The 112,853-nt window shown below is 39.2% G+C and overlaps 2 long non-coding RNA genes across 4 annotated transcripts; one reads left to right on the plus strand and one right to left on the minus strand.

Annotated features, from left to right (window-relative positions):
• Window positions 1-23,313: 23,313 nt before the first annotated feature.
• LOC116665258 lies at window positions 23,314-65,454 on the minus strand. Of its 3 annotated transcripts, XR_004321779.1 has the most exons (5): window positions 65,389-65,444; window positions 61,263-61,429; window positions 30,508-30,659; window positions 29,833-29,872; window positions 23,314-23,481 (listed from the first exon to the last, which is right to left on the minus strand). It is a non-coding gene; the product is annotated as an uncharacterized LOC116665258 (long non-coding RNA). The 3 variants fall into 3 exon arrangements; XR_004321780.1 differs by lacking the exon at window positions 61,263-61,429 and having other exon boundaries at window positions 65,389-65,454; XR_004321781.1 differs by lacking the exons at window positions 61,263-61,429; window positions 65,389-65,444 and adding an exon at window positions 41,120-41,249.
• A 361-nt stretch (window positions 65,455-65,815) lies between these two features.
• On the plus strand, window positions 65,816-85,337 carry LOC116665516. The gene is made up of 4 exons (XR_004322188.1): window positions 65,816-65,956; window positions 84,101-84,163; window positions 84,306-84,941; window positions 85,223-85,337. It is a non-coding gene; the product is annotated as an uncharacterized LOC116665516 (long non-coding RNA).
• The last annotated feature ends 27,516 nt before the right edge of the window (window positions 85,338-112,853 follow it).

Raw genomic sequence — 112,853 nt, forward strand, 5'->3', positions numbered from 1 at the left:
AACTGCTATAGAGGAGAACATGTAACTTTAAGAGTGAGACCCAGCTGCTGCCAAGTGGAAGTTTATCTCTTTTATCTTAACCTTAGCCACAGGTAAAGACTGAGCTTTGCTCCTCAAAAGTGTGGTATACATTTCTGATTCCATATAATCAGGAAGTGGCAGGGGACAGTGTGTCTCTAAGGTGCCACTTGGAGCTCAAGCAGCCTGCTGTGAAATCCCAGAAAGCTCGAGAGAAACTTCCAGAAAGGCCCTTGGGTACCAGTCTTCCACTTGGCTCATCTGATTGGTTTTGCCATGCCTACTTTCCTACTGGAAATCCAGCCCTACTAGGTCCTCTGTGCCCACAGGGCTACAAAATTTGCACAACGAACACTGAGAAGTGAAGGGAATGGTGCATGTGATGGCTATTAAGGGGGATGACCTGGTCTGTGCTGTGCATCTCTGCATCTCTGGACTCCAGTCCCCACCCTTCCTCACAACAGACACTCTGTCAATACTGGTGAGGAAATGGATGAATATTGACTGCTGACAACTTGAAAGAGTCCATCTTCCCAAGGGGCTTGTGTGATTTTACAAAGGTGGGAGCTTCAAGCTGAAATGATAAAGACTGCAAAGGTGGATTTCAAAGAACAGTCAGTCTGGTGGGAGGAGTCTCAGGAGACCCAGGAGTCCAAGATCTCTCCCTGAACTTACATGTGGTGGGGGGTGCTTCTGCCCCTCCATGGAGGATGTCCTCTGTATGTCTTCCATCCTCAATTAAGGGACAGAAAAATCACTGGTCCTCACTCTGTTTAATGTCTCCCTCCAGGCACAGAATTAGTACAGTGCTGTAGACTGAATGTCTATTTCCCTCCAAGTTCTTACGCTGATGCCTACCCCTTATGTGAGGATATGAGGAGGTGGGGCCTTGGGGGAGGAGGTTAGGTCATGAGGGTGGGGCCTTCATGAACAGGATTAGTGTCCTTATAAAAGAGGCCCCACAGAGCTCCCTTATCCACTCCTGCATGTGAGCTTATGACAGAGATGGCTATCTAATGAACTAGGAACCTGATTGTGCTGGTACCTTGATCTTCCCATCCTCTAGAACTGTGAGAAATAACATGTTGTTGTTTAAGCCACTCAATCCATGGTATTTTTGTTATAGCAGCAGGAACAGACTAAGACATATGGCCAAGCCTGGAAGGTGGGCTGGGAGCTGATCGTGGACACTGGTGGGCAGCGAGCACCTGGAGAACTGGGATGAGTCTGTGTTCCCCTTCCTGCACCGCTGGACACTGAGGGAGCCCTTGGCTCTATCTTCCTCCTGCTTCACCCATTAGCCCAGGGTCTGGATCTAAACATCTCTGAATGCAATAAAATAAGCTAACATTTTTGAGCATTTACTATGAGCCAAGTTCTAAGTGCTTTTCATTCTTCATCTTCACAGCAATTCTCAAAGTGGGTATGATTATTATCTCCCTCACTCCCTGAATGAACTCTGCCCAAAGTAGCACACCTTATAAGAGGCAGAGAAATTAAAATAACAGTTAGAGGTAGCCCATTCTGTGTCAGGGCTTTCTATGCAATATTTCCTTTACTTCTCACCGCAATCCTATAACATAGATACTATGATTATTGTTATTTTACAAGTGTAGGAAATAGTCTTGAAAGGCTTTTGTAACTCACCTGAACCTACACAGCTAGTAAGTAAGTGACAGGGCCAGAACTGGGACTGAGGGATGTGAATTCTAAGTCCCATCCACTTACTCCCTCCTCTCTAGTCCTCCTCACACACAAGTGCCAGGATCATAATAAGGCTCCCGTTTATGGGGTCCCTACTGGGTGTCAGGTGTGCTTTGAAGTACTTTCCATATGCTGCTTCATTTGCTCCACTCTAAGTTGGTTATCGTTATTCTTATTATTACTATTACTACTATAATTTTGCATTTGAGGAAACTGAAGCAAAAAAAGGCTGAACAGTTTTCTCAAAGACACACAATTAAAAAACTGGCTGCACTCAGGCTTGGACCCAACAGCCCAGCTCCAAACTCCGTGCCCTTAACTATCACTTCATCATGCTGCTTCTCAATGTGCCTATATTTAACCTGAATAGCATTTACCTTGACATCACATGTGTATGAAACCGGTTAATATTCACAGCAATCTGAGAGTTAAGAAGAATAAGATAACATCAGCCTCATTTTAAATAAAGAACCCTGAGGTGTATAGGGTAAAGTCACTGGCTGCATGTCTACAAACTCCAAGCTGGGGAAGTTCCCACTATGAGTTGCCTCCAAGCACTTTATCAGATCCCAGGCAAATTTTTAAAATTCTTTTATTGAAGTATATTCAGTTTAAATGTGTTAATTTCTAGTGTACAGTGTAGTGATTCATTTATGCATATATATTCCTTTTCATATTCACTTTCATTATAGGCTATTACAAAGTATTGAATATAGTTCTCTGTGCTCTACAGTAGGTCCATGTTGTTTATCTATTTTATATATACTAGTTAGTATCTGCAAATCTTGAACTCCCAATTTATCCCTTCTCTTTCCCCACTGATAACCATGTTTGTTTTCTATGTCTGTGAGTCTGTTTCTGTTTTGTAAATAAGTTTATTTGTGCCTTTCTTTTTTTTAGATTCCACATATGTGTGATATCATATGGTATTTTTCTTTCTCTTTCTGGCTTACCTCACTTAGAATGACAATTTCCAGGTTTATCCATGTTGCTGCAAATGGCATTAGTTTATTCTTTTTATGGCTGAGTAGTATTTATTCCATTGTATAAATATACCACATATTCTTCTTTTTTTTTTTGTTTTTAATTTACCACATATTCTTTATCCAGTAATCTGTTGATGGACATTTAGGTTGTTTCCATATCTTGGCTGTTGTAAATAGTGCTGGAGAAGGTCTGTTTTTAAGGCATGGAATCAATTCATAAGTCACAAATAAGAGAAGTTTGAGGTAGATAATAAGGAAAATATACTTACATCTTATCCATTCAACAAGTTTTATTAAGTGTCCCCTCACCTGGCCAGGTACATGGGACACACAGTATAACAGAGCAGGATCCTATGGGGCCTTCCCAGGACAAAAATTCCTTCATGTCCTCCCACTATGTCATGTGTATAGAAAAACTATAGTCAAAGAATAAAATTTATCAGATAAATGAGAAAACACAGAAGCAAAGAAAAACAATCAAACAAGACAAAATAATAATAGTTTAGCCATTAAACAAAGTCAAGGACCTTTAGTTCCTCTTCAAGAGCTATAGATAGTATTCTGAGTCACATCGTTTGGACAGTTTTGCAGATACTGAAACCCCCACCAGATGGAAGAATTTAACTCTGTGCTGCCCACAAGCATGTAGACCACAGACCGGTTTGAATCAGAAGGTTTATGATATCAACTCCTGATTACCTCACCACCAACCAATCAGAAGAATGTCCATAAGCTGAACATGCACCCTGCAACCCTCTCCTCAGCACATAGCCCCTTCTTCTTGTCCTTATATTATCTCAAAGCAAAACCTGGGGAGTTGTGGAGTTGGTTCTTTGGGACATGAGTCAACCTTCTCCCTGGGATTGCCAGTTTCTTCAGGAAAGCTATCTTTCCTTTTATCCTACACCTGTCTCTCACTACTGGAATATTGGGAAACAAGCAGTTGAACTTGAGTTCAGTGACAACAGTGGGATAAAAGCAGACAAATTCCCTGTTCTCACCTTTCTGACTCTGTAATGGGGTTACAGACAAGCAGATGTGAATAAGATTCAACAATGTGCAAGAAACGTGATATTGTGAGGTGGAAAATTTGTAGGTGGTGTTTATGGTTCTGTGATTCACTCCGTTTTCTAACTTTTCTACAATGAACATGGATTTCTTTTGTAAAGAAAAAAATGTATTTTTAAAGCTATATCATAAAATCATAAAATATCAGATTTTTTGTATATCAGGGTGGTTTTACATGATTACCTTATGTAAGAGCTGCCTGCTCCACAGGTGAGCAATGTGAGGCTCAGGTTAAATGGCTTATGGAGATCACAGAACGTAGTGAAAAAACTAGGAGAAACACACAGTGTCGTGCACATAACTACATCTTACCAAAGCTTATGAGGTTTTTTTGTGGGTCTTTTTTTTAAACAGAGGAGCTAGGCTTAAAGCCTAAGTTCTTTAAATCTCCAAATCCTAGGCCCTTTCCACCAGTAGACAGTGATGACTAACAACTACAATATGCAGTCTTGAGGATCAGGGTAAGAACTGCAATATATTCAGTCATAAAAAATGAAATGAAAGAAACCTACATAAGAAAAACATCTTCAAAAATTTGAATCTTTCTTTCTTGCTTTCACTCTCTTATATCACTCTTCCTTTTAATTTTTTAATTTCTTCCTTTCTTTTTTTTTTCTATTTCTATAAAATACATATCCTTAAATATCCTTTAATAAATTGGGAGGAAATAAAGGGAAAATTTTCATATTTGTACTGTACTAAAAGTCTACTGCTGATAATGTGGAATAATTCTTTTTACTTTTTTCCCTGGAGTTAGGCTTTTAAAAAATTATTGTAATTATACTTAATACTTGATGATAAGTTTTTGGTTGCTTTCTGCTCTTATTTTATGTATTATATAAATATTATATATTATTTATAAAAATATATTATATATGCTATATATAAATGTTTTAAATATTATATACAATTATATATTATATATATAATATAATATTATAGTAACATATAATATATGTATAATTATAGTAACATATAACCCAGTTATTATTTTTATATATTTTATACATAAATATTATCTATAGTATATAACTTAGTTATTATGAAAAATTGAGTTAACAGTAGGAGTTGTTGCCTCAAACTAAAATGTTGATAAACATATCATATAAGCAAACTTAGATCAACATTTCTTTAAGTGCATGCCATAAAACACTAGACCTAGGAAGTGTTCATTGAAAGAAAAAATTTTAGTGGCCAAAATAAGTGTAGGCAACATTTCATATTCTCATCCCACTTTGGAGATTCATGATGCATTTTACAAAAATCTGAGAGAGGCAGCACTTAAGAAAAGGAAAAACTTGTTTAACTTTTGTTCAGCTTTTCTCCTTAATTTACTCGTACATAAATACTTTTCAAAATATTTCATACTTGTTAATGTCCTCTGGAATAGAAATAAACTCTGGGATTAGCTTCTTTTCCAGAGCTATTTCCAGTGCTGGATGTTTACAGAAGATGTTATTAGACTGGGGCTACCCTTGCTGTGCAGTGGTCAATAGGGAAAATTACAGGAGACAGGAAGAGAAGGAGCTTCCAGACCAGCTGGGCTGGAGTGGCGGGGGGAGGTGGGACACCAGGAACCTGGCGTGCTTGGACATCGCATCCCAGGATACAGCATTCAGTGCCCAGGTCGCCCCGTGTGCTTAAAGTCTTTGTTCAACATAACATTTCAAGATTCTAAAATTTCCCTGTCAAAGATGTCAGCCCATGGAAGAAGTCTGCAGAAATCTCTAGTGGAAGCTGAACCACTGGCATTATTTGGTGATTCTTCCTTTCTACTTGTCTGTTTCCTTCTTTTCTTGAAGCCTCAGAAGTACTCTTGTTTGGTTTCACCCTGCCCTTATCTCCACATTCAGGTCCCAACGTCTGTTGATCCTGCAGCTGGAATAGCTCTCATGTCCTTTCTTCTCCTCTCTGCTCCCAGGTTCTTTCTCATTCACTTCATAACTCTTTTGGGGGGGGCACCTACTCTGTTTTCAGTAGACATTTACTGGAACCATGGTACCTGTCCTGGAAAAGTCCACCCCTAGTGAGGGAGAATCACCTACTTGAGGGTCATCTTTTCTCCCCAAGATCACTAAATTATGTCTTCCTTTCCTCCTGGACTCTATACCCCAGTGCATCTTCTAAACTCCCCATCCTAACCCATTCAAGCACATCCGATCAAAAGTCAAGGAATGGCAGCCCGATGTACACAGTCATGCAGAATAATCTGAAACTGTCACTATTCCTACGAAGTTGACAATTTCATGTAGTTCAACATAATAAGATGAAGTCTTCACTTTTTAAATTTGTTGGTTACTGTATTATGTAAGAACCCTGAGAAGGGCTTTTTCCAGATCTAAAAAGACAGGTTAGGTATGGTCAGACTTAACTAGATAAACTATGATATAGGCATAAAGTTCACTTTATGAGCCCAAATCAAAAACCATAGGGCACACTCTCAAACTACTGGTAGTGATGAAAAACTCAGATTTTTCTCACACAGCTAACTCTATGCAGTTTGCTCCAGAGTGACTAGCAGTGTCAACTCCTGCTCCATGTACCTCCAACCCAATAAATGTCCTGCATGATCCACCTTTTGGTTCATATTCTACTTTCTTATCAGAATAAATATTGTGAGAATTAAAAGACGTGGAACAAATAATCTATGTAAAGCAGGTGAAAATTACATTTGCTGTTAGCAATAGGCCAGACAGATTCTTGCTTTTTCTAAGAAACATTCATTTCCAGCCCTGTGGGAAGGAATCCCTCCCTCCCCAGTGATCTCGTAGCCTTTCCTTTGTACCTCAAATAAATCACATACCAGGGCCTGTCTTGAGCTAGAATTATTTATGCGTGTGTCTATTTTCTACCCTGGATTATGGACCCCTTCTGAGCAGGGGTCATAATTTATTCATGTGTCTCACCCACAGTGGGCTGGGGGGGGGGCCTTACGCTGTGAAAGCAGAAAGCACCATCCACGTGATGATGATCTGCATCAAGCGTATTCCAAATCGTACTGCATTCCTGGCTAGCGAAGTCGGTACCACGCCTCTCCTGGAGCAAGGCTCGTGAAGTTAGAAGGCAGACAATCCTTCCTTCAGTGGGAAGGCTTGCCTGGTGGCAGAGACGTGGAGCCCAGATGTACCTTCTTACTGTTCTCCCTGGAACAATTCCACTTTCCTACAGATGAAATTGTCTTTTGGCCTTGGCCATGAGATAAACAATTACAAGTCACCTTTCCTAATGAGACACTTCCTCTTTTGTGGTCTCTTAGACAAAGACATGAATGCATAAAACTTCCAATTACCTAAGTAACTGGGGCAGTGAAGAGTGAAGGAAACAGTCAAGGAAATGCATGGTCTATGATTTATTTTTAAGTGTTTTGGGAACTTGGAGCTATCAAGGACGGTAAACTGTGGAAGGCTATGCCTGGTGAATGACTTCCACACTCAGTCCAAGGTTTTCATTCACATTTGAGGAAAATAAAGTCCAGAGAAGGGACGAAACGTACTCAAAACTCATGTGGTAAGAGGAGATATTTCTGAGGGAGAGTGGAGCTCAGTGGTAGAGTGCATGTTTAACATGCATGAGGTCCTGGGTTCAATCCCCAGTACCTTCATTAAAATAAATAAATAAATCTACCCCCCCCAAAAAGGGGGAAAAAAGGAAAAATAAAGAGGAATATTTCTTTTTTGAGATGGATTTAGGCCAACCTATATGGAAAGTGAGGGATCAACCTGAGATGCTTTCAGAATCTTCTAATTTTAGGCATCATACTTTACTTATTCCAAGAGTTGTCTTGCCTTTGCTGCCAAAAAGCTGATAGAAGGAATAGGCAGGACAAGCAGGAGAGGAAAATGCTGCTCTAGGAAATGTTGCTCCTGGTGGTGTCCAGGAAGCCAGGAAGACATTAACATTGAAGAGACTGCTGTGGAGAGCATCACATGGACTCTCAAATTTTGAGAGCATCATATTCTTTCTTAGGTCTTAGAGAATATCATCTTTATTGACCTATGGAACCTGGAGCTCATAGGACCAACTGCAAGATGCCAGGCAACCTCGACTCACCTGACATGGAGCCAGAGGAGCCGCAGGTAATAAAACATTCATGTTACCACCACCTTCTGTATCACAGGTATTTACTCACCGTGTCAGCTGTGCAGGAGTCAAACCTCTTTAATCATGATTCTTTCCCTGTTTCATTACTCCCCCATCCCAACCTTTTGCCCACCATCCCTTGTGCCTCACTTCCCCTGGTTTCCATGATCAGCCTTACTCTCCCCACCTCCAGACTGATTTCAGCCCTACCCTTACCTGTTCCAAAATGCAAAAGAACAAAGAGAAACTCCTTGGCCTCCATTCCTAAATCATGAATGGTAGAAAGTCACAGGTGTTAAAGTCAAGCACAAATACACATGACGCTTTATCTGAGGCAGTAAGGTGCTGTGGTTAAGAGGGAAGATGCTGGAGCCAGACCGTGGCTCCAATCCCAGCCCTATCACCTAACCTAACCTCTGTGTGCCTCTGCTTATCCAACTGTAAAGTGAGGCACCAACTACATTAGTTAGGAAATGGGTTTGGCTGAATAAGGAAGAGCAAAAAGGACAGCCACTTAAATGAAACAGATGTTTGCCTCTCTCTGGTGGAGGGGCAGGGTTGATAAGATGGCTCTGTGACCTGTGGGATTAGGCAACTCTGTTTTGTCCTTCAGCTCTTCTCAAACCATGGCTTCCATCCATGGACCATGATGGATACTCCAGCTCCCACCATGATGACCAGCTCAAGCCAACAGGGGAGAAGTAAAAGAAAGAGAAATATGTCCTAATTTCCCTTAAAAGTGTGATCCAGAAATTTCCCCCACTTACCCTCATATCCTATTGACCAAAATCTAGCAAATGGTTACATCAAGTTTCAAAGAATGCCATGTGCTTTGTGCAAACTTCTCTTGCTATGTCAAAACGGGAGGACAAGAATTAAAGGGAAACCCAGTAAACTCCTACACCAATGCCCCAGTGCTGTAGGGGTCTGAAGATTCAATGAATTACACATATACAGCACTTAAAACAGTGCCCAGAACATAGTAAATTCTTGATGATCGTTAGCTATGAACACAGTTACGAATATTAATAATTAATTATTATGGCTGTTTCTTCTCCATGTTTTTGTTCTATATGTTCATAGACAGTGAGAATTGTCTGAAGTATTTAGACTCATTAATTTAAAAAACTAGTGATTTATTAATATGAAATGCATATTAATTTTTTAAAACTAAAATAAGTGCAAGGAAAAAGGAATTTCACCTTTAAAAGACCTTTCACCTATAAAAAGTTGCATAATTATAATAGGAACAGTTTTGAGCAGTAGAATTTTTCAGTTATTTTCAGAAAATCTATATGTACACATCAAAGTATTAACTAGGAAAATAAGAAAATTGTGCAATTCAGAAAAATCAAAGTTTGCTTTGCCATGTGTTTGAAAGGAAGTGAATTTCTTAACAAAAGTCTTGACGCTTATAGAGCTATTTTCTTTACAAAAGATCAAAAGATTTAATTTAATAGGAATATAGCCAGCAGTTTACTAGCATCTCTGGGTACTTCTCAGAGAATAAAGAGGTCCTTTCCACCCTCGTCAAAATGTAGACATAGAAGAAACATAAACAAAAGCAAACTTTTTTTTTAACATTTTTATTGATTTATAATCATTTTACAATGTTGTATCAAATTCCAGTGTAGAGCACAATTTTTCAGTTATACATGAACATATATATACTCATTGTCACATTTTTTTCTCCATGAGCTACCATCAGATCTTGTATATATTTTCCTGTGCTATACAGTAACAAAGGCAAACTTTTAATGCAGAAAGTGGCAAAACTTTGGTCAGACCTGGTTTGCATAAAGTAGATCTTTTCTCGTGCGCCAGTTCCTAGGTTATTAAGGTCATCACAGCTCCTTGAGACAGTGCAGAAAGCTGGCTTTTCTACCCAGTGGATGAATGTACACTTTTTGTATTATTTATTACCCTAGAGCTTTATTGGAGTCTTGGAGGCTTAGGTAGAACAGGGTCCTGGTTTTAGAGCTAGATATCTGGATTTAAATCCTAAATTTACTTACAAGCTGTACAACCTTGAACAAGTTACTCAACCTCTGAATGCATTAGATTTGTCATCTGAAAATTGGAAAAATAATAGTACATAGCCCATGGAGTGATTATGATGATTAATTAAAGTAATATGCATAAAGTTTTTTAGAGCAGAAGCATTCAGGTAGTGTTAGCTATTTAATAATTAATATTATCCAAGTTTTACAAACGTCAACCTCTTAGGTTTACAGGGCTCTACCCTTCACAAAACTCTTTTTTATCTACTTTCTAATTTGGGTGTCACTAGAGTTCTCAGTTAAGGTCAATATCCCCCTTTTTTCTTCCAGTTTTATTGAGGTATAATTGACACACAGCACTGTGTAGGTTTAAGGTGTACAGCATAATGATTTGACTTATACACAGTCATGAAGTGATTATCACAATAAGTTTAGTGAACATCTATCATCTCCTAAAAATACTAAAAACACCTCTTTTTCCTTGTGATGAGACCTTTTAGGATATTCTCTCGTAACAACTTTCACGTATAACATACAGCAGTGTTACATACTTATCATGTTGCACTTTTTGCATCCCTAGTACTCATTCATCTTATAACTGGCAGTTTGTACCCGTTGACTGCCTTCATCCAATTCCCCCTCCCCCACCCCCTGCCTGCCTTTGGTAACCGCAAATCTGATCTCCTTCTCTGTGAGTTTTTGTTTGTTTGTTTGTTTGATTTTGAGGCATACCTGACCTACAACACTTTGTTAGTTCCTGTTACACAATATATTGTATAAGCATTTCTGTACATTTCAAAGTAATCACCAAGATAAGACTAGTTACAACTGTCACCACACAAAGATGTTATATACTCATTTAATATACTCCCCACACTGTACATAGATTTAATATGTACGATTACTGTAAGTTGCTGATCTCTTAAGTTCAAACGTATTTTAACAACCTTGCATTTTTACTACACCACCCCCAGGCTTACTGCTTTTGACATCGTATTTTACATCTTTTTTCTGTATGTCCCCCAATTACTTGCTGTGGATATAAACAGTTTTTGTCTTTTAACCTTACTGCTAGCTTTATACGTGGCTGATTTATTAACTTTACTGTATAGTTGCCTTTACCAATGAGTTTTCCTTTCGTAATTTTCAAGTTTCTAGTTGTGACTTTTTCTTTTTCACTTACAGAAATCTTTTAATTTTTTCTCTTCATTACAGTGATTTCCATTCTTCCGTATCATCTAATCTGCTCTTGGTTCCTTCTGGTGTATTTTTCACTTCAGCTGTTGTATTCTTCAGCCTGTTTGGCTCTTCTTTATATTTTCTAACTCTTTGGTAAAGAATTATAACTTCTCACTCTGTTCATGCATTCTTCTCCCAAGTTCTTTGAACAGCTTCAGGATCATTACCTTGAACTCTTTATTGGGTAATTTTTTTTTCTCTGCTTCACTTTGTTCTTCTGGAGTTTTCTCTGTTCTTTATTTGGAAGGTATTCCTCTGTTGCCTCATTTTGCCTAATTTGCTGTTTATATTTCTGCGTATCTGGTAAGGTGGTTGTATTTCCCAACCTTGGAGAAGTGGCCTTTTACAGTAGACATTCTAAGCATCCCAGCAGTGCGCTCCCCTCTGGTCACCGGAGCTAAAAGCTCCGAGGATGCCCCCCCCCCCGCCCCAATGTGGGCTGCATGGGTCCTTCAGTTGTGACAGACTGACTACAGTGGCTGGTCTAGTAGATATAGTTGGCCCCTGGTTGGCTTCCAGGCCTTGTTGGTGGGACCAGGCAACTGGTTAGTGGGGCCAGGTCACAGGCTGCTGTTGCAGGGCCCCAGGGGACCCTGGGACTAGTGCTGACCCACTAGTGGGTGAAGCAGGGTTCTGGAGTGGGTGGATGTGGGGCTGGGGGATCCCAGATATAGCCAGCCTGCTAGTGATCAAAGCCAGTGCCTTACAAGGCTGACCGTGCGGTCCAAGGTCTCTGGGAGCTAGCATTGACCTCCTGGTAGGTGGGGCTGGAGCACAAAAGGATCCCAGGGCTAGTGCAAGCTCACTGGTGGGCAGAGCCTGGTTCTTGGATCTCTAGTTACAAGCCTCTGGAGGTCCCAGGGCTGGTGTGTCAACGAGTTGGTGGGTGGCCTGGGTGCTATTTGGGAAATTACATGGCTATGGTGGTCCTGGGGCAGGTGTCCACCCACTTGTGGGTGGGGCCAGGGCCCAGGAGATCCTGGAATTAGTGCCCACTACTGCTGGGTGGGGCCAGGTCCTGGGGCTGGTGCCAGCCTACCGGTGGGCAGAGCCAGGACCTGGGGTCTCTGGCTGCAGGGCCCAGGGGTCTGGGGGCTGATGTTGTCCAGCTGGTGAGCGAGGCCAAAGCCCAGCAGGTGCTGGGGCTGGTTCTTACCCATGGGTCCCATGGAGCAAGTTTCTGAATATTCCATGAATATCGTAATGTTTCTGAGCAAAGGGCTCTGGCATCGGGATAAAGGATGTCTGAAGGGTAACTAGAGTCAGAGCCCCAGAGTGCTGCAGGGGTGTGTCTCCCTAGGGCCCTTGGTTTACATGCTGGGTGGTGGAGGGAGTGAGTCCAGCAGATCCTCCTCAGGGACGGTTTGTTTACCGTCCAAAGAGAGGCATGTCCCCTCCCTTCCTCCAGTCCCCTCCCTTCCTCCAGTCCCCCTCGTCTCGCACCCTATCTCCCCAGATTGGAGGCAGGGAGGACGTGCTACCTGCCTTACACCCCATGTAAGCTGTGAGCTGCACAGTATGGTGCCCCCCTCATGCCACCTGGGCAGGTACATCTGGATCTCAGGGGGCTGCTAGGAGGGAACCTGGGATGTGGGGACGCAAGAAGCTCTGTGAGGAAATAAGAGGTCTTTTTCCTGATCTGGCCAGAGGTATCAGTCATGTTTCTGTGTGTGTGTGTGTGTGTGTGTAGATATATGTGTGTACACACACACACACACACATACATAACTGCAGCAGGCTAACTGGTGAGCTTGCAGATATAGTAACAGCTTGCGCTCTGCCTAGTTTCAGACTTAACACTATTTCCCAGATTGCCCAAGATGGTCCTAGGTTACACCTGTTATGCAGAATGCCTGTTAATATACTTCATTTCACTCTCAAAATGTCCCAGGTTGGGAGGTAAATTATAGGATACATGTTCTCAAGGGATATCGGCAAGAAACTGCAATATTTTCTGATTTGGACTGTTTTTGATATGTGGTGACTCACTCCTCCAATTTGCCAACGCCAGTTCCTCTAGTTGTGTGGCCCCTGAAATAGTAGCATTTTCCCTTGAGGCTTCTCTCCTCGATTCCCCTAGAGCTGCGCACCCACGCTGGAGCACATGCCAACGTCCACTTTGGTACAGGGTATAATTATGTCCCCCTTGTGTCTCCTGCACTTTCCCACGATATTCCTCCTCATATATGTTAGTGTCCATTGATGTTCCTGGTCTGGAAATAAACCAACAAGTGAAGGAGCTCTTTGTCATTGGGTAAAGCCAACGATTATCCCCAAATTTAGCTGCTCAAAGGCCCAGATTGTTTCCAGGTTTACTAAGAATGTGGTTGACCTAGGCCCATGTTGTACAAGCATCAATGCTCATGATGCAATGTCCACAGGGTTGGTATGGTCTTCCTTGGCCAGTGGAAGATTGAGGCATGGCATTAAATCATTTATCCCAGGTTAATGGTAAAGGAACAACAAAACCACAAAATATAGCTACTTACTGGTACTCCTGTTGGGCATTCTGCCCTCAGTAGGACTGTGTTTCTATTTTGTGTGTTTGCTTTGGGGACATTTCTGTGTGCCTGTATTTCATTCACTATAAGTCATGTTTCTGAAATATTGCCTTGCCTCCAGTTGAATAACAACATTAATAATAATTCATTCTTAAGGACCATGTTTTATACACAAAATATAGAAGAAATAAAGCTGAAAGAAAGCTAAAAAAAATAAGGAGATATAAGAGCTGGAGACTTTGGTAAAATTCAATCACAAGCTGAAAAATAAAAGAGGAGTAAATATATCACTATTGATACATATTATAGGTCCGAGAAATAGTCAGACCCAGCATTAGACATTTTCATTCAACCCTAGGATGGGAATGTATTTAATTATATTACAAAATTTTCTATCACTGGAAGAGAGAGTACTCCAGCTTCAAGTTACCAAACTAATATATATTAAAGTAAATTTAATTTAATTTAAATTAAATTACAAATTTCTACAACTAGAACAGTCTGGGTTAGCCCCCTTAAATTATGAAAATAATGTTTTCACTTTGCCATTCATTACTGAACAAAGTAATTTAAGCTCATCTCAGACAACCATATAGAGCCTAGTTCTCTTGTATTTATGGAAGAAGCTACCAACTGGTAATGACTTATCTATCTTCTTTCACTCTAACCCCTACTTTTTTATTGAAGTATAGTGGATTTACAATGTTGTGTTAATTTCTTGTGTACAGCATAGTGATTTCCAGCAATCCCACTTCTGGACGTATATCCAGAGGAAATTTTAATTTAAAAAGATGCATACACCTCAATGTTCATAGTAGCACTATATACAATAGCCAAGACATGGAAACAACCTAAGTGTCCATCAACAGGTAACCCCTACTTTTAATTCAGTTCTTAAACACTACCACCTCCTACCCACTATGTCCTCTGTATCCATCTTGATCCCTTGACATCTGCTTTTCTTGCAATGACGATCTTTCCTTGTCTTTTATTGGTCTTTAATTCTGTAGGCTCTTGCTTGCTGCCATCTACTGGACCCTCTGTCTCCTCCAAAGATCTTTCCCTCAACTCTTCATGTTCTAGTCGAAGCCTCCAACCAGCCATATGGACCTCATCAGAAAACTCAGCATCCTATTGCGTTTTTCTCCAGAGTAATTTCATCTCTCCCTCTGTCTCAACTTCTCCCACTGAAATCAGCCACAGGGTCTTATATATTATCATTTTTCATATTAAAAGAAAATGTAGCTGTCTTCCCAAACAAGAAAGGTAATTATGTTCAGGGATAATAATCCAACTTTTCAGCAGAAAAAAATTGACAATTGTACCAAGCTACCAGTACTGACTCAGTGAGGCTGCAACCCTGCATGACAACCCTGACCTCTTAAAGCAGTGATTCGCAAACCTGCTGCATATTAGAATCACCTGGGGAGCTTTCCCAGCCCATCAGTGACTAGCCCCAGGCCCAGCCCAATTCACTAGAATCTGCAGACAAGGTAACTGCCTCTGGGTTGGATGAATGAGATGTGTAGCCATAGCTGTCACTGCTCACATTATAGCCAGTTTTGGGAATGTTTTTTTCTTCTGTGCTTCTGGGGCCCAGTGGGGTGATGTGAATTGACTGAGTTCATTGCAAGAATCAGTGGCTGATTAGAAACTCTGTCCTGATCCCTTGTCTCCCAGAGCAGTGTTTTCTCACTGCACCAGACTCCTACAGGACAAACTTAGAATCCTTGTATATTATAACCACATGACTAATATGTTTGATCAGAGAAGCCATTCATGATTGTTGTCACATGATCCTGTGTTGATATTGGCCCAATTTCTTGCAAGTTCATCAAAGGCAGTCACCAAGGATGAGCAGGCTATTGTCCTAAGATCCACCAGGCAATGTTTTCAATATGCAGGTAGTTGTGTTATTGCCATAATCATTACCAGCTGACAAAACTGAGGAACAATGCAGAGGGGAAACACCCTGTAGTTTGAGCTCAGTGCAAGATTCAAATGGCATCTTGTACCAAGAGGATTCTGTGGGGATGCAGGTGAGCAGTATCTTCAGCATCCATGTAAGAGGGTAGCTGAACTGGGAACACAGGTTCAGAGTAGAGAAAAGCTTTGTACAATTTTGTTCCCTTTTTTTTGGTCTTCTTTTGTGGTTTTTAAAAATATTTTTTTGAAGTGTAGTTGATTTACAACATTAGTTTAAAGTGTACAGCAAAGTGATTCAGTTATATGTATACATGCATATACATTTTTTCCTTTCATATTCTTTTCCATTATACATTATTGCAAGAAATTGAATACGGTTCCCTGTGCTATACAGTAGGTCCTTGTTTACCTATTTTACATATAGTAACATGTGACTGTTAATCCCCAGATTAACCCCTTATTTATCCTTCCCCACCCTTTCCCCTTTGGTAACCATAGTTTGTTTTCTATGTCTGTGAGTCTGTTTTTGGTTTGTAAATAGAATTTGTATCTTTTTTTAAGATTCCACATATAATTTACATTGTATGATATTTGTCTTTCTCTGACTTCACTCAGTATGACAATCTCTAGGTCCATCCATTTTGCTACAAATGGCATTATTTCATTCTTTTTATGGCTAAGTAGTATTTCATTGTATATATATACAGACCACATCTTCTTTATCCATTCAGCTGTTGATGGACACTTAGGTTGCTTCCATGTTTTGGCTATTGTAAATAGTGCTGCTGTGAATATCAGGGTGCATGTATCTTTCTGAATTAGAGTTTTCTCTGGATATATGCCCAGGAGTGGGATCGCTGGATCATATGGCAAGTCTATTTTTAGTTTTTTAAGGAATCTCCATACTCTCCTCCACAGAAGTTGCACCAATTTACATTCCCACCAATTTATTGCCTTATTTTATGGATGAAGCCAAACTCATGCAGGAGGTTGGGATGCAGAGCTAGAATTACAAATCAGGTGGACTGGTCATCATGGGATTGCTACACCACCTCCACTGGAATGCATGGGACAGTGTCTTTTATAGGATTCCTTACAAAGGAAGGGAGGAAGGAGACAAGAGGGGAGAAAGAGACCAAGAGAGACAGGGACATCATCTACCCTCACTGTAATTAACCCAGCGAGGTTGTGTGGCCCTGATATCTGAATTCAAACTCAAGCAGTCTGAAAAAAGGAACTCAGACTTTTTAACTCTTAGGCTAAACTACCTCCCCCAAAACATTTAATAATAGTAACAAAAAATCTATATATTATTTTCCAATCTGACGATTTAATGTAATTGTATAATAGTATTAATTTGGTACACTGTATCACCACTGTCCTAGCAGGGTTGGAAATGTAACCCTCCCATGGTATTATTCAGATCATAGAGACTGTGAGAAAGGATCGGGGTGAGAGGGGTCCTGGTACGTTTTCTCCCCTTTCCCCAGAGGCATGGGGAGAATTATTTGGAGACCTTCCATAACAGTAATAAATGTCTAACTCTTTTGGACATGAACAGGAACAGGAATTCTAGGAGCACTAAGAACTAAAACGATTCTGAATTTTGAGGGCAAACACCTGCCCTCGAATTCCTCCCGATCAGTGTTCGGATGTTAAAAGGTACAACCCAATTATAAAACATTTCATTATAGCAATCTAGCAATCTCGTCTGCCTGTACCCAGTGGCATGCAGAGCTTTCCTCCGGCTGTAAAACAGAGACCCCGTAACCGATAAGCAGGAATGTTAACAGCCCTTGCTGTGATATTTAATTTATAGGGGATAAAAAAGAAAGAAAGCAAATCCAAACCACAGCCTTAGGCTGGCAGTCTGTGGCTCGGCCACGCTGCATTTTAGCCAGCCTGAAATATGAAATATTTAGGCTCAGGGTATCTGTGATCGTTTAGACCCAGCCATAATATCGGTTTAACAATCAGAAAAAAATAACTTTCCACCCCAGAAGCAAAATTGAACTAACAATCATTAAACAATGTAATTGACTTGAGTGTGATAACTTTGAGCTACGGCTCAAACAGAGGTGTGTATTTTCCCGTGGTCTCAAATGGTCAATAATTAAAGTCACCATTTAATGTAATTTACCTAGCAAACATTAAATAACCCAAGAATGGGAAAGCCTCATAAACTGTATAATTGTATTTTATCGATGCACAGTGTTTTACATAACTGTGTGTACATATAAACATGCCCCCATTAATCCAGACACCACTCATTTACAGAGTAATTTTGAAACTGTTCAGACATAAGATCTCTGCTAGAACTAATGATGCAGCATTTAAGAGATCTGAGTGCTAAAAGAGGAAAAACAGGAAGCTCAATGTCTTAGAGATCCTTTTAGGTTAGATTTTTATAACTGGATTCCTATTTTGAAATTAAACTGTAAATTGTAGGGTGTGTTGAAATTCATGGAATGAGGAGACATTTGGGAAGCAAAACAGCATGGGTGTTAAACTGAACCTAATAATGGTTTGCAGCCTAGTTCTGCCACTTACCCAGCTGGGTAGGTTTTATTTAACGAAATGCTGCCTTAAATGAACTTACTCAGATTCTGACTCGAGGGGACACTGATTCATTCAATAGCAGAACCAAAAGTATTCTGATACTCAAGCATTGAGTCTACAAGCAAGCCCATCACTGGTCCCAAACTGGCCTAAAACCAGGCTGCCTGTGGGGTAGAAAGGCAAGATTTGGGGTCCATGAAAGGCTGGGAGAACTGTGCAGTTTTGACAGGTTAGTGAACATCTCTGAGCTTCATTGTCCTTCATTAGTAAATGGAGATAATACCAACTCCTAGGACTGTTGGAAGTGTAAAAGGGAAGAGCAAACCTGACTCCATAGTACTTCTGTTTCTTTGTCTCTAACCCTGTGCACTGTTGCCTCCGTTAGTCCTGCTGGTTCTGCACCTTTTGTAAAAGAATGTGGCCTAGAATCTGAAATAGACAGAATAGCCCATTCTCAAGGCTCTGACCTTTGAGGTATAACACTTTTCCATTCATATAGAGATAAAAATTTGCAGAACAGAGAATAACATGTGTCTTGTTTGAGGTTTACAGAAACATCATGACCTGACCTACGTGGACAGCTGCAAGAACAAAGGATTCCAACACCAAGAAGTTTGCAACAACCAAGTAGACTCCCTCCTCTTTTTAGTAAAAAAGGAGCCTCAAATCTGACTTGGGGAAGATGGTTCTCTAGGACTTTAGTCCCCCATCTTCTCCATCTGCTGGCTTTCAAAATAAAGTCTTTATTCCCTGCCCCAACACCTCATCTCTGGATTTACTGGTCTATCGTGCAGTGAACAGAATGAGTTTGGACTTGGTAACAGAAGGGTTCAGTGAAATAAAATAATACTTTAATAAATGATATCTTTTATTGATAGGCAAAATAATGAAATGAGCATAACTTTTAAAACATTTTGTCTAACAAAGAGAAAATGTTTTAATAGAAATCATTGAACATAACCAGGGTATTGAAATTCAGATGATCGACTTTTTTAAGCTGAAAGCAGCATCACCTCTCTGCCTATTCTAGGGCCATTTAGAAGTTGCTGGATAAGCTACATTACTCTTATTTAATCTTTGCAGTTCCAAATTCAAAAAATGAATAACTCGCTCATACCACATAGCCAGATCACATCGCAAGTGTACTAGTCAGGGTTCTCTAGAGAAACAGAACCCATTGGAAATGTATAGATATGTAAATATATATGGGTGCAAAGAGATTTATTAATATAAGGTGTTGGTTCGAGTGATTTTGGAGGCTGAGAAGTCCCAGGATCTGCTCTCTGCAAGCTGGAGACCCAGGGAAGCTGGTGGAGTATTTTGAAGGTCTGAAAGCCCAAGAGTCAATGGTATAGAATCCAGCCCAAGTCTGAAGCCTGAGAAACAAGACCTCCAAGGATCCAGAAGACTGATGTCCCAGCTCAAGCAGTCAGGTGGAGGGGAATTCAACCTTCCTCTGCCTTTTTGCTCTTCTCAGGTCCTCAGCAGGTTGGAGGATGTCCACCCACATCGGAGAGGGCCACCTGCTTTACTCAGTCTGCTGATCAAATGCTAATCTCTTCCAGAAACACCTTCACACAAATGCACCCAGCAATCAGGTTTGGCCAGGGAACTGGTCACCCCTTAACCCAGTCAGGTTGACACACAAAGCTAACCGTCACATCAGGTGTCTTGATCCCTAGTCAGTGATCCTTCTGTTATAAAGGTAGCTTTCACTCCTCCTCTTTTTTATTCTCTTTATTTTTCTCAACAGCAGAACAATTTTTTTTTTCAAATGAATACTTACGTGGAATCAGAAAAAGTGGGACTGTATCTTTAGCCCTCCACCAACCCTCCCAGACCCCACACCATTTAGACACCTTTTTGAGGGATCCTGAGGCTTTCTGGAATCCAGATTGAAAACCATTCTGTTCCACTAGTAATGCACTGTTTCGACAGCCTATCTGGGAAGGGGAATTAAAGAATTTAAATATTCTTATGCACGTTTGAAAGTAATAAATCTATTTGGACATTATACTAAATTTAGCAAGGCTTCTTCTATTATGAATGATTAAAGGAGTGTCAGATTCATGTATCAAACTTACTAAAAGGCTTTTTCTTCATGGAGCTTACATGATAAAATATGATAAAATGTGACAAAAATCTAATTTAGAAATGAGTACACTTTTTTGTGTGTGGCTTTCTAGCACCTATATCTTTTATGCCATATTTTATTCCTGAAAAATGCCAATTAGAACATAGCAATATGAGAATACGTGTATATATGTGTGTAAAAATCTTGCTCTTATGCATATATAAAAGCAGCAAGCAAGAAAGAAAAATGGGTGCCCAGGGCAGTTAGGCTAGTACTGAGCATTTTACATTTATTTTGTCACTTATAACTTAAATATACCTGGACCTCAAATGCCCACGGCTAAGAATGAGGCCACATTCATGTTAATATTGAATCTTGTTTACTGTTTCTTGCTTGCTCAGCACAGATGTCCCAGTCTCTTGAAAGCCTACACTCATGTATTGCTGGATGTACAGTAGGTACCATGTGTTCATGAACCCACCTGAGTGATCGCCTACTCGTCACTGGCTTCTGCCCCAGACCCTCACCGGCATTGCCTCACCTCTGCACTCCCCTCAACAGCCTCTGCTGCCAATTCACCTTTTGGTGAAAAGAATCCTTCTCAACTGAATTGCCTTTGAACATTTGTCAACCATGTGTGGTCCATAAATGTGTGGATCTGTTTCTAGATTCTCCGTTTCATTCCGTTGTTCCACTTGCCAAACTTTGTGCCAATACTGCAGTGTCTTGAGGACTGAAGCTCTATAAGCCAACTTAAAATCAGGTAATTTCAGTCCTCCAAATTTGTTCCTCTTTTTTGAAAGTCGTTTGGTCCTTTCTCGACCCTTCACATTTCCATATAAACTTTAGAGCCAGTTTTTCAATTTCTACAAAAATGACAACAGCTACAACAAAACACCCTTCTGGCATTTTGATGGGGATTGAATTGAATCTATTAACTGATTTTAGATACTTACCACCTTGACTACACTAAGTCTTTGGACCCATGATACATTACATTTCTTTCTTTATTCAGCTCTTGAATTTCTTCAGTTACGATTTGCCATCTTTAATGTATAAGTCTTGGGCATCTTTTATCAAATGTATCCCCAGGTATTAAGTATTTTTGATGCTATTATAAGTGGTTTTTTTTTTTATTTCAATTTGAGATTGTACATTGCTAGTATGTAAAAGTAAAATTGATTTCTTACAAAAATTGATCTTGTATCCTGTGACCTTGCGGAAAGCAGTTATTTGTCCTATTAATGTTTTTGTAGATTCCATCTGTCAGTTTTTGCTTCATGTATTTTAAAGCTCTGTTATTAAATGCAGAAACATCATTATTTCCTCCTGATCAACTGACTGTTTATCATTATGAAGTGATCATCATTATCATGGTAATATCTGTTGCTCTGAAGCCTAGCTTTTATCGTACTAATATACCCAATCCAGCTCTCTTTTTGATTAGTGTTTGTATGACATATGTTTTCCATACTTTTATTTTTAACCTATTTATGTCTTCATTTTTAAAGCATTTTTTGTAGGCAGCATTGGCTGAGTTTTTGTTTGTAATCCAATCTGACAGTCTCTGATTTAACTGAAGTATTGAAATAATCTCCATCAAATATAATTACTAATATGGTTAGAGTTAAATCTATCTTACCATTTGTTTTATATTTGTTCTGTCTGTTCCTTGTTCTAGTTTTCTCTTTTTCTGTCTCTTTTAAAATTAATTGGATATTGGGGGGAGGGTATAGCTTAATTGGTAGAGCGCATGCTTAGCATGCATGAGGTCCTGGGTTCAATGCCCAGTACCTCCTCTAAGAATAAAACCTAATTACCTGACCCCAACCAAAAAAATAATAAATAAATAAAATAAAATAAAATAAAATAAAATAAATTGGATACTTAAGATGATTCATTGCCTCTTCTTTGTTGTCTTTCGAGTTCTCTCTGGCTATGTGAGTGGTGGTTAAAGGGTTTACAGGACACATCTGTAATGTATTGTAGTATCCTCTCAAGTTATATTATACCACTTACTACAGTGTGATGTATACTATACTTACAACAGTATATTGCCATTTCCCCCATTCCTGCTTTTGTGTTATCATTGTGATCATTTTACATTTGAATATGCTATAAATTCCATACTACATTGCTATCATTTTTGTTTAAATAGTCAATCAGTATTTAGAGAGTTTTTTTTTAAATAAGGAAAAAGTTATCATATCCTTACCTATGTTGTTACCAGTATTCCTGTTTCTTTGTGTGAATTCATTGTCCCATCTGGTAGCCGCCTTCTTCTGCCTGAAGGATTTTCTTTATTATTTCCTGTAGTCTTGACAGATCTGTTGGTGATGAATTCTTTTCACATGTTTTATATCTTCAAAAGTTTCTGTTTCACTTTTGTTTTGAAAGATACTTTCACTAATTACAGAATTTTGGGTTAATGGGTATTTTTTCCTTTAATATTTGAAATTGTTGTTCCACTGTTGTTCTCACTTGCATGGATTACAAAAAGAAATCTACTATTATCTTTAGCTTTATTCCCTCATGTTATGTGTCTCTTCTCTGATTGATTTAGTATTTTCTTTTAGCACTAGTTTTGGCAATTTGATGATGATATCTGCCTTCATATAATTGTCTTTTTTTTTTTTTTTTTTTTTTTGGTGCTTGGGTCTTATTGAATTTCTTGAATATGTGGATTTATGGTTTTCACCAAATTTGGAAAACTTGGGCCATTATTTCTTCAATTATTTTTTTCACTTCTCCTCCCTGAAAGAACTCCTTGCATACCTACTAAGTCACTTAATATTTCCCTCCAAGTCATCAATACTCTGTTTTCCTTTGATTCTCTTTTCTTTGTGTGTTTCTCCTTGGATAATTTCTATTGCTTTGACTTCAAGTTTACTAAACTCTCTTTCTGCAATGTGTAACTTATCATTATTTCCATCCAGTGTACTTTTCACCTCATACTTTCATTTTCATCTCTAGAAATTCAGTTTGGACCATTTTTATATTTTCCATGTGTTCATTTAGGTTTTTGAACATATGAAAAACAACCATAATAATTGTTTAATATCCTCCTCTGTCAATTCTATTATCCATGTCAGTTTTTGATCAGTTTCAATTAACTATTCACCTTATTATAAATGATAATTTCCACCTCTTTGCACACATTGTAAATTTTTTTATTGGATGCTCAACATTGTGGGTTTTACCTTTTTGAGTAGTGAATAGTTTTGTATTACTACAGATATTCTTGGCTTTTGTTCCAGGATGCAGTAAAGTTACTTGCAAGCAATTTGACCAATTCAAGTTTTACTTTCAAGATTCCTTTAGGTTATCTAAATTGGAAGAAAAAGTAAAATTGTCACAATTTGCAGATGACATGATATTAAATACAGAAAACCTTAAAGACTTCATTAAAAAACTGTTAGAACTAATAAACGAATTCAATAAAGTTGCAAGATACAAAGTAAATACACAAAAATCCGTTGTATTTTTATACATTAGTAACAATCAGAAAGAGAAATTAAGAAAACAATTCCATTTACAATTTTATCAAAAACAATAAAGTATTGTGTAATACACTTAACCAAGGAGGTGAAAGGCCCATACACTAAAAGCTGTAAGACACTGATGAAGCAAACTGAAGAAGACTCAAACAAATGGAAAGGTATTTCACACTCAAGGATTGGAAGAATTAATACTGTTAAAATTTTCATGCCACCCAAAGTGGTATGCAGATTCAATGAAGTCTTTATCAAGAGTCCAATGGCATTTTTCACAGAAATAGAACAAACCTAAAATTTGCATGGAACCACAAAAGATGCTGAACTGTCAAAGGAATCTTAAGAAAGAAGAACTCAGTGGAAGTCATCACATTCCCTGATTTCTATCTGTATTACAAGGCTAGACTAATTAAAGCAGTATGATGATGTTGGCATAAAAACAGACACATGGATCAATGGATCAAAGAGAGATGAGAAATAAACCCATGTACACATGGTCAATTAATTTACAGCAAAAGAGCCAAGAATACACAATGGAGAAAGGACAGTCTTTTCAATAAATGGTGTTGGAAAAATTGGACAGCTGCATGCAAAAGAATGAAATTGGACCACTATCTTACATGATACACAAAAATTAACTCAAAATGGAATAAGACTTGAATGTAAGACCTGAAACAATGAAACATTGAGAAGAAGACATAGTTGGTAAGCTCCTTGACATAGGTCTTGGTGATGATTTTTTTTTAATCTGATACCAAAAACAAAAGCAAGAAAAGCAAAAATAAACAACTGGGACTACATCAAACTAAAAGATTCTGCACCACAAAGGGAACCATCAACAAAATGAAAAGGCAACCTACTGAAAGGGAGAAAATATTTGTAAATTATGTATGTGATAAGCAGCTAATATCCAAAATATATAAAGAACTCATACAACTCAATAGCAATAATAATAAAAATAATAATCACAAAAGGGTAGAAGACCTGAGTAGATTTTTTTTCCAAAGAAGACATAGAGATGGCCAAAGATAAATGAAAAGACGCTCAGCATCATTAATCATCAGGGAAATGCAAGTCAAAACTGCAGTGAGGCAGGACCTCACACCAATTACAACGGCTGCTATCAAAAAGAAGAAAAATAGTAAGTGTTACCTGAAAGCCTTTCAGGAAGTTCCCTTCTGGGCCCGAAGTAGTTTGATCCCTTGCTTACACTAATCAGGACTATCCTATATACTCAAGGGGCACGTTCTGCATCTCCTCGCTGTCCTCTCTCAGGACAGGCCACTCTTGCTCTGTATTCTGTCTAGAAGATCCTAGGGACCTTCTCCTAGACTCTCAGCATTGTCTCAGAACCCTGAACCCAGGAATTTCACAGGGTTCTGCTCCCTGCACTGCACCTTCCCAAGAACATCCCATGAAACCCTCCCAAGGCCCTTATATGGGGCAATTATATGGCTTCCCACATTCACCTGCTCTCTCTCTCTGTCTCTTTCTCTCTCTCTCTCTTTCTCAGATCATTGTGCTTCATTACTTAATGTCCAATGCTTTGGAAACCATTCTTTCATATATTTTGTATATATTTTTTGTTTGTTTGGGGCCAGAGGGTAAGTGCAGTCCCTATTATATTATCTTATATTATCTTGGTGAAAAGTCTAACTTCCTCCTGATTTTTTTTCAAATGGAAATATGGCTCCTTTAGATATTTTGGAGTAAGAAAAAATGCCAAATAAAAAGGCAGATCTGAATAAGGTGCCACTTTGGAGAATCCAGGGACAATATGAGGACACAGAGAGCAGGTGAGACTAGGAGAGAGTATGTTGTGACTAATTCAGGATTCACCAAACACGAAGATATTTCCTTTTATATATTTTTTTCAGTGTAGACAATTTTTTACTGGCAGATGTTAAGAATGCAAAATAGTAACAAATCCAGAGGGATGTCCCCTTTTAAGTCATCCCATTCCACAGCACCAACAGCCTCACACGGTCGCAGTATGTGTTATACAAGGCTACCTGCCTTAAAATGCATGAACCAACCTTTATTTAGAATTAATTTTTGATCCTTTGACCTTTTATAAATTCTTAGCTTCAAAATGTTGAAAGTCTTCAAAAGTTTAATCAAAATGATGTCATTCTTTCTCATGGTCAGGTTCTGCACACTGCCTTTTAGTAGTATCTATGATTATTACACCTTTTAAAACTCTCATTAACTCTTTTATATTTCATACAAAGTATAAAGTGAGGCGACTAAAGAGTGACCATGCCCTGATCACATGCAGTACAATTTCACATCTAAATAAATATTGACCTGCAACACCTAAATCATCAATTAAATTATTTTGGAATTGATCTCAGGGAAAAATAGATGGGCCCATTACAAAACCTGTCCAATTATTTCACCCCTTCTTTCCTGCTTTCGTCTTGCCTTCCACTCAGCTTTGTCCTAAACGTTGCCCTGAGAAGCATGACCAAACAATAGAATCCAAGGAAGGGGCTTCTGGTGTTCACCACAAAGGGCTATGCCTGGCAGTGAAGTGGGGCCATGAAGCCCACCAAGAAATAAGATGACTTGGATTTTCTGGTCAAGATGGCGGACTGGTAGGACCACGAACTTGCCTCTCCTCACAACTACAATGAAAATACAACTGAATGCTAAACAGCTGCCAAAAAAATACTGGAATCTGGCAAAAAAAGATCTTATGCAACTGAAAACAAAGAGGGAACCACAGCAGGATGGCAGGAGGGGTGTGCTTGCAATATAATAGGGCCCCAAGCCCCTTGGGTGGGCGACCCACAAGCTGAAGATTTGTTAAATTGCAGAGGTCCTCCCACAGAGGTGAGAGCTCTAAGCCCCACGTCAGGCTCCCCAGCTTGGGTCCCAGCATTGGGAGGAGAAAGAGTCCTCAGGACATCAGGTTTTGAAGTCCAGTAGGGCTTGGTTCTGGGAGTCCCATGGGGCTGGGGGAAACAGAGACTTCATTCACTTGGGAAGTGCACATGGAAACTCACCGGCACCAGGTCCAAGGGCAGAGGCAGTGGTTTCATAGGAACTTAGGCCAAGTCTGCCTGATGGATTTAGAGGGTCTCCGGGGGATGCAGGGGACAGCTGCGGCTCAGTGAGGGGACATAAAAGCTGGTGGTGGACATTCCAGAAGTGTTCATCAACTTGAGCTTTCCTGGAGGTTAACATCTTGATTGGATCATTAGCACCAAGACCTAGCCCCACCCAACAGTCTGTAGGGAAGCCTCAGGCCAAAGAACATGCAGGGTGGGAACACAGCCCACCCATCAGCAGACTTCCTAAGCCACAAAGGCCTCTAAACACAGCCCTACCCACCAGAGGTACAGGAACAAGCTTCACCCAGCAGTGGGCAGGCACTGGCTCCTCCTGCCAGGAAACCTGCACAAGCCTCTAGTCCAGCCTCATCCATCAGGGGCAAATACTAGAAATAAGAAAACAACAATCCCAAAGCCTGTGGAAGGAATCCACATACACATAGAAAGAGACAACATGAGGCAGCAAAGTAATATCCCCCAGGCCAAGGGAAAAGATAAAACCCCAGAAGAAGAAATAAGTGATGAGGAGATAGGCAATTTATCTGAGAAAGAGCTTAAAGTAACAATGGCCTAGATGTTCAGAGAACTCAAGAGGAGTATAGATGCACAGAGTGAAGTTTTTAGCAAAGAGTTGGAAGATACAAAGAATATCCAGAATTGAAGAGTAAAATCACTGAAATGAATAATACACTAGAAAGAACCAAGAATAGACTAAATGAGGCAGAAGAACAGATCAGTGAGCTAGAAGACAGATTAGTGGAAATCACTACTTCAGAACAGAAAAAAGAAATAAAGAATAAAAAGGTATGGGGATAGTTTAAGAGAACTCTGGGACAACATGAGGTTCACTAACATCTGCATTATGGGGTCCCAGAAAGAGAAGAGAGAGAGCGAGAAAGGGACCTGAGACAAGTTTTGGAGAGATAATAACAGAAAACTTCCCCAACTTGGGAAAGGAAACAGCTACCCAGGTCCAGGAAGCGCAGAGAGTACCACATAGAATCAACCCAAAGAGGAACACGCCAAGGCACATAGTCATCAAATTGAAAACATTAAGGATAAGGAGAAAATATGGAAATTAGCAAGAGGAAAGCAACAAATAACATACAAGGGAACTCCCTTATGGTTATCAGCTGATTTCTCAGCAGAAACTCTACAGGCCAGAAGGAAGGGGCACTATATACTTAAAGTAATGAAAGGGGGAAAACTTACAACCAAGAATATTCTATCCATCGAGGCTCTCATTCAGACTTGATGGAGAAATCAAAACCTTCACAGATAAACAAAAGCTAAAAGATTTCAGCACCACCAAACTAGCTTTACAATAAATGTTAAAGGACCTTCTCTAGTTGTCAAACCATAAGAAAAGAGAACAAGAAGAAGAAAGAAGAAAAAAAAGGAGAGAGACCTACAAAAGATTGCTTTGGCTGCTTGGGGTCTTTGTGGTTCCCTGTGAATTTCGGAATTGTTTGTTCTAGCTCTGTGAGGAATGCAGTGGGTATTCTGACAGGGGGTGCCTTGGATCTGTGGGTTGCTTCGGGTAGTGTGGCCATTTAGATAGTGTTTCTTCCAATCCAAGAGCACAAGAAATTTTTCCATTTCTTTGTGTCATTTCAGTTTTTGGAGTATAGGTAACCTCCTTGGTTAGGTTTATTTCTGGGTATGTTGTTGTTTTTGATGTAATGGAAACGTCTCAACCAATTATAAAATTCTGGTTTTTGAACTGAAAAAAAAAAGTGAATGAAGGACTGCAAATGGCAAAATATGCTTCTTTCATATGAGTGAGCTGTATTCCATTACATATATATATATATATATACTCTGCATCTTCATTATCTATTCAACTATTGATGTGCACTTGGGATGCTTCCATGTCTTGGCAATTATAAATAATGTTGCTGTTAATAGCAAGGTGTATGTATCTTTTTGAATTAATTCTTATTTTGTGGTTGGCTTTATTCCTTTGATAGCTATGTAAGTTTAAAAAGCTAAAGTGCTTTCTTAGAAACAATGAACAGTACATATATGTAAATTTAAAAATATATGTGCAGTAAAAAAAAAGAGAAATAATTGAGCTATCAAGCCATGAAAGACGTGGAAGAAACTTAAAAGACATGTTACTAAATGAAAGAAGTCAATCTGAAAAGGCTACAAACTGTACGATTCCAACCAAATGACATTCTGGAAAAGGCACAGCTACAGAAACAATGAAAAGATAGTGGTTTCCAGGGGTTTGGGGAGAGGAGGGGAGGGAGGAATGAACAGATGGAGCACAAGGGACTTTTAGGACAATGAAATTATTCTGTATGACACTATAGTGGTGGCTACATGTCATTATGCATTTGTCAAAACCCATAGAATGTACAAAATCAAGAGCGAAGCCTAATGTAAACTATGGACTTTGGTTGAAAATAATGTGCCCATGTTGGTTCACTGATTGTACCAAATATGCCACACTGATGAGGGATGTTGAGAGACGGGGAGTATATATGAGTGGGTGGGGAGGGTTATACGTGAACTCTGTATTTTCTGCTCAGTTCTGCTGTGAACCTGAAACTGCTCTAAAAAAATAAAGTCTATTAAAAAAAAATCAACAAACTTCAGAGGGCCACATTTTGACAAGAGGCTTTGTCTCTGCTTGGAAGTTTGCTCCCTGTGAAGGATCTATCGAAAAAAAGAAGAAGAAGGAGGAGGAAGAGGAGAAGAAAAAGAAGAAAGAAAAGAAATAAGATGACTCAAAGCAGCACTATTGACAGTAACCAAGACATGAAAACAACTTAAATGTCCACTGACAGATGACTGGATAAAGAAGATGTGGTCTATATACACAATGGAATACTACTCAACCATAAAAAAGAATGAAATAATGCCATTTGCAGCAATATGGATGGACCTAGAGATTATCATACTAAGTGAAGTAGGTCAGACAGAGACAAATATATGATAATCACTTATATGTGACATCTGAAAAAATGATACAAATGAACTTATTTACAAACAGAAACAGACTCACAGACATAGAAAACAAACCCATAGTTACCAAAGGGGAAGCAAGGGACAGATAAATTAGGAGTTTTGGATTAGCAGATACAACCTACTATATATAAAATAAACAACATGGTCTTACTGTATAGCACAGGGAATGATATTCGGTATCTTGTAGTAACCTATAATGATAAAGAACATGAAAAGGAATATATATATATATGCATGCATATAATTGAAACATTATGCTGTACACCAGAAATTGACACAATGTTATAAACTGACTATACATCAATTATAAAATGCAAAAAATAATAACTCAGGAAAATTCTCAAAAAACTTCCCGACCCACAGATGCTCTAAAACACGTGCCCTACGAACATGCTGGATTTGCTGCACAGCCTCTCGCCCCAACTGTGCATCGCTTAAGTGAGGGTTTTAGTTGGAGTGAGTGTGAGATCAGTGAACTATTGATCCTTCCCAGATAGCCACTCTCGTCTTATAAAAAGATGATGAGGCGAATCAGCATCTCGTAGGAGCCAGATCTGAGAGGAAAGTAAATTGCTTCTGTCTTTCATCTGAATGGAAACAAAGGAGTTCTCCAGCATTCATTCCAGAAGAAGACTTTCTTAGCACAAAGAAAATATTCAAGTCTGATGCTTTAAAACAAATAAAGAAGTATCTAATAAAAGAAAGCAACCCTTGAAATCTGGTATAGCCCCAAATGCACTGCACTTAGGCCCCCAGATGTCTCCCAAATAAGTCCCTTCCAAGTTGTGTAACCTTTGGCAAAATACCTAAATACGTGAAGCCTCACCTTGTACGACTTGAAAACAGACAGGGAGATGCATGCAGACACTGCCTCCATCACTGTTTTGTTAGGATGGTGAAATGAGATCATGCACATGAAAGCACTTTGTGAAGCCTACAGCACTGTGCTGATGTCAGACGTTATTTTTGTGCTGATACCTATTATGAGAAAAATAAAAGATTAATTTGAGACCACGCTGTATGGTTATGAAAAACTCAGTGCTTTACAATATTTGGTTATTTTTAAGGATCCCCATTGCCACAGGCACGAACATTTAATCAGTCAGTGGAAGAAAAAAAAAAAAAAAAAACACCGCAGCAGAGCTTTGCCCAGGAAAAGATGATAAAACAGACTCATGCCCTGTTTTCTTCTTAATCTTCCTTCAACATCTTCCCACCCTTCCTGGGTGCAAACTTTGCATACTTAAGGGTTTTAGGCCACAAGGAAAAAAAAAAAATATATATATATATATATACACACACATGTATTTTAAAAGGCAATGGCCTAACAGAAATAGGTGTCATTATCCTTACTGGTAAAAAATAAAATAAAAATTTAGCTTCAGGGACAATGTCTGCAGTCAGATGTGCAGCTAGCCCAGGAAAGCTGAGTTTGTTCTGAGGTGGAAGAGGCACACTGAATCTGCATAGGAGGAAAGAACATTCTCTCCCTTAGGACTCTTCCCGTCTGCTGATACACCTCGCCGGTTTTGTCATTCAGATAGAATCTTTAAAACAGGAGAAACAGAAAATGATTGGCACAAGGCTAGAAAACGTGGAGGCTACCATCAAAGAGACGTAATTTTGCACATAATAATTGCTAATGCAGGCATGAAACAGAGACACACATTTCTTGCTTACTTAGCAATGTCCTACTTTCCTTAGCTATTCTTAAAGACTGAATAAGGACACTTTTTTACATCATTCTCCCACCTGATTCTAAAAATAGTGGGCTACAGTAAAGTGATAGCAATAATATAAAAACAGGTACCATTTACTGAGTGTCTATCTGGACCAGGGAGTTCACATACATTGTCTTATTGCATTATTACTCTTTGGGATCATACCAGATTGGGATCATACCCTCACTTCCAGCTCAGTAAACTAAGTTTCTGAAAAGTCAAGTAATCTGAGCAAGTAACACAAATGGTAAGAGGCAAAGTGGCAAAAAGAGATCTTTTTTTCTTTTCCTTTTATTTATTTTTTGATTGTAAGTTATTACAAGATATTGAATGTAGTTCCCTGTGCTATACAGTAGGTCCTTGTTGTTTATCTATTTCATATACAGTATTGTGAATCTGCTAATCCCAAACTCCTAATTTATCCCTCCCCCATCCCTTTTCCCCTTTGGTAATCATAGTTTGTTTTCTATGTCTGTGAATCTGTTTCTGGTTTGTAAATACGCTCATTTGTATCATTTTTTTTAGATTCCACATATCAGTGATACCACATGATATTTGTCTTTCTCTGACTTACTTCTCCTAGTATGATCATCTCTAGGTCCATCCATGTTGCTATAAACAGCATTTCATTAAAAGAGATCTTTTGGAATGATTCTCTATTTGCTCATAAAATCTGTTAGCTAGGTAGCAGGGCATTTGGGAAATGGGAGTACTGCTTTATTTAATTTTCTTCACAATGGAAAAATATCAGAAAATGTGTTGTTATAACCATAGACACTGAATATCTTCTCATAATATCCACTTTTCTGCCTTTTTATGTGGTGGATGCAGCCAGTTTAAAAACCTTCTGAAATAAAGACAGAAGCTAGAGGAACGGGAGGAAGGCAAGGAAAGCGAGAAGGAGGAGAAAAAAGAAAAAAACCCATACATAATTATTCTTCCTTTCTTATTCCAGAGAATCAAGGCATTATTTTATGCATTGACTTTAGCTGTAATTGAGTAAAACTAGAGGGGTGATTCTACTGTGGAACATTTTTTAGTATTCAAGACTCTTATTTGCAAAAGAAATAAAACTCAAATCAAACCAGCTTGGGAAAAAAATAAAGAGAAAGAGAGGAAATTTCTTTGGCTCACATAATTAAGGCTACATTTCTAGGTGTCAGGAAACTTGAGTTTGAAGATGATAATTGGAAATTTGGTGTGTTTAATGGTTTATGGGCATAGAATATTGGTAGTCTCTAGGGCACGATGAAATCCCCCACCCCCTCAAAAACCACTCTCAACAGAAAACAGAATTAAGCAGAATCACCGTAAAAATACTAGCTCTGGATATGACAGGATTGGCTGTTATGTATTGAAAGAGTCTTCTCCACATAAAGAAAGAATATATCAGAAAGGAACTGATTGGCTATGGAAGCAAAATGAGAAAGGAGGCAAAATTAGAAAACATCCCCATTACTCATCTATGAAGTCTCTGGATAAGCAGGTGTTCTTGAACCGATCACCTGACCCGCCGAGTCTCAGTTGTCAAGGTGATGCCTTCACTGTCAGATAAACCATTCATCATACGGATACTTACTTAGCACCTGCTGGGTGCCCAGCACTTTTTCTGGACAGTTAGGATGTGTCCCAAAACAAAACAAAGATCCCTGCCTAATACCACAGACAGTCAGCATTAAACATAATAAACAAGTAAATGACGTAGTGTGATAGAAATCAGATAGAAATGAAAAATGAAGAAAACATAAAACAAGGGATAAGGAGTTGAGAGGGCTCTGGAGGAAGGGCATGGTGTGGTTTTAATTTGAACAGTCAGGGCATCCTTACTGAGAAGTGGTATCGAGAGTAATGCACTGAAGGTGGTAAGGGAGTTTGCAAGTGGATGACTGGAGGGAAAACACTCCACGCAGAGGGAGCAGCTAGAGCAGAGGAACATTCCTGGCATATCTGAGGAATTTCAGGGATGCCAGGAAGGCTGGAGTCAAGTGAACACAAAGGAAAGTGAAAAAAGATAAGGTCTGAGGGAGATCACTGTAGACCACCAATAGGTCAACTGGGACAATTTCAGTGTGAGGTGATGGTGGCAGGTCTGGGTGGTAGTGATGAGGCTCTGATGCTGTTAAGTGAAATATGTTTGCAAAGCATCTCATATATGGCGGACACCAAACAAGTGGTCATTATAAGACACACCCCTTTTATGATTCCCAGCTCATCAAGCCAACTTCAGAATATGATTTAGTCTCCTATCACGTTTACTTCCAGAGGAAGACTTCTGCCCACCAATCCCCAAAAAAATTAAAAGCAAGAGTCTAGTCATCTTGTACACCTGGCAGTTACAGGTTTTTTTTTTTTCTTTTTAATGGTGGTACTGGGAATTGAACCTAGGACCTTGTGCATGTTAGACATGTGCTCTACCACTGAGCTACACCCTCCTTCCCTATAGTTTTCATTATAAACGCATTCTCACTCCAGCTTTATGCTTGAGTCTTTCCAGCCCTCACACTGTCACCACAACTCTGAGAGATGGATCGATTCTTAGTGGTCTGAGTGTTGAGTCAGTGGAGTCCACACTTGTGGGTAGTGTATCCCACAAAGTCTGCTTCTAAAGCCCTTTGATTGAACAATCTCTCCTAGGCACAGCCTGACTTTACCAAGTGTTTTTCTGCAGTCAAATGACAGTAAACATCTAAAATTGAGACTCACCTGAACATCTTGAGGAATTTAGCAAATTTATTCCTTTATTTGCAGTAAACTGGATTTAGAGACACTGATTGTGCTTTACAGTGTAAAGATCTGAGAAAGTTAATTTTTTTCAAGGATATTTATTATATCAAAAAAAAGAGAATATTTTGGATTCTGGAATCAACCTAAATGTCCATCGACAGATGACTGGATAAAGAAAATATGGTCTATATGTATACAACAGAACACTACTCAGCCATAAAAAAAGAATGAAATAATGCCATTTGCAGCAACATGAATGGACCTAGAGATCATCATTCTAAGTGAATTAAGTCAGACAGAGAAAGACAAATATTACATGATATCACTTATATGTGGAATCTAAAAAAATGAGACAAATGAACTTATTCACAAAGCAGAGAATTACAAACATAGCTGATTGTCTAGTGCACTCACTGGAAATTCTTGTCTGGTGTCTGCATTTCCCAAGTCCATTATGTTCACTTGCTTCCTACTAACACCGAACAAAAGTGCATGTCTACATTTTCTAAATATAAATTTAATAACAAAATGTATATACCCACATATAAATACTCCTCTTATTAAAATCAATAAAATAAACATATCCCATCATAGTTTCCTTTCTTTTCTATTTGAGTTACTGTACCCTTTATATTAACTTTTCTTGAATTTTCAAGGATTTTTAAAAAGCCCTTACTTCCATTCATTCTGATCAAATCATCACAACTCAGTCAAAAGGCATTTTATTATGTTGCCCCTAAATTCTTTAGCATTACCCCCAATATGTTTGAAAAGATCCCTTGCTTTTCAGCAGCAATAGGATGTTTTTTGCTCATTTTGAATTTTCTGTTGCCAATGATCTTGGATCAGCTACTCCCCTAGGAACCCTGGGGTTTCTCTGGGGGGACAAGTATGAGAAATTAGATCTATGCACAGAGGCGTGTGGACTTAAGAGTGTCAGCGATGTGCAAATACATGACAATTCCTTTTAGCTACTGTTCTTACAGAGCTGGAAAAGATATTCTTTTTTAAAGAACGTAAGTTTACTTTGGTGTTCCCAGAAAGAACCATAAATTGTTGTTCTGTTACATTTCTTAAAGACTGACTTCAAACCACATTGACATACCCCAGATTCTTAACCTCCAGGGGCTTCTACTGGGCTTGGGCCATGTCCTCTGTGACTGGAGAGGCTGGGATCCCACAGCAAGGACCCATCCCTCACCATGTAATTGCTTATTCTCCATAGCACATCATCTGTTCAAAATTAAGTCTGACGTTGCCACTCATTCTTTTGTTTCTTCTGCCTGCTGAACAATGAAGATATCCTCATGGAAAAGTAAAAGATTTTTAGACATTTTGCTTTTAGCAGAATCATATTTCTGGCAAATAATTATGTTTGCATATCTCTTTTTCCTTGGTAAATATAATTTCCTTATTGGTGAAATGCCCTCTTAATAATATCCTTTTCCAAGTGACAAGGCTTTAGAAAGGTGCAGTGGGAGGTGCTCTTGTCCACCTACCCCTCCCTGTTCCTTGAGCAATATTTCAGCTCATGAACAGGAACAAGAACGTGGACCTGTGGGCTAGTCATTTAGTATGTCCTCTTTCCCTATTAGTATTTCCCCAGGGGACTTCATTCCCTGAATGGAATACTTGCTCCTGTTGTATTAAGAGGCAATTTGTCCTTTGGGAAATCTTAGTCATTTGCTATTTTCTTGCCAAAGTCACTGGGATTGTTACCGAACTCAGATTCAGCTGCCTGTTGCTCCAAAGCCATTGATTTAAGAGGAAAGCATCAGTAGAAAGGAAAGTTGCTTTATTCAGAAAAGGTGGCAATCTGGGAAGAAGGTGGACTCATGTCCCGAGACCAACTCTGACAGCTCTGCTCAGCCTTGATGATTTTTAAAGGGAAAATTGGGGGGGAAGAATCTCAATAAATAATCGAGGTAGTAGGTTGGGGTCTGCATCATTCTCCACTGTGAGTAGACTGGCTGAATCTTCAGCTGTGATCTTGTCCCCATGATCTGCCTGCAGGATTGCTAAGGGGACTTTAGGGGTAGAATGGTAGTCACTCTTTAACTGCTTAATTCTTCATTCTTACTTCTCTTTATCTAAGAAGAGAATCAACAGGTTAGGCAAGGCATGGTATGCGTTCAGGAAAGTGGAAGCCAGGAATTAGATTAAATTATTTAGTGATCTCATTCCTATAATTAGGTTATTTTAAGGTTAGACTGGGAAAGAAATGGGCAAGCAGAAAAGGGGCAAAAGATCTGCTTTCAGGATAAACCTGTCTCCCTCTCTGAGATGTCTCCATGTGTCTGCTGGAACAAATATTCTGGAGATGTTAACGTTATTATCATTAGCTTTTCAAGTGTATATCACAAATTGAGCACTGTGGTTCCACATCATCTCAATTAATCCTAACAATAACCACTGCAATAGTCTATCACTTTTATTCCATTTTCCAGGTGAGAAAACAGAGAGAGGTGAGTTAACCCAGCTCAGAAGTCACGGTACAGAGATTGGAATTCAGTTCCATGCAGAGTCTGGGTTCTTGGCTGCTAGCTCTACTTCCTTATTCTTTTCCATCCCTGCTTCGACCCTAAGTTGACATCTAGAGAATGTGCCTCCAAAGCAGATTTTATATTCCATTAGCCTAATCATCTCATAATTCAATTTAGATACCATCCTAGCAACTGCCTCCGTTCCTTATCTTTAAGTTGTAATTGACGGTAACCTAGAAACCACGTGCTGTTTCCAAACTATGCCCATTAAGCTTGTACAACATCAACACTCAGTGTCTCCTGTTGTGAGCCTGCAGCTTCCTTCGGGCCTCTTATCAGTAAAGTCAATTACAGCCTCACGTTCTTGCTTTTCACGTGCTCGCATGCTGCACACTCAGGCTGATTGTGTGAATGCCGTTCCCCTGAGTTACTGGGTTCGAAAGGTTGCTGAGCCCTGTCACCACCTGGCCATCAACATGCCCAGCCTTCCCACAGTAATGTCATGGCCTCATTATGGAGAGATCCTTTTGCGCGACCTCCTGGGTATCTCTTCTCCTCACTCCAATTTTCCCTCCACCATCAACTTCATGTTCAAATATGGCGCCCTTGTTGCTTTGTCCAGAGTATGTCAACAGAAATACAAGGAAGCTGCAACTGCATGACTCGACTTCTTGGAATACAGATATGTGTCACACACAAAAGGTGGGAAGGGAAGACAAGGGGACAGTGGAACTCAATATATGTAACACGTAACTTGCATTCTCGTGGACCAACTCACTCAACACTTTGAAATGGTCTCTGCATGGACACTAAATGAACTTTCATAATAGATACCATTAAGAGTCCTTGTGTCTCTCCTCTGTTTCTATTTTCTCCCCTAATGCATGCTTTAAATTTGCGAGGTCAGCATTGACTGCCACAATGATGAATACCAAAAGAACAATGAACTATCAAAGGATGCCTCCCAAGTAGCAGAGTGGAATTTGAATGGTACTCTCAAAATATCCCCAGAAAATATTAGAGATTTCAAAATTTGGGAGAAGGCTAAAAGTCACCTAAAACAATGCCTTCATTTTTCACATAAGAAATGTAGGTGTTTGCTTAATAGGGAGTAATGGAAATAGCTTTTTGTTAATAAGAATATATTCAATTAATAATAGTAATTCTGGAATCCCTGACCAAATTTAGAAGCAAATATGAGACTCCTGGGTTGAGAGAGAAGGGGAAGATGTGAAGATGCCAGGATCCATTATGTTTCTGAAACAATATTGGCCCCATCTGGTGGCCAAAGTAGCAACTTCCACTCAGTACCATCTGTGTTTATGATTAATGAACTGTGCTTTCTTGAATAGCAATCTTCCTACTGGGGCCAAATATTTGAAGAATTTAGAATATAAATGTAGGGCATGCTATTATTTCTACCTGTGACTAGCTTCTTCCAAAAACCATAATGATTAATAAATTGTTTAAGCTGGAATTGACAAAGAGGCAAAGTCCAGTGTAGAAAATTAAGGTATTTCCTCAAGTATCTTCCAAAAAAAGTTGGTGTTCATCTAAAAATACACTGAAATACTTATTATTGAAAAACTGCAACAAAACCCATTATTATTTTTAACCAAGACAATATGATTGGTACTAATTCATCACTTAATATACATTGCTAATGAAAAAGAATACGAAAACAAATATATGTATATATTTGCATGACTGGGGCATTGTGCTGGACACCAGAAATTGACACATTATAACTGACTATGCTCCAATAAAAAATATACACATTGTCAAACAAAGTTTACAACATACATAAATTATTTAGTGATTCTAAAAATCCATGGGATTAGAACTTTGTTATCATTTTTTTTTTCCTGTTCTTTGGACGAATAAACTAAAGCAAAATGGGTAGATTGCTGTATTTGTATAGGGAGGGAAAGCCCATCTTGTGTTTATCTAGTGCAGAAGTTGTCACCTAGGAGTCTGTGAGAACTTTGACATTTCAAGCTAAACTTTTTCTGTCTGGGCATATTTGAGAACAAGAAACCTAAACTTTCTTCAGACTGTCAAAGGAGTGTCTAGCGCCTTCGTTGTTTATGAAACGCAGAGTGCTCGTTCCACAAGTGCGTTCAGTTTCTGAAAATTTTTCAAGTTGTGAGCTTAAGACATGTTAGACTTTAAAAAAAATGTAGAGGTTTAGGAACCGTTCTTTTCCATGTTCTCAAGCTTAAATAATGGGCCCTCACCATGTGCTGAGATAAATACATGGTAAACGTTTACCACTGGTCAACCCTGTCCTCCCTCCTTCTCCACCTGTTGTTGGTGTGGGTCCGACCTAACCCCACACCTCCATCCTTCTCCACCCACTCAGAGCGCCACTCAGGGTGGGAATGTGACGCACGCCCAGCTCATCAGCCTTCCCACCCTCTGACCATGAAGACTGGTTCAAAATGGGTGAGGGACACAAATCCATCAAATGAGAGTGAATCTGAGAATTTGGCTGGAATTTTCTGGAAAGAGATGATCTCTTTCTGCTGGGTTTGCTGAACTGTTAGAATGTAAGTCTGGGTGGCCTGGTCCTGATATTAGCCAGTGCACAGGAGAAAGCTGTTTGATAAAGAGGGAGACAGGAGAGCAGAACCAGAAGATGCAAAACAAAAAGAGAGAGAGAGAGACGCTGCTAACATCACTGGACGCCCTGGATTTGGCCTCTGGCTAGGCAGATATCTGAAGTTTTCAAAACATGAGACAATGAAAATCCAAGTCTGCCTGAGTTGAGCTCCATCACCTGTGGTCCCCAGAGTCCCAACTTCTGCAGTCAGTGCCAGTGATTTGTCTACTGGAGGCCCTTAGATCATACAGGGGAGTGAGGGTCAGTCAGGTATTAAGCACCTACTACGTACACAGCTCTCTGTGTTAGAGAATGAACATCAGAATGCTCAAGTCTGAGAAGTGTTTCAGTGATGGGCATCATTACCAGAGCAGACACTCCTCCCTTGATGTTCAGTAACAAGGTTATGCTGCTCAGGGTCAAACACACTTTGACGCTACAATTTTTTTTTTTTTTTTTTTTGCAATCTCTGACTTAATGTTTCTCACCCTTTTACCAGTTGATGATGGTAGAAATATTGAGATAGAAATAATTCACACAAATCCAGCCCTGACTTCAGGCAGAATCAAAACAGAACAGGGAAGCTGACAAGAGGTTAGAGTCTTCTGCTCTCCAGTGTCCTCCAACAGTGACACTGGCTCACTGCCCACACCGAAGTGTCCCCTGTCACCTCATATGATTGATCAAGGGATACATTTAAAAATTTCATCATGGTCTTGGTTTTTATTTTATTTTTTTTATTTTCCAGAGGGCTTGTCACACACCCTAGATCTGTGAGAGGTTTGTATAAAATTTAAAAGAAATACAGTGTGTGGCTTGATGACAAAAGCCAGGAAGTGGTGTGTTCAGAGGAACCTGCCACTCTGCCTCAGGACCCTCTTGGCCGGAGGGTGACAGGCTGACGGCCTGGCGTTTGTCAGCGTTTGTCACAGCCGTGATATTTAAACACAGGCTTCTTTGTAGTTATTTTCTTCCATCCAAAGTCTTTCTGGAAATGTGCCAAATACTCATTGACTCAAATAAATGCAAAAGGTCAAGTGTTCTCCCCCCAACTTCCATTTTAAGCAAAACTTTTTTTCTTTATTTTATTTATGGAGGGGTTAAGTTCATTATTTTTATCGTGTCATACTACGTTGCTTAGTTACAAGCCGTTACTAATGTCAGTTTTTTAGTTACTAATCTGTTTTCAGATGTTGAAATTTTCTTCTGGATGCCTTTTTCTACTTGTTAAACTAAATAAAAAAAATGTACTTAAAATTTGAAACTCAGTGCCATTCTTTTTTAAAATTCTTTTTAAATTTGTTTTGCTATGAAAGTTTTTTGAGTGGGAAATGCACTTAAGAGTTGTGGTTAAAGGGCAATCTTGGATTAAATTAATGCTATTTGTTACATAATCTCAACTTCTTTTTTATTCATTTTTTCTACCATTTTACTACTCTATTTTCATAAGCAACATTCCTAAAAGAAATTTTAGAATTCAGAAAAATAGCTTGTTGTTGAATATAAGCACAGTTAGAGAAGATAAAAACCAATATTTCATGAACTCCTATTATATGGAACACATACATACTTATCTGGTTTTCATAATCATTTTACTCAACTTCTAAATGTGTCATTTAAAACAAATCTATCAAAAGATAGATTCATATAAAAGCATTCTAGAACATTACTAATTTGTGTTGCAACTTACTATATGTTAGCAGTAAATAGTCAGCCATAAGAAGTATGATTTCTAAATAATCAACTCATAAAGTGACATGTCAGGTGCTGTTTATTGGCACTTTGTCCTAAAAGTTAACATTTGACTGTCTTGAAATGAACATCACAAAACTAGAAATGGTTTTTCAAAGATTGCAAAGCAAAATAACTTAGTATCTATCACCTAGAAGTGAACAGAATAAATCTGACCTGTTTTCATTCTCTTCTCTCATCAAAAGACCACTTTCTTGACTTCACCAGGTGTGACCACTTTTGGCAAGGATACCACGATTTCTGTAGTTCCTGAGGATGTACCATTGACTCAATGAGTGCGTCCCCCACAAAGGCTGTTAAAGAAGAATTCAAGCCATATTTTCACCTGCTAGAAGTTTAAATGTTTGTAAATATCTAACAAAACTGAGTTATGGTTGTTCTACCACTAGTTACACATTATTATTTAGATCATGTAAATTTTAATCTACATGTTTTCTAATTGCCAAAAGGATTTGGAAGTATTTGCCATAAAATATATGCCATTAAAATTTTCGGGATAAAACGTCATAATTCAAGTAAGGAGATATTAACATAACTGTACTAGGAAAAAAAAAGGCTAAAAACAACTAGTATAAATGTTGGTAGGCAAGGCATAAAAACACAAAGCATGATGTATTATATAATGATCAGCTGACAAAAGGAAGTATAACCATTCAAAAAACACATTTTCCAAGCACTAATCTTTAAGATTGATTGTTCAAAGAGGAAAGATAATAGCTCAAGTAGTAGAGCATGTGCTTAGCATGCACAAGGCCCTGGGTTCAATCCCCAGTACCTCCTCCAAAAATAAGTAAATAAACCTAATTACCACCCCAACAAAAAAAAAAATCTAAAAAAAAATTGATTTTTCAAAGTTTACAGAAGGAAAAATTAAGTACATTACAACCTATAAAATTTTACAAAAATACCAAAAATCTACCATATGACTAGCTTTTACTTATTAATTACCTTATTCAGTGATAGCCAAGGAATAAATGTTAAGCTTTCCTTTTGTGAAAAAAATATGTTTTTGAAGCACTAACATTTACCTAAATATATTTAGCATTTACCTAAATATATATGTGATATCAATTGGTAAATGATATCAGTTGGTATGTAGGTCATACACAGAAAAGGTCAAGGATGAAATAGCTTGTAGTTCAGTGGTTTTCAAATTGTTCTGGCCTGAGCTCTAGGAAATTCTGTGCTGGGGCCTCCAGGCTGAGCTGGCTGTGCTCTGTAGAACTCTGTGCTCACACCACCCTCCCTGACTTCCACAAAAGCATCTCCACTTTACACATCTAAGGCTTCTGCGTGAGATCGCATTGGAGGCATGGTTTCCAAGCTAAAAAGAGACCAACAAAAGGGTTATTTTCAGCCATTTAGATTCAACTTCAGGAAGCCTTTCTGCAATACGCTTCTTCAACATCACTGACTAATTCTCACAATAACCCTCAGAGGAGATTGTTAATATATGTCTTTCACTGACAAGAGGAAACAAAGACTGGAAAAAAAAAAAAAAGTTTTCTATGAGTGGAGGTCAGGTTCCCAAAAGGCCAGGTAATTGGGATTTTGAAGTCCTCAGGGAGCATGATGGCAGTGTGTTCTGGAGAGTGGCAGTGATCCAGGAACCACAGTCTTCAAGAAAGGAGGAGACTAACCCAGCAGTTGGTCAGTGATGACAGTGAGGAGTGGGTTGTGGACCCTGAAGGGGAATTCAGTCCTAGAGAGCTCCTGGACAGAAAGAGGGCCAAGGGTCCGCAGGCAGCAGTGAGCAGTGAGCAGGACATCTCTCCTCCCTCCCAGACCAGGAGCGTGAGGAATGTGGAAGGAAACACATCCTGGGGGGAGAACCAGGAGTCAGAACAAGATTAAAGGAACTTTCAGGAAATAATAGGTCGGGGACATGGATTTGTACTGATGACCAACCAAGAGCCCCACTGGGCACAGTAGAGGGGTTTAGATATTGAAGGGAGGTGGGAGGAGGAGTTAGCAAGGGAGGAGCAGAGATGTCGGAGCATCTGCTGGTAGTTGACATAAACAGAAATCTTGGCCATGGTGAGATTTGCCCTGATGCTTCCATGAAAGCTGTGAGTATTTAGGAGTGGAAGAAAAAGGGCTTAAAGGAGAACCCAGATAATTAGGGCTTCCCCATGCCCCCTGCTGGTAGGGGTGTGGACTCTGTAGAAGGATGGGCTTGCACTAAGTACCTGGGTTCACCCTTAAATTCTGCCAATGGGGCCCCAAACTCACAATGGGGACAGTCTTACCCTATGATTCTGCACCCCTTCCAGTATGTGAGCTTTTCCCATACCCCCCAGCAATTCTCCAACACCAGCAGGATATCCTATAATTCTATTCAATCTTGACACTCTCTACCTGGAGACAGTATCAGTTCCCACAGGTTAAGAGCTCAGCCCTGAAAGATTGCCCTCCCCTTACTTCAGATGCCAATCTCCAGTGAAGGCTATCACCTGTACTTCTGACCAACCCACTATAGATTGGAGATTCCAAAGACCACCCCCTCCCCCTTGGATCCATTTAATTTGATAGAGCAGCTCACAAAACTCAGAGAATTATTTTATTGACTAGGTTGCCAGCTTATTATAAAAGGGTGTAACTCAAGAAGAGCCAGGTGGCAGGGATGCACAGGGCAAGGGATGGTAAAGGGGCAGGAAGACATGCCCTCTCCACGTGTGCCATTCTCCCCAAATCTCCACGTGCTCACCAACCCAGAAGTTCTCCAAACCCTTCCCTTTTGAATTATTAATGGTGGCTTCATTGGATGGACATAGTCGATTAAATTATTGGTCATGATTCAACCTCCAGCCACTCCCCAGAGATTAGAGGGTGGGCCTGAAAGTTCCAGCCCTCCAATCCCATGGTTGGCTGCCCTGGCAATGAGCCCCCATCTTTAGATATTTTCCAAAAGTCACCTTGTTGACATAAGCTCAGCTGTAGATGCAATGGGTTTGTTATAAATATCGAGGCACCTTTATTGCTATTATCACTTAAGAAATTCCAAGGATTTTAGGAGCTCAGAAATGAGGATGAAGACCACATGTATGTTTCATATTATAGATCACAAAGTCACACACCCCAAGTGTGGGGGCTCCCCTCTGACCCTTTCTAGTGGAGGTATGCCGGCCAAGCGGGGATGCCTTTGAGCATCATAGGTGGTTCCTCTTGACATTGGCCAGTGCAAGCAGTTTTTGAGCTTATAAGTTACAGATCCAGCTGGCAAGAAAGACCATCTCTCTGTTTGATTTCAAAAATTCTCTGGAGGCAGATTCTGATTGGTCCAGTTTGATTTGGGGTCTAATTGTGCCCAGAGATTGTGTGATTATGTCATATAAAATGGCTACCACGAGTCCATCCGTGTGATGGACAGAGGCAGCAAATGTGGGTGTCCTTGTGTGTTGCTGGGCAGACCCCCAGCAGGTGTCCTCTGGGAGTTTGATCAAAAACTGAGTTTTAAATGACTTTTAGATTTCAGGGCTGAAGTCTGTCAACAGCAGGTGACAGAAATAGGTCATGTTAAATGGCAAAATTTACATACATGTGTCCCCAACCTTCTGCCTGCTGCTACTTGATTAAAAGATTTTTGGCTGAATGCTCAGCCTCTCTCTTCCACACCCTCCAGAGAGGGAGAGTCTATTGCTAAAGAGTAATTTAGACTTTTGAGATGCAGAATGAAAAGCGGGGAGATTGGTGAAGCAATAGCAGCTTTGAGGGAAAAGAATGCTTGGGAGTAGCTGCATGGGGTGGGGGTGAAGTAAATGGCAGAGGAAAGCGGGATTTTATGAAGGGTTTTTATGTGGGCCACACATATCGTTTCATTATGTTGAACAACCAAAAGAAAATAATTTCAACCATCTTGAAAATACTTTTGGCCAGTGGAATGTGTCCCTTTCTCCTCACACCATGCTTAGGTCAGACCATGCAGGTGGAGGGCTCCTTAAATCAGGTGCACCGTGGAGAGATAACTGGGCTTGGTTAAGCAGAGATGTCTTATTCAGATGGAGAGCCAAACATGGAGTTCAAATGAGGGGTCAGTGCTGGAGTAATAAATCTGAAACTTATATAAATAGTGTTAAAAGTAAACCTTGAGATTGAATTAGTTATGCCATACAGAGTTAAAAACAGCCTTGACAAGACCAAACCTCATACAAGACTCATAACTGAGAAGCACAGAAAGAAGGAGAAAACATACAAAGTAGAAATATCAAGAACTACATGGCTTATGACAGAATTCAGAGGAAAATGTTCCAAGAACAAGGAAGAAGGCATAACATGAGTTTCAAAGAACACAAGAAGCTATCTGGTTCAGCTTCCTGTGCTTAGAAGCATTCACTGAAGCATCTCTGAGAAAGCCCTTCTGGTCTCTGGGTGAACATTTCCTGTCCTGGGGAGCTTGTCTCAAAGGGAGTCCACTCCATTGCTGAACCACACAAGATACACTCAGTGGAGACGATACTGCTCTCAATGGGGGGAAGGGGAATTAATTATTTTTTAAAACTTTTTAAAAGTTATTTTAAATTTTAATTTATTTATTTATTTATTGGGGAGAAGTAATAGGTTTGTTTATTTATTTGTTTCTTTGTTTGTTTATTTTTAATGGAGGTGCTTCCCACCCCCGGGAAATTAATTCCTAAAGGGGAGCCAAAAAATCGAACTCTCCTTGAATGTGTGGTATTAAAATGTTATTGTTGGGGGTGGGAGATGGTAGGCAATGATTACGGAAGAAAATACTTCAAAAGTCTCCTTGATCCAAAATGATAGAGAAACGCCATTTATACTAATCTGCTTCTTAAAGGAACTACAAATCTGTGGCTACAAGTCCTTCACTGGAAAAGGAGGATATAACGGTAGTGGTTTCAGGAGTGTCTACTCACAGAGTTACTCTTGGGTGCAGGCTGACAAACTGCAGAATTTTGTGACTACTACATTAAGGATCATTTTCTTGATGGGGAGGAGAGAGACTGGACAGTCGTGGGCATTTACTGCCTCAGCCTGGAAGTCACACTATCTCTTCGGCTCACGTTTCATTGGCCAGAACAAGACCCAGGCGTTATCTAAATTCAAAAGGACTAGGAAACACATTTGGAGGAGGAATGGACTGTTTGGCCAGCATCGCTCTACCACAGGGTTGTCATACTGAGCTGAAATCTTTCTCTCTGTGAGGATCCTTCAGGGCTCACAGAGCACTTTGTATCTTGGAGCAACACGTTGCCACTTTATTTTGGAGCAACACGTTGCCACTTTATTCCCTTTGTATCTTGGAGCAACACGTTGCCACTTTATTCCCTTTTCTACAAATGAGAAATTAATCACACATTTATCAAATGGTCTTTCCTTCTCAAAACTCTGTAATTCATTAATAACCATTTTTAAGCATCCAATGGGATTGCAGTCCTTAGTGGGAGCGCATGTGGCAGTGGCCCTAGACCTAAGTATGAGTTCTTCAGTGCAGTTGGATTTTTTTTTTTTATCATGCCATGTTATTCTGGGTACTGATACTATATTTATCATCAGCCAAAAATCCTAGACAATTTTTTACACAGTCTTCAGCAAAGAAAAAAAGTCTTTTGTGTGTGTGTGCTTGTTTTATCAAGGATTAGAAACTGAAAGATAAAACTTATCAATGTGTTACCCGAACAATGCACTTCCAATAATAGATTTTTAAAAATTTGTTTGTTTGCTCTTTTTGTGTAAGAGAAATTGAAAATAAGGATAGCAAAGCAACGGTTATTTAAAACAAGTTATAATTTATGGTTCTTAAAAATATCAGTTACATAAGCATTGACCTGTGGTTTGATGTTTGTTCTGTTGAGTTTTGTTTTGAGTGAAATGCATTCATGGAGCTATCAGGCTGACCCAAGCACAATGGCTAATCAAGTAGGTGAAACTCCAGTGGCCGAAGAAGCTTTTATTCTCTACACAGTGTCTCAAGTTTCCTCTTGCTTTTGGTGATCATTATCATTGTACTTCCTGTCCCTTTTCTTACTCTTTCCTCACATTTCCTGCAGAAATTACAACTCATGCAGTAAAATGGATCATGATGAAAGACAGCTGATGGGAAAAAATTACCTTCCAATTTTTCAGATCAAGAAATATTTATGTGCAAGGCATTTTGCAACTATGAAAAGTAAACTTGGCCAGTAAAAACTTTCTTCATACAATAAGGTTTCTTACCTCCTTTTTGACCTTCTAGGACCTCATGTACAGAGAGAAGGAGAGAGCGAGAGTAATAAATAAAAGCTTCAAAAGATTTGCCGAGGCAACCAATAGAGGAGGAGGAAAAAAAACAGAAAGAGGGAGATTATACTAATCAAAAATAGAGCTGCGGGGGTCTGTGGGATGATCTCTAAAGGCCTCTAATTGTAGTTTGATTGTTGAAGTCCCAGAAAGAGAGGAGACAGAGAATGGGGCTGAACAAAACATTTGTAGAAATTATGCCTGATAGCATTAAAGAAATCTGGTGAAAATAATAAATTTACATATTCCAGAGGCTCAGTAAGCTTCAAACGGGATTAATTAGAAGAAAACCAGACCAAAGCATATCATGGTCAAACTACTGAAAACCAAAGAGAACAAGAAAATACTGCAAATGGCCAGAGAAAATGACACATTACATAAAGGAAAGTAATGATTCAGATGGTCACAGTCTTCTCAGCATGAATGTCTGCAACTGTCAAAATTCATGGAGCCGTGCACCTAATGAATGGATTTATTGTACACAAGGATATGCACAAGATGAAACTGATAAGAAATAAGAAAAAATACATACCTTTAACTTGAGGAAAGCATGAATTGCATGATCCAATTTTTCTAACATTTAAAAATTGATCTTTCTATTGTTTTCTGCATGGAAAGTTGTGCCTGAGTGATATTCCTCGAATGTGTATGATGGTGATTTTTAAGGAGGTGGAAGGTTGGGAGTGAGTTTTTTTTTCCCACTTTGCTTTATTGCTGACATTTCTTTTTAATCGTGGCCATAAACTAATTTTTAAATTTTTATGTAATTATTTTTTGCTTGTTTGTTTTTTGTTTTGGGGGAGGTAGTTAGGTTTTATTTATTCATTTGATGGAGGTACTGAAAATTGAACCCAGGAGCTAAGCACGCACTCTACCACTGAGCTATGCCCTCCCCCTAATAAATTAGTTTTTGAAAGTGAATTGTTCATTGTTAGTGAAGGAAAGAAAACACATAGAATACTTTTTTTATAAGATTGACAGCAAATAGAAGCAAAAACTTATAACTGTGAGACATATTAGAAAAGGGGAAGAGTTTTCACAAAAGGGAAATATCTACAGAAATGGAAAACCAAGTCACGGAAGAGCCCTGCCTTTTCCTTACAGACCCCTGAACTCCGTGTTCCTGGATAGCAGCTGACCTTCTGTGAAATAAATTCGTGCCAACATGCAAATAGGTACAAAGGGTTTCCACTAGCCTGTATCAAATTTCTTCTTAGCTGAAGCCAACAGATCCAAGCCTTCTTCCAAAGAAGGGTCAGTGAGTTTGCAAAAGAGATAGTTTGAGTATACAGAATATGGTATGAAATAGATACTTAATAGATACAATATCAGTAAACAAATGACTAGAGGAATGAAGGCAGGATGGCTTTCCAGTATTGCTTAATTTATACCCCGCAGGTAGTTGCATGTTCCACCACCACATGTGTCTAGTCCACCTTTCAGGCCCTTTAAATTTGTGATGATTATTTGCAAGATCGGTTTCGGAAAATGATAGGTCCTATATAAAGCACCTCATTATACCACAGGTGCAATTTTATATTTCAGTGCCTGGCATGGCAGCTGTGTATATCCTGGGGGACATACAACTCTATAAACATTAAGTTGAACATTCTGAATAAGATTATAGTCTCTCAGCAGTTTCTGAAATTGAATTATAATATCCAACAGTAGTAACTAGGCTTGCGTGAAACACATTATGCACCAGGGACTGTTTGCCTTTTGAAGTGTCCCAGTCATCCCCTCCTCAGGTTTTACTGCTTTATGCATAAAACAAAAATATCATTTGTGATGGGAAATTTAAGGCCTGACATCCAGGAAATGATGAAAAGTTCAATGAAAGTTTTGAATATTATATTTAAAATAGTCATAAATATTACCCAGTATTTAAGTCAATTAAGTTCTTTAGTTGAATTTTTTTTTTCTGTTATATCTAGGAACCAGTTATTCTTTTTTTTCTTTTAGGGGGGAAGGGGGTAGATAATTAGGTTTATTTATTTGTTTAATTTTTTTAAATGGAAGTACAAGGGATTGAACCCAGAGCCACGTGTGTGCTAGACATGCACTCTACCACTGAGCTATACCCTCCCCCTGGGACTGGTCGTTCTTAAAAGCCCCTGTGGGTGTGTATTTTTGAGTCTTTTCAAAATACTCTATTTTTGTGACATTATTTTTAGCCAAAATTTAAAACAGTCGGTGCTGTTGCCATTAGCAACAAAGAGAATACATAACTCCAGTGGCATACACATGACAAATTGGACAAAATGATGGGTCCCGCTAAGGACCAGGATCCTCCTTGAAGATGCAAAGCTATGAAGACCGTACCAGTTTTAGGCCAGAGCCTAGCTTCTATGGGGATCTCATAGTAAATCTCACAGACTGTATCTAATCCAAAAAGAAAGGAAAAAAGTATGGTTTTGAATTATAGTACCAAGAGATTTGGGGAGGGGGGTGGCAAAAAAAGTTAAAAGAAAAGGAGGTGGGTATAGCTCAGTTTTAGAGCAAGGGCTTAGCATGCACAAGGTCCTGGATTCAATCCCCAGTACCTCCGTAAGAGAGAAAGAGAAGGAAAGAGAGAAAGGGAGAAAGGGAGAAAGGGAGAAAGGAAGAAAGGAAGAAAGAAAGGAAGGAAGGAAGGAAGAAAGAAGGAAAGAAGGAAAGAAAGGGAGGAAGGAAGGAAGAAAGAGAGAGGGAGGGAGGGGAAAGGAAGAAAGAAAGAAAGAGAGGGAGAGAGAAAGGGAGAGAGAAAGAAAGGGAGAGAGAAAAAAGAGAGAGAGAAAAAAGAGAGAGAGAGATTTTGGGGTTGCATAACTAGAAAGTTAAAAACAAAAACTGAAGCCTGGGTCCCATTCTTAGATTTTTCTGCTATGAAGTGGACCTAGACCTGAGGATTTTTAAAGACCCTCAGGTGGTTCTACTATGCAGGCAAACATGAGAATTCCTGAACTGGGCATCCTGAAATCGTCCCGTCCAACAGCTGACTTTTCTGGCAGGAGCAAAAAGGAAATGTGCTTTTTCTTAACAATTATGTATAATTTTAACTTCATCCTGAGTTGCCTGTTCAGCTAGCAAGAAAGAAATTGTGACTCGAGTTTGGGGATAAAGGGCAAAATTCCATAAGGGCTGGAAAATAAGAATGAAAAGTTTAAGAAATGATGTTTTTTTTATAAAGACTACCAAGCAAAAACTGGACATGTACACTATTCACACTTGACCTAAAAACTTTAAATTTTAATATTTCATTGCAATAAAAAAGTAAGTTCCTGAAACTAAAATATGCCTATATGTGGATATGATAAACAGGTGTGTATATATCATCTAACATGTCCCAGCCTCAAGAAATAACACTTAGAATTTATCCTCAGCTTTTTGAGAAGTAAATGATTTTCCAATTTATATTCATATTTAATATAACAGTAATGCACACACATGAAATAAAAGTTTTGAAATGACCTAGAGCTGTTACACTGCACTTTATCATTATCAGGTTTTTTTCAAACGTTCATTAAAGTCCAATGAATAACTTTTAAAATGTAGCTACCCTAGATTTAACATACATTTTTAATGAATAAACTTCAGTTTTACAGCAGTTTTAGGTTTACAGCAAGATTGAGCAGAAAGTACAGAGAGTTCCTATAAACTTCATCCCCACCCCATTCGACCCCCGTCAACATGGCCCAACCACAGTGATATATTTAGTACAATCGATGAAACTACATTGATGTATCATTGTCACCCAGAGTCTATATTTCACATTAGAATTCACTTTCGGTGTTGCACATTCTTAAAATGTCATTTTGCCACACACACGTGCGCGCACACACGCACATGGCCACACACACAGATGTCTATTTCCCTCCCAATCTTCAGTCCAGGTGAACAACATTCCAAGGTTGAAGGATATCTTTTCACCCCATGTTTTAAGAAATAAATTTACCCCATATGCACACATATATCATATGGTATTATGATTTCTTACTCCTATAGCTGACTCTCTCAACTAAATGCATTTAAATTTGGCATAAAGGAAATCATACTACACACATAATTTTGTTACTTGCTTTTTTTCACCTGACATGTTTTCAGGATAAATCCATGCTGATAAATGTAAATCGAGTTTATTGATTTAAATAGCCATGCAGTATTCTATTCTCTGACTATATCAATTTGCATCTTTTTTCTGCTGATGGATATTTAAATGCCTGTGCTTTTTGCATTTATAAACAACATTACAAACAATAGCTATTTCTCGTGCATATGTATGTTCATGCGTTGGAATTTCACTAAGATTATGTATACCTGAAAGGAATTTTAGGCTTTTAAGGTATATACGTCTTCAGTGTTTCTCAGTATAGGCAAATGTTCTCCAATGTAGCTACACCAATATATGTGTTCATCGACTGTTGGCATTATTAAACTCTTAATTTTGGTCTTTCTGATAGTTCGAAAAGTGAATCTTTTTGTAAGTTGCTTATCTCTACAGGTTAAGCTTAACAACTTTTCACATGATTACCAGCCATTCAGGTGTCTTCATCCAAGAACTGCCGTGGTAATCTTTGCTTCTTTTTCAGTTGTGTTTTAAATCTTTTTCTTGTTGACTGTGGGAGTGCAGCAGTCTATATATTTTGACTACTAATCTTTTATCCTCTGCAATTGTTTCAAATATCTTTCCTGGTTGATAGCTTGTTTTTGACTTTATTTATGAGGTCTCATGCCACAAAATTTTTTTTTTTAATTTAGCATGTCGCATATATCAATCTTTTTCTTCTACAGTTTTTGCTCCATGTGTCTGCATTTAGAGTCATTTCCATAAGGTAGAAACGTAATTCTTTGGTTTAAAAAATGACCATAAACATTTTGAAGCTCTTAATAAAATGGTTATTTTCCAAAATTGTTGAAGTTAGTGTGTACTCACGGTCATTGCATGGGAGTGACTGATTTACTATGTTCTTGTGAAGGATGTATTTCTGTGTCAACTTGGCTAGGCCACAGTACCCAGATAGTTGGTCAAACATGTCTGGATGTTACTGGGAAGGTGTTTTTTACATGAGATTAACATTTAAATCAGTAGACTTTGAGTAAATGGGTTACTCTCCATAATATGGGTGAATCTTGGCCAGTGAAAGACCTTAAGGAAAAGTCTGGCCTCTCCCAAGGAAGGAGAGATTCTTCCAGAAGACGGCCTTCAGACTCCAACTGCAACATCAACTTTCTGGGTCTCCAGCCTGCTAGCCTACCCTGCAGACTTTGGACTTGCCAGCCTCCACAATCGCATCGAACCAACTCCTTAAAATAAATCTTTCTCTGTACACACATCCTATTGTTTCTGTTTTTCCTAAGAACTCTGGCTAATACATCTCTATTGCATGAGTTTTACTTTTCATGTAAGTTAGACGCATGCATGGCCCAGTGTCATCTACAGTTAATGGGAGTTGTTGGGCTTTCTGATTCCAGTCTTCTGTTAAGATCATTTTTTATTTCAAATGCAGTGGTCACTTCCCTCTTCTCCATCTATCACCATATTTGTCTTAGCCTTGACTTGGTTGGCATTTCATTTGGATGGACTCCTCATGAAACTGTCCCTGTTCATAAAGATGTTGTACTTGGAAAGACTATTTCCACCCATCAAGTCTCCTTATATTACCCTGAATTATCTTTTCCTTTTTTACTTTTTAAAAAACATTACTCTGAATTATCAAATCATTGGCATAAGCAATCAATTTGCTGGAGTACATTTATGTTTTCTCATTTTCCAGTAATCTAATGGTAATGTTTAAATAACATAGTACCACATGAAAGAAAAATCAGTTTCTAATTATTTAATTTAAACGGGTTGACTGCTGTTCAAGAAGAAATTTTTACATCAGCAAAGACAGCAATATGTTATTTTCAGATTTAAGATTTCAAAAAAGAGTATTTTAAAAAGCAACTTCTGTAACAGTTTGTGTATGGCTGCATCTACAGGAACATGTGGAACAAAATCATTCTGTAACCTAAGTGACTTTCTACTTGAAATTGACACTTTCTTTAAAATATAGTCTAAAAAGCATAATGAACTTTCAGTAAACAGTCTTACAGACTGAAAATGGGAAATCTGCCATTGTCCCAGCCCCCACAGTCATCAAACCAGCCTTAATCATATTCTACACCGATAGCCACATGCCAGTCATGAGACAAAATAATTGCTGATAGCAACGGGAATATTTTTAAACTACCCTCTTCTTTTTATTCACATCTGTTCGGTGTTTGAATTTTCATCCTGTTTTAGAAAACATGCTTAACTGTCTGCTCAGGAACTGGGGTCTGTGTGTGTGAGTGAGCAGAGGGGGAGAGCAGCTGATGGAGAGTGAACCACGGGACTGGAACAGAGTGTGGCTCCAGTGACCCATGATGGTCTTTGCCTTGTGGGATACAGTGTAATAGAATTGTTTATTCATTTCCCCAACAGCAATAGTACACATATTTGTGTGCCTTATCATTTCCGAATCATGATGTTATCCTTAGCAATACATACTGGCATTAAAAATAGGTGCCTAATTCCTCAGCACAAGGCTGGATTGTACCAGAGTGAAAACTGCCTTCTGATTTTGCTATTTATAAGAACCAAACTTCCTAGGTGGAAAGAAAAAAGCTGCTTTTTCCTGTTGTTTTCATGAAGTAGCAACTATAACCGATGCCCAGGAAATCTTGAAGTCCCCATAAAATACAAAATCTTCAGAGAAAGAAAAGAGCCCCTCAGCTCTCCTACAGTGTTGGTGGGAATGCAGCTTGGTGCAGCTATTGTGGAAAACAGTATGGAGATGCCTCAAAAAGCTAAAGATAGACTTAACATATGATCCAGCAATCCCACTCCTGGGCGTATATGCAAAAGTAATCCTACTTCAAAATGACACCTGCCCCCCCCCAATGTTCATAGCAGCACTATTTACAATAGCCAAAACGTGGAAACAACCTAAATGACCATCAACAGATGATTGGATAAAAAAGTTGTGGTATATTTATACAATGGAATACTACTCAGCCATAAAAACGACAACATAATGCCATTTACAGCAACATGGATGTCCTTGGAGAATGTTATTCTAAGTGAAGTAAGCCAGAAAGAGAAAGACAAATACCATATGAGATCACTCATATGTGGAATCTAAAAGAAAAAAAAAAGAAGAAGACAAATGAACTTAAATATAAAACAGAAACAGACTCACAGGCATAAAATAAAAACTTGTGGTTGCCGGAGGGGAGAGGGGTGGGAAAGGACAGACTGGGAGTTCAAGATTTGTAGATATTGTCAGGTGTATATAGAATAGATAAACAAGTTTATACTGTATAGCATAGGGAAATACATACAAGATCATGTAGTAGTCCATGGTGAAAAAGAATATGAAAACGAATATATGTATATTCATGTATGACTGCAAAATTGTGCTCTACATCAGAAATTGACACAACATTGTAAACTGACTATATCTCAATAGAAAAAAAATAAAAAATAAATAAAAGAGCCCCTCTATAATTAGGCAACCCTAAATAGACTTCTTTCTCTGAAAATTACTTTCTCCTCTAAGGATTACGGCTCGAGGTGGGACTCAAGACCCCACTAGTCTACTGCCCTAGGAAAGATGTACTTTGCATACTTCACGTCTTAGCAGGGACCCCTCCTGAATCACCTGTGTCTGCCTTTACTGCCTTTCTCCAGCAGAAAAGTTCTCATGAACTTGAGTGAGGTGATTAATAAGGGCATCAAGCTACAGAGTGCTGAATACTTTTTCAAGAAATTTCCAACAGAGTGTGTCATTTCACAAGGATAGATTTGGCTATTACCTTTACTTTTCTTTCTTATTTCTTTTCAGATTAAAAAAAACACAAAAACCAAAACTGAAGTCAAGGGTGGTTTCTCAACCATAGGGCTCAGGGCTCTGGGTTATCCTTGGGTCCACTTTCCTACACACTCCAAACCCAGCCCGTCAGCAAGCCTCGCCTGCCTACCTTCAAAATGCGTCCCAAGTCTGCCCACTTTTCTGCCACCACCACCCTAGTAGTGGCCATCTCTTTTCAGAACCACTGCCATAGCCTCTAACCTGCATTCCTGGCTGTATTCTCTCCCTGTGACTGTCCAGGGTCCACACAGCAGCCAGGGTGAGCTTTCTAAAGTGTGACTCAGATCCTGGGTCTCTTCCGTCTGCAAATCCTCAGTGGCTTCCCGTGACCTCTGAGGCTTTGGGGGACTTGGCCCTGCCTATACCCCTTACATCATCTCCCTCAGCTCTCTCCCTAATTCACTGCACTCTAGCCAGACTGGCTTCCTTCCTGTCCTTTTTTTCCTGGCTCAGGGCCTCTGCTCCTACCGCTGCTTCTTTGTGGGTTTCTTCCCCCCCCCCTCCACGGTCATCTGTTTATAAACAGTGATGTCTCAACTCAACTGTTCCTTCCTCAGAGGGATCATCCCTCTCACCCTTAACAAAGCAGCTCCTCTACCATCCTCTCTCATACTGTCCTATTTTATCTTCTTTGTCACACCATCTTTGAAATTATTCTGTTTATTAGTGTAGGAGTTTATTTTCTCTCTCCATATATATGTTCTCAGTTGCTGAATGATAAATTACCCCAAACTTAGCAACTTGAAGTCCAACAAGCATTTATTCTCTCACATGGTCTTTATGAGTTAGGAGTTTGGGAACACATTCACTAGATGATTCTGGCTCAGAGTCCAGGTGAGGCTGCAGGTAAATGTTGGCCAGGGCTGCAGTCATCCGAAGGCCTGACTGGGGCTGGAGGACCTGCTTTCAAGGCAGCTGACACACATGACTGGCAGGCTTTTGCTGGTTACCAGGCAGAGGGCTTGGTTCCTATACATGGACTTCTCCACAGGACTGCAGGGATGTCCGTCCAATATGGCAGCGAGATTGTCCAGGAGTAAGTGATCCCAAAGAGAACAAGATGGAAACCATGGTGTGTTTTATGACCTAGACTTAGAGATAACACTCGGTCATCCAGCAATGTACTATTGATTACATAAGTCATCCCTGCGCGAGAAGGAACTGGACAAGGACATGGATCCCAGGAGGCAAAAGTCATTGGGGGGGGGGTCCTACCTCAGAGGCTGGCCCCACACCTGGGATGTTATAGACTATGTCCTGTTCTGCAGTATCCCTTGTGACTAGGAAAACACCTGACACATGAAAGTTTGATTACTAGTAGACTAACTGGTGAGTGGCAGACTTGTGTCTCAGTTTCTGAGTTTGAGTTCATGTTTACGTGTTGTTGAAAAAACAAAATCCCAACTGAAGGCAAGATACCAGGTTCCTTTCTAGCTCTGTCCCTACTTAATCAGGTGATCTCAGAGAAACCACTTAACCTCCATAATTTATATATATATATTTATTTATTTATTTATTTATACAATGGAATACTACTCAGCCATAAAAAATAAAACAATGCCATTTGCAGCAACATGGATGGGCCTGGAGATCATCATTCTAAGTGAAGTAAGCCAGAAAGAGAAAGAAAAATACCATATGATATCACTTATATGTGGAATCTTAAAAATGAAAGAAAAAGATACTAGTTAACTTACCTATGAAACAGAAACAGATTCATAGACATAGAAAACAAACTATGGTTATCAGAGGAGAAACGGGGTAAGAAGGGATAAATTGGGAGTTTAGGATTTGTAGATAGTAACTGCTATATATAAAATATACATAAATAGGTTTCTTCTGTATAGCACAGGGAATTATATTAAATACCTTGTAGTAACCAATAATGAAAAAGAATCTAAAGAAGAATGTATGCATGTTCATGCATGACTGAAGCATTGTGCTGTACACCAGACATTGACACAACATTGTCAACTGACTATACTTCAAAAATAAGTAAATAAATAAAATTTTAAAATTAAAAAGAAAGAAAGAAAGAACACCTATCCTGACTTATTCATGTATTTGTTGTAAACATTAGGTAACAGAAACTTAATTCAACCAGAATTCAGGAAAACTAGATTCAAATTTTGTGGTTTTTTTGAATGATGTTCCATGAATCCCAACCTCCATTTCCACTTTGATAGAACAAATAGGTTAAATTACATAATCTGTAATGTTCCTCCAACCCTCAGATTCTGCAGTTTTTACGGCTAAAGCGACAATTACACCATGTTCATTTGAAGGCACTTTGAGACATGGCATTATGCGGATTAGCTAAGGAATATTATTGTTGTTAGTGCCAAGAAAGTCAAAATATAAGCAGCCTGTCGCTGAAACAGCTGTTCTGGTTGAGGGGCTGGGCGGGCCAGCCTGATAAAGGCTCACATTGTTAGAAAGGGCCCTGGGGCAGTTGGAAGAGGGGCTGGCAGTTCCTGGCAAACCTGACTTCAGTTCAGTCGGTGCAGCTGCTGTCACCGCTCAGGCCCCGTGCCTGCTGCTAAAACCTTGTCGTTGGCCTTTGAGGTGCCTGACTTGAGGGCCCAGAGAATTCATGCAAGTGTGAGGAAAATTTTTTCAGCAGGGCCCAAGAGGGCACCCTTGCACCTTTCTAGAAACGAAGAGGAACCAGCCCCAACTACAGGCCAGCCTGGATAGGCAGTATTGTGTTTCCTATAAATATACACTTTTATTTTGGAATTCCGGTCAACCATCCTCAACCACTGCATGTACCCCCAGATCTCAGCCAAGAACAAATTTCCCCCTTAAAATGGTAAGATATTTTTTAGCAGCCACCAAATCACTGAACGCTAAGACTCCTGGTTCATAGGGTTTCATTTAAAGTCCCCACTGCTTTTGTTTTAAAATTGTTCACTAGGAGGGAAAGGTATAGCTCAGTGGTAGAGCACATGGTTAGCGTGCACAAAGTCCCCGGTTCAATTCCCAGTACCTCCATTAAATAAATAAATAAATAAATAAATAATAATAGATAGATAGATAGATAGATAAATAAATAAATAAATAAATAAATAAATAAATAAACCCAGTTACTTCCCCCTAACAAACAAACAAAACTAAAAATTTAAAAATTAACATTAAAATTGTTCACTAGAAGTCGGAAGGAAGTGAGTGGTAACATCTAACATATTTGTACACAGTCATGTTTGTTTCTTCGATATCATTTTGAAAACTAAGATTTGTAGGTTTTATATATAAAAACAATATATATCAATCATATGATATCACTTATATGTGGAATCTTAAAAAAATGATAAAAATCTATTTATCAAACCCAAAACACACTCATAGACATAGAAAACAAACTCTGGCTATCAAAGAGGAAAGGGCAGGGGGTAATAAATTAGGGGTTGGGGGTTAACAGACACACATTACTATACATAAAATAGATAAACAACCAGGACCTACTGTATAGCACAAGGATTCAATATGTTGCAATAACATATAATGGAAAAGAATCTGAAAAGAAAACATATATGCATGTACATGTATAACTGCATCATTTTGCTGTACACCTGAAACTAACATTGTAAATTAACCACACTTCAATAAAAAAATTAAAAATTAAAAATAAAACATAAAATATATAATTTCTTGATTTGGCAGGGAGACATGTTAACTTTTAGATCTCTCATTGCTTTTCATACTAAAAATAGCTTCAATTTGGAGCATTCATAACCCATTTGAGCCTCATAGTAGACGCTACAATTCACAGCCTATATGTCTGTGTTGGTGTGTGTATATACACGTAGATACACTGGTTTTGGTTTACGTCGTGACAGAAACAGAAGTGCCTGAAGGCATTTTAATGTTTGTGTCTGCTAAGAATACCACATTCCTGTGCTTCTAAGAACTCAGAAACATCTTTCATTTGTGTTTAGAATAAAATCTGGGGTGTAACATTCTGAACGGTGATGTAAGTGATGTATTTGGACAAACATCTGTCGAGTGAGACAAGGTGTCATGGATTTGTTTGTGGACCCGAACCATTTAAAGCCACGTATGATGATAAAGACAAATAAGTAGCTTATTTGTCTGCATTCGTACCAGGCAGTCAGTTTATAATAAGCTTAACAACCCCAAGCATATTAGCGCGGCTCCAGGCCTGGGACTCAAAAGAAAACATTAGGATTCAAAGCAATACAAAACAATGCTATCCGTGGCGTTGCATTACACGACTTAAATTTTTGTGTAGTCCCTCAAAGTCACCTTGAACCATGTGCTGCCCCCACCGTGAGTGTTGAGTGAAAAAATCTGATAGGATTAAGAAGTCATTTCCACTCGAGACAAACACATTTTCTCAGCTGGTCTGGTTTCTCTGAAGAGGGATTTTCCCTAAACCTTCCTGCCTCCTCCCTTGCTTTCACTCCCTTTTCTCCGGGGCAAGTAGAATAAATTTATCAGGTTGGGAATTTAAAAACAAATCTGGCTTGTTCAGCTCAGTTCCACCACTGAGGGAGGCAAAGCTCCTTGAACCGTAAGGGGTCTTAGCTGGTAGGACCCACAGCTGGGAGAGCCTCCTGGGTCCAGCACTGCCCATGAGGTGGGCAGGACTCTCTGAGGGTCAGTTAGCAGGGCTGTTTCTCTCTCATAAAGCACAGCCTTTCACTTTGCCAGTCTTTTGGTTTTGCATCTGTCGATCTCTGTCTTACTTCACAAGACCCCCAACAGTTTCTAACAACTGGATGAATAACGTCATTAACAGACATATCTTGGCAAGTTCCCACACACCATCCGACCCACTACACCAAGCCCATGCTTGCTACTGTATATCAGGTGTGAAGCAGACACGCGGGAAAAGTACTCAAGGGTAAGATGAGAAAATGTCCTTGTTAATTTAATGTTAAGTGAAAAGCATCATGTAAAAATTTCTCTATTTTAAACACTGCATTAAGGGTCTGGGGAAGTCAATTGTTGTGCATATGCATGCGTATTTCTATTGGCTTTTAGAAAAGATTTTTTTATATGTTTTAATTAGTTCTCTCCCTGCTGACCTATGTGGTACCATATTTTCAAACCAGTATGTATCCTAAGCAAGGACCTCCTGCCTAGCACACAACCACAGCAACTTTTCTATAAAATATATAGCTCTTTCCTGTAATCATTTCATTTTGGGTTATTAAATGGAAACTGAGAAGAGGGTGAAAATTTTATTTTACCCTAGAGCCAGTTCAGGGGGAAAAAGTGTTTATAGACAGCAGAATAATTGTGCTGTAGTCAGCGAGTGTGTATCCTACAGCTACGTGCATTTGTTTCATCCAGTCTCCATGGAGGGAGGGAGACTAGCTTGCTGGGCTCCCTTCCCCATCTGTTCTTCTTTCACTTCTTCACCCCACGCTTTGAAATCGTGGTCAAGAGTCCCACTTCCCTAGCGACAGCCTCTGTCCGGAACTCAGACCTGCCCTGGATGGAAGTCGGCCTGGGGTTTGCTCACATCTTTGAGGGCTTTCTCAATCCAAGCACTCAGATGAGTCCATGAGAACGCGCCTCGTCTGTCCTGAATACTTGGGTTTTATACGACCGTGACTGGCGGCCGTCTGGATCATGAATGGAGTTGAATCCCACTTGCCTCCTTGAGGGTGGACTGCTCATGGTGTGACACTGAAGCTACAGAAAACCCTTATTTTCCAAAGAAAAATGTTATGTCACTAGCCTCTCAAGTGTTTCTGTTAAAGTCTAAATGCATTAATGATTTTACATTTTTAGCCAATACTCTGTTCACAGCCTGGTTAGAAGGGTTCAGTCTCTTTTAGAACGTGTATCTCTTGAGTTCCTGTGCAGGTGTTGGGGGTAGGGGGGAGAGGTATGAAGTGGGGGTGCTCTAATTCATGCTTAGCTTACATTCCTATGTCAGAGCCTGTTCAGCCTCTTCCCTGACCCGCTTGGGCATCTAAATCGACTTTCTCAGGCTTTACCTGAGGATCATGAGAGACTCTTCATTTGCTTTCAAAACACTCCTGGCTTTTGCCATCCTCAGGTGACAACTTGATTTGCTCTCTAAAAGCCACTACAGCTCTCTTTCCCTAACTTTTCAGGATGGAACAAAGGAGGGCAATCTATAACTTTAATAGTCTTCCTCTGAAACTACTGAAGGCTTTTGAAACTTCAAAAGACCAAGGGGAAATCTTTACCATGACTTGTTTCAAGGGGGAATGAGCCAGATGTGACAGGATCCAGCGTGAATGGAATGGAGAGGAAGTGGGAAGATGCAGATGCTCTCCAGCTTCAGCAGGGAAAGTAGAAATGAGGTGATGGAGACCTTTCATCAGAGTCAAATGATTTTTAATTTACTTGGACCCTAAGGAAAAACACCAGAGCAATTATCCATTTGGTTCACTGTGCCAAGATTTTCATTTCTTTCCTTTTATGATTATTATTTATTATGAAAAGAGTATTAAAGCAACATTAAAGGAATTTTTAAACATGAAGAACCCTGTTTCCCATTATCTTCACACACTGACCTTTTGTGTCACTTCCTGCTCATTCTCTTCCACCCGCAGACCAGATTAGGCACCCGTTTTAAAGCTCTCTCTGTTTGTTTTCGCAAATTCAGCCCCTCAGAGCTTAGATACTCCAGTCTCCATTGTATGCCCAGCATCTAGCATACTGCATGACACATAGAAGGTATTCACTACATATTTTTGAATACAAATGGCTGAATGAATAAATATTCATCTTAATTATTCATCCTTGAAATACTGGGTGCATTATTTCCTCCATGGTCTTCTGGCCTCCCCAGTTTGTAGATACAAATGAGAACATTTAAACCATTGAACTGATTTTCATTCGCTCTAAAGTTCCATCTGCTCATGCAGGAGTTCCTGGTTCCTAAAAAGTTCCCCCTAAATATTTAAAGTCCCAAGATTCTCCCTGGTCTTTGCTGCTGCAGAGGGCAGTTCTCTGCCAATCGTACCATCCTCAAGGCCACCTGGAAGGAGAGAAATAGCCCCTTCCTCCATTTCTCCCTCCTCCCCTCTCTGCCCCACAGTATTTGGGCTCTGAAAATACAAACTTAACAGGCACGCAGTCTACTTCCTCCTCACGGTAAACACATGTTGGCAGATATGAGCCCACTGATGCGCCCCCAAGATCCCATCAGTACAAATGAATTCTAGAGGGAAAGTGGTGTCTTCCACACCACCTCCAGCTCTTGTCATCTATGTGTTTAGGAAACCAATTCACCCAACAGGCCGATCTTGAACAGGATACATAAAAGAGGTTGCTTATTTTCCCCGATCGCTGTATTTAACCATAAACTGTGGGATTTTCTTTTTCAGTCCCTTACTATCTCGGAAGACCCCGTAGCTTCCTGGTCTCTTTCAGATGCTCATTCAATATCTGAATATTGAATTCAGCCTCATTAAATTATTCTCATATTAAATTCTGCTCTCATATTTTCCTTCCCTGCCCCCCCCCCCCAATTCAGGCTTTATCTTTAGCCTGGGGACTTATAGTCCTTAAGAGGCATGGTCTGTCCTTTCCTTCCTCCCATCCCTCTTCCTATGAGCCATCCTGTAGGAAGATGGAACAGAAGAGAGATTGGGGTCTGACATCACAGGTTACCTGTTGATGGGAGAAGATAACCCTGAAATCAACTCCTTGGGGGTCTCCACCACTATGATGGTCTCTGAATAGGGGTTGTGTGTGGTTTTTCAATGACACTCTTCTGTTCACCTTGACCCTCTTTTTGGCTGAGGAACCCTTCAAGAGGGTCAACCACATCTCCCTTTTGGCTACACCAGGGATCCTCGCCTTCAACACCTCTCTGAGTGGGGCATCCTCTTGCCGGACCTGAAGAGCTCCATATCCTAACTTTATGTACCTTTCTGCAGAGCTTCAGGGTCCTCGGGTGGGTCCTCTGATAGACTGAGAGCCTGTCCCCATTTTCCTCCCATGTATTCAAAGTCAGGGTTGCCTCACACTTTATGATTCAGCTGCCCTGGTGAGGCTTCTGCCTGATGAAACCACGAAGCACACACACACCAACATCTCCTAAGATCTTCCCCACCTTCTTCTGTCTCAGGGGTCAAGCCAGGGTGGCTCCACCAATTCAGCAGCTCAATAAACATTTAGTCAAGAATGAGATGCCTCGTGTCCCCTTCTTGCCATTTGACCTCTGTCAGTCTCCCCTCCTTGAAAGGAGAGCTAGCTGTCTATAAAGTCACATACACCCCCTCCCGTGTCTCTGGGAGACCACGACCTCAGTTGGAGACTACGTGACCCACCCCACTGGCATGCGGGTGGGACTATGTGTTGCAGTCTTACCAAGGAAAGACAGTGGAGGTCAGGCCTCACCTCCAGGCCTAGGTTTTTAAGAAGCTAGTGACTTCCTGTTTCTCTTCCTCATTCTGTCTGTTTGATGCACAGGGCTGTTGTGCCCTGAGATGGTTGGTCAGAATATAGCACACAAGGAACTTTGGTTCCTCAGTGCCTGCCCAGAGGAAAGCCACCTTCTGACCAAGAGCACACATAGATCTCATGTGTGCAGGGGGGAAAAAATACAATTGTGTTTTACCTATTCTGCATTCTGTGACAGTACCCAGAATTACCCTACCGTGATACCTACTATATCTGTAAGAGAAGGCAAAGCATCTTGAGGTGTTCCCTGGAGCTTACCCGGCTCTAAAAGAGGTCTAGAGATGCCTCGATCCAATTGTTGAGCATTTTCTTTAAAATGTGGATCATAAACTGGCTTCCTTTGACTCAGTTTTGAGCCTTAATCATTATCATCATCACAATCATTATTGCCATCCTCACAGCTACACTTTATGTGCCAAAAACAGTTCTGATCCTCTAATATGTATTAGTTCATTTAATCCTCACAACCACCACATTTCCCAGATGAAGAAACTAAAGCACAAAGTTCACGGAATCCCTTGAAGATGAAAGGCCAGGAGGTAGGACAACCAGGATTCAAACCCATGCAGTCTTGCTCTAAATCCCAAGGTTTTAATAAATGAAGTATAGTCTCCAATTTCAAAGTCCTGTCACTGGTTCCAGGACTTTGAGAAAAGTCCTATTCAGCATCTTCTTTTGTGCACATTTCACATGTTTATATAACTCATGTTTCCCCAGACCATGTGGAAGGAATATACACACTGAAGATGCAGCGGAGAGATGAGTTTTCTCCCATTTAGTTCTGGAGCCATGTGCTTCCAAATGGCATTATGCTTCTCTCTCTCTCTCTCTCTCCTGTCTAATTCCATCTGTTCTGCCCATAGCTGGGGTCCCTGTGACAGGTGTGATTCCAGCCTCACTTTTATACAAACCATTATCACTCTGAATAAGAAAAATGGTTTTCCTTTTGACATGATTAAAACTCCCAACACAGAACAGGAAGTTTTTATCTTCTTTATGTTACACACACACACACACACACACACACACACACACACACACACACAGAGTCATTGTTCAGCTCATTCACTGACTTCATTTTAGTTTTTAATTTTACTCCAAATTTGGCACAAGTGCCTGGGAATGAGAAAAAAAAGGCTATAGAAGAAGTTGTGTTTGAAGAAAATACCAAGTGGTGGTTGTTAAATACTGTGCTCAAAACTGACTCCACCATCACCCCCGCACTTGCCCTCCCATTCCTACCCCAACATCTTTCCCAAACTTTCATCAGTGTCTCTACACAAAGCCTGTGTGTCATGACTCTCCATCACGTCAATCTGGTAAACATCTCCATGGCAACATCCATGCAAATCCCTTTGCCCCTCCATCCTCCCATGTCCATATTTACTGTGAGGTTCAGAGATTGGAAGCAACTGTGAACTCCTTATGTCCAACCATTGCTTTTCTGGGACAGCTATTCAACTTCTTACGGAAATAAAATCCCCAACAGCACACCACCTTGGCAGTCCACTCAACAAATGAAGAACATCCATTGATCAACCTGAATTCAAAACAGCTACACAACTAGAGTCCCTACTCAGGGGCCATGGCAGGGATTTTAACCTTAAAGTAAGGAAAATACTGTGTTCTGCTCTTTTCTCTTACCATTATTTTATGCTAATCTTCCATGTATCAGCCTTGTCTTTCTAGTTTTTATATTAATACTGGCACGAGATTACATTAAAAATAATACAGATAAAGATAATTTATGCAACTATTCTCTAATTAATGAACAGTTAGGATTTATTTTTGCCCAACTTCAGGTTATTTTCACTAAGGAAAAAATCACTACCATTTTATTTTCAGAAAGACAAATTATTAAAATATAATGAATCCTGGCTCTCTAGAGAAAAAAGTTACCTCTATGAAGTAATCATTGCCTGCAGGATCTCAGGGTATCAGCTAGGAGCTTCCAGGCACGCTAACCATGTCTGTAAAACTAGGTGTGGTAAGTTAAAAGTTACCTATTTATTAATAATAAACTTATTAACAAGACTTTTCCAAACTTGGTTCACCTGGGAACTCAGGACCCATGAAAAGTCCAGTAATTATGGAAATTGCTTAATAATCCAAGTATTCCTAGAATTTTCACAAGGCATTATGATGTTGGATTATTAACCTCATCTTTGAGAAAGAAGGTATGATGATGGCTTTCCCACTGTATTGCTATGAGCACCTCAGGTACTGACCCTTCCCCTGGGCCCCTGAGGTTTTCAGGTTGAATGGCTGAGTCCAAATAAACACAGCAGGAGACTGTGATCAGAGGTTTCACTCAGTGCAAGGGCTGGAGCCTGGAGGGGGACCGTGGAGAAGGGAGAAGCTGAATCTTCCATGGTCATGTTTTGGGAGTGGTGTTTTGGGAGTGGTGTCTTGGGATCCAAACGCGATAATGGAGAAAGCAATGTTGAGAACCATCCCCACAGGAAAGGTAAGGGAGAAAGGAACCAGGGTCAAAATTCCAAAGAAAGGGGCATTAGTCAGGACAGAAGGTTCAAAACAGGTATGAGCAGTAGATTTAAAGTGGTTGCAGCAACTTAAAAGGACCTGGCCCTCCATTAACAAGTATAATTACAGATGAGCAATCATGTTTACATAACAATAACCGGAAAGTGATGTAAGACCTAAAAGGAGCAAAGAAATCTTTCATCTAATTTAGAATGCTATTTTGCATAAGATGCGTCTGAATGCTTTAAATCAAAGTTTAATATGAACCAAAGTTAAAAACTAAAGAAAAAACCAAAAACAGAATAGTGAATAGAAGAACATTTGTAAATTTTGGTTAAGGCAGAGACTTTAAGATAGTAGGAAACTTAGAGGGAAAACAGTTATATTTAATCACATTCAAAAATATATATAATATACATTCTGTATATATTTAGGGATTATTAACCTTAACTTTGAAAAAGAAGGTATGATGTTCTGTAGACCCTAAAAACACTGTATTGCTGTTTTAGTTAGGTCAGGCTAGACCACAGTGACCACATACTGACCATCAAATCTCAGCAGTGTAACCTCGTCAAGTTTCCCCTTTGTTCACATCCCAGTCTGATGCTGTGGGGAAGCCCCCCCTGCGCGGAGCTGCACCGTCAGGACCACCCATCCTCCTGGGCTGTGGCAGCAGGGCAGGGGTGGAGGGGGCAGGCTGAGGCCATTAGCAGCCTTGGTTCGAAGCTACCCCTGTCCCTTCTGTCCACTGTCCGTCGGCACACTGGTCATCTAGGCCAACTGACGTTGACTGCGTAAGGCAAATTACCCAGCGGGTTAATATTACTTTACATTTTTGAAAACTCATGAGGCCATATAACTTAACTAGTAAATATGATTTCACTTTGCTCTACACACAGTTCTGAGAGATACCTGGCCGACATGTTTTGAGCCAAGGCAGCTAGCTTTCGTGTCATTAGTAGGTACTATTCAACAGAAACCACTGCAAAGTCTGCTCTATTTACTGAAACAGTTCGCACCCCCAGTGCTGTGTCGTGGGCCTCCTTCGCTATGATTGGATGATGATGTGACATTTTTTTTTGCTTACGTGATGGATTGAAATTTTCATCTGATTTTTGTATACTTTTCACTTCTGATTCATTTGTGAGGAAGAAAATGTAGTCCATTTTCTTTTTTTTTTTCTGTTTAAAACTTGGGTTTTTTTAGCAGCCATTTGCATATTAGGAATAGCAACTTGTTATCTGCCTTCTGATAGTATGCTAATTGCATATAGTTTCCTCTGTTCATTGTTTTGTATAAGGTATATATTAAATACATATATACATATACACATGTACACATAAATATATTTAAACTTACATATGTTTATTTTTATATTTATATATAGAGAAAGTTGAGTTAAATATAACCATATTTTCTTTCTAAGTTTCCTATCTACTACCTTAAGGTCTTCCCCTTGACCAAAATCTTACAAATATTCTACATATTCTTTTTTTTATTTTTACAATTCATTTTCATATTTTATTCATATTAAAACTTCATGTAAAGGCAGGGTCAAGGAGGAGCCTCTCGAAGCCAATCACCCTTTAAGTTCCAGGAGTTTCTATCTCATCTGTGCCTCACTCTTTTCTCACAGGTTCTTTCTTTCTAACTAAAATATGTGGAATCCAAAAAAATGACACAAATGAACTTATTTACAAAACAGAAAGAGACTCACAGAGAAAGAAAGCAAAATTATGGTTACCAGAAGAGTGAGCAGGGGAGGGATAAATTGGGAGTTTGGGATTTGCAGATACTAACTACTATATGTAAAATAGGTAAACAACAGGTTTCCACTGTAGAGCACAGGGAACTATGTTCAATATCTTGTAATAACATATAATGAGAAAGACTATATGTATATATGCGTATGACTGAACCACTATACTATACACCAGAGACTAACATAACATCATAAATTGACCATACTTCATATATATATATATATATCTTCTAAGTGTTTCCATTAATATATTTGGAAATAGTAAACCACTGTTCTTTTATAATAGTCGATAGAAGTTTTTTCTTGACTTGCCTCCGACTAATTAAAAAAATTTAACTCAACAAGCACTTACTGTCTATTGTTCAGTAAGTTACTTACTTCTCTGTGTTCAGTGCTGGGGCAACACTGCCTGAGACACAAACGGGGGTTTATATGACAAGCTTAATTTCCCGCAGGTTCTTCCAGACTTGTGAGATGAGATGTTATTCCCAAAACCAAGACTGTACAGAGTTAAGCTTTCTATTATGGGGCCAATTTCTCATACCCTAATCATTATTTAGAATTTGGTAGCGGGAAGGGAAATAGCAGAAGAATGTTGAATGAGAGGGGCAGGATTGTCTTTTCTGTCCTCTTGTAGGAAAAAAAAAAATAAAATCTAATTTTCACTTCCTTTTTTTACCAGTTTGTATGTGGTTTAGAGGAAGGAAGTGCTTAGGGGAGAAATCAGTTTCCTAAAGTTTTTAGAACCAAAACACTTAGGAGACTGGCTTTTTCCTTTGCTAAAACAACAACCGTGAACGGATATTTATATAAAGAGTTAGGTCAAACCTAACAACTTAAGAGTTTATTTTTAGATTTCTGCTTGGCCAAGGGGGAAATATGATAAATGAACCTTATGTTCTTAAATGGGCATGCAGTTGAACTCAAACTATTTCAGCAATGTGACAGGAGTCACCGACGAACACAGCTTTCTTAGGCATTGTTTAAGATCCCAAACATTGACAATATTACTGCTGCTTTATTTTCTTCCTTTTTCTAAAACTTACTTTCAGTTTTAGTACTCAAGATCTCTCTGGTTTTGAAGATGCCAAGACAAAAAGAATAAAGGTTATGTAAACCTAGAGATATAAATAGTGAGTCCAGTAATTCCAGCAGAGCGGGTGGTGGAGCTTCCCTCCCTAGTGTGGACGCCACCAGCCCCCTGTGGCTACTGAGCACTTGAAAGGTGCTAAATCATGAAGTCCGGGGAAAAAAAGGACATTTTACGTAATTACATATCAAATGGCAACATTTTCAGCATGATTTTTTTTAACTTAAACGTATGATTAAAATGAATTGTGCCTGTTTCTTTTTCTTTTTGCAATGTGACTGCAAGAAAATGTTAATTGTATACGTGACTCACAAAATCTTTCTACTGTGCAGCAATGCAGTACCCCCGTGGAATTAAGAGCTGGGCTCTGAAGGCAACCTACATAAGGCTTGGTTCTGTGATTCTTACTTCAGAATCCAGAAGGGCAAGAGGCTTTTCTGCATGAAGCAGCTCTCAAAAGGAATGGAAAAAAATGAGTTAAAATTAGGAATCTGTTGAATTGATGCATCCCCTGGTCCCCCTTCCCCGTCCTCCTGCAGCCAGTTTATAGTATTGAGAAGAAATCAAACCATCCTTGTCCAGTGGCTCATGCTCAGGGGATTTGTTGGTCCCCTAATTAGATACATTAGGCTTCCCCTCCATAGCTGGGCCCTGTTCTCTGAGGAGGCTAAAGCAATTAGGCAGAAGTCCAGATGTCTTCTTTGTATGGGTACATTTTATATATATATATATAGATAGATAGATAGATATAGATCTGACTTTTTAGAAAGATCAAGGGGATTTCGGGGGCATGTATTGGATGCCCCTGAAATAATAGGACGTAGCTGGAAAATAGCAATAATCATTATTTCTTTTCAGCTTTTGCTATGTGTTAAGCATTACCCTTAAGGGCTTTAGAGGTCTTCTCTCATTTAAATTTACACATCAGTTTACTGAAGTAGATAGTAGGCATTTTCTCCATCTTCTGGTGGAACGGTATTTCAAAAAGGTTAAGTAATTCCTGGAAGTGACATAGTCAGTGGCAGACGAGGATTGATGGATTAATTCTCACGCAGGTGTACCTGTGGACGTATATTGCTAAGGGCATCTGTCAATAGGTCTGCAGAGCACAGATCACAGCCCAGAGGAGAAAAAGAAATGCACTCATTTTACAGCAAGGCTATCACATTAATGAAAAAAAAAAATCTATTAGGATCATCATGTTGTTTTTGCTTGAGCATGAAACAAAATTATTTTCCAAAATTATTTTCAAAATTTCTTGGAGTTCACTCAGGGTGATGGTTTTGAGGTAAAGTCCATAGTTCATTTATCTCTGCTGCCACACCACATAATCCAACACTGAGCGCATAGTTAGTGCCTATTTAATGATTGTTGAGTGAGTAAATGGTTATGTGTACCACTGGCTTTCGCTACCGGGGCTTGTCATCTGAACCACAGAGCACAAAAATGTTCTGAGAGATTATTTACTCCATTCTCCCAAGTATAGACATAGCAAACACCATTCTAAATCCGCAGGAGACAAGCTGATTCATTACATACAACGGATGCTTTAGGACATTAGGGCTTCATTCCCTCTTGGAATCCCTTGGAGAACCATACTTCAAGTAACCCAGCCTTTGAGGACTACTTTGACTTTAGTCAGGGGTGACAAACTTACAGCCTGGGACAAGTGTGACTCATAGCCTGTTTTTATGAGATCTCTGAGCCAAGAACGCTTTTTCATTTTTAATGGTCTATCAAGAGAAAAAGAAGAAGAGTACGCAACAGACCACATGTGGCCTGCAATGCCTTAAATAGCTGACTCTTTGCAGAAAAATTCTGATCTCTGCTTTAGGTCAAAGTGGCTGTATATTCAAGTGGAGTAGGATTAACTTACCTGGTCATATTTAGGAAGCCCTTCCTTGTCCATGGTCCCCAAACTCTTCCCTACCAATCTGTCTTCAGGTGGAAAATTCTTACCCGCTTCCTTTTGTGCAAGGACACCAAAACAATGGCTTTACCATCTTCATCCCCCACCAAAGGTCCCTGTGAAAATGAGCATGCCTTCCAGCAGCACAGACTAAAGGTGATGCCTTGGGCTTTGAGTGACTTGGGTTCCAATCTCAGCTCTTACTAGGTGTTGCTTATTGGTGAGAAAGTCAAGCGTGTTGGTTAGTTTCCTCATTCGCCAGCTGCATGGACAGCAGATCTTATTAATAAAGCTGCTCAGTATACAGCATGTGTATTGGTTAGCTACAGCCATGGAACAAATGACACTAAAGGTAGTAGTTTAAAAAACACAAAAGTAACAACACTTACTACCTCATAATTTTGTGGTACAGGAACCCAGGCATGGCTTAGCTGAGTTCTCCAGCCCAAGATCTCTCACAATACATATCCAGGGGTCTGCTGAATCTCCAGTCTCTCAAGATGTCAGTGAATCTACAGTTCATCTGGGCTAAGAACCAATTCCAGGGTCACTCGCTGGTTGCTGGCAGGATTCAGGTCCTTGGCAAACACTGGTCAGAGGATGGGTTAGAGGCTGCCGTCAGTTCCTGCCCCAGGGCCTTTCCAGGGACCTGCTCATAGTACAGCAGTTGGTTTCATGTAATGGAACAAACAAGAGGGATTAAGAGAACACCAGCAGGACCGAAGTCACAGCCTTTTGTAAACTAACTTCAGAAGGCGCATCGCATCACCTATGTTGTGGTATATCCATTAGGAGCAAGTCACTGAGTCCAGCCCAGACTCCAGGGGAACAGCGTTTACAAGGGCAGCAGTATCAGAAGATGGGGAACATTGGGGTCATCTTAGAAGGCTGCTACTACACCTGGACTGTCATGAGGTGGGATGTATACAGGGTGAATCCAATTGGCCTGGTAGGACTAGAGACAAGGTGAAGCCCAGGAGCCCACTTCGGTATCCCTAGGAAGACAGGTGCTGAGCACTACAGCTCTGCAATAAAACAGAAGTGAGCACCTCTCTTGTTCTGTGACTTACAAACTGTGCATCCTTGGACAAGTTACTTTATGTCTCTGAGCCTTTGTTTCCTTGGCTGTAAAATGAAGATCATAATACCTACCCTGCAGAGCAGATGTAAGGATTAAATTAGATAATGTATAGGAAGCACTCAGCCCAGTACCAGGCACATGGTATGTGGCCAGTAGCAACAGCTCTCATTATCTTCCTTCTTACCTACATGCTAGTCCATCGAATGAGCAGTCAGTACTTTTCAAATCACACAGCTCTGTACAAAGAAAATGACACCCAGGAATGCTGTTTCAGAGCATCTCAGTAAGAACAATGTTACATTCGTTTAGCATTTTACAAATGTTTTCCCATGTTTCTTCTCCTTGATCCTCATAAGCTCTGTGTGGGCAGTTTGGGGCTGATTTAGAGTCATAATTGTAAAATGGGAAAACGAAGGAACAGTAAGTTTAAATGACTTACCTAGGATTGCACAATAATCAGTCTATTGGGAAAGCAGAAGATGAAAAGCTGGGGAAGTGATTAGGGGTGTCTGGTGGTGTCAGGACCAATAACCCGCTGGGACCAAGTGTACTGGTGAGGCAGGGGGCCACATGGCCAGGAATCCAGAGGGTCACACCCTCCAAAGGACAGAGCAGACCCATGACTCAGGAGCCAGGAAACCAGTGGCAGTCAGGGCTTGCCCGGATCGGAGCTCAGAGCAATGTGTAAGAGAAAAAAATGCAGTCAGGAAATAACCATTCAGTGAATGCAGACGCGAAAAGACAGAAAAGGCCAGGAGGTGAGGCAGTGGGCGGGGGCGGGGTGGGGGGGCAGTGCAAATAAAGAACAAACAAAGGGGACTTGGCAGCAGAGGGAACATCCAAGTGGAGGTTTGATTGCCAAACAGCAGCGAGGAGTGCACGGGGACAGGGCGTTGGTGCAGACGAGGAGCACCCCTAGGGGCACCGGCTCACTTACGCTCTGACTGTACACTTGAGATGCTGACTCTTTTCTGCTGGTAACCTGGTTCCGGAGCTGACTCATTTTAAGTAGGAGAATGACACGACTGGGTTTGTATTTTAGGAAAATCCGTTGGAGTCAGAGAAAAGGATAGAATAATCCAGAAGATTTCATGCAAAACAATTTATTCCCAGAAAAGATTCTGAGAAAAGATTGCACCTCATCGAAACAATCTAATTTTACTCACATTTTCCCACTGTACGCTATCTACCTGGCTCCATTCTTAACCCCTTGTCAGTGATTCCTGTCTGAGAGATGCCTATTTTAGGCAGGAAACTGCTTTAATGGAGCCCCCGATTGTGAATCCTCTTCTGAATGGGAGGGACTGTGGTGGACTTCACCTAGTCACTAACTTCCTAGAGACACAGGGCTGGGGTTTGATGGCCACTGTATTTTGTGTGTATGTGTGTGTGTGTGTGTGTGTGTCTGTGATTTAGAACTGGGTTTCTATTCTATTTCAGAAATGACAACAACAACAAAAAAAAAGCGTTTGTTTTTATGGAAATAATGAACCACAGAAGAATTTTTTTTACCATGTGCTTGTGGCCTCTGCCAGTCTACTTGGCAGGGCATGCTGATAAATAGCTTTCTTGCTTTGTGGAAATGATGAATTTAAATAGGACTTCATTTGAAAATGCATCTGGAAAGGGAAGAGATACGCATCACACATATCACAAACACAATGAAGTATCAGCGAGCTGCACCTGACGCTTTGTACGCAGACTCCTCTTGCAGTAAGAAAGAAAAGGTGTGGAAATCACCAAATGACACTCAAGAGCCAGCTGCCATTTGTAGAGATGAATATGTAATTCTATGGCATTAAAGAAAGGGATGGCTGTAGTGTGTGAGTGCGTGTGAGTGTGTGTGTGTGTGTGTGTGTGTAGGCAGAAATGGTGGCACAACCCTCAGAAAACAAAAATATCATCATGGAGCCAGGATTGATGCTCCAGATGATCCTAAATCTTTGTTCTTCCTCAATTATTCTCTTAATTCCCAGAATGAAATACCAACTATTGAGGCCAATGCCGAACAGTAATCACTAGCATTGTTCACCAAGAATTTCTGGTTCTCTTCTGAAGATAGGACAGTGTTTTCCCAGCCCTTTAAAGTTTAAAAAGCATCCATGGGACCCTCTTTGGTCCATGAAGTATTGAAAAAGTGATGTGGGTCACATACGAGGAGAGGTGTTAAGGTTTTAAGGGGCAGCGGCTGTTTTATCCCCCTGTGGCAAATTGAGTCTTTTTTTTTTTTTTTAATGCTTTTTTGTTTGTTTGTTTTGTTTGGGGGGAGGTAATTAGGTTTATTTTTTTATTTTAAAATTATTATGGTTATTTGTGTAATGGAGGTGCCAGACGGGTGAGGAGGGCACTGCAGCCGCCCAGGTGAGAGTGCACAGTGATGGGGAGAAGAGGGCGGGCTGGGGATGTTTTAATACTGATTTTCATACCTCTGAACGCTAAGCAGAATGAAGAGATGAGAGCATCAAGAATAAGTCTAAGATTTGGGTGGAGGTTGGCCCTATTTCACCGAGATGGGCTGGATATCAGCTGAGGTGCCTTGATAACATTTGCGTTTTGCTGTGGCTTTTAATACCTTAACCCGGATGCTGAGTTCCTGGGAGTTTCAGAACCAGTAGAAGTACTTTTCAGATGCTGCAAGACAGTGCCTCCTTCTAATAAACATAAAAAGGGAAAGAAAGGCGAGGTGAATAAACATTACAAATGACAGCAGGTGCCCCACGGTGTCATCAGAAGGGAAAGGCAGGGAGAATTTTATCATTGAGAAGTGTATCCTTTTGTCCGCCACCTCTACTGCCCATCACAGCACTGACACTATGAATAATATGACTTAATCTTGAGTGGCTGGGGGTAGGGGTGGTGGCAAGGGGGACGGTGGTGGCCAGGGCACTTGGAAACGTAGAAGAGCCACCAAGGCTGTGTGTGATCCCCCAAGGATGTACAGTGATTTGACTCATTTGGGGGAAGAGTGGGGAGAGATTCCCACGTGTCTGTCTGCTTTCATCGGGGTGGTGGGGGGAGGAGAAATGGTGAAAACGAACCCTGGTTACCAAAGGGCAACGGGTGCGGAGGGATAAATTAGGGGATGGGGGATTAGCAGATACACACTACTGTATGCGAAAGAGATAAACAAGGACCTGCTGTACAGCACAGGGAGCTATGTTCAAGTTCTTGTAATAACATAATGGAAAAGAATCTGAAAATATAAATGTAGGTATATGCATAACTGAATCACTTTGCTGTACACCTGGAACTAACATTGTAAAGCAAGTACACTTCAATGAAATTTTTTTTAGAAAAGGAAAGAAAGAAGGGAAAGAAGGAAGGAAAGAACGAGAACGAATGAAAGAATGAACGAAAGAAAGAGGGAAAAACTGTTTTCTCACTTTGACATGAAAGAAGGATCTCTTCAGGTGATCTGACCTTGAAGCTTTGGTCTTCCCAACAGATTCACCCTCCATCCTTGGTGAAACCTTACCCTTTGTCCCCAAGAGTAAGAAGGTAGGGGAAATCCCTATTTCCCTTCAATGTTAGATCCAAACTCGTTTTAAAAAAAAATTATGAAAGAAGACGATTTGGGCGACAAAACATTAACACTCCATGAAGCTGATGGTCTCCTTTTGGAGAAGGGCAAAATGAGGTAGAAGGCAGGAAGCTTTTATAAGATAAAGAATAAAGAAGAGAAAAATAGAAAATATCTGATGGGCTGGAGCCACAAGGTCCACCTTGTTGGAGGTGAGAAGGCGTGGCGTTTGGGGTCGGCTGACGAGAGGTCCTGCATTTCCAGAGAAGCAGAGCATTGACAGGGAAAATGACCTACGTTTCTGTTTGCTGACTTAGCACCCTAGGCAGGACCGGCTCCCTCGTGGGTCTAGAAAGTTATTTCTAGAAGCAGCTGCGTGACCCTTCCCTTGGTATCCTCGGATCATCCCTTTGACAGAGTGAATGTTCACAGGTGACTTTACTGAGGGAAAGAGATGGAAGGCATAGCGTGAAACTTGATTTTCCAGTTTAACAGGACATAACTTATCTTCTCCATCTTGTTGCTCACACCAGGACAGGAATCTTTCTCAAATTCCTAGTCTGTCCCCAGGAGGCGGGGGTGGTAGGTAGGAAGTAGAGGGAGTCACTGTTCTCTTGGTGTCCACCGCCCAAACACTCACACCGAGACCTCTCCTCTCATCCAGCCTTCCTGCTCAAAACTTCCGTCTTGTTCTTGCACAAAGCCTCCTCACTCCCGGATGATTGGCGCTGGGGGTGACCCCTTTCTACCCAGGGGACTGTGGTGTCTGCCTCTTTAAGTTCAAAAGAGTCATATGTGAGCTCTCTGTGGACACGTTCTGGGCAGGAAGGGGTGGGGTCTTTTCCTTACTTTAAACCTTTTGGCATCTCACATCAGTCTACATCCAAGGCTTCCTCTCTGTACACACCCCCTCTAGTAGTTAAGAGCTCAGCCCCTGGGGAGAGACTGCCAGTTTTCAAGTCTTAGCCCTGTTGCCTGCCAAATGAGTGAACTTCAGCATTGACTCAACCTCTCTGAGTCTCAGTTCTTTGTGTAAAGATCGGGGGTAATAATAACAATATCAAACTTGTGGGGTTATTGTGAGGGTTTAATGAGATCATGTAGGTAGAATGCTGACCCCAGTGATTGGTGCTTATTAAATTCTTAATATACATCAACTACTTCTATTATTATTATTATTATTATCGTTTTTATTGTCATCATCATCCAGGTCCTTTTGGAAACCAAAGCATATTTGCAATTTTTTAATAGTGTCAGCCCAGCAGTAGAGAGTCTTAGAGAAATTTCTGAATGTGTGGCTAGAGAATTATCAATCAATAAGAAAATAAGCATCTTTCTGTATTTTCTCTGTCAATCTAAAAAATATTTAACTTTCTTATATGATAAAAAGAAAAGTTAAATCCGTGATTTAAAAATGTTTTTAAGGTACCCACTCGACTCTATTGTCTGCTGGTATGAAAATTCTCAAATACTCAGCCCAGGCTACGCTTTACCATAACTGAGTTGCCACATTCACAGTTGCCCCCTGTAAGATCGAAGGGACACTCTTCCCCAGGTAAGTTCACTACAGAGCAGTTGTTTGCACATTGCTCTCAGTAGCCATGCACTTTAGTTATGAACCTATGATTCATGAATAAGCTTGGAAACCAAAAGGCAGAGGATGAGCCCCAAAATCCCAGGACTGGAAGAGAGAATCGGAATATTCAAACAGATGGCCCCCAGACAGCCTAGATTTGTGAGTCCTAATCATTATTCTCGGCAGCGGGGAAAATTAAAAATAGTTGGATTTCTATGATGAATAAAGAAGTAGTTTATACAAGCTCTTTCTATTTGGGTTAAAAATAGAAATAGAAATAAAAGCAAAGACACCACCTAATACTCAAGATCCGCTTGAGCAAAAATAGCCACTTCTGAGTTCAGCCGTATTTGCAATGAGAGAGACCCTGTCTTTCTAGAATCTCTGAGAGAGACTCTGTCTTTCTAAAATCTCTCTTCGTTTTGTTCTTTCTTCTCCTTAAAAGACAAAGCCCAAATCAAACCAAAACAAAACAAAGCAAAAAAAAAAAAAAAAAAACCAGAGGAGACGAATTATATAATCTGCACACTGCAAGAGTCACCATTTCTATTTCTTATGGCAATTTGAATTGGAAAGGAACACTCAGTCCTAGGACATGGTAATTCATCTGTTTCTTTGTCCGCAACTCCAAGTCGGAGATAATTCAGAGCCACGGCCAATCAGAAAATATAACAAAGCTGTATTAGCTTCTCATTTGTTTCCTGGCGGTCACGGGCCCCTTCCTCGAATCTCAGAAATCCTGCTAGCGACTAGAGGCTCCGTCCAAGCATACTTTGAGTGCTTCAGAAAAAAAGGGGGGGTGGGGGAGGCAGGAATCTGAAAAGGCTCCTCTTTTTGTTCTGTGGACATGTCCTCATTGAGTAGAATATTTCAAAATACTCTCCATCCTTGTTGGTTTCTTAATGCAGCACCAAAATGTAATTTGTATGAAAGCCAAAACTGCAGGCATGCTAAACATGTGGATACCGAGGAAGTGGTTTCCGTAGCAATAACAGGCATGTGAAAGTCAAAACTTCCTTTCCTTCTCATGTGACCTTTTTTTTCAAAGCAATTCAGAGGGAGGACAATGGAACTGAATTCCAGGCACCCACAGTGTTCATGAATTGCTAAGCATTGTTTCACCAAGGGCCCAAATTACTCAAGACTGCTTGAGCATTTTATTAGTGAAGTTGCTTTGTACTTAAATTGTCCTTCCTCATTTTGTACATCAGTTTTCCTCACTCCTACAGGCCCCTTCTCCACTACTCTGAGAAGGTGCAGATAAACAGTGATCTTAAATACCGCTTAACAGACGGGCTTTGAATGTTCGAAACAGAGCATCACATACAATGTTCATACCTACGTGCTCCCTTTGGATTTTGGATAATTAAAGTGTATTATTTACTCAGAATAAGTAATATAATTTAATTTTTGGCAACTCCTTAAATGATATTTTAGAAGCATTTACGTTTTCACTCATTCCAATTACCAGTTTATCTTCACCCACTTATCCTATAACTGGGCTACACTGGGCTTACACGTTCCACTTAGTCCTCAAGGTTAAACGGTGGTAACTTATTTAACGGTATACAAGCACACTGGGACCTTTGCCTTCAATTAAACTGCAATGTTCTTGAGGAACGTAAACAGGGCTATCCTAGGAACTCTTTATTTCTCTTTGTAGCCTCTGAATCGTGAATCTCAAAATCACTAACACTACTCAACTTCCTACTGCTGTCATGCTGTGCAGTGACTTGGCAGGGAGTGTTGTCGGACAGACCCGGGACCCCGGGGAGCTGGGTGACCTCTCCTCTGTGACCTCGTGTGCCCTGGGGCCAATGAGGACTCTCATACTGGACTCAGAAGTGAATAAAGGATGAGTCCTGACAAAAGTGTAAGGATCTCCAGAGAATTCACTCTACAACGCTTGTGAGATTGTTTAGCAAGGACAATCTGTTGCCCAGGCACGCAAGATAATTTTCCACACCTTCAGACAGAGACGGTGGACATGCAAGTTTGTGCTGTTCTCACTGGCCCAGCACTCTCCGCTCTTGGGTGGTGAGAGAGGTCGGGCTTTGGGGATGTTACTTCTGCATCTGGACGTGCATCCCACAGTGGGTGTGCACTGGGTACCCTCCGTGAGAACTGGTTCTCATTTTCAGCGCCATCCATTCTCTGAGCATCCTCTTCCTTTCCTAACTGAGGCTGGCTCTGGGAGCTGGGCACCAGCTCACATGGCTGATTTGACTAGTCCTGCTGCCACTGGACCCAAGGTCACTAGGAAAGTACTTGATTGTCTTTTGGAGTAGAATCTCCAGGAAAAGACGATGGAAAAAAATTGAACAGAATGATAAGCAATTGCTTGCCCAAATACATTTTGTGTTCATTTGTGGTTGACTCAGCTGGTCGGAGAAAGGTGACTGCAGGAGTTAGGAGTGACCATAGGTAAATCTTTTTATCTCTCTAGGTTTTGGAAACTTGGCTAAAACTACTATTCAAACTGTGTTCCATGGAGCCTTAGAGTTCTGCTATGCTGGGAGCCAGGGACAGTCAATGAAGGAGACACTTAGCAGGTGGGATTCTGGGTGTCTGGGCTCAGAGAAGCTCTGCTTTTACTTAGTGATTTTATGTACTGATTTAACTGGTTAAAAGGGTCCTTTGGCAAAAAAGAAAAAAGGAAAAAGGAAAAAGGAAAGATAAAGGCTGGGTATTTTCTAATTTGCTTTCGGCCTTGACACTCTAGAATTGTGCAAGTCAGATGGAGCTTATAGTGCATATTGGAACCAACCAGCAAATACAAAACAACCACAAATGCATGAACCACAAATTCTGTTTCACGACCAAAGACTAATCTTAGTCAGACTCTTATTAATGCCCATTTCGGTCCAGAGTGTTTTGGAAGATGTCATAGAGAATTCACAATAAATCTGTGGCAACTAGTAGAAGAAAACAATATAAAAGCTGGCACAATGTGGGAGGTTAACGTGCTTGTAATTCAGTACAGTTTTCCCTATTATTCAGGGAGTTGAGCGGAGGGAAGTCCCTGATACCAGCAATTCATTTTGGGCTAACTCACATCGACCGATTTTATTAATTCTTCTCAACCTATGAAAATGTCATAGGCACCATTGGGTGTTCAACGGGAATTTGACACAATATTGTAAAATGACTATCATTCAATAAAAAAAAAAAATGTTTGAAAAAAAAAAAACAGGTGAAGATTTTAAAAGTAAATGACGTGGTCCACATGGATGGGCAATGTTAGGAAGAAACAAGGCCATGAAGGGGTAGAGGCAGCTCCCCGGGCCCCATGGTGGTTCTCTCATAACAGAGTCCCTCTCTGTCCAGACCTTTTTTTTTTTTTTTTTTTTTTAGGAAGTGAGTTAGCTGATACCTGTTCTCTGTTATTCAGTGTCTTCAGAAAAGGCTGGAAGGAGAGCAGCCAGCCTCTCCAGCATGGTTCTACCCTTCTTAGAAAGGCTATTGTTGAACTGCTCGAGTTGGGATGCTTTGATTGTTAGCACATTCGGCAGGCAGTGATTACTGTAATTACAGACCTGGGAAGGTCAAACTGACAAAACCGAGTATCACCGGAGACGACCCACTGCACCAGCTCTTTCTGCACTCTTTAGGATTTGGTGGCGGTGGTTGTCACTGAAAGAATTGCCGAGTGACAAATCTGTAATAAAAAAACAACAATGAAAGTCACTGATTTCACAGTTTGCCTTTGACTACTTGGCATCACTCTTCAAGGTCCTGAAGCGAATGCTGCGTTGTGCTTTCAGGTGCAGGTGTAGTTTCGGCTCCGTTACCTTCCTCCCTCATCATGGCCTTGAGTCTGCAGGAGGGACCTAGGTACTTTTTAAAGCATGTCACGAGTCTTCATTGTTTTCCCCTCTTATTTAAATATTTTTTTCTTTGCATGAGTGCAGTGCTGAATACAAAACAAACAGATATGTTATTTGGTTTGCATGCATACTGTGCTGTGGAACATTTAGCAGAAATAGCTCTCATGGAAAGAAAATCCACAAAGTTATATCAAAATAAGTGAAACAATCTTCCTATAATTGCCTAGCTAAAGACGAGAATAAAATTACTTCTCAGGTCCACTAAATATAAACAGTCTTTATGTTCCTTTGTCCTTGTTGATGGCCTTAAGCATAGTTTAAGCAATGATTAAGTAAAAATAGAATCTATTATCATGTATACCATGTGAGTAGTGAAGAAAGATAGGGTGAAAAAAATCCTCTTTCTACAACAGATCACAGTGTGTAGTTCTAGGAAAAGGTATAAGGTCGGAACAAAGGCTGTGTCTGAATGAAGCCAAAAGAAGAGAGGCGGATGGGAATTAATCAAATTCACAAAAATCCAGATGTTTTATGTCCTCGGAGGCAAATATCTGAATTTTGGCTGCCTGAAATCTTCCTGTTTCCTCCAGATGTTTGCTTTCAGGTAGACATTGTCTTAATCTCACATGCCTGATTTCATTATAATTTATCACATCGCTCGAAATTTACAGTGCCTGTAGCAAGACTAAGGATAGGATAGGACAAGTCGTTTCTCATGTTTCAGCAGAGATGACGTTGTTGAAGGATGCTTTTTTTTTAAGGATAAAATCATGCCTCTCATACAAATGCAACAGGAATGTGTGTTGCAGATTGTACTTAACTCATCAATTAATAAGGAAGACAGTAAAATGTTATGATTCATTCAAAGGCGAATTCTTAGAACCTTATGTGGCTGAACAGAGCTAGAGCTACAGGTGCAGATACAGATACAGATACAGATACAGATATTTAAGGGAATTTTGAAGTGAAATTACAAATGGATGCAAAGGGGGTCTACCCACAGGGAAGGTCAATTGCATCTTACCAGACACAATTATTTTTTATTTTCATGGATGAGAGTCATTTGCACTGTTACCTGTTTTCTGCAAGTACAGAGCTGTAAAGTAGCTCAAAGGCAAGGAAAGGCAAAGGTAGCCCAGACGAGTGCACTGAACAGTTCCTAGTCTCTTTTATTCCAATTTTGAAAGCTTTATAGCAATTTTTCATAAAAGACTTTGTCTATGAAATGAAAATTATTTATTTATGCAAATATTTCTGAACTCCCCCAGGATTCTTACCTAATGTCACCTCATTTACTACTTTCCTAGACACTCTCCATTATATTTTTGATTCTTGGATATGTCTTGCCTTATGCAACTCCTTCTTTTAATTGCCTCCTATTCACCCTGGTGGTGAGGGAGGGATTCCTGCCCTCATAACCCCGGGAGATGGCCAGACGCACAACCCCGACACTGGACAGATGTGCTCAACAGCAGTTTCTGAGTCACACATAGTCACATCCAGGGCAGGGGGACACTGTGCTGGACAGGGCCACACAGGGCTGCACTTGAAAACAAAGAAAACAAGCAGGACTGTGGGAGACAGGCTTTGTAGTATCGAGAGGGTGAGGTGCCCCCTGGTCCCTCCAGGAGAGTGTGATCGGTTTGTTTGAATAAATCCATCGGCTAGAAACGAGCTGAAGCCCGCTACTCAGGGGTCAGGAAGAACTGCACCTGATCTGTCTGATCACGAGGGTTGTGTAAGTAGGGGGACATTCTCCACTGGAGCCAGTAGGGAAGGAACTTTGTGTTAGCCCAGCGGAGGTCACCGCACTTCTATCGGGTGCCAATGCAGCACCTAACAGTGAGCCTTCATTGGGGCCTTACGTCCCCCTTTTTGAGAGTAGCACCTAAATCTACCCATTGAGTAAACAACTTATTGAGCTCCTACTATGCGCCTGGTGCTACTCCAGCTGCTGGACGTACAGTGGTGGAAAAATAAAGACCCCTGTCTTACATTCTATGGAGGGTCGATATACAAACATAAAATACTCAGTATGAATGAGAGAGCAATGAAGAAATCGTAGAATTGAAATTTAGAGTGATCGGGGCAGGAGCACTGTTTTGACGCTTTAAAAATGGTCACTGGGGAGGCCCTACTGTGGAGATGAGCTGTGGGAGCGAGCCAGGAGGACCTCTGGTGAAAGACCTTGGAGATGGAGAGACAAGCGGGTACCGCAGGCCTGGAGCAGGAGACTGGTGTCGTGTTCAAGCGTCCAGGACGATGTGAGGAGTGAGCCAGTGGAGGAGTATACGGAGATGGGGTCCCACTGAGACGCAGATGGTTGGAACATGAATTGTGCAGGACTTTCTAGCCTTCAGTTTTTACTGAAGGAGTTGGGAACCCATTGAAAGGATTTAGACAGAAGATGAAAGATTCCTATCTTCTCTTTCATCTCTCGGAAGAACTAGAGCAGTACTGAGAATATAAAGGCTGTTCAATAAGTTGTCAGTGGCCAATTGTAAAGGAAGCAACCCCTTCTTTTACTGCTTTCCACAATTTTCTACCACGATCACAATTAGATGTAGGTGCTTTCTCATCCACAATGTATGCTCACTGCAGAGAAATGGACTCTCAGAAGATTCAGCTTACATGCAGTTGACTTTTTGAGGCAATGCCTATCTCTTCCCTGATTGATCTGCCAGCAGACCTGGATCTTCATGCCCCAGAACACGGAGGGAAAGGAGCAACTAATACACTTACACGCGGCGAGGGATATAGTCTCCCTGCTCATGCAAATTCTAGAATTTCTGGCAGCCCTCTCCCATGGGACAAGGAATGTTTGAACTTTGATGCATTAAACATATTTCAACTAGCTTTTTTTCTTCATAAATTCGGTTTATGTGATAGAAATACATTTCAAGCTGTATAGCAGTGATAAATTTACTCTGAGATGGTCTCATAGTTTTTCCTCCTATGAACAAGTTCACATATAAAAACGGCACGTGTCATAAATTCTGAGATCAGCAACTTGACTCTATACGGTGCAGTTTGACAGGCAAGACTCATAATTTAGGCCATTCATGTTTTTCCTGAGTAAATATGTATCCATCACTGGCATAATTACCCCCTCTTCATCTTCTGCCCCCTTGGTCATGGATTTGGTGTTCTCACCATGAGCGCCTAGAGAGAGTGGGCGGCATGTGCAATACAATAAGTGCTGGGGATGACAAGAGAATGTTGGAGGCATCACTTCATCTCCTGCAGGAACCTGTCCTTCTGAGCCCTGAAGCTGATGGTTTAGTTTTAACCCACACTCATCAACAAGACTCAAGCAAAGGATGTCAGTGAGGGCCCCCTAACCTCTCTGTCTTTGCTCCTAGAATGAAAACGGCCCGCAGGCCCGTGGAGACTCTTGGAAGCCGCGGTTCTAGTACAAACAGCAGGTAGAGGAGACCGTGGCGGGGGGGGGGGGGGGGGGGGGGGCACGGGAACAGGAGGAGGAGGAAAGGGAGCAGAGGGAAGATGGAGAGAGAGCTCTTCAGGGTGCTCCCTGGCCTTGGATTAAGGTCGGGCTGATGGGTCCAGCCAGCAGGTACCACGGCACTGACAGTGACCAAGCGGGACGGAGGACTGCACCATCAGAGCTGACCAGGATGGCTGGGAGTCAGTGGCAAGTCCTGCACACATGAGTGGCCTCCAGTCATCCCTACAAGCTGGTCCGGATACCACTGCCCTAATCCGAAGGAAGGCCTTAAAATGAAAAGCATCCTCCCCGTGGGGGGAGGATTTTTCTGAAGGTGGACTTTTGCATCTTCAGTAAGGAATTCTGCCACGTGGTCAGCCTCCTTCCCCCACATGCCCTTTCCCCTCCCCCTCCCCCCACCCCTTTGCCGGACTCCCCGCCCCGCCCCTTTCCAGTGTGTCTGCCTGCCTGCACTCAGCTTTTTGGAATTCAGTGGGTGGCAGGGGTTTTCTCCTCTGTTTCATGCACTCGGCGATTCAGGAAGGGAAAAAGTATGATCTCTGACACTTGCTTTTTGTGAACATTTTGATGAAAAGACAAATGAGAGTCACAAATCTTAAGGAAGATGGTAGAGGAGCTGTGGAAGTCACCTTATTTCTCACCAGCAGCAGCTCCTCTCTCAGACCATCCCCAAAACGCTGGCACGTATCCAACAGCCCGATTTGGAGAGGATCCTAGTTATTCAAGCCCCGAATACAGTAAGTTGGGTAACGGTTCGTTGCATAAGCAGTCTCTCCCGTCTCTAAGCCTTTCACCCTGCTCATCTTTGCTGTTTCCCTCTTTCATTAAATTCCTTTGAAGTGGTGGATTATTATTATTTTTTTTCTGTCTTTGAAAATTCCTTCTGGCTAGTGGATTTCAGAAGTGCTTTAAACTTTTCCCCTCCTCTTTTGAATTAATACTGTACTCCACATTTTTTTCTCCTTTCCATTTTCGGGGACCAACTACTGTGTTGTTTTCTATTACATTTTCATTTCAGAACTGTTTGAAAATGGAGCTCACGCCATGCACATGAATATTTCGCCTCCTCTTAGCTGATTCCATCAGCATGGATACCATTATTCCTACAATTGCATGAATAATTTATTTCACCATTGTAAAAGTTTAATAAAAGTTTTCTTGTCTTTATCAAATTCCATGTTCCTTTTTTTTCATTTTATGGCAGCAGCCTAATCAGAATATAAAGCAGTCCATATCAAAAAGCAATGAATGGCATGGATTGCAGCATTAAAACTTTTGTGTCTATTTTATTGCCATTTTACTTATGATTAAATCAGACTTTAGATATGGAGAAAACATGGTAGCTCTGCAGATCTAAGCATGGCCAGCACTGACCCGTTAGTGCCAATTATAGGTTAGAAAATATTGTGAATCGCATTGTTACAACTGAGATGCCCAGCCTCGTTTGTACTATCCAACCAAACACATGACACCTTTCCACGCACGTGTGTATGTGTGTGTGTGATCGTCTACCCAGTGTAACATGATATTAGTGATGAATTCCTAATCCCAGATGAGTATTGTTTCTTACATGAACAGAAGCAGTAAAAACAAATAGTTGTTCAGAATGAATTTTCCTTTAAACCTGCAAATTAGCCACTTTCAGCCAGTGAAACTACTCTGCAGATTTAGTCTCTTACTATTGACCTGTGTTTCTTTAATGTTCCTTTAGGGTGGTGGGTCTTACAAACAAGAGCCATCATCATTTATATCTACATCACATCACAAGTACGTCACATTATTATCAAACACTGGATGCTGAGCTAGGTACGGTCTTTTCACATCCTCGCATGCTAAATAGCTGAAAGGTAGAAATTAACACAGGATGGCTAGGAAGAATCCAAGAAGGCATTTATCTGATAAGGGATGGAAGCATTTACCACGTCACAACAGAGGAAAAATGGTTCTTCACAGTCCACAAAATAATCATTTGCTGACACAGGTCCACAATCTCTTATGTTAAACTCTTGGAACCAGGATGTGATTTATCAATCAGAATTGGGGGATTTTAGAGAAGTCATTTAATACATCTACTATGTATCATGGAACATCGCTGGGGGCTTGGAGCAGCCCCCTACAAGAAAATGTTTCGTATTTCTTCAGCCAAAGTTATAAATGTTCATTGTATGTGGGTTAATTACTGACTATAGATACTTTTGTGTCCATTCGGATCAGGTTCTGTTGCCAAATGAGTTCAGACCAGGTCAGGTTTCACTGTAGAATAGCCCCTTTGGGTGTTTTGTGATTGTACCTACATGTAGGATTTGTACCTACATGTCAATAAACATCTGTGAATGCCTGCATGGTCTGGGTAAGGTGCTAGATACTCTGCTTAAATCAGATATGACCAAGTCCCTCCTCCCAAGAAACATACAGCCTAGTTCATGAGACACTTAAGCAAACCAATATTTATATGTTTGCATTGTATGTTAAAGGAAAAAAGAAAGCATTCAGATGACACTAGAAAAGTTCTTAAAGAAGTTTTATAAATTCTATAAGAAATATTTTTCATAAATGAATGTACATAAATTTCATACACTCCCAAGAGAATTGTACTTCTGTACTGGCTTTAGGAACCAAGCCATAAACACAGCATAAAATTCTAAACCTCCAAAATCCCCTAGAAGTACAAGTGAGCTTTTACTAGATTATGCCATAGTAAGAAACCATTTCTAGATTCCAGTGGTTTGCAAGAAAAATGGTTTATTTTCAGTTCCTGTTCCATACAGATCGTTTCGCGTGTCTTCTTTTTTCTGGGAACTGAAGGATCAGCTCTTACCTGGAACATGGCTCTTCTTAGAAAAAAAGGAAGAGGATTCATGGCAGAACCATGCAACGGCTCTCAACGAATCTGCCCAGATGTGGACAGGACACTGCTATTCAGATTTCATCAGCCAAAGCAAGTCACATGGTAAAATGACAACAGTTAAGCTAATCTTTCCACATGAATGTCCCATAGTGGTGCTCAATAAAAAACAGGCAGCAAACATTGACATAAATCCAGTCTTACCAACGTGGCGTCCTCATGCTATGAACAGTGTCCTTCATTGACTGGGGTGCCCTGTCCCCTCAAGTCAGTACGACCATCTCCCTACATTGAACAAGTGGTGAATCAGTCCCCTCAACTAGCAAGAGGGCCATTCCTATCAACTGGAAAATGGAAAATGTGTCTTGTGTAGAAAAAACGGGAGTTTGGCAGGATAGAGGCTGATGAATATACTAAACAGTACAAGAATTACGAGCTTCTGAGGAGATATTGGCCGACAAAAGACAAGTGGGCCCTTGGAAATGGGCAAAGAGGTCTATCACCATTGCATGATAGGTCAGCAACAACAACAAAAGGCCATTCAGACTTTTCTGGACTCATGTTTTAAATTATTTCAATAATTTAACTTAAAAATGAAATACTTCAGGGGAGAGGGTGTAGCTCAGTGGTAGAGGGTGTGCTTAGAATGTGTGAGATCCTGGGTTCAATACTCCAGTAAAAATAAGTAAATAAACAAAAAAAATTTTAAAGCCTAATTACCTCCTCCACAAAAAAAACTTTTTTTGAAATAAAGCAAAATGCTTCTACATTGAACTATCATTGGATGAATGCATTGTGATTGTTTAGAAAAATTAAAGCTGGAAAATTCATACACATATTTGATAACCTAGAAACATTTGTTTCCAATCATGTGTCCACTGGATCAGGAGCATAGAATGAAACACAAGGATGGAAGATGGAGGATTAGGGGTCTATTTCCAAGACGATAATTGAAAGTAATGACATTTTGTCTGTGGAATATGCAGTGATCTCTGAAGGAAGTAGGACCAGCCTTATTTAAAAAAAAAAAAAACTAGTAAATACACTTATTCTCTCTCTCTCACGCTCTTAAACACAGCATCTCATTTTGATCTTCTTGTGATCATAAAATGATAAGAAATTGTAGAGGTCCCAGAAAAGAGGAAGAAAAAATTATTAATGGCATCAAAATGTGTGTATATATAAAATATTATACATTACCTATATATTCTATACATCAAGTAAAAGCCTAAAGCTATATAAAAAATCATATTTCCATATTTATGAAGAAGGCTATCTATAAGTTACAATTTTTTCAAAATCTTGCTTCAGGACAGAATCAGAAGAAGTGGAATTTATTTGAATCCAAAGATATAGGATCTTGAAGCATTAGTCATATTCATATATACTTGGTTACAGTAATTTCCTATAAATATTATTTAAATATTATCTGAAATTAGATAATCTCATAATTCAATTTGTGTGAGCATGATTAACTTACATATCTCTATTTTTTAATACATGATGAATAACAGCAATTCTGGGCCTTGTTTGCGAACATTAGAAACAAGTCTATTCAAAGCAGAAAAGGAACTTATTTATAAAGATAGAGGTGCTTGTGGTTAAGATGTATAAAGTCACAGGATCGCTGTTTCCACTCTAACAAAAAGAACAAGGCAGATAAACTATAAATTATGGTTTTTTTTTTCATTAGAGCGCTGAAGGTAAAAAGATATGTAAATGAATTAAATTCTAGAAAGGAAAGAACCCTCCCTAGGAGAGAAGATACTAACCCTACCCCATGGGCACAGCAGAGGAGGAGCAAGTCACCATAGACGGAGGTAAAGAGAAACTAGCCAACATTTTAATAACCCTTTACTAGCCACAGGTGGCTGTCACACTGGGTGAGGATCCCAAGGAGGTCCTGTGAGTGTGTGCTTCCACACCTGATCACCAGTCTCTCCCCAAGAGGCCTTCCCTAAACACATGCACAGTCAGGGCAGGTGGGGAGCAGGGCAGGAGGGCAGAGAGACATCTCCGCCCCTGAGGCTTGACAGCCTGCACACCGTGATGCTCTGAAGCCCTGGGTCAGGGAAGAGGGGAGAGAGATTTTCTGCAAGGTACGTAAGTCCATAGTGCCTGGAAGCTGGAGACGTGATAGCAGAGCTAAGAAACAGCATCCCTTAAGTCACTCGGGACCTTTATCCAAGGGCAAGACAGTAGCAGGCCAGAATCCAAGGGCAAAGCAGCAGAGTAGAAAGCGATTTTGTGAGGCTCAGAAAGTCAGAAGCTGGCTGGAGAGCCAGGAGAGTACCACAGGGACCTCTCAGAATGGGTGGCATGGAAAGAGAGATGTTGGGCTGTAAAGCATAAAGAATTATATCGGTGCTCAGCTCAGCTAGTCCCAACCCTTCTCATAAAACATTTGAAAACTCTGGCAAACTGACAGATTTCACAAAAGCTACAATAAACTTCAGACCCAGCTCAACTTCAGATTAGATTGACTCAGCTTTATCACCTGCAGCCTGTCACAGTCAGAGACATTCCTTTTTCTCTAGTAAACTGTATTTACAGTCCTTTTACTCACAATTTCCAGTATGAAATTAAAAAATTGTGGATATGCAAACAAGCAGGGCAATGTGATCCCTCAACACAATGACTGATCAGTAGAAGTAGATCCAAATGTGTCCAAAATGTTGGAATTAGCAAATAAAATGTTAATATAAATGTAGTTTAAAAACTAAAAATAGACTTACCATACGATCCAGCAATCCCACTCCTGGGCACATATCCAGAGGGAACTCTAATTCGAAAAGATACATGCACCCCAATGTTCATAGCAGCACTATTTACAATAGCCAAGACATGGAAGTTACCTAAATGTCCATTGACAGATGACTAGATAAAGAAGATGTGGTGTATATTTACAACACAATACTACTCAGCCATAAAAAAGAATAAAATAATGCCATTTGCAGCAACATAGATAGACCTAGAGATCATCATTCTAAATGAAGTAAGCCAGAAAGAGAAAGATACCACATGATATCACTTATATGTGGAAACCAAAAAAAAAAAAAAAGACACAAATGAGCTTGTTTACAAAACAGAGACAGACTCACAGAGAACAAACTTTATGGTTACTGGAGGGAAAGGAGATAAGAAGGGATAAATTAGGGGTCCAAAATTTGCAGATATTAACTACTATATATAAAATAGATAAACAGCAAGTGTCTACTATATAGCACAGGGAACTATATTCAATATCTTATAGTAACCTATAATGAAAAAAAGGTGAAAACGAATGTATGTAGGTATATATATGACTGAAGCATTATGTTGTACACCAGAAATTGACACAAAATTGTAAACTGACTATACTTCAATTTTTTTTAAAGTGGTTAAAAATAAATAAATAAATAAATAAATAAATAAATAAATAAATAAATAAATAAATAAATAAAATGTGGCCCGAAAAAGCTAGTGGAAAAGATAGTCAACATGTGGAGACAGATGGGGAATTTCATTTCAGTCTAGTATTAGGTGCTCTTACCTGAAAAAAAAAAGAAAAAGAAAAGAAAAGAAATTTCAAGAATTATAAATACAATACCATTCACATCAAATTCATTCCATTTATTTTACAGGAGCCAAGAAAAGCAGAAGAAAGGATCAGTAAATCCAGAGTCAAAGTAATTGAAATTATCCAAACTTAACATAAAAGAGAAAAAAAAGGTTAAATAAGTGAGAAAAGCATCCCAAATCATCAAATGTACATGTACTGAATTCCAAGAAGTAGATTAGAAAGAAAATGGAGCCAAAGAAGTGTTTGAAGAGATGACCAATAATATTTAATAAAAAGTCTTTAAAGAAAGCCAAAAACTAAACCCAGGTTTGAAAATACAATGTGACAAGCAGTCCTGTGGTCAACAAACAGCAGAAATACAAACTGATAGCAGGACTAAGCTACAGGCCAGGTGGTTTCCTGGTTTAGAGGCAGGCAATGTTAAGCAAGAGCTTGCTCCTGAATGGTATCAGGGAACTGATCCAGGTGTTTAATGAAGCTAGTGGCTACGGTGTGTCTGCCTTCTTCTCTGATAAGAAAGAGGCTCAGAACATACTATTCATCTTTGTCTTCAGCTAAGGGTTAATACGGTGAGCCTAGGGAGGCTGAGGAGGGAAGTGTATGGTGATTAGACAGACTATTCTTACATTTGATGACTGGATGCACAAGCACCCCAGTCACAGTCACCAGGAGGGAAGGAATCATCAGCCCAGACTGCATTGTAAGACTGAATCCTGCATTGCAGAGCTGGGACCTGACATGGGTAAAGACAAAACAGCTAGAAGGGAGGGGAGTCAGTGAGAGAGAAAAGAAAGTAAGATCGATACTTAACCGAACAAAAACATTTCCACTCAAAACAAGCCTGTACTCCACAGTTTGAGAATCTATGAAGAAATACAATTCTAGGAAAGCCTTTTAGATGAAATGAATGCTGTATAACAGTCTGACAAAGACTTGTTTAAAGTATGTTTAAGTTTATCAAAAGAAAAAAAAATGAGGTCCTGGCATTCATTTAAAGCAGGGGTCTGCAAACTTTTTTGGAAACTGCCAGGTAACAAATATTTTCTGACTTTGCCGGCTGTGCTGTCTCTTCTGTAACTGCTCAACTCTATTGTTATAGTAAGAAAGCAGCCATTCACAATATATAAATGAATGGGTATGTCTGTGTTCCAATAAGACTCTGTTTATAGAAATGGCAGTGAGCCACATAGGAACTGAATCATAGTTGCAGGCTCCTGATTTTAATAAAAACAAACATAAAATTATGAAACAAAAACAGGCATATACATAATAGGAACTGGTAGATATAAAAGAAAAAATTATAAGTTGAAATAAAAATATGATCATTGATATAGAACAATGGTAAAAATTTTAAAAAATCCATAAATTGTTTTATTTTTTAAAAACAAAGCTCACACACACAAAAGATATAGTTAAAGACCATCAATGTTTCTGTTGAACTTTGATGGAAGATAAAAATATTACATACATTTTAAGTCCTGGAGATCATCATTCTAAGTGAAGTGAGACAGAAAGAGAAATAAAAATACCATTTAATACCATTTATATATGGAATCAAAAAAAAAAAAAAGACACAAATGAACTTATTTACAAACAGAAACAGACTCACAGATATGGAAAACAGACTTATGGTTACCAGAGGGTGTGGAGGGGAAGAGGGTGGGGAGGAATAAATTGGGAGTTCGAAATTTGCAGATAGTAACTACTATGTGTAAAATAGATAAACAAGTATCTTCTGTATAGTACAGGGAACTGTATTCAATATCTTGTAGTAACCTATAATGAAAAAGAATGGGAAAATGAATATATGTATGTACATGGAAGACTGAAGCATTATGCTGTACACCAGAAATTGACACAACATTGTAAACTGACTAGACTTCCATAAAAAAGAATGAGGAGAAAAATATTACATGTGTTTTAGACTTCATTAGGTAAATAAGTATAATTAAGTAGATATGTTTAAAACTTATTGAAGAAAAACCAGTTAAAGTAATAAGAACACATTTTATAGCTTCCAACCCAGCAGAGGGGGACAAAAGGTATAGAGAAGATGGGACCAGGCGCAAACATCCCATTCTATCTAGACAAATGGCAGCACTGCACTTCGCAGCCCCTTTGAATTCAGATGTGACCAAGTAACTTCTTTTGGTCAGAGAAATGGGGGTGAAAGCGGCCCGTGTCCCTTTGTTGACGGCGGCTCTAAGAGCCAAGTGGCTCTTGGCGTGTCTCGTTTCTCTGCCTCCCTTATGGAAGCACGTGTTCAGAATGACTGCATCGGTTTGATTTTCTGTGAGCGAAAAAGCAAACCCACTGTGATCTCATAGGACGAGTGAGAAATAATCATGATTTGAAGCAACAAAAGTTTGGGCTTCATTATTCCAGGATCCCAAGCTTTCCCTGACTGATAGGCTTTAGTGGTCAAATTGAAACCATGAAAGAGGAAAGTTAAAGGTAAAGGAAAAGGCTGGCAAACTGAAAACAATGTAATGGGAAAACTAAATGTATTAGCAAATCACAATAAATCCCAGTAGATTAAACTCACCCATTAAAAGAAAGCCTTGCTGGAGCCAGTTAAAAAGTATATGCTTCTTAATAACACACATTAAAAGCACATGCGTACATAGTGTATTAGTTCAAGTTTTCCAAGAAGCAGACACTAAGACAGAATTAGATGCATAGGAAATGTATTGGGTAAATGCCTGTGCAGACAAAAGGGGCAGGTCTGGAAGGGGAAAGCCGTCCGACTGTGATGCCAGTCTGAACCCTGTGAAGGACAGAGGGAAGGAGGGACCCAGTAGGAAGAGTCTTGGAGCCAGTGCAGAGCCCAGAGTCAAAATCACCTGGTTAAAGAGCTCCCTGTGTCCCAGAAATGTAGCTGCATCGCTTCTCCCAATCTGCTGGGTCTTGGACTGGGGGTGGCCTCTGGGAAGCTAGCTTATCTTGGACATGGTGGTGAATCTGGAAAAGCAGCTGGTGGGGCACCTGGTCAATTACGTCTCCTGATGGGGAGAACTGAGCCATGTATTGCCATGGTTATCACCAACAGTTACATAAAAAGGGATGGGAAATTTCTATCCAACAAAACCTAAACAAAAGAAAGCAGCATAAAAATATTGATATTAGACAAAATACTTAAAGGCTAAAAGCATTTAAAGAACTAAAGAAAGAACAATAGTTCCAGAAGGAACCAATGGTGGGTTAGCCCTGTGTCAACCAAGCAAAACAGGAGCTAGGCTTCTCAAGATTCCTGTCCATGTATGTTTCCAGACGTGGGTTGGTGTCCATAGAAATTTGCATGAGATGCGGAAGGCAGAAGTTGGATTAGGGGGCCTTTGTGCTCTGCAGCTCAGCTCCTGCAGCACCTGGGACAACCCCAGCCCTGAGCTCCTCTGCCACCTCTGTGTCTCCTCCTGGAGCATCTCTGACTTCTGCACCAATGTCTGGGGCAAGTTCTGGGGCAAAGGGCACCCGCTTCTCCTGCAGGTCAGCTGTGTCATCCAAGGTCAAACCTTGATGGCCGTGAGATACAGTCCCAGGTTCCAGCTTGTCCTCAGGGGATCTGTTTATCCTTGCTCTGCCCACTTCATCTCATGTTCCTTCCCGGCTCAGGCCCAGCACCAGACGACAGGACATCACAGACAGTTAAGCCAGAGTCCACAGTGACATTTGCTCCAGCCCCTGCACTAAATTCCTTCAACTTTCCTCACAGAGGTTCTGATCCTCTGATCACACCCTAACTGATAAATAAGGATCATCAAAGACAATGGGACAATTAAGACAAATAACAAGGAGAAACTCACAAGATCACAATCGTGGTGTAAGAATTTAACACATTTTTATTAGAAACCGAGAGATCCAGCAGACAAAAAAATATAGTAAATACATAAAAGATTTGAACAATAATAGTGATGTAATGTATATTTATAAAACAAAAACACATTTTTCTATATATATTAGATATATATGCCCAGAATTTAGAAAAAGAAATTTTTAGTATACAAGGAAAAATATTGTCCACAATGTAAGTATCAATAAACTGTAAAGAAATTATATTATATACAGTATGTTTTCAGATTATACTTAAACAGAGTTAGAAATTATCAAAATGAAAAAAGTAAAATATTTATGTATGAATGGAAACTAAATACTCCTACACCTAAAAACTAAACCTAAAAACTCCTAAACTCTTTGAAGTAATGGAAATTACAAAACATTCAGAGTGATTTTTCTACATGCTATCTATAAAAGATATGTGGTAAATCTAAAGTACATTTATAGTAAGTTTGTAGACTTAAGTGCATGTAGTGAAAACAAAACAAAATGAAAAAGAATTGTAAAATATGCACCAAGTATTCAGCTCAGAAAAACTCAAAAAGAATGATAAAGTGAACATAAAGAAAGTGAAAGAAAGGAAATAATAAAAATGAGGGGAAAATTAATCAAATGCAAAGCTAAAAAGCAATAGAGTGGATCACAAAAACCAACTAGAACCTCCAGAAATTGCTATTCAAGAAACAAAAAAAGAGATAATATGAGAAACAATATTATAAATTAAAAGAGGACTAACTGCAGACACTAGAAAGATTCTAAAAAATCGCAGGACATAGTAAGACTATATTTTTCGCAAATAAAATTTACAATTTTGATGTAATGGATAATATTTAGAAAAGTATAAATCACTAAAACTCAAGATGAAATGGAAAAAACATGATAAGGCAGTGAACTTTACAGAAATTGGATTGTGAATAGATTATTGTTAGATTCCACAAAAGATTCAAGGCCAGATGGCTTTCAAGGTAACCTTGACTCCAAAAATAAACTATTATTGTTTTATATAAACTGTTGCAGAAAACTACAAGAACATTAATAACAAAGCAACAATCAATATTACCAAGGAATACACAAGAAAAATGTAGACCAATTTCACTTATAAACATAGACACTAACACTAAACAAAATACAAGCAAGGGTAATCAACTGTCTATTAAAAATTAGTATACCATGAACAAGAAAAGTTTACCCAAAATGCCAAGATGGTTCAACATCAGAAAATCTATTATTTACATACCATAGAACAGGTAGAGGAGAAAAATAATATAATCATCATAGTAGGTGCTGAAAATACAAATAAATTATTTAAAATTATATTTATAATTCAAAAATTTTAGTAACCTCAGTAGAAAAGACTATTTCTTTAGCCAAAAAAGTATATTTATGAAAAACCTAAAGCAAGCATTATCTTGTAAAACTTTATAGGCACTATTTTAAATCAAAAGCAAGATGAAGATGACTACTATCACCAGTTTATGTAACATTTTGTTGTAAGTTCTAGCCACTGCAATAAGATAGGTAAAAGAAATAAAAGATACAAATATTAGAAAGAAAGATATGACTATCTCTATTTGTAGGTGACCTAATTGTATAGAAAATCCATAGAAATATACAAATTATTTAAAACATTGACAAGTCAAGAAGTTCACCGATTGTGGTATCAGCACACAGATTCAATAGCCGTTAAATACACTAACAATAACCACTAAGAAATATAAAAGAAAACAAAATTCCTTTCAAAATAGCATCAAAATCTATAGATGCTAGGGTTCTCGCTAATCAAATATGGATGGGGAAACTCAAAAATACGAAGTTTCAATTTCTCCCCAATTCATCTCTAAGTTCAGTGTGATTACAGCCAAAACTCTAGCACATTTTTAAGTCATCCTAAAAGTTATTTGGAAAATTAAAAGGTCAAGAAAAGCCCAGACAATTCTGAAAATGAGCATTAAACAGGGACTTGCCCTATCAGGGTCACCATTCTATATTATTGTGATTAAAAGAGTGATGTTAACCAAGGAGAGGCAAATTGACAAAAAATACAGAAGACATAGACCCAGACATATATCAAAGACTATCGTGTAACACAAGTGTCATCACAAATGAGTCAGGAACAGTGAACTATCCAACAAATGGTATAGAGACAACTGGTCTTCCTTCTGTGGGAAACATCAGCTATCTACGGTCTTGAGTGATGTCCTTAGCTCAGGCCCTCTTCATCAAAAGTGTACCCTTCAATTACGTTTTCTTTCCTAAACCTGCTCCTTAACTACTTGGCATAGACAATTTTTCCAGGCCAGTAGTAAGGATTTTTTTTTTAATTAGCTAGAGAATAGTAATGCTGAGAGCATGGGGAGTCTAAATTACCAGCATTGCTGCCTTCCTATTTCTAGTGCCATATGGTTAAAATACTCTGAAGGGAAAAGCAACATACGGTTTATTTCTTTTCCCTAGAAATTTCGATTTAGTAGTGACATCCTTGGTAGCAGTTAGAAATGGAGAGAGAGCATTTGAGGAAGTCTGAAACAAGTTGTTCTGTTAAATTCCATTGACGCACCAGCGTAAAGGGGAACTCATCCAGTGCCCCCCAACTGTCATCATAGGAGGAAACACATTGTCAGAGAAACACAGGCGTGGAGACAAGGGAATCCTTTGGAGTGGAGAGATGGGTCACACCCGGTAACATTTACAAAGAAAGAGGAAGGTGAAAAGAACCATCAGCCATAAAATTTCTAACCTTCCACTGTGCTTCAATTACAACCTCAGTGACTACACTTAGTTAAGTGATTATAAGAATAAACCATGTTCTAACCAATTCAGAACACGCTTTTGTTGCATTTTTGATTGCCTATATAATTATTACATCGCCTGTACGCTTTCAATGCCATCACAAGGTTTTGAATTAGGATAGAAGGGAAGAAACTTGCTATTTGTATATTTGTCTAGAAACAGGATTGCACAGTGGAAACCAGGTAGTAGAAACCAACCAAACACTACAATTTGTTTTTCCATTCTGATGTTAGTGGCATTTGAGGGCTTTTCAGTTTGGAGCTACTATGATAGTCCTACTATGAACATTCTAGTACTACATAAAATCACAAAGAACAGTGTTTCTTGAGAGATAACACGTTCACAGTTTCAATTTACTAAGTGCTTATTTGTTATTTGCTGCATCCTAGCCAGTGTTCTTGGTACGGTATAAATATTTGTTTTACAATGCTCTTGACGTCCTATGGGGTGGATGCTATTATCATTCTGATTTAACTTCTGAGGACATAAGGTAGCACAAGAATCTGGGAAAACCAGAATTTGAATCCAGGCAGCCTGGCACTACAGTCTGAAATTGACTGTTAAAAATATATCTAATAAGCACTAATAGATACTGAATAATTATGTTTCCCTCATTTCCTGGCACCTGAGCAGACAATGGTGTTTGCTGTCTTGGGGGCTTGAGCATTAATACCCAGGGTGTCCACCTAGAATGAAACTCTTGGACATTTCTTAGTCATAGGAACTCTATATTTTTCTTTCCTTGGATCCTGTATATTGGCCTCACTTTTTCTCCTTCCCACAGAAACTGAGCTTCTGAAGAGGCACTCTCTGCTCCCTGCCCAACGGTTTCACAATTTCTCCCTGCATTCTCACAGGCTTTGGGAAATTCTGTGCCAGGAGAAATTGAAGGTCTACACATGCTTCCTTCTTAGGCTAGCTAACCCAAAACTATTTTCCCTTCTCACAGCAAGATAAGAAGCATAAATGTATATTCTTGCAGTATTTATCACTCTCCTGTGTGCATTACAAATTTATTCAGCACTTATTATGGGCCAGGAAAGTACTAGACATTATGATAAATACAAAATGGAGTAAGACAGACTCAGTGATCTTAAGATGCATACAGTCTAGTAGGAGAAAGAAATAGGATTTCATTTTGAAAAATATGGTATATGAAGCATACAAAGGAAAGGGGTGATATGAAAAAGATTTAGCCATTAATTATCAGAGAAATGCAAATCAAAACTACAGTGAGGTATCACCTCACACCACTCAGAATGGCCATCATTTAGAAGTCCACAAATGATAAATGCTGGAGAAGTTGTGGAGAAAAAGGAACCCTCCTACACTGCTGGTGGGAGTGCAGTTTGGTGTAGCTATTGTGGAACACAGTATGGAGATTCCTTAAACAACTTAGACTGACCATATGATCTAGCAATCTCACTCCTGGGCATATATTCAGAGAAAACTCTAACTCAAAAAGACACAATGCACCTCAGTGTTCACAGCAGCACTATTTACAATAGCCAGGACATGGAAACAGCCTAAATGTCCATCAACAGATGACTGGATAAAGAAGATATGATATATTTATACGATGAAATACTACTCAGCCATAAAAAAGGGTAAAATAATGTCATTTGCAGCAACATGAATGGACCTGGAGATCATCATTCTAAGTGAAGTAAGCCAGAAAGAGAAAGAAAAATGCCACATATAACTTATATATGGAATCTACAAAAAAAAAAAAAAAAGAGGACACAAATGAACTTATTTACAAAACAGAAACAGACTCACAGACATACAAAACAAACTTATGGTTACCAACAGGAACAGGGGGATGGAAGGATAAATTGGGAGTTTGAGATTGGTAGATACACACTACTATATATAAAAGAGAGAAACAACAAGGTCCTACTGTATCGCACAGGGAACTATATTTAATACCTGGTAATAGCTTAGAATGAAAAAGAATATGAAAAGGAATATATACAAACTGAATCACTATGCTGTACACCAGAAACTAACACAACATTGTAAATCAACTATACTTTAATAAAGAAGAGAAACCCCCTCCCGAAAAAGAATTAACACCACAAGTTTGTATTCTATGTCTATGACTCTGTTTCTGTTTTGTGTGTATGTTCATGTAGAACTGAAAAATTGTGCTCTACACTGGAAATTGACACAGCATTGTAAACTGACTATAACTCAATAACATAAAATTAAGAAAAAAAAGAATAAAGCTTAAAAATTAAAAAAAAAAAAAAAGAATTAACACCTATGGAGGTATAAACAAGGGCCAATCAGAATGCATGTCGTGTGCCCACAATGGCGTGGCTGGACCAGTTGTGCAGCCTCTAAATAGCAGCCTGTTGTGTCTGAGGGATGGGACTGGAGAGGAGGCTGGAGGCAAAGCATGGAAGCCTCATACCAAGTGACGTGCCTTGACTTTATCCTCCAAGCGCCACAGAGCCACGGAGCAGCGCTGACCATGGTTACAACACAGTGGGGCTGTGTTTAGAGATGTTTCTCAGCCCTTTAGCCTACTGAAGACACGAAGCCACAGGGGGAAAAAAAAAGAGGGTTATTCTTTCCTATTCTTGAGACTTTATTTCTCAACAACCTATGACCTTATGATTTTTTCCACTCACTGCAGCTTGCTCAAAGTCCACGAAGACCAGATCTGGTCGGTTGTGTTGGGACATTTGGAATATTGCAGAGTTGTCATCCCCTGAGAAGCGGGCAGCCAGCTGAGCTTTTGACTTGTGTGCGCCAAAGAACAACTGTAGTGAAAAGCGCACCAGGGGACGCCCAGCACGGCTGGAATATGGCATCCCCCTCTGCCAGCTGGCGGCTAGGACGCTTGCGCTGCTCTTCACAATTTTCCCCACTTTGAACCTACTAAAATGAGCCAAGGAAGCAAAGCTTAGGCTGGGGGCTGGCCACATCCTGGGGTGGGGGGTGTGAAACAAAGGAAGGAATGGGGAGAGAGATCTCAAAGAGACACTTCTTTTGAAAGAATCTCCCTATGCATGTCCCCTTTAGCACTTATTTTTTTTCTTGAATCTGTCCTTTTTGAAATGGTTTGCTAATTTTTGCCATAGAAACTGAGCACTATTTCATCCATCAAGGATTAGCTGGCTAAATGTGTCAGCTTGGTTTACAAAACGGGATTGAAAAATCTCTTGGCTCACTCTGCAGGGAGGACAGGCCAGTGGGGTAAGGTGTGAGCAGTGGTCTGAGACTGCTTGTCTGTGACTTTCAGCTCCACAGTACACTTGCTCAAAGATGGGAGGGTTTCTTTTCTTTTCTTTTTTTTTTTTTTGTACTATTTTTTACTGAAGTATACTCAGTTTACAATGTTGTGTCCATTTCTGGTGTACAGCATAACGTTTCAGAAGATATACGTACATATATTCCTTTTTAGATTCTTTCTCATTATAGGTTAGTACAAGATATTAAATATAGTTCCCTATGCTATACAGTGTAAATTTGCTGTTATATCTATTTTATATGTATTAGTTAGTATCTGCAAATCTTGAACTCCCAATTTATCCCTTCCCACCCTCTTTATGTGCTGGTAACCGTAAGTTGGTTTTCTATGTCTATGAGTCTGTTGCTATTTTGTAAATAAATTCATTTATGTCTTTTTTTTTTTTTAAGATTCCACATATAAGCAATATCATATGGTATTTGTCTTTGTCTGTCTTACTTCACTTGGTATGATAGTCTTCAGGTCCATCCATGTTGCTGCAAATGGCATTATTTTATTCTTTTTTATGGCTGAGTAGTATTCCATTGTATAAATATACCACAACTTCTTTATTCAGTCTTCTGTTGCTAGACATTTACGTTGTTTCCATGTTCTGGCTATTGTAAATAGTGCTACTGTGAACACTGGTGTGCATGTGTCTTTTTGAATTAGAGTTTCCTCTGGATATATGCCAAGGAGTGGGATTGCTGGATCATATGGTAAGTTTATTTTTAGTTTTTTAAGAAACCTCCATATTAACCTCTATAATGGCTGCACCAATTTACATACCCACCAGCAGTGTAGGAGGGTTCCCTTTTCTCCACACCCTCTCCAGCATTTGTTGTTTGTAGACTTCTTAAAGATGGCCATTCTGACTGGTGTGAGGTTATACCTCATGGTAGTTCTGATTTGCATTTCTCTAACAGTTAGCAATACATCTTTTATCTGGATGTCTTCTTTGGAGAGATGCCCGTTTAGGTCTTCTGCCCATTTTTTGATTGGGTTGCTTGTTTTTTCTTATATATTAAGCTGTATGAACTGTTTGTATATTTTGGAAACTTGTCTCTTGTCAGTCACATCATTTGCAAATACTTTCTTTGGGAGAGTTTCTTAACATCAGTTTTCTCCTCTGCAAAATGAAATGATAAAGTTAACTACCTCATACAGAGCACTGAAGATTAAATGAGTTATGATATATGTAGAAAAAAACTTGACACAGAGTAAGAACATAAAAATGTCAGTTGTTTCCATTATAATTATTATTAATATTCTGGGTTTTCCTCAATAGGAAAGTATAGAAACCCCTTTGTTACTGAAGTTATCTATCTACGAGCCTCAAGCTACTAAAGATACATGTATCTCTCCAAAGCATAAATCACATACAAAAAAACTAAATCTTTCTGAGATGTTATAGAAACTCAGAGATTTTTGCATGTATTTTCCTCTGAAATGATAGGTCTTCTTTAAGTCTCTTTCTAATTTTTTGAACAAGCCAGGGGGCTCTGAATGAAAACAACTAATCAAAGATAAGATACAAGTTTGAATGAAAAATTTTAATCAATATTATTGATTATTCCTAAAACAGTAAATGTGAGGTGTCACATCTGGCTGAACAAGTAACCCTCCCTCCTCACATGCTCCTCTAAGAGTATTTGGCAAAGGTGTGCTTTGTAGAGAGGACCACCTTCCCAGAGGGAGCAGCACTGGTCAGGGGTGAATTTCACAGTCATAGACACTCATTATAGATGGGAAGTTTGCACAGACGCTAAGAAATGGGAAAAACCATCTACCCAGAAATCATGGGATGTGGATTGCACTATTGACTTGGGGGGTGCCTTTCTGTTTGTTGCTAACACAATTCCCTTGCTTTTTGCCTCAAAGTGGTCATCTATAAGATGGGAACGATTTAAGTTTTTCTTACAGTGACTCTGAGACATTTTAAAAGGTTAAAAACAAAATAAAACCGTGAAGTGCTTTGAGTGCCACAAAGCAATCAAGGACTAATACTAGAGAGCACGTCACACACATCAACAGATGGCACTCTTTGTTAGTTTCAGTAAGATCTGCAGGACCAGCGAGTTGTTGTTTTATGAGGAAGTAGGTCAGCAGGAAGTGCCAAGCTACCAAGAAAACGAAACAAAACAAAAAACAACTGCAAAAACATTAGCACGTATGTGCTGAACAATTCTTTGAATTACTTTATTCACATCACTGATTGCTTAATTTTGTCGTATAAATACAAAATTCCAAAGTGCCCTCTAGAACTTGAGATATAGCAAGTCCTTCCGGTTTGGAAGAATCTGTCTGAAATATACAAAGGGCTCTGTTTTAAAGGGAAACTTGGCTAGGAGTACGTGAGGAAGTTTTTCCCGGCTGCTCACCCAAATTTTGTTTAAAATTAAAGAAACAATTGAAGATACAACACGAGGAAACTAAGACTGTCAGGCAAACCTGTGGCAGAATCTGGGAGAGACTCCCAGGAACATCAAACTGGGCAGAGAGAGCCGGATTTGCTGGGAGTTTTAGTTCTTTATCTATTACAGCTTTCCTGATGGGCAGAAAGTCAGGAATTGAGATTTAGGACAAAGACTCCATGATAAACCAGGAGAACTGTTAATTAGAACATACAATAATAATGGGGCAATATTAGCTTGTCTAACAGTGGAAGAAGAGTGGTGCTAAGACCTATGGACATATCATTTGCATAGAAAAATAGGATATTTATTTCAGTGAGAGTAGAGACAAAACCCACCAGACCTACAATAAATTGAAACTGGTGCAATTAAAGAAAAAGAGAAAAGGAACATAATTCTTGACTCCTATATTAAAAACAAACCCCTTAAAAACTACTTTAACTACTTTAGAATGATGTTTGTCATCCTTTAAAGGATGTGAGAAAATATTTTCTGTATGAAATAGGAGAGAAAGTTATAAAGAGAATGAAAGAAAAGAGAGAGAATATTATGAGACATGAAGTGATAAACAAAAGCATACAAGAAAACTAAAAATGCAGTTGTAACTCAGAAATTCCACTCTTGGACATGCATCTAACCCTAGAAACATCCTTACACAGATGTATGAAGGGTTACAAATGAGGATGCTTATCAGATGGTAATTTATAATAGCAAAAATCTGACAACCCTAATGTCCATCAGTAAAATAGTGGATAATTACATAATTTTTGAATACTTGATGTATTTAATAGTTGAATTAAATCCACAACAAAAGCAATAAGCCCCATAATTTGTAAAATCATATCACGGATCCTAAGGACAAACTTGAGTAGTTTTATCAGAAAGCCATTGAAAGTGAAGAGAAGATGAAAATTCTTAGAAATAAGAGGATAGTCATGGAAGGCAGTCATGGAACTCAACCCAAGAGTTATAGGTAATCACAAGAAAAAGAAAAAGAAAACTACTGGAATAGGTGTGATCATAAAAGATATCCCAGAGTGGGGAAAAAAATCAAAATTTTATATGAATAATTGCACTAAAAGATTTGAGATTAAGATCAAAAGTGTTCACCATATTCTATGCAACAATTTGTGAAAAAAAATGAAGTAGAACCACAGTGAATTACGTTTGAGGGAGAAAAAACTTTGAATTCAATGATTAAGAAAGTTTATTTTAAGCATTCAGGAAGGAAAAAAGTTAATGGCCTCTAATAAAATTGAACCATGTGCTATTTATAAGACTTTATTTTCCACAAATAAAAGTTATGGAAATCAATGAAGCAACATCTCTTAAGGGAAAAAGTGTGAGAGCTAAAAGTTTCAAGAATTGCATTCCCAGAGAATTTGATTTTCAGGTACGAAGGAAACACAGAAATCCTCTCAGGTTTGCAAGAGGTCAGAAAATGAACTATCTATGTGAAAAAAAGTTGTGCTCCTACTGACCAAGAGATAAATCCTAATGAGATCTCAAGCACAGGAAGTCATGGCATCTATCAAACCGGTTCGATGGGGAGGTAATCTCAAGAATCACTGCTGACATTGTTACAGAACAGAAGGCAAACACATCAAGTGTTTAATGATAATTATCGAGGTCTATAATTGTACATTATTCTAAGGGAAACACAGAAGTGAAGAAAGGACAAAGCTGAGAAGGAAAATCAGTTAAACTCCTCCTTTTGTAGGAAGGGAGTTAAAACCTCTCTCTTCTTTCATGATTCTGAGAATTTAAAATATGAGTTGAAGCACAGTGTTAAAAAATCTGAAGGTAATCTTTATACAAAATAAATTCTAAATTGGTAAAAGCTTATGACATAAGCAATATTACTAAGAAAACGTGAGAAAAATCACACATCAAGACAAAAGAAATGAGTAAACATATTAGTTGCAATAATAATTTGAGTAACTGAAACCCTGTAATGGAAGGCAAAAGCAATTCAGATCTAACTTCAAAATATGCACCTCATGATACTTGTAAGAGAAACTAAAACAAGCTGACTTAGACAAGGTAAAAGAATGTGCAATATACATCAGGCATTCACCAAAGAAAACAGGAGATGCTAATTTCAGAAAAGGCAAAAGATATTAATGGTGATCAAGGGTCATCACATATTTAACAGAGTTACAATCTCAAGAAAAACAATGGTCTTTCAAATTTGTAAGCTGTACAAGATAATATCTATATAGAGAGAGCAAGTAATAGACATGTGAAAAGAAAAGCATCTTGTTGTGAGAATGAATCTCTTGGAGCCCTTGATGAATAAATAAATATGCATAGTGTGTTTATATATATACATATATATATAGTTAAACAGCACCAGTTTACCATCACACCTTTATTATCTCAGTTTTTATGGGCCAAGATTCCAGGTCCAGGTTGGCTGGTCCTCTGCTCAGTGTCTCACCTGGCTACATTCAAGGTGTTGCTGGGGTCTCACTGGGGGCTCAGGACCCTCTCCAAAGCTCATGCCTTTATTGGCATAACTCATTATTCTGCAACTAAGGAACTCATGGAAGCTTGCTTCCTGCAGGAAAGCAGAAGTGTGCTGCTGCTGGAAATTTTTAACTTCTCCCAGTTCTGATCTCTAGATCCTCTTTTAAAAGGTTAGAACTTGATTAGGTCAGGTCCACTGAGGATAATCTCCTGTTTAAAAAAATATTAGTTTCAGTTTTGTTTAAACTGAAAACAGAAACAAAAACAGTTCACTGATATCTCTTATCTCCCCTGCACATTCCCTACCTCTGGCAACCACCAATCTATTCTTTGCATCTATGAGGTTGGCTTTATTTTTAAATATATATATATATATTTGATTCCACATATAAAAGAGATCAACTGACATTTGTCTTTCTCTGTCTGACTTATTTCACTTAGTGTAATGCCCTTGAGTTTCATCCATGCTGTTGGAAATGGCAAGATTGTGTTCTTTTTTATGGCTGAGTAATATTTCATTGTGTATATACAGTCACCCTTCAGTAACTCCATGGGGTTGGTCCAGGACCTCCTCCAATACCAAAATCTCTAGATGCTCAAGTCGCATATAAAATGGTGTAGTACAATGAATACAATTGGCCTTCTGTATCCTTGGATACCCCTTAAGATTCAACCAATCATAGATTGAAATTGGTTTAATCCAAGATGCCAAACCATGGACGGTGAGGGCTGACTGTATTTTTATAATTTTTTTATTCATTTATTTACTGGTAGACACTTAGGTTGTTTCCATATCTTGGCTATTGTAAATAATGCTGCAGTATACATGTGGGTGCGTATATCTTTTCAAGTTAGTGTTTTTATTTCCTTCAGATAAATACACAGAAGTGGAATTGATGGATTGTATGGTAGTTCTGTTTTTAATTTTTTGAGGACCCTCCAGACTTTTTTCCACAATAGCAGCACCAACTTTCATCCTACTGACAGTGTACCAGAGTTCTTTTTTCTCCACATCCTCACCAATAATGTACATGTTTTTCACCTCCTTGGTTAAACTCATTCCTAAGTATTTTATTCTATTTGATGAAATTGTAAGTGGGATTGTTTTCTTAATTTCTCTTTGTGATAGTTCATAATTAGTGTGTAGAAACACAAGAGATTTTTTTTTTTTGCATATTGATTTTAAATAAATTATTCAGCAACGTGACTGAATTCATTTATTAGTTCTACCAGCTTTTTAATGGAGTCTTTAGGGTTTTCTATATATAATATCATGTCATCTACAAATTGTTACAGTTTTACTTCTTTCTTCCTAGTTTGGATGTCTTTTATTTCTTTTTCGTGCCTAATTGCTTTGGCTAAGACTTCCAATATTACAGTGAATAGAAGTGGCAAGAGTGGGCATCCTTGTCTTGTTCCTGATCTCAGAGGAAGATCTTTCAGGTTTCACTGTTGAGTATGATGTTAGTTGTGGTTTGTCATATATGGCCTTTATTATGTGGAGGTACATTCCCCTTTATACCTGCTTTGTTGAGAGGTGTTTTTTTTTTTTATATCATAAATGGATTTTGTCCAATGTTTTTTCTGCATCTATTGAGATAATCATATGATTTTTACCCTTCATTTCGTTAATTGTTGTATCACATTGACTGATTTTCAGTCATCATCCTTGCGTCCCTGGATAAATCTCACTTGACCATGGCCTTCATCGTGGTGTACAATCTTTTTAATGTATTGTTGAATTCAGTTTGCTAATATTTTGTTGAGGACTTTTGCATCTATGTTCATCAGGGATACTGGCCCATAATTTCCTTTTTTGTGGTGTCCTTGTCTGGTATTTGTATCGGGGTAATGTTGGCCTTGTAAATTGAATTTGTAAGCAATCCCTCCTTTTCTATTTTTTGGAAGAGTTTGAGAAAGATTGGCATTAATTCTTCTTGGAATGTGTGATAGAATTCACCAGTGAAGCTGTCTGGTCCTAGATTTCTTTTTGAAGGGAAGTGTTTGATTACTGATTCAGTCTTCTTAGTAGTAATCACTCTGTTCAAATTTTTTATTTCATCATGATTCAGTCTTGGCAGGTTGTATGTTTCTAAAACTTTATCTATTTCTTCTAGGTTGTTCAGTTTATTAGTATAATTTTTCATAATATTCTCTCATGATCCTTTGGTTTCTGTGGTATTAGTTGTAATATCTCCCCTTTAATTCTTTTTATTTTACTAGTTTGAGTTTTCTCTCTTATTTTCTTGGTGAGTCTAAATAAAATTTGCAATAACTACCCAAATCAGAAATTATAGAGGGTACATTCTCCAACCACAATACAAAATATATATATATTTTTTTCAAGGTATAAACAATCTGAAGCTCAAACACTTTGCAAATTTCAAATACTTTCCTAAAGAATTATTTAGGAAAGAAAAATTAAAGGTAAACTTAAAAACTCATTTAAATTAATGAAAATAGAATACCATTAATGATTTATCAAACATTATAGAATGTGCCCAAAGGCAAACATGTGACCTGAAGTATTTTTTGTTCTAGCTAAAAAACAAATAATAAAATTGAATGTAACTTCAATTCAAGAAGTTAGAACAGTGAAAGAAATTAAACAAAATAAGAAGAAAATATTAAAAATAAATGTATAAATTAATGAATGAGAAAACAGGAAAACAATAAAGTTGTCAAATAAACTGCAGTATTGAATTCCTAAAGAACAAGAACAGACAACAGTCTGAAAGTGCTAATAAATCTAATCAAGAATAAAAGAGTAAATGAATAAATACAATTAGAAGGAAGAATATATAATATTAAAATAATTTATATAACTCCAAGGATGATTTTAAAACATCATTTTTAAAGTATTAGCATACATGAATTAGCTTCATAAATTTGAAAATTTTAATATGAAAATTCAAAAATCATGAAGAAAAATAGTTGTTAGCCAAACCCAAAAAGACCACTAAATCTATTAAAGAACTAAATTGAAAAAGTTTTCAGCAACTACTTTCAATGCAGCTGCAGAGTCAAAAGTTTTATCAATGATCGCTCTTCAACATTAGAAATAAATTATTCCTGTGATGTATACTCTTCTTGTGCATACAGGAAAAAAAAAAAAAGGAAAAATGTTTTAACTCATTTTACAAAGCCAGGATGACCTTTATAGCAAAATCTAAAAATGCTTAGTATAGACACACAAGTTTGAATAAAAGATTAGCATACTTAATTCAGACTACATTAAAATAGTAATTTACCCTGAATATTTGAGGATTGTCCTAAGAATTCATGTATATAATTCCTAGTGAATAAATCACATCAATAGGTTGAAAAATAAACATAAATAGCTCAATAGATCTGGAAACTAATTTGATAAAATTTAACAAACTCTCTTGGGTTTTTAAAACTTGTTTAATAAGCTCAGGATAAAATGATAATTCATGGACTTAATAAAGAATATTTATCTTTAACATACAGCCAACATATTTTATAACAATACACTGGTGGAATCATAAACAAGTTAAGAATATTTATATTACCACTATCATTTCCAACTGTTCCAGAAATCATAGCTAAAACAAATAAAAAAGTTGAAACATAAGGTGCATTTGTCAATTTAAAAAAATTGGGGAACAGATACACTTATTTACAGACAATATACCACAATATACAACTGTGAAAAATAATCTTGAAAAGAGAATTGTATAGAACCGGTACAATGAAAATTACAAGAGGTTGTGAACAGCATAAAAAGACTTTCATGAAATAAGGGCATACCTTGTGGCTGAATGGGGAGAAAATCGGTTTACTCTAATCCATCAAAATTCCAATGAACATTCTTGGAGTACCAGTCGGAAAGAGTATCTTTTTAAAGCAATTTCAAAGGTTATCACATTAAAAGGGAGAAACTTAAAAAAAAAAAAAAAGTCTAATGGGGAAATCTTGTCCCACTGGTGGGATGTGAAAATAGGTATCACAATGGAGTTGAATGGACAGATGACAAGCCAACTCTAGCAGATTAAAGAAATAAAACAATGGCAGGAATGAAAAAAGCCCTGTGTGAGATAAAGGTGACATCCCAAGTTAGGGAGGACATAAAAGACACTTGATGAATGGCGTGACAAGTATTTAACAAACTGAAGTAAAGTAGAGTCAGATTCTCACTTTATACTGCAAAACAATAATAAACTGTAGACTGATTAAATGCTTTAATGTTAAAAACTGGAACCTCCCCCCTACACACACACACAAATCTAGCAGAAAATATGGGCACTTTCCAGATCTCAGAATGCTTTCTAAGTAGTAAAACCACTGAAAGAAATGATGCAAAAAGTATTGTATACTTGACTGTGGAGAAAAAAGAAAGGCATCAAAAACAATAAGAAAGGTCATCAAAAACTGAAATAAAACCTCCATTATCATGAAAAAATAAACATAATTTTAAAAGCACAGAACTGGGAAAAATACTTGATATAAATTTACATCCAAAAGTTTAATACAATTAATATATAAAGAGTTTGTGCTAACCTTAAAACCTCAATAGAAAAATTGGCAAAGAATGTTAAGTCTCTACTCCAGGAAAGAAAAAAGAAGGAAGGGAGAGAGGAAGAGAAAAACAGAGAGAAAGAAAGGTAAAGAAAAAAAGAAACATTCAACAAGAGGGAAAAGATTATTCAATTTCAAATACTTTTATTCTAAAGGATATTTTTTAGTCATCAAATAACTGAAATTTAATTCTCAAGTCCAGTATTGTCGAATGTGAGAATAGAAATTGGAACTACTTTTCTGGGAAGCAACTTTGATGATCTAAATCAAGCATTAATATTCTTAGATTCAGTAACTCCACTTTTAGCCATTCAACTTACAGAAATAATTAGGGAACATTTGATGGCAGGGACATTCATTACTGCATTAACATGCATTTAGTTGAATTCAGTGTTCACCTGAGATGTCATAAAATATCCCCCACTGGTTGTGAGGGGTGTCACAATTTGTTACTGCTAATAAAGTACCAAACTTTAAACATTAGTGAATGAATTAAAGTACAGTCAAGGTTCTGTCTGTAACGTTACACTTACTAGTGTACAGTGCGTGAGCAAGAGAGACAGAGCAATGACAAATCTCCAGGAAACCTGCATAAACCAGATCCTTTCTTATTTATGTGTACATCAGAACTCATCTATGTGCCTCACAGAGGAGAAAAAAGTCACAGCCACTTGTAGGACTGAGTTAGGGGCAGCCATTTAAAATACATGATACAGAAACTATAACCTTGTTTGGAAAGGTTGATGAGATGGGTAACTTCACTCTGGAGGAGGCAAAAGCTTGGGTTGGGCACAGAGTGACCTCTGTTTCATGGAAGAACTGGAAGGAAGTTGATCTGAGCTAGAAGCAGTGGTTTCTGGGATATCTTTTCTTTTTATACTTTCCTGAAACTTCCAAAAATTAAATGGTTAGAAGATATTATTTTGATGAGCAGAAAGAAATCCTTGTTAACAAAAAATACTGTAAAATAAAGAAGTATGTTGACAAAGTCATCCTGCAATCCTCTTTGCCTCCTGATTCCTACACCAATTAAAACATATAGTAATTATTTACAGAACAGGATTCATGCCTTTTTCATTAGCCTCATAGGATCAATTCTATCAAATACTCAATAAGACACACGCACCCCAATGTTCATAGCGGCACTATCTGCAATAGCCAAGACATGAAAGCACCCTAAATGTCCATCAACAGGTGAATGGATAAAGAAGTTGTCGGGTGTGTGTGTGTGTGTGTGTGTGGGTACACATATATATGTAGGAATATTACTCAGCCATAAAAAGAATAAAATAATGCCATTTACAGCAACATGGATGGACTTGTAGATCATCATCTTAAGTGAAGTAAACCAGAAAGGGAAAAAAATGCCATATGATATCACTCATATGTGTAATCTAAAAAAAAAAAAAAAAGGACACAAATGAACTTATCTACAAAACAGAAATAGACTCACAGACAAAGAACAAACTTAAGATTACCAGGGGGTAAAGGGGGTGGGAAGACATAAATTTTGAGGAATTCAAAAATTGCACATCTTGGGGAGTGATGGAAATGTTAGCTATCTTGACTGTGGTAGTGGTTTCATTCGTGTCTACATCTATCAAAATTCATCACCGTGTACATCTGAAATATGTGAGGTTTACTGTACAGGAACCATACCACAATGAAGGTGTTTAAAAAAAGAAAGAAAGCAAGCCTCTGACGGCGTGAAGTAACCTAATCTTCAGCACATCTTCATCTCGCCTGCCAAAGACAGTTCTGTGGCTCTGTAAGCATGACGCATTTACTTAAAAATGAAAACAAAACACAGTCACGATATAGCGCTTCATCCTGCACGAAAACATAGCTTGTTCTTTGAGGAAAGGAGTGGTAAAGACCAAATGGATGTATCTTAGTTACCAGTCTTCATTCTCATTCACAGGGAAGCGAGTTAATGCCTTCTCCAGGGAGAAACATCAAAAAGCACACAGTACCTTCATCAGATTGCGTGCACTAACCAACTGAAAATCATAGTTTAAAATGCCCTAAGAAAAGTTTCAGGGTTGTGGGGTTAACACAACGAAAAGCACTGCCAAATTCCTGTTGTTGTTGCCGTTTCCTTAACCCAAGAATCCTCCTATGAGAACACAACGTTTCGCGATCCCATCGGTGGGGAGGAAGAATCCTGCCCTGTATCCACGTATCTTGTCCCAGAGCTACCTTCCTAATAACTCACGATTCCGAAGGGCACACACAAAACTTCAGCAACTGTAGGCATCCTTTGTAGTTCCAAGTTCACACCATCTCCCTGGTGCTCTGTGCTCTTTCTTTTCTCTCGGGAGCAAGGACAACTTCCCTGTTTTCTACACAGAGCTCTTTCCCACTGCCTTGGCTTCCTGTGTCTCCTCCAGGTCTTGAGAGCACCCGTGATTAATTAGGAGACCTGGGTCCCTAGGGGCATGGACCCAACCTTATCTCACTGGTGACAGACTCATCCCAGCCACTGCGTCTCCTTCCCATCATCTGTAAAGTGGGAACAGACCCATGCTAGGAAGAACATGAGACTCACATAATGGTCTGCAAAGCACGTTCAAACAAATTGGCCGCCTCCATCCTCAAAACAATGCAGGGAGAGAAGTAACAGCAGCTGTGATTACTATCATCCTCTGCATGGGTCCAGAGGAATTATGCAATGGTTGAGTCCCACTGAAGTAGCAGAGCTCAAAAACGTCTTTGAACCCAAATTCCACACCAAGCTGCCTTCTCCTCACCTGGAGGGAAAGTTACAAGGCTCTAATGACATTAAGTATGCGAAGGTTTTTTCCAAATTTAAAAAAACAAATGAAAACCCAACATTTTTTATTGCTGCATTCATTTTCAGACAACTTAGGAAAGATGCCACTGACATGGAAGTGCTTTGGTGAGAGATCAGGTAGCTTTCTACAAATATTCTCTCCAAATGGCAAGGCACGTTATAAA

This window comes from Camelus ferus, chromosome 8 (genome assembly GCF_009834535.1).
Source record: "Camelus ferus isolate YT-003-E chromosome 8, BCGSAC_Cfer_1.0, whole genome shotgun sequence".
NCBI classification, from domain to species: Eukaryota; Metazoa; Chordata; class Mammalia; order Artiodactyla; family Camelidae; genus Camelus; species Camelus ferus.